Genomic DNA, 144,179 nt, shown 5'->3' with positions numbered 1-144,179 from the left:
TCTCCAGGGAATCTTCTCGACCCAGGGATCAAACCTGTATTTCCTGCATTGGTAGGTGAATTCTTTACCACTGATCAACCTTTGACCCAATAATTAGGTAGGCAGTCCTACTGGTATCTCAGGTCTCGGGAACAAAGATGCTAAATTGGGACCCTAGGACACTGCCCAGGACAGTCTGACAGAAGGAATTATCCAAATGCCAAGGCATTCCCACTGAGCCAGCAACCCTCCCTGAACACATTCATCCCTTTTCTTTAAGTCCTGCCACATTGCTGCCCTGGGAATCATTACAGACCTGGGTGAGAGCTGGGCAGCTGAGTGTTGGTTGAAAGAGTAAGGTCCCGGCTCCAATGCAAGCTGGTCAACTCTGTGCAAGTCGCTTAACCTCTGTGAGTGCCTATTTCCTCTTCTATAAAAAGGCTTGCCATCACTTACCTCCCATCGTAGTCATGAGAAAGCTATGGGAAAATAGAGGGAAAGGTTCTGTAAACTATCAAACTCTGATCACATATAAGGGGATAGTATTACAGTGGGGAGCAGACCCATAGGTTGCTAATTTAGTAAGGGACTCCTGAGGGTAATTATCCTTCTCTGGGCAAAGTTCTTAAGGCAAGGTGACTCTAGTCATTCTTGCCTCACTAAGTAAAGTACTCAAATAACTCCCAAGGTTAATGCTGCTTGACTTTGACTATAGGTTCTCCGCTGAAAGGTAGGGTTGGCTGCACCTACTCTGTAGCCAAATAACAGAAATGGAATTGATTTGAAAAATGTTAAATATTGTGAAGAAACAAGGTACTAGAAACTCCACAAGAAAATTTGCCATTCCTAGATGAGTCAGCAACATCTCCCTTCTCATTTCCCTGCCTCAGGCTCCTCGTCTGTTAGATGAGCATGTAGCCATTCTGACCCCTATTCCCAAAATTCACCTGTATATGCACACGTGCACGCACACCAACTAGAGCTGGGTAATAATCAGGGGAGTATCTGAGTGTCTCATACAAAAGGAGTTTCCCGTATAAAAGGAGATCAAGGTGGTGATTGTACCTGAGACAGGTTGGGGTAGGGAATCAGGAAATCAACCTAGAAGATTTTGCTCCTATCTGGGTGAGTTTCCAGAGAAGGCAATGGCACCCCACTCCAGTACTCTTGCCTGGAAAATCCCATGGACGGAGGGGCCTGGTGGGCTGCAGTCCATGGGGTCACTAAGAATCAGACATGACTGAGCGACTTCACTTTCACTTTTCACTTTCATGCATTGGAGAAGGAAATGGCAACCCACTCCAGTGTTCTTGCCTGGAGAATCCCAGGGACGGGGGAGCCTGGTGGGCTGCCATCTATGGGGTCGCACAGAGTCGGACACGACTGAAGTGACTTAGCAGCAGCAGCAGCAGGGTGAGTTTTGGGAGTAGATATTAATTCATAGGTGAGGGGATTTGTGAGTCCTGGTAGGCTGTATGAGGATTTCAGGCACTCTAGGCACAAGGAATCGGAAGAAGTAGAACCTTCTCTTGCCTTGGTTTTCCCACATGAAGGAGGAAGCAGACATCTGAAGGTTACCTGTAAAGCTGCAGCATGAAGCAGACACCTGCTATCAAGTCTCCTCCCCTTTCCATCCCAATGGCAAATTCCCACCTCTTGCTTAGTTCCACTGAACTTACTCTTAGGTGGGTCATGGGGATGCTCCCTAGCTTAGACGACCCTTTCTGGGCACAGATAAACCTGTTTCTCAGGCAAGGAGTCTCTATGAAAAAAAACATGTTTCTTTCTGGCCCGAGCTGTGAGGTGGAATGTGAGGAGAGAGTGATTATATCTGTCCTGCCAGAAATGGAACCCACCTGAAGAAACTTTGGTTTTTTTTTTCACCTATAAAATAGGATAATAGAGAAACTGCTTCCTGAGGTTATATTGAGAGTAAAATGGCACATGGGAAGTCTCAGCACAGCTTAATCATTCTTTTCTCATCTGTATCTGTATTCTAGGCTCTTTATCTCTACCTCGTTCACATCCACTTCTCCCTCTTCTTTCCCATTCTTTATTCCCATCTCCCCTCCTCCCCATCGAGTCCTACAGCACCCTCATTCACAACCATTTCATTTGTAGGACGTCCCATGGAACATATTCCCAACCTGGTTAATAAAGCAACATTTACTTTTATTTTCCTTAAATTATTAATAAGCACAAACAATAAAGATTACCATTTCAGTAGCCTTCTTTAAAATTAGTTTCAAAACAGCATAAAAATTTCACTGTTTAGAAGACAAATGGTCAATTACTGAAATTAAAACATTTGCTTCTAGATGGGGCAAAAAATAATACCAAAGCAAATTAACAGAACAACAACATACTGGGCTATAAAATATTCTGCAAATTACAAGGCAATTTCAAGAGCATTATTTAATATTCACAGCAAGCCTATAAAGTAGATGGTACTTGCTTTCTTACCTTGAACAGAAGAGGAAACTAGAGCTCCAAAAATTTAAGTGAATTTATCTCTTGTTCACAAGGCTAGTGAACTTGAAAAAGAATTTAGTGACTTCCTTGGTGGTCCAGTGGTTAAGAATCCGCCTTGCAATGCCAGAGACGCAGGTTCATTCCCCAGCCTCGACTACTGAGCCCATGTGCTGTAGAGCAAATCCTGAGCCTGCATGCCACAATGAAAGACCCCACAAGATGTGTGCCACAACTAAGACTTGGCACAGCCAAATACATATTAAAAAAAAAAAAAAGAATCTAAAGCCAATTTTATAAGGGGTGGAAGGAAGAGGAAGGGCATAGGAATGGGGAAGATTCAAAGGTTGGGTGGTGGTGACGGTGGTAACAAATGGGGATGCAATTGGGCATGGAGTAAGTGGGACGGGGATAATATGTGCAGGAAAGGATGGTAATGAGAATGAGTTTGGGATGGAATAGGGTAGGGTAGGAGGAAATGAAGATGGTTATAAAGGCAGGTAGGGAATGGTTGTGGACTTTGAGGTGGTTAGAGAATTGATTCTGCAGCCAGACTGCCTAGGCTTGAATCCTGGCTCTGCCTCCTGCCAATTATGTGAATTAAGGCAAGTTGCTCGACAACTTGGGCCTCAGTTTCTTCATCCACAGATTGGAGGATGATCATTGTATCTTTCTTCTAAGAATTAGGTGACTTAACACAGATAAAGCACCAAGAACAGTGGCTGCCCTGACGCAAAGTTAGCGACCTAAGAGGACACTCTTCTCCTCCTCCTACCCTCTGCCTCCTCCTCTTCCTTCTTCCTTCTCTTATTGCCGATGTTGTTAGGAAGGTCATTTGGGCTGAAATAGAGAAGTGAGTTAGGAAAGATGATGCTGAGAATGGGAAGAAGCAGGGACAAGAATAACACACAGATGCAAGTAGGAATAAAATCGAGGGAGGGGAATGGAGTATGGCATTGAAACCCACCAGATGCACCAGAGGAAAGATCTGGTCTTCTTCACAGGGTTTTGACACACACATATACATCTGTGTCCACCTGCATGTTCTGGACTGACCCCATGCTGCATGGTTCCTGCAGAAACAAGTTTAGTTGATATTAATTAGGGAGGGTCTTTTAAGGAAGTCTTGTTGGCTTCCATAATGAAATCCAATGACCTGGAGCAGAAGCCCTTTCTTCAGAGGACTGGCTTCTGGGACTCCTGGCCTGTACTCATTCCTCCTTTAGACTCTCTCAAACTGTGAAGGTTCTGGGTATACCTGAAGACAGAGGCTCGCGTGGTTCACAGATAAGTGGGATACTTTACTGACTTTATTATACTCCCCAGCACCCCAGGAAGTGATGTGATGTCTCAGGCCAAACCCCATGAGAGCAAGCATTCATAACAGTTGTACAGGTAAAGCCTCACTCCTCATTGTGGTTGCTGGCTCAGAGAGATTGTTTCTGGGACAGTGCCCGGCTTCTGAACTTTTGGAGGCTCCTGGTTCTTGGCTCCCCAGGGCAAGTCCTCTTTCACTTTGCCTAGGATGCTGTCTTCCTTGTCTGCTTTTACTCATCCTCCTGGTCACATCCTCCATATCAGCCCCTCCTTGAACGCTCTCCTGATCATCCCCTTTGAACTTGGAAATCTTTTACTTCCTACCCATTGGAACACGTTTTAGAAAGTGCTTACGTAGCACCATGGACAGACTTGTATTAGCATTTATCACACTGCATTCTTATTACCCATGTCTGGGTCTCCAGAAATTGACTGTGAAGTTCCAATGGGCGGGGACTGTGTCCGATTCATCTAGGTGGCCACTGCCTACCAGAAGGTCTGGCACATGGTAGACAGTAACAAATATCTGTTGTTTGTATATAGGGTTTTCCTGTCTATGACTAAGACGAGAATTGAAGAGCACCTTGGAAGCAGATTCCTAGGAGGAGGCGTCTGGTGACAGTGGTGACAGGAACAGTGTGACTCAGACATGCTTGCAAAGTGTGGGGTTCTGAGCCCTCAGGATGTGGTCCATCCTGAGAGATCTAGGACAAAAGTGGCTAGCAGCTCTGAAGATTCATGCACCTGGAGTGGCCTCAGAGGCCACAAAGACCTCAGGAAGCCCATGGAAGGGCGGGGCCGCATCCGCCAGGGAGGAGACCTGCTGTCCTGCGTGGGGCAGGCATATTGTGGACAAGGCTGGGCCAGCATGCACCACCTCTGGAAGGTCTGCCTTCCCACTGCCCTGTAGTTCCCTGGACCTTGGGGCTCTGAAGGATGGTTCTGTGAGGGACAAGGCTACTCAGAGATTTCATGGGAAAAATCTCCAGGAAGGCTCTTGAGGCAGGTCTTTGTGGACTAGACAGTAACTTGAGAACTCTAGACCCTGGGGAAAGATCAGGCCAGTGGGGATATAGGAAGCAGTCAGAGAAGGCCCTGCATTTCCAGCTAAGCAAGCTGAGCCATTGGAGAGCCTTGGAAAGGTCGTAATTTCTAGGAATCAGATGGAAGCCCCACTCTAGAGCAGTGTGAAGGGAACAGAGGGAGAAGACCAGGAGCCCTTCCAGTTGTCCAGGTGAGAGATGCGTGCGTGCATGCTAAGTCGCTTCAGTTGTGTCCAACTCTGTGAGACCCCATGAACTGTAGCCGGACAGGCTCCTCTGTCCATGGGATTTTCCAGGCAAGAAAACCGGGGTTGCCATGCCTTTCTCCAGGAGATCTTCCAATCTCAGGGATCAAACCCACATCTCTTATGTCTCCTGCATTGGCAAGCAGGTTCTTTACCATTACACCTGAGATGACGGTGGCCTGAACCAAGGTGGGGAAGTTGGAGTGGACAGGAAGGCATAGGCTAGAGAAGTGTTTGCAAGGAGGAAGGGACAGGACCTGATGATGGGTGTGAGGAGTGACCAGGAGGACCAAGGCTCACACCCCAGATGACTGAGTGGGGTGAGCAGGTTTGTGGGAAGGGGTAGATGAACTCAGTTTTGGACATGGGAGGTTTGAGGGGCTGTGGGTCCTCTGGGTAGAGCTGTCCAGGGGGCAGTTGGAGGCAGAGGCCCTGCTGGAGTTCAGACGATGGGCAGAGGCCAAGACACAGAGCGGAGGCGATCCTGGGAGGAGTGCAGAGAGAGGAGGTCCCAGGGCAACCCTTCAAGGTCTAGGGAGTTTCTTGCCCTGAGAGTTGTCTGAACGCTGAATGTTGGAGGCTGGCCAGAGGAGTCCAAGAAGCAGGAGTAACAAACCGGGCCCCTCCCGCCCGCTAACTTGCACTCGCTCAAACGCGTCCCTCACGGCTCCAGTGCCACATTTAAGTTCTCACTTGCAGGCCACATCACCGGCACACCGCAGCCCCCCCCCTCTCTTCTCTCCACAGTCCCTCCCCTCCCTGCAGACCCTAGGGTTAATCCTCCTCCTCCCCCAGATTAGGGGCGCTGCCCCTCTTTGTGCAGCCCAAGTGCCCGAGGCGAGAGCCCTGGGAGGCTTGCGGCCCTCTGGGCAGCTGAGGTGGGGAGGGCGGAGACGGGCGCGGGGGAGGAGACACAAAAGGGGGGCGGGATCCCGGCTGCAGCTGCCCCGCGAGGGGCCGGGACAAAGGGCCTGCTGGCGGGCTGCTCGAGCCGTTTTCATGCTTGTTGGGATTAGGCGCAGGAAACGTCGCTCCCGATCGTGCGGATCAACAGTTCCGTGCGCGCCGGCGCGTGGGGTGTACTCGGTTCCACCCGCCCCCCGCTTTGTGCTGAGTCCCCGGCTCGAGGTGGCGCGGGGGTCCGGGGAGGCTGCCTCTTTGTCTGTGCCTTTCGCGGGCCGAGCCCCGCCCGGGGACCGCTGAACGCCCGCTGTACGCAGTCCTCCGGCCCTCACCCTCCTCCCCAGCGCGGAGCTCTCGAGCTCCACCTCGCGCCCCATTGTAGGGCAGGGTCTCAGACCCCCATGGCAGGAGCTCCTAGGACCGCCCCCTCCTACGGCCCAAACCCTTTTTCATCCGCGGTGTGGGTGTGTGGCGGGTGCAGGTCCTTCGGGGACCTAGCCCTTCCCCCGGCCCTGACCTCAGTACAACGATCCACATTTTCCAAGAGCCACTTCCCTCCTCCCGCTGGCCCGTCTCATCTCAAATTTACAGGTGACCAAAGAGAATGGGGCTATTAGAGGACCCACTGCTTCTGAGCCTAGCGGTTTGGGGGGAGGATTGGGGAAGGATAAGGTTTGGCTAGGGAAGCCTTCTGGAGAAGGAAATGGCAACCCACTCTAGTGTTCTTGCCTGGAGAATCCCGGGCACGGGGCAGCCTGGTGGGCTGCCATCTCTGGGGTCGCACAGAGTCGGACACGACTGAAGCGACTTAGCAGCAGCAGCAGCAGCAGCAGGGAAGCCTTCAGGCCTAGAGAAGAGGAGCAAACACATTTTTGGCTGCCCTGTGCTGGGGCTGGGAGAGTCGGAGGTCTGACCAGTGCAGACTTCCCACCTCCTCACCCCTCACCGCCCCTACCCGCACCTCCCGCACTCACCCCCTCCCCCGCCAGGCTGGGTGCAGTTTTCTTTCTGAGAGGGGTGGGGGAAGAACGAGTGTAGGTCTGTGTCCAGGAGTGAGTGTGTGTGTGTGCACGTGCATGCATAGGCCTGGGTTCTGGTTCCCCTGTGTCTGTGGGTGCCTGGTGGGTGTGGGCATGTATATGAGTGTGGATATGAGGTCTGGTTTGCGACACTCCCATGTCATGCTCATCTTCTCACCACCAGCATCCCATTAAACTCATAAGTCTGGAATTCAAGGCCCTTAAGGAATGGTTTTTAATAGATAGCACAACACGCAGTGCCCCTGGTGGCTCAGTGGGAAAGAATCCGCCTGCCAAAGCTTGAGAGGTAGGTTTGATCCCTGGGTGGGTAAGATCCCATGGAGAAGGAAATGGCAACCCACTGCAGTATTCCTGCCTGGGAAATCATGGACAGAGGAGCCTGGGGGCTATAGTCCATTGGGCACAAAGAGTCAGACATGACTTAGTGATTAAACAACAACAACACACAACATAACTGCCCAGCTGCGTCTCCTGGCTCCGATGGCCTCCTCATTCTCTCCCAGTCCAAGTCTAACACTTATGGATTCGTTCCTCTGTGCCAGGCTCAGTTCTAAGCCCTATACGTGTGTAAACTTCCTGAACTCTCAAATAATGCTATGAGAAAAGCATGAATGACTCATTGCACAGTTGAAAAAAAGTGAGGCACAGCTAGTAACTGGAGGATCCAAGACATTTGGGTCCAATCTGCCCTAGGAATCACTATCCTCTGTTGTCTCAACTTCCACTCATTCTCTAGGCTCTTCTTCCTCCAGGAAGTCTTCTTTGATCATATGTTCAGAGATGTCATTGCTTTCCTGTCTCTGCTACCTGTTCATACTGTGTTTAGGAGGAAACACTAACACTGGTTTGCAGTGAGGCCTGTAGAGACTGGCCAACCTGTCACCAGAGGGCTACAGTCCTTGCTTGAGTCGTGTATATGCTCAGTCATGTCCAACTCTTGCAACCTCATGGACTAGAGCCCACCAGGCTCCTCTGGCCATGGAAATTTCTAGGTAAGAATACTGGAGTGAGTTGCCATTCCCTTCTCCAGGAGATCTTCCCAACCCAGGGATTGAATCCACATCTCCTGCATTGGCAAGCAGGTTCTTTACCACTGAGCCACCTGGGAAGCAGACCGTCTGTAAGATGGTCCCTGGTGATCTCCACCTCCCAGTACTCAGAGCCTTGTGTGTAATAGTCCCCCTTAAGCAACTTGATTTTAACCAATAGAATCTGGCAACATTGCGGGATTTCACTTCGGTGATTACATTGCAGAAAATTGAGACTTCTGTCTTGCTAGCACTTGTATCTTTCTTGGCTTGCAAGCTTTGATGAAGCAAGCTGCCATGGCCCACACAGCCAGGAATTAAAGGCGACCCCAATCTTCCTGGAACTGAATGCTCCCAACAAAGTAGACCATGGACCTTGGACTGATATCTTGACTGTAGCCTGGTGAGAGAGTCCTGAACTACAGAAATGGTGAGATAACAAATGTGCATTGTTTGAAGTCACTGAGTTTTAGGGTAATTTGTTATGCAGTAGATTAACTACAGGTGACTCTTCAACAACACGGCTTTGAACTGCATGGATCCACTTAAATGTAGATTTTTTTCAGTAGTAAATATAACAGTACTAAATGATTCACAGTTGGTTGAGTCCGAGGATGCAGAACCATGAATATGGAGGGACCGCAAATATGGTGGGCTGACTCTAAGTTACACGCAGAGTTTTGACAGTGTGGAGGTTCGGTGCCCCCAACCCCTGCATTGTTCAGGGGTCAACTGCAATATACTTTCTTTATATAAGTACTGAATTTTTGAATTTTCAGGACTTTATAAAAGTAATGAATTTTTGAGAAATGAATGAATGACTCATCATACAAACTAATGTAAAATAGAAGATCTAATCCAGACTGGCATCACCAGATATCTGAAATCATGTACATGTTTTATAATTACATCTGTGTCAGAACCATCTGAGGACCCTAACTCAATCTTTTACAGTCAGGCTTCCACCTCCTTCAGGGAAGTGGTATCTCTAGGGCAGATTTGAATATGTGAGCATGCTTGTATGAATGTGGGGTGTGCATGTGTCCCTCACAATTGACACCCCTCCCTTTTAGGCCTAAAGGTGCCTCAGGACAAGGACAGTCCCTTGGGCAGAAGACAAAGTCTCCCCTCTTGGACTGGGAGGCCCCCGAGGAGAGATCCCCCCCACACCCACCTCCCATAACCCTCCATGAGACTGCCAGTCATAGGAGACTGAATTCTTCCTCCCAGTGTCTTCCTTCCACCCACTCACCCCAGCTCCAAGCCCAGAACCCTGCTCAAAAGGGGAGCTCAGACAGTGTGGAAAAGAGGCCACCTGATAACAGGTAGAGTAGAAACACAAACCCAAGAAATGCATTTCTTTGCCTCAGTTTATTTGTCCTGGTTTTGGTCCAGAGGCCAGGTTCATACTTACCACACAAGAGTCCCCAGGGCCCTTGCTTCAGCCTCACTGCCTATACCTTTCACCTATTCACCCACACATTTTGCAGATAGGGAGACGAGGGCCAGAGGCAATGTCAGTGATCACCCATCAGGATCTTGTATCCTCTTGGCTCACAAAAGCAAAGCAGGGAGCTCAGCTACCTTAGTCCTTGGTTCTCCCTAGAACTCACCTGCTCTCCACCTCACAGAGCCTCTGCTGGAGCCCATCAGCCCCATGCAGTGACATAAGAGGGTAGGGCCCAGCATCCTAAGAGCTTCCAGGAGCTGGACTGACACTGCCCACTGCCCACTCTAGAAGGCTGAACTGCGGCTCCTCCTGGCCCAGACAGTCTAATCTCAGGGACACAGACCAAATTAATTTGACATGCAGGGTTGCGAAAGCCAGAAAGGCACAGAAAATAGAAACAAAGAGAAGGAAGTAAGGTTTTCCCCAACAGCCTTAGAACACCTGTCCATTCCTTGCAACAGCCTTAGAACACCTGTCACACATTCCTTTTCTATTTTTTATTGAGGTGTAATTGACACATGACATTATACCAACACAGATTCCTTTTCATCAGAAGTTTAAGTCAATAAGGTTTGTAACAGTTGCTCTGCAGTGGAGGGTGTGATTTGGTTGGAACTGGTGTTTTAGAATTCCTATTCTCCCAGTCTTCTCAGGGTTCTGCCACTGTCATCTCCTCCATCTCCCATGTGCCCAGTGGCAGAGTTCAAGCAGAACAGTCCCCTATCTTCTCCTCTGATCTCGCCCCCATGCCTGCCATGGTGTCAGTCACCATCCTAGCTCTCTTCCCTGATAGCAGTTCTCCACCAACTGCCCTGGCAAAATTGCAGCCAAAAAAGACAGGGTAGGCCAGAGCAGCAAATCCACCATCAGGGACAACAGCCTTAGCAGAACAAGGTCTGGGAGGAGTGAAGGTGAGGGATCAAAAGAGTTAGCCTGAGAAATTCCAAGAGATGGATCAACCACAACCTTCAGATAAATGAGAGCAGGCTAGCCTTTTCTCCAGGGAGCAGTGGGACCCTGTGGAGACAAAAGGCTAGTGTAGACCACGGGTAACATAAGGTACGGATGGATGCCCTACATATACAATTGAACATACATGCTCCTAATATGCATATCCCATGCACACATGTACCCCTACACATAGGCTGTACACACGAGGGCCCATTCACAAATACCCACCAGAAATCTGCACACTCAAACTCACTTATATGTAAACACACATCTTTTGCATATCTATCTTCACTCACACACATAGATACACACCATGGGGTACCCATCCATGCATACATATACAAATTTACTTCCTCCTACATATATACTATGGGCTTCCCTGGTGGCTCATATGGTAAAGAATCCACCTGCCAATACAGGAGACATAGGCTCAATCCCTGGGTCAGGAAGATCCCTCGGAGAAGAAAATGGCAACCCACTCCAGTATTCTTACCTGGGAAATCCCATGGACACAGGAGCCTGGTATGCCACAGTCCACAGGGTCACAAAAAAGTAGGACACCACTTAGCAACTAAACAACAACAACATAAATACTATACATACACATATGTACATAGTTACACATAGGCTTCACATGGGCCTGTGCACATCTGCCTACATGTTAGCACCGACACACTCACTTATGCTTCCCTGCACTTATGCCAGCAAATGATCTGTACTTGCTTGTGCATAACCACACACATGTCTGCAAATATATACATAAACCCTTGCACCCCTGTACAGAGACACCCTTAGTCTTGGCCCCGGGGCCCGGATGGTACTGCCCTCTGTTGTAGGCAGCGGATAAGCTCCTTCCGGTTATCTAGAATGGTGTCAAAGCTCTCCTGCAGACGGGCCTGCTGGTCAACCAGCTGGTGCTGCAGGCCCCGGATCCACTGGAGCAGGGCCAGGCGACGGTACATCACCAGGTGCACGTGGTGCTTCTCCTTCTCCTGCTCTTTGTAGCGCTCCTGAGCCTGCAGCTGCTGCACGGCCTGGGCCACCGAGGGCAGAAGGTGGTCTGGAGGGCCAGGAGGGGTCCCACAGGCAGACTCAGGGCTGCGGCTAGGGCTGTCAACACTCAGGGAGCTGCTAGCATAGCCATTGTCCTCCAGCGGGGAGCAGACTGTGCTGGCACCACCCGTCTTCTCAGGCCCAGCTCCAGGAATCTCTGCCCCCTCCGGTGGGCTGCGGATCTCCCCCTCAGGGAGTCCAGGAGCCTGGAAATCCTGGTTGTCAGAGGGCAACTCGGAGGAGCTCCTTATTACTACGGGCTCCACTTGGCCTGGCATCCCGTGCCAATTCTCATTGGCGTCCTTGGCACTCGTCATGAAGTTGGAGTTGCTGTCTGGTTGAAGTTCGGGTGGACATACTCCAGGAGGCGGGCCCCCCAGGAACTGAGCCCCCTCAGCAACCCCTGGCTGGATGGCGAACATCTGGTCTGTAAAGGGGAAGCAGAAGAATGAGTCAGAGCAGGCGAGGGTAGGGTGCCTGAAGTCGAGAGAACCTAGCAACAGACACCAGGCTGCCCCTTTGCCTTGACTCTGCTAACACCTCCCTTGGTGGCTGTCCTCTTCCCTCTCTGCTGCCAATTCTTAATCTCCTCACAGGGTTCTCCCTTGGCCCTGAGGCAAGCTGTCCTCTCCTTGTAGGCACTTCTCCCCAGATGACCTCACCTTCTGCTGGAGGTTCAAGAGCTACCACGTGTTGGTGACTCTCAGATCTGTCAGAGAGTCAGATCCAACTGCTGCTGAATTCTGCAACCAACCATAGGCTCCTTAGATTCTGCACGGCCTGCCCTGCTCCCTGTTCAGTGTCGTCAGCCAAGCAGGCCCACTCTCCAATCACACGGACCGGAAACTGCGGGCACTCACACATGCACGCACATGTACATACAGCTCCCTTTCTCTTGGTGTGGGCCATTTCTAACCTGGATTACTGACTGCTATGACTTTTTCATTGACCTCTCTGCCTCTAACCTGTTGCTAAACCTCTTCCTGGCCTAAGAGGCTGTGTTTCTTCTGGCCCCTGCTCACTGCTTCAGACCTGTCTCTTACCACTCTCAGCCCCTCCCACCATCCCAAACTGCTCAGAGATCTCAGAACACACCATTATTCTCCTCCCACAATCCCCTTGGCCCAACATATCCTTCCTCTCCCCTTCGCTCCCAGCTCTTCCCTTCTCCACCGGCAGATTCCTTTTCGTATGCTAAGTGAAGTGAAAGCCGACCCTGTGGACTACACAGTCCATGGAATTCTCCAGGCCAGAATACTGGAGTGGGCAGCCTTTCCCTTCTCCAGGGGATCTTCCCAACCCAGGGATGGAACCCAGGTCTCCCGCACTGCAGGAGGATTCTTTACCAGCTGAACCACAAGGGAAGTCTTTGTATGCTACAATTCAGCTCTAATATCCCCACCTTGCTGAAACCATCCTGACATTCTCCCCATGCCCCTAAATACACAAACACACAGTCAACTGTGCCTTCCTCTGGGTCCTCACTGCTTGGACACATGCTGTCTTATGCCTGTTTGTTTCTTGTCCCTGGCACATAGTTGATGGTCAGTAAATGTCTATTCAACATGTTTTTATTTCCTCTATCTTGTCATAGCAGCCTACTGGCCCCTCTACTGGACATGGAATTCCTCTCTATAACCTCCACCATGTTCAGGAGCCAGCACAGAACCTGGCACTGAGCGGGTGGCACTACCTCCTTGCTGAGTGAGTGAGTAGGGCAGTTGGATCTGTGCTGCTGACAGCTCAGGGCTGGAAGAGCTGGGCTGGGTTCCCTCTTCTGCCCAGTGAGGAAGCCCTTTTCCCACTGACAAGCCTCTCTTCTGGCCTCACCCCTTCCTTCCATGTTTATTACTATCCCAGGTCCCTGCCTCTATCTTGCTCCATCCTGAGGCCCTGGAGAGAGGGCACACCACATTATTCTTTCCTTCCCAATGACCGACTTCTCCCCAAATCTGAATTTAAATTGACAAGTTTCTACTGACCATACATTACTAGGATTAGAAAAAGGGAATCAGTAAGAGTAAGGGGGAGCGTCGGTGAATGTGGCAGGGACGCTCCCCACATCCAGCACAGTACTGGGAAGAAGTCCTGGGGGCAACAGTAGGGACAGTCCCTTGGAAACCTACAGACTCCATCCCGCTAAGCAAGGTGCCCGGAGATCGTCCCCGCCCAAATGGTTTCTTTTTTTCTAAACTTGGGCGGGGCCGTGAAGCAAGCTGGAAGGAGGTGGGGGCGGTGCTAAGGATCAAGGGGTCCTCAGGGAAGGTAAAATGGGAGCCGAGAACCCTGGCATCAGGCTTCTCTCCAAGCTAATCCGCAATTTGTCGGGGGTGGGTGCGGTGGGGCGGGGATGGTGAAGGTGGGAGGTGAGGGGATGGGCGGGGGTGGTAAGGATGAGCGGAGGCGGCTTCCCTTCCTGCCTAGACTTGCGGGAAAGGGATACCATCCCCAGGAGACAGAGGATCCAGACCATCTTTCCCTAATTCTCGGCCCCCCCCCCCACCCCCCCGACCAGCAAAAGGCAGCTGGGCAGAGGCAACGACCCCCGCCCCTTGCGGCTGGGGTCCAAACCCTCCCGATCCGGCCCCGACTCACTGCCTAGAGGCGCCGCCCCGCCTGGCTGGCTCCGGTAGCTAGGTCTCCGCGGCGGGAACTGCTCCCTCGGGGGTGGGGAGGTGGTCCCTTGGCCTGGGCGTCCCCGTGGGTCGGGGCGTGGGGTGCGGGTTCCCGGGCTCTGCGCCCAGCCCAGGCCCTGACTGCGGAGTCGGGCGGCGTCAGCACGGCGGGGCGGGGCGGCCTGGCCCACGTGGGCCGGTTCGGTTTTCTGCGGAGCCGCTCGCAGGTCCGAGCGCCGGAACCTCCTCCCCCGCCTCCGGCAGCCTGGACCTAGCCTTGCAGATCCTGTTTAATTTCTTAACTGCATTCACTAGGTTTCCCCGATCGGTTTGCCTCACAGTGACATTTTCAGAATGAAAATCTGATTGTGTCATCAGCACCCTCCAGCCTAAAAGCCGTCAGTGGCTTCCGCATTGCCGCTTAAATCCTTAAGGCAGCCGCCGTGGGGCTCAGCATCCTGCTCTCTCGCTCCGGCTTCAGCCTTTGCCCTTGGGTTCTGCAACTGAGCAGCCTCGAGCTCCTTTCTGCCGCACTGTTCCCTCTGCTTAAAATTCTCTCTCCTCTCATATCTCAGATCTCTTCTCAGGCAAACCTTCTCTGACCTCCTAGGCCAGATAGTTCCCCTTATTATATTATCCCAAGGCTTTTTTTTTTTTTTTTCTATTTCACAATTTGAAGTTATATGTTCGTTTTGTGCTTATTTCATTAAAGTCACTTAATGAACAGAGTAATTGCTGACTCTAATGATAAAACCAAAAAGCACTGGCTGCCCTTAGGGAGAGGCAGCCCCGGAAAGACGTCTGTGACAAATTTAGCCTTTAGGGCGAGTGAGCTTTCAGGAGGTCCCTTCCATACCCACAGCTTTACTAAGTAAACCCAGCAATTTGCTTATACCTTTCTCATGCTACCCCCTCCATGCCACCAATTAAATATGATTCATCTTTCAATCATAATACGTTTAAAAATACCCTGGAAAGGCAGAGGAACCAGGGATCAAATTGCCAGCATTTACTGGATCATAGAGAAAGCAAAAGAATTCCAGAAAAACATCTACCTCTGTTTAATTGACTATACCAAAGCCTTTGACTGTGTGGATCATAACAAACTGTGGAAAGCTCTTAAAGAGATGGGAACACCAGACTGTCTTAACTGTCTCCTGAGAAACCTTTATGTGGGTCAAGAAGCGACAGTTAGAACCCTGTATGGAACAACTGATTGGCTCAAGATGGAGAAATCAGTACAGCAGGGCTGTCTGCTGTCACTCTGTTTGTTTAATTTATATACTGACCACATCATGGGAAATGCCGGGCTGGATGAGTTACGAGCTGAAATCAAGATAGGTGGGAGAAATATCAACAACCTCAGATATACGGATGATACCACTCTAATGGCAGAAAGTGATGAGGAACTGAGGAACCTCTGGATGACGGTAAAGGAGGAGAGTGAAAGAGCCGGCTTAAAACTAAATATTAAAAAAACTAAGATGATGGCATCCAGCCCCATTACTTCATGACAAATAGAAGGGGAATAGGTGGAAATAGTGGCATATTTCCTCTTCTTGGGCTCTAAAGTCACTGTGGATGGTGACTGCAGCCATGAAATCAGAAGACGATTGCTTCTTGGCAGGAAAGCTATGACAAACCTCGACAGTGTATTGCAAAGCAGAGACATGACTCTGCCAACAACGATTCGAATAGTCAAGGTTGTGGTCTTCCTGGTGGTCTTGTATGGTTTTGAGAGCTGGACCATAAAGAAGGCAGAGCTCCAAAGAATTGATGCCTTCGAACTGTGGTGCTGGAGAAGACTCTTGAAAGTCCCTGTACACCGAGGAGATCAAACCAATCAATCTTAAGGGAAATCAACCCTGAATACTCGTTGGAAGAACTGATGCTGAAGCTGAAGCTCCAGTATTTTGGTCATCTGATGAGAAGAGCATCAGACTCATTGGAAAGGTCCCCGATGCTGGGAAAGATTGAATGCAGAAGGGGAAGAGGGTGTCAGAGGATGAGATGGCTGGATGGCGTCACTGATGCAATGGACATAAACTTGGGCAAATTTTGGGAGATGGTGAGGGACAGGGAAGCCTGGCGCGCTGCAGTCCATGGGATCGCCAAGAGTCAGACACAACTGGGTGACTGAACGACAACAACCAGTGGTCAGGATCTGTGCTTTCGCTGCCAAGGGTCCGGATTCCATCCCTGGTTGGAGAACTGAAATCCCACGAGCTGTGCCTGGAGGCCAAAAAATACCCTTGTCTTTCCCTCTTCCCTTTCTTTTGCTTTTTTTTTTTAAGAGGAAGAATTTGTTACTGATCTCCATGATACGTCATCCTCTTCCATTTCCAACTTAATTCCAATTTACCATTCTGCCACCTAGAGAGTTCCCTGGTGGCTCAGATGGTAAAGAATCTGCCTGCTATGCAGGAGATCTGGATTTAGTCTCCTTCCCAGATCGGGAAGATCCCCTGGAGAAGGAAATAGCAACCCACTCCAGTATTCTTGCCTGGAGGATTCCGTGGACAGAGGAGCCTAGCAGGCTATATAGTCCATGGGGTGGCAAAGAGTCAGACGCAACTGAATAACTAGAGAGTAAATAGCAAATTAAATCACAACAACAAATCCTATATACAAAATAAGGGAAATAGAAAAGAAAAAAATATAATTATGAAAATTCGTATTTTAAGAGGGAAGAGGAAATAAAAAGGAAAGGCAGAAGTAACTCAAACTTCGGACACTCCTCCAGCTAAAAATATACACGCAGAGACCTCAGCCCCATTTCCATATGAGGTACTGAGGCCTAACTAGCCCCCCTTTCCCTTATCTACTGCAAATTCCCCTTACCTTCAACTGGAGTTTTCTTCTTTCTGATGTGACCCAAATCTTAACTTGTAAAGTCTCTGAGCTTTGGTGGTCTGAATGATGCAGGTCTCCCGTGTCATACAGTCACAGCCTTATCTAATTATTTGTTTGATGAGTCCTGAAAAGCTCCTCTTGCCTCTCCTTTGGGCTTGGTCTCTCCCAGCTCTAACTGGGTGGATCTCATGGAAGTTTGAGGAGCCTAGGACTATGACTCCCGCTCTAGGTGAGTCAGAGTCCTTCTCTGGGAATTACTGAAATAAAATTAAAGGAAGGCAAGGCAAGGAAGATGTGAGCCTAGGACCACAACAATCACATTCTTTGTCAAATAGAAGTCAGCCTATTTGTAGGAGAAGGTAGTCTGCATGTGTGTGACATGCAGACACAGAAAGACAGAAGTCCTGGTAACAGTCCTGTCCTTGTTTCCTGAGGCCTTGGTATACCTTGCAACAAGGCCCTTATTTTTCCAAGCCTGACTCAAGGGGAATTTCTCTGACTGGCAACTGAAAGAATCTTGATTAATACAAGAGTACAGCGTGGTCCCCTGGGTGCCACTCAGTTACCTCTCAGCCCTCATTAAGTAGTAGCAACTCTATTTCCCCTTAATAGTCCTTATCAGTGCAGCCTACAGTGCGACCTCCTTTCTCCTATTCCTCTAGTATTATGAGGAGCCCAAAATGCAGTGGAATCATCTTTGCATTTCCTGGTTAGAAACATTCCTCCCTAGACGCTAAAACCTCCTGAACTGCAGAAAGTAGAATGTCAGAGACAGGAGGCAGACTGAGAAAGTCATTAGGTGCAATCGCATAACGTGCTGCACCTGCCTCTACTCTTCCTCTGTATTCTGGCTACAAATAATAATAATAACTATATACCGATTGTTTATTTAAAACCTCTAATACACTCGGTGTGCAATAACCTGACAGAGCTGAGTCATCAGCTGGTCACTCCATTGTTCTATAAAGCGGGTTATTTCTAAATAACAATACCTGACAAGTGAATTCCAAGGGCTTCTCTTTCCTTAGCCAAGGATCACGTTGGGTGGAATACTCTAACACTGTATAATTAACGAAGTAAGTGCTCTGACAGTGGTCCTGGCAACTCCAGGATTTTCAGACAGCTGGAAGCTTGGAGGACAAAAACTCCTCCAGGGGGGAAGGGGAGTCCATATCTACAGAAAAGCAGACACGTAGATGTCTGTTATGGGCTTCCCTGGCGGCTTAGCAGTAAAGAATCCGCCTGAAATGCAGGAGATGTGGGTTCAATCCCTGGATGGGGAGGATGCCCCGGAGAAGGAAATGGCAACCCACTCCAGTATTCTTGCCTGGGAAATCCCATGGACAGAGGGGCCTGGTGGGCTACTGTCCATGAGGCTGCAAGAGTCGGACAGGACTGAGCGTCTAAACTACCACCACCAGGTGTCTGTTCTTCCAGAGGCTTCCTTAGCCAGGCTGCCAGGGAATCAGTCTCCCCAGGTGAAGGGGTGTCTGTGGCTGTGTCCACCCAGCTACAGAGGTTGCAGGGACTTAACTGGCAGGGACACAGAAACCACCCGAGATGGACAGAACCAGCCTGAACAGGGCTCTGTAGCAGGCCAGCCCATCGTGAAGATCCTGCAGTGGCAGTGAACTGGTATCTTGGTGAGCAGACAGATATCAGAGCCAAGACTGGCCAGCAAGGAGTAACCAAACCCAGGCCCAAGGGGCTGGGGCTGTCAGACAAGGAGACAAGGGGACATGAGAGAAATTCCTACTTCAAGTAATAGAATCGACATGAGTTCCTCTCTAGGTGGATAATTTCTCAATGTCAGTACTCCTGGGAGAAAGAGATGGGCAGGATCAAGGTGTTTCGGTCTCAAGGACCTTGCCCCTTCCCATCCAGTCATTCACATTCAGTACCCAGTTACGTGCTTTGTGCCAGGGAATGAATCAGTGCAGAATCAGGACTGGTGGACAGCGCTGTGTTTAGAAAGGGAAATAGAAAAGAGTGGGCTATACAATGTGACAGATTCTGCAACAGAGCTGGAAGACAAAATTAATGAGCCCAAAAGAGGGTAAGGAAGGGCTTCACAGAGGGGATATTTGAAGGCCTTGAAGGATGAATCGAAGCTCACCAAGAGAAAGCAAGTGAAGGCAGAGGAAACCGAATGTGGAGTGTGTGTTCAGATAACACAGAGGAGGTCAGTGTGGCTGGAGCTTGAAGGGTAAATGGAGATGGGAGACGAGGCTGAAGGGTAAATCTGGCCCGGTTGTGAAAGGCCTTGACCACCATTCCAGGCACCTTGGGCTTCATCTTGTGGATGGCAGGAAGGTAGATGAGGAAGCTCCCAAAGATTCCACAGCAAAACCAAGCACTGGCATCCGATCTTGGGGGACAAGCTATTAGGCTGGCCAAAGCGTTCGTTCAGGCTTTTCCAGTACACTGTGTGGACAAGCCTGAACGAACTTTGTGGCCAACCCAAGACACTGTGACCTTTTCTTCTTTTTCCTGAGCTCATATTCTCTGTTAACTTTCCACATGGCTTTGGGGAACTTGGGCAAACCAAAGCATTTTAACCTTTTTAGGTTAAATAAAGATAAGATGCCTAGAGCATTGTTAAATAACATTAAGATTATGAACATTGTTACTTGGGCTCCTAAGGCCAGGCACAGCCCTGCAGGGCCTTGGAAGTACAAAAGAGCCCTTAAGGCGGGAAGAAAAACCGTTCCTCAGAATTAGCTCATCTCAGGAAAGGAAGGCCTAGGAAGCCAGTGACCTAGTTGTTTTATTCACTCATTTCTCCACCACCTCTTAAAGGCAAAGTGCCATTCTAGTCTAGCCAAAAACTGCTGTGTGATCACCTTAGGTAAGACATGTCCAGAGGCTTCCCTGGTGCCTCAGTCAGTAAAGAAGACACAGGAGACATGGGTTTGATCCTGGGTTGGGAAGATCCCCTGAAGGAGGAAATGGCAACCCACTCCAGTACTGTTGCCTGGAGAATTCCACGCACAGAGGAGGTCCATGAGGTCCCTGGGGTCGCAAAGAGCTGGACACGACTGAACAACTGAGCACACAACTCAAGACAAGTCCAGTCTCCAGCCCCGCGTGGCTGTTTTCTCAGCTGTAAAATGAGGAGGTAGTACATCAAATATAAAGTTTTGGGGCTTTTTTTTTTTTTTAAGTCTTAAATCATCCTTTTCCAACAAAATCTTTGTCGTATACCCAGTTCGTATACGACATATACTCTCCTATATACTCTCGTATATACTCTCTTATACTCTCCTACCCTGAACCCTCCACCCTGCACAGCTCCTGAGAGGCCTCCCAGGAAGCTTTTAAAGCTCAGTGTTGTTGTAGTTGCTCAGTCGCCCAGTTGTATCCAACTCTTTACAACCCCATGGACTGCAGCATGCCAGGCCTCCCTGTCCCCCACTGTCTCCCAGAGTTTGCCCAAGTTCATGTTCATTGCATTGGTGATGCCATTCAGCTGTCTCATCCTCTGAAGCCCTCTTCTTCTGCCCTTGGTCTTTCCCAGTATCAGGGACTTTTCCAATGAGTTGTCTGTTCACATTAGATGACCGAAATACTGGAGCTTCAGCTTCCGCATCAGTGCTTCAAGTGAATATTCAGAGTTGATCTCAGTGGGGCAGTTCCAAATCCAGTGCTCCCCAGGAACCTAGCAGATGGATTTATCAAACACCCCCACCACTCACATCCTCTCTTCTGACCCTTAAGGGAAAAAGGAGAAACTTAGGGGTGTTTTGGAGGTGCTGGAAGCATGAAAGGTAGTAGAGATGTTTTCTCCCCTATCCACCCAAGTGGTAAGTGGCCTCTCCAGAAGCCCAGAGAGGCCAAACCCAAGGTCCCAGAGCCCACAGCAGAGAGAGTGAGGAAGAGAAGCTGATCTGAAGGGGGAATGAGAGAAGGGAGTGTCTGTTCCATCTCCTTCCTAGCAGCTGCCTCCATAATCCCCAGCCCTCTCCCCCACCCCAGCCTCTGGCCGCCCACCTCTCCTCCACCCACCCATTCATCAGTAGGAGGGCACTGTATCAGCGCAGCCTTTCAGAGCCTGACAGGTCCTTTCTGGGTGTCCCCCACATGTAACCACTTAACCTCCAGCACAAAAGGCCAGGCTGAATGGGCCTGGAGCCGGTGGCTCGTGCAAAGGGGGAGGCCTCAATAGGATTTGGGGAGCTGGGTGTATAAAGCGCTCTGCTCCAGCAGCCCTCAATGGAGAGGCTGGAGTCGGGGCATGTGCCGAGGGGAGGAGCCCGGCAGCTGCATCCCGCCCCTGAACAATGATTTATTCATTGTCCTGGCACACACAGAGAAAACAGGCTGGGGGAAACGTGGCCCCACAAATCGCCCTTGGCCTCAGCTGACTCCGGCTGCAGTCAGGCAATCACTGCCCCCTCGCACTTTTAGTCTAAAGTCTGGAGGTAGCCTGAAGGGGCCGTTAGTAGCCTGAAGGTCAGGCAGCCTGAAGGTCAGGAATAGGTTCCACTCAGACTCACTCTCTGATAACTTCCTTATCAGGTTTTCTTCATAGCTTGGCCTGTCTCAGAACTGCCCCAGGGGAAGGGCTGAGAAAGAAGCAGGAAGTTGGGGAGCTCAGCCTGGGAAATAACTGCCCAATAATGGGAATGCAATAAAAGCTGATATATAATGGCACCCTCTAGCCACATCTGGCTCCAATTCCTGGAAGAATCTTTGGAAGAACTTTGGGGAATAGGGAACTGAATGAAGGCAGATAAGCAAAGATGCTAAAACTAGCAGATTAAAAAAAAAAAAAAATGTCAAGTGGGTGGTTTCAAGAAGCTAAATTGTGACGAGAATAAATTTGCTTTTGCCCTCTCACCTCCATAGCTCATGTCACCAGAACCAGTTCACACAGAAAAATCATCATAATAAATAAAACCAAAAAAATCAATAATGTTAGCAGAACAGGGAGAACCAGATTGAAGTGACCATCTTCAGACTGGCCCCTGGGCCCCCTGGCCCCAAGCTCATAATTACCTTGTCATACAGAAAACAAATCTATTGTGGATGGTGAGTGTGGAGAGGTGGGAGATCCTGGACAAGGAGGTTGCCAGCTGCGGGGGAAGGGGTCCACACTATGAAGACGAATTTGCCTTGGCACTGGGGTGGGAGGGGCTCGTGCTGAGACTGACAAAAGTAAGGCTTAGACAGTTTCCCAAGTTGTCTTCCCTTATCAGGGTGGGCTTATGGAGGGAGGTCATCCTGCCTTATACGGAATGGGGGGTGGGGAGGGGGGATGGGGGGAAGACCCCAAGCCCTCTCCACTGAGCCTCAGGAGGACAGGTTGCTATGCTGCTGCTGCCCTCTGGTGGATATATTCATAAAAAGGCTGCAGGGACACCTCCAACGCTGGAAACAGATGCTGGAAACTGCAATGGAGTCTCTGTCTTTTCCTGTCCTAAACCCTTGGCTTTAGATGGGGAAACAGTGGAAACAGTGTCAGACTTTATTTTTTGAGGCTCCAAAATCACTGTAGATGGTGATTGCAGCCATGAAATTAAAAGACGCTTACTCCTTGGAAGGAAAGTTATGACCAACCTAGATGGCATATTCAAAAGCAGAAACATTACTTTGCCAACAAAGCTCCCTCTAGTCAAGGCTATGGTTTTTCCATGTATGGATGTGAGAGTTGGACTGTGAAGAAAGCTGAGCACCGAAGAATTGATGCTTTTGAACTGTGGTGTTGGAGAAGACTCTTGGGAGTCCCTTGGACTGCAAGGAGAGCCAACCAGTCCATTCTAAAGGAGATCAGTCCTGGGTGTTGTTTGGAAGGACTGATGCTAAAGCTGAAACTCCAGTACTTTGGCCACCTCATGTGAAGAGTTGACTCATTGGAAAAGACTCTGATGCTGGGAGGGATTGGGGGCAGGAGGAGAAGGGGATGACAGAGGATGAGATGGCTGGATGGCATCACTGAGTTGATGGACATGAGTTTGAGTGAACTCCGGGAGTTGGTGATGGACAGGGAGGCCTGGCGTGCTGCGATTCATGGGGTCACAAAGAGTCAGACACGACTGAGCGACTGAACTGAACTGAACTGAAAGCCTTGGCCACAGGACTAGAACAGTCATAGGCTGGATTCCTCAGGAGACAGACTCAGACAGTTTAGGATGCAGATGGTTACTAAGAAGTGCCCTTGGGATTAATGTCTGTGGAAGGGAGGGGCCAGCAGCTGACCTACCATACAGGTGCATGATAGAGGCTCAGTCAACCCCTCAGGGAGCTCTGAACAAGAATGGGCCCTTTAGAATTGTCCTGAAATGAGCCAACATGGCCAGGGCTTTACACTTCTGTCATCGCTGGATGTAGGCTGTGCGGGAAAGGGATGTGAGTGTTGGGTGAGGTGTCCTCTGAAACTGAGGCATTCTCCTGACTAAAGGCTGTCTGCAGCCAGCAAGGCCTTCACTAAAGGGGATGGGATGTACATCACCGGGTCTACCCCACACATTATAGAAACTCAATAAACACGTGTTGAATGAATGGCAGGGTTAGATCATGCCTCAGGCTCCAAGCTCCACAGGACAGCCCCCAAGCCTGTTATTCAAGCTCTTACACACTGACCTTTGGAAATGGTCAAGGGAGCCTTAATGCTCTGCTTCATGGATTCATTAATTCAACAAGCACTCATTGAGGTTTCCTAGGTGCTGGGCTTGGAGGCAGACGCTTTACAAATTTCTCAAATTTTAATCCTCACAACTGCGGAGCTAGTATTAACTCAGATTATACAGATCAAGTTATTAAGTGGCTTTCACAGTCCAGTCGCGCTTTGAAAAATGACCCTCACAATGGGACAAGTGCTCTTGCTGCTGCCAAAGATTCTTCAGGCCAGAAAGGATCTTGGCTGTTGTGTGTGTGCACGTGTGCATGCAGAGAGAGGACTCTATGCTTTCAGACAGAACATTTCCTCTGTTGTAGCCTAGAGTCATGCCTCCAGAGCCTCCTACTTCAGCTCCTTCCTGATAATGCTGCCCTATACTGTTGCTTGTAACAGAAAAAAGCTTTAAAAATTCCTGGTTGCAGCTACAGAACTAGTTCCCTCCCCGGACATTTAATGGACAGACAAGCCTCAACTCCTAGTGTCCTTTATTTATTTTTTTTAATATTTATTTATTTGGCTGCGTTGGGTCTTAGTTGAGGCACGCAGGGTCTTCGTTGCGTCATGCAGGATCTTTCGTTGCAGCACATGGACTCTGTAATTTTGGCACATGGGCTCAGCTGCTCCACAGAGTATGAGATTTTAGTTCCATGATCATAGATGAAACCCACATCCCCTGCCTTGCAAGGTGGATTCTTTTTTTTTTTTTTTTTAATATTTATTTATTTGGCTGCACTGGGTCCTTAGTTGTGGCATGCTTTTGGTTTGGACATGTGGGATCTAGTTCCCTGAACAGGAATCAAACCCAGGCACCCGGAATGGGGAGCGCCGAGTCTTAACCACTGGACCACCGGGGAAGTCCCCCCTCTAGTGTTCTTTGGCCATATCATCGTCAGAAAGTTATGAAAGGGTAAGTTCTTCCCCTAATGTCTAAATTCCACCCCTGCTACGATCGTTTTGGGGATGCTAACCCTGAAGGGACAAGAGGTAGACCAGGTTTCTGCTCCAGAAACCTCTCTGTACCTGAAACTCTGACTAACCCAGTGGATCTGTGGGAGGAGGCGAGGGCAGGAGAGCAGAAAGCTGTCAGCCGCTGTTCTGCTCCAGCCCTGACATGTTCTCATCCTTGGCCAATTAAACCTTTCCACACTCCCAGCCACCAACGTCAAGATTTCAGCTTTCTCATTTAGCTTGTAATCAGAAAAAACTTGAAGAAAAAACAGGGAGGAGGACAGCTTGGATATGCTGGAGCAATTTTTGGGTCTGACTGCAGAGACATAAAGTACTCTCAATACTCTTCACCCCCTCCCAAACACACACACACACACACACACATTCATACGCCTTTCCTCCTGGGCCCCCAGAACCTAATTTTTCACGTTTGGAAAACCCAGATGATTTTTGCCTGGGTCCATCTGGTTTTCCAAATAACCTGTCTTTTTGATAAATAACATAAGTTAAATTAGACAAGACAAAGAGAGGGGTGGGCAGTCAGTTTTTTTCCTTCCTTCAGCCACTGAGAAAAAAAAGAGATGAGGACTGAAAAAGCTACAGGACTCTCCCAGTCCTGCTGCGGCACCTTCCACCCCTCGGACTGGGCCCAGCGACTCCAGCCAGGAGCTGGGAGCTGCCTCTTCACCCCCACGTCTACCCCACCAGCCAGCAAGAACACCAGATCGTGGTTCCTTCTAGAGTGAAGGGAAAGAACCCCAGTGTCCAGCCCTCTTCCTCCAATCACCCTTAGGCTGAAGCTACTTCAAACCCCCTTTTCCCATTATGTATCCCACCCCAGGGAAGAACCAGATCAATAAACTGAAAATGAAAAACCTTTCAGGTGAGAGAAGAGCGGAGAGAATGAGGGGATGGGAAGGACGTGGGCAGTACAGACCAAGATGATACAACCACGAGGGACAGAGATCTGGCATCTGGGTCTCAAAAGGCAGACCCTGAGGTGACACCGGCTGTACACAAAGCCGTGCCTGTTTCCCAGCTCACTGAGACTCCGGGCACACAAGCAGACCTCCAGCCCAACCCCTCTCAGGAGGCCCAGCACAGAGCGAGGCACCACTGGGCCTAGGCTGGGCCCATGGGCTGGCAGCTACGGAGCTTTGGCAAGACTTGGCTTCTCTTTTCCACTCAGCTAGACCGTAATGAGCCCCACCTCCTCCTCAGCAGTGGGTCAGTCAGCGTGAGCACAGCCTCTTAAACGTGCTCCCTCATCTCACATTAATTGTACCTATGATCCCAACCATAACCCTGGGAGCTAAACCAGGCCAGTTCACTTTAGCTTCATTTTCCAGCAGAGGAAAATTTCAGAATGACTTATTCCAGGGTCATGCCACATGTAAGATGCAGAGGAAGAGCTTAAGATCTCACATAGCAACCACCTGTATCTGTTCTATCCCACATTAGAAAACACCCTTGAGGGCCATTCAGCTCCTGGCTCTTCACCATGAGCTCTTCCAGCCTTCAGATAATTCATTGCTCAATACATTTTTATTAATAATGCTATGTGCCAGGCATGGTGCTACCTGAAACATACATTTTTTAAAAAACACAATATATATGATCTCTGCTTTCACAGAATTTAGTCTAATGCAGAAAGCAGATCTAAACAAACATTAAAGTGGTAAACTGTGATAAAAGACCCAAAAGAAAAAAAAAACAAAACAGGAAACAGGTAACCTAATTAAGAAAGAGGTGGTAGTGGAAGCATCTCTGAAGGAGTTAGATTTAAGCTAAAAGTAGACAAAGGAGGGTGGAAATAAGGACTTATTGTACAGCACATGGAGTTCTGCTCAATGTTATGTGGCAGCCTAGATGGGAAGGGGGTTTGGGGGAGAATGGATACATGTATATGTTTGGCTGAGTCCCTTTGCATGCGTGCATGCTCAGTCGCTTCAGTGATGTCCAGCTCTTTGCGACCCCATGGACCGTAGCTGCCAGGTTCTTTTGTCCATGGGGATTCTTCAGGCAAGAATTCTGGAGTGGGTTGCCATGCCCTCCTTCCCAACCCAGGGATCGAGCTGGTGTCTCACGTCTCCTGCATTGGCAGGCGGGTTCTTTACTACTCGGGCCACCCAAGTCCATTTGCTGTTCACCTGAAACTACCTCAATATCAGCTATACCCCAGGGCAAGATAAAAAGTTAAAAAAAAAAAAGACAGTGGAGAAAAGATCATTCCAGGAAAAGGGAAGGATACTTAGGAAGCCCCTGAAGCTGAGTGTAATGTGACTGGAGGGTGGGAAGCACGGTTATGTCATAGAGGGTCTCGTAGGCCATGGGGAGCTTGAACTTAATTCTGAATGCATTGGAAGACACACAAAGGTTTTGAGTGAGGAACTGGCATCCTCTAATTTAATTATATACATGTCACCCTTTGGCTGCTGTGCAGATTGGACGGAAAAGAGGCAAAAATATGAGTGGGGAGATCAGGAGGCTGCTGACAACAGCTGGTAAGAAATGATGGAATCTTGGATCAGGGCATTGGCTATAGAGGTCATTCAAGATGTAGTGTCAAACTAGAAATAACAGGACTTAGAGATGGTTTGATTATGGGAGGAAGGAAGGAGGGGTCGAGAATGACCTTCAGCCTGAGTGACTGGGTATGTGGAGGTCTCCTTTACTGAAATGGAAAACATACGAGGAAGAGCAGGTTTTTAGAGAAGAAAGATCACATTTTTAAAGATGTTAAGTTTGAGATGCTTATGAGACCACAGGCCTATGAGTGGCCCACAAAACATGGTGCAGTTGTGATACTGACAAATCTGTATGCTTGAAGAGTAGCACCAGACGCAATGCATCCACATACATCTTCCATCAAGCCTCACAGCAACTCCGAGACGGGCGTGAATGACTACTTTCATTTGACAGACATAAATGGTGGCTCTGAAAAGGGTAGTCTTTTTCATTCCACATTTACCGGGCAATACTGCATTCCAGGCCCCATGCCAGGCAGTGAGCAGACACAAAGGTAGAAGACATAGCCCGTCTCAGGAATGCTATAATCAGAGTATCACAATAAAGTGAAGGTTGCTCAGTCGTGTCCAACTCTGCGACACCATGGACTATACACTCCATGGAATTCTCCAGGCCAGAATACTGGAGTGGGTAACCATTCCTTTCTCCTGGGGATCTTCCCAACTCAGGGATTGAACCCAGGTCTGCTGCACTGTAGGTGGATTTACCAGCTGAGCCACCAAGATCACAAAATTCCTCCCTTCCCAATATTCCCCTGCCAAATACTTTCCCCTGTTCTTCAGTGTACAAACCTCAGGAGAGGAAGCCCCAGAAGTTATTAGATAGACCTCTGGGAGATAAAACCCCGAGACACCCTCTCTGAGCCATTAGAGATTCTCAAAGCAGGGTGAAGTTTATAGAGAGGCAGTTGAGAATTTGCACAAGAAATTCTGAGCACCCTGTCTCCACAGCACTCGGGTGAGTATAACCTGATGCTTTATGGAAGAGACTCAAGTATGGTTTGTGTGGCTGTGGGCTGAATTAATATCAGAAACCTGTTTAAATCAAGTAAGTACCGTGTGTTCCTACCCCAGTGTGTGGAACACAAAGTAAGACATTGATCACCCCAATCTCCCAGACTCACAGGCTCTCACCTCTCCAAGTATGTAATCTCCAAGCTAGTGAAGCTGAGTCCTAGCAGGAGCACAGCACAGGCCCTGGGGTATGCTGTTTCATTAGAAGGGAGCTGAAGGTGATGGCTCAGTGCTCTGGGCACAGGCATGCGGTCAGGTCACCACTCTCTACTTCAGTCATACCAGGGTCAAAGCTTAGCTTGCCTTCTGACAGCTGTACTGGCACAGAGAAAAGTAACGCAGAACTTAAGCTTCAGCTTTTCTGTCTCCAAAGAGTGCTTTCTTTTTGGAGCTTAGAGTAGAAACCCTTTGCTCCCTAGATTTCTCAGGTACTGATTTTCTTATCTTTAGCAGTCAACTCCAAAATCCTCTTTTCCATCTCTCCCCCTCAAAAAAGGATATGGGAAAGGAAGAGGGGAGAAATATCCAGCCCTTGCCCCTAGTTCTGTGTTGCCCAGCAAGGGCTGCCAAGCCTTGGGCACTGTTTAGAGCACTCAAAGGGAGGGGCAATGATGATCACCTTGGACTCACAGCTGTCAATCAAAGGACAGTAATATATATGTAAACTCTTCTCCCTGCACACCCAGACCACTTGGTAAGTTAACGTGATCAATTCACCGGAGTTGAGAAGACACTGAGGGGACAACAGCAGTGCCTCTCACACCAGGCCGAGAGGCCTCCCCTGGGAGAGAGGCACCCTAAAAGCAAAATGCTCAACATTAGACAGGTTTTGACCTAAGAATGAGCATTTAGTCTGGACACCAAATCGTGCCCTCCAGGCACTGGATTTATTGAAAAACTACATACATATTAAAACATCTTTATATACATTTTCTCTGTTATAAGATTACAAATATACAAATGCAAATTCCATCAAAGTCAGCATCTTGTACATTAGAAACAACTGCAGAAAACCTATATCCTAATTCCATCAGTTAAATTGGGATTCCTCAACCAGTTAAAAAAAACTGGCACAGCTCACCCAGCTTCCCAAGTGCAGCTCATGACAGTGAAACCACAGTGTTTACATGGGACGTTTTTCCAAGGAAGCAGTGACGTTTGGTTCCGAGGGAGGAAAAATATGTTTAAAATTCTGAGAGCCTCATGGTGGTTCGGAGAAAACTGGGACTGGTGGCAATCCTCTTGACAACATTTTGATGAAACTCCTTGATGGTCTTCTCTCAAAATAAGTAATGAAGTTATTACTTCATTGTCCTCTGACTGGTCAGGGCAACGTACTCAACCCAGCTGAATGCAATAAATAATGATTATATATAATTCTTCGGTCAGAATGAAAAGGAAGGTCCTTGAGCAACAGTGTTTCAAATCAAAAACTGAAGTCCTAGAAGAGAGGTCTCTGGTCCACAGACTATCTAATGTGGATGGCCACTGGCTGTAACCTTCTATCTTCATCCTTATACTCCAGAAAATTTGCTCTTTCTGACTTGGGTACCAGTTTGAGTGCTTATTATAAAGGAAGCAAAAGTGAACTGGAAATTTGAGACTGCCTTGGGAAGGGCCAGAAAGGAAAACGGAAGGGGCATGACTTCTAAAATAGCCCATCTGTTGATTCCTAGGTCCTCTAAGAAGCCCCTCTCACTGAGTCCTGGTAACCATCCTGCATGTCGTAGGGGTGTGAAGACATCATCGCAGTTTCAGTATTCACTGCTTTCTGCAATTTTCTGTCCTGTCACACTTTTTCTTCCTCCAACTACCCCTTTCACCAAAAGGAATCAATCCAGTTAGTTGCTAGGGTAAAATGTCAAATATTTAATGAAGGACACTCAGGTATCCCATAAGTTGCTGTTGTAAACACTCCAGAATTATTAGTGGCCAACCCAGGAAGTAATACTAGGAAAGAGATGTCCAGAGCCACATGGTGGAAAGAACCGGAATATCTGTCCTCAATCTTAATGCATTGACTGTGAAGGAGGTGGGGATCATCCACGTGAGCATCAATTCCAGCCTTCAGTGCCAGATACTTCTCAATGGAGCCCCCACAGAGGTGCTGGCGCCCTCATAGCGCTAGCTTTCCAAGTAACGGAAGATGCTTTGCTTCGATTCTGAAGTACTATCATCTATTTTGAGGCGCTTAGGTGAAGTGGATGTCATTAAAGACGGACCCCTTCTCCGTACCTACAGAGCAGAGAAAGAGACAAGAATCAACTCAAGACCTTTGTACAGGCTGTGGTTCACTCATACTTAGCTTCAATCGGCTCTTAAGCAGCTCATAGTTAAATCATGGATAATTAGGAAAAAAAGAAATTGAAAATTTCCAGGCAAGTCTCACAGCTGATTATACTTACTGGGGTTAGCAATCCCCTTGTACCTTATTGGGAATGCAAGATTAACACTGTGGCATAAATCTTTAAGCCAGAAATACATATATATTTTCAATTCAATTCAATTCACTCATTCATTCACTCTGCTTTGGAGAGTCGCCAAATCAGTTCTCAAATTCCCTACCCGAGGCTTAGATGATTCCTTTGCTGCCTCAGCCTTGACAGGAGAAAGTGTATGGAAGACGAAGTTTCTAGAATTTCGGGGAGCACTGGGGTTGAGGTCAGAGAGGGCAGCCAGTTTCTGAAGCACAGCTTTGGGCTGGTTGAGCAGGGAGCCTGTCTTCAGCTGAGGAAAGAAGAGTCATCTGGTATCAAATTCCAAGAAAGGAGAAGCCAGCTCCTCCCTGCACCCGCCAGGTTTGGAGGCGACACATTTCCACCCTGCTCAAATGGAAAAGAAATAGCAGGCTCCTTTGACACCTACTTCCATTCCCACAGCCGCCTCCCTCCCCTAATGACAGAGCACTCCCTTAACCTGACTGAGGCCTTCTAACATTGCAAATCATGACTTCACACGAACAAGGTCCCCAACCAACCTGGTTGTCACTTCCCGGTTTGATGGCTTCAAAAGGATTTCTGAATAAAGACTTTGATTCTTGAATAACCACAGTGTGACTGACTGAAAAGAAAAGACAGAGAGGTCTGCTCTGGGCAAAACTGGGTAGAATTACTTTTACATCTAAACAAACTATCAGGCCCTTAACTAAGCTAATAAACTGAGGCCAGAGGAACTGATTATTTTATAATCATGATTTGAAAGTATAGTAAGTGGTTAAGACAGACAATTCAGCTAAACTTACTGTCTGATTAACAGTAATAATAAGAAAAAACAACAGTGATAAGACAAATTCCAGCTCTAACGCTTAGGTATATAATCCTGGGCGACTAAACAAAGAAGCCAGAATTCACTCCTCTGAGCTGCCTTACAGGGCTTCCCAGGTGGCGCTAGTGGTAAAGAACCCGAGATGCGGGTTTGATCCGTGCGTTGGCAAGATCCTCTGGAGGAGGGCATGGGAACCCACTCCCATGCCTGGAGAGTACCATGGACAGAGGAGTCTGGCAGGCTACAGTCAGTGGGGTCACAAACAGCTAGACACGAGTGAAGCAACTCAGCCCGCACACATGCACGAGCTGCCTTAGAACATAAAGCAAAACCAGCCATATACACCCTCCACTACAATATCTACTGTCCAGTAGAATTCGATTGAAAGAATATTGTCTCTCCCCATCCGAGGGGCCCCTTTAAGATAATATTAGACACAGGTCCATGACTAAGCTGCAAAGCCTCTGAGGGCTGGAGTCACCTCCAAGGCTCCAGCACCTACAATCCAGGGGGACAGCCCCTGTGAAGGACTAAGAGCTCACCATTCTTCTGCAGAGCTTTGGCTGTAACCTTCTTGGCCAGCATCATAAACTGACTGTCTTCCCCAATCTCTTCTTCATCTTCAGCTGCAATTTTCCCCTGCTGTGCCTGAAAATAAAAATCAGACAGCATTAACAGAAGCCCACGGTTCCCCCAAAGACCCAAAGAATTAGCATAGTCTGGAAGCTAGAATACTTGGGATAACATTTGTTTTCCTTTTTGCTACCCTCTGTTGCTTCAGACAAAAAAAAAAAAAAGTATTTTGGACAAAAACATGAATACAACTGCCCGTGGTAGTCTTTTCAAAGCATAAAAGAAAATTCAAGGATTAAAAGAGACAGCAATACACTGCCCAAGGTTTTGACAACTCTCATGACAAGCTGGGTGACTGAGATGACCCTCATATCTAGGGTTGGAATAGGCAAATCTCTTGCAGGCTTCCTACATGGTCCCGAAGCCACTGCTCTCGTTCAATTCGCTCCTTTCTCCATCTGGCTTCCGTCTCGTCAAGCTGTTCTTCAATCTGATCATCATCAGAGTCTCTGTGGAACAAGTCCATCTGGGAAGCATCATCTAAAGCGAAGAGTTAAGGCTATTAGCATTCTGCAATCCCCACAAGAGAGGGTGTCTTGACAGACACTAGTGAACCCTGTCCGTTTATAATACACTGACACAAGCTCTTCCCACCACGAATGGAAAATAAAGGTCAAGGCCAGGTCCACCACAACCGCTGCTGTAGTTTTGAACTCCTCCTGCCGGCTTAGACTGGACAAACACGGACCGTGCGCCATTCGCTTCTGAAGGCAATGATCACTATAGGCAATGATCACGATACCTATGTTTTTCCAGCGGAATCTCCTCATTCGTCCAGGACCATCGCTGTGCAGGTCCCCATCAGCAAGGTACCTTTCTTGGTACAAACGTAGCTCGCGCTTATCGTCATCTAACATTGTTTTCCTACGACAGGAGAAATATGGTGTTCAAAACCAGGGCCACTCTGGCTGGTTATAGGGCCTGCCTTAAGATGCACCCCACTGCTCAGAAGGGCTTGTTGGGATACTGACATGTGTATTTTCTTGACTTGACTCTGCAGTTCCTCATCAGAAGGAAGTACTTCATCAATCACATCCTCTTCATATTCATCAAGCTCTTCCCCATCATACTCATCTTCGCTTCCCATGTCACTCCCTGACACCTCTGCCTCGTCCTCCAGGTATTTCTTTAATCTCCTGGAAAACAATATTGAAAATTGGAAAATACAACAATGAATATACACACAGTAATGACAAAAGCAGAACACACAGCCACCTCTAATAACAAGCAAAAATTAATAATAATAATACGTTTGTATAATACTTAAAAGCCTGTTACTTTGTGCCAATAACTGTGCTTTGGAGCATTATTGCATAATCTCAGGGAGGGGTATTATTATTGTTCCCTTTGATTTACAGTTGAAGGAACTGAAACTCAGAGAGTAAACAACTTCCTGATGGCCACACAGCTGAGAGGCAGCAGAATCTGGATTCAACCTAGGCTGGTGACTCCAAAGCCAGAGCTCTCAATCTCCTCTATATATTTGAGACATACCTGTCAGAAGGTTCACACTATTTTGTTTTGCATTTAGGCTCACCAGCTTCAGGAGATAGACTAGAGACAGTATGGTATGGAAAGGTAATAGCCTGGGGTCTTCCTCAGCCTGCCAAATCTTGACCCACAAATTACAGGTATGACTGAGGCTCACTTGTTGCTGTTCAGTCACTCAGTCGTGTCCAGCTCTTCGTGACCCCATGGACTGCAGTGCACCAGGCTTCCCTGTTCTTTACTGTCTCCGGGGAATTGCTCAGACCATGCCCACTGAGTCAGTGATGCCATCTCATCCTCTGTCGCCCCCCTCCTCTTCTTGCCCTCAATCTTTCCCAGCACCAGGGTCTTTTCCAATGAGTCAGCTGCTTCCATCAGGTGGCCAAAGTATTGGAGCTTCAGCTTTAGCATCAGTCCTTCCAGTGACTATTGAGGCTCAGTTAGTGGTAATCAAAACCACCACAAGTTCGTTTTTTTGACTTCAGGTTATACTGAAAACAAATTGACTGTCACCTTGAGTTCATATTGCTGTTATCTATGGTCGAGAATGGCAGAAGCTTGATGGCTTTCTGAAAGGTGATTTTTATCAAAGACTTGCATCATTATTTTAAAGCTGAGTTCCTCTAAATCCTAGGGTTCCTGAGGAATTCCTTCAGGGGCCAAAAGCCACCAAGCTCCTCAATCTTCCCATCTAACCCTCTTTGAGCAGCTCAACTTTTAGCTGCCATTCTTTATAAGACTTCATTTGAACAAAGGACACTATAGTTAAATAAGGTTTAAGAACCACTGCCTTAGAAAAAAATCTATAGATGACCCAAAGCTGTATGAGATGGTTAATTTGACAGGTGACAAATTAGAATCCAAAACTGATCTCAACAGAATGGAATGATGGGCTAAACACAACAAATAAATCTAATAAGGATCAATATGATGTCCTATATTTGAAATCTAAAAGTCATCCACATACAATAAAATGTGAAATATCTATTAAAACGGTTTTTATACAATTTTCAATATCATGGAAAAATATTTACAGATATAGTAAGTGGTGAAAAAAGCAAGATGCAAAACTGCATATATAAAACACTTTACAGATCTCAACCACATGAAAATATATGCCTAACAAAGGCAATAGTAACACTACCACCACTTTCACAAATATTCTGAATGGTGGACGCCTTATCTTTCCGTATTCTTCTAAATCTTCTAAAATAAATGGCTTACTTTCATCATCAAAACAACAAAATATTTAAAAAATTAACGGTGGGTCATTTGCCTGAAACTAGGATGAGGAAGCCCTACAATGATGGTAATTCAAAGGAAAAAAAAACATGCGGAATTGTAATCATCTACTAGATCCTCAGGCTCTCCAGTGACTCAGTTCTTATGCTTATTGGTTACTTTACAAGTAGTAGGCAACCAGAGCAAGGGACGTGGTTGCACCACCACACAGGGCAGTAGTCAGACCACACCTGAAGATAAAGAGAATCCACATATGTGAAGAGTCTGGAAGCAACGTCATGTGAGAAACAGCTGAAGAAATAGGGATGTTTAGTACAGAAATCACTTGAAGAAGTTGTGACTATCTTTGAATACTCAAAAGATATCATGTAAATGGATGTTATTCAATCTGTGTTAACCACAAAAAGCAAAAATAGAACCAGTAAATGTAGGTAAAATGGTGGTGGCAAGCTACAGCTCAACTGTCAGGAGAACTTTCTTGCAATGGAAGGAAGGGCTGTAACACCTACATTTGCCGTTTTGACTTCTCCGACTGCTGCAGGAGGTCTTCCTCATCATCATCTTCACGGTCTTCCGGTGTCAGATCCTCCTTGTCAGACTCACTGTGCTCATCCTGCAAAATCATACAGTACCACACGCAAAGCTACACAGCATAAAATGCGCCCTCAGCTAAGACAGACTCAGAAACTTCTGCCCAAACATTTCAGTCTAGGAAACTGCTTTTGATAACATGCCAAACAGACGTCTCAAGAATTCAAACTACAAAACAAACAAAAATCCCCAGCAGCTATACATGGAGTTCATTATGATTACTTTCTTCCCTTCAAACTCACCTCATCACTATCAAATTCATTATCATTTGGGACAAGCCGAAAGTCTCCAAATTCCTCCTCTTCACCTTCTTCTTCCCTAAGATACAAATCAACAAACCCATACAAAGTTGTTGAAAGCCAACTATAAGCAGTCAGCCAACCTGGGGACTGAAAATATCTTATAGCCCCAACAATCTCTTCAAGAAACAGGAAACAAGATATCTTGCCTTTCAAAAAAAAAAAAATTTTTTAACTGTGATAAAATACATACAACATAAAGTTTACTGTCTTAACCATTTTAAGTGTACAGTTCATTAGTGTTAAGTACATTCACAGTGTTATCCAACCAACCTCTAGAACACTTTTCATCTTAAAAAACTAAAACTCTATACCCTTTCAATACCAACTCCTCATTCTTACGGCAGCACAGCCCCTGGCAAACACCTTCCTACTTCCTGTCTGTATGAATTTGACTACACTAAGTACCTCATATAAATGGAATCATACAGTATTTGCATATTTGTGAATGGCTCATTTTACTTAGCATAATCTCCTCATAGTTCATCCATGTCTTAGCATGTATCAGAATCCCCTTCCCTTTTAAAGGCTGAATAATATTCCACTATGTATGCATCCTGGAGAAGGCAATTGCACCCACTCCAGTACTCTTGCCTGGAAAATCCCATGGACAGAGGAGCCTGGTGGGCTGCAGTCCATGGGGTCGCTAAGAGTCAGACACGACTGAGCGACTTCACTTTCACTTTTCACTTTCATGCATTGGAGAAGGAAATGGCAACCCTCTCCAGGGTTCTTGCCTGGAGAATCCCAGGGATGGGGAGCCTGGTAGGCTGCCGTCTAAGGGGTCGTCGCAGAGTCGGACACGACTGAAGCGACTTAGCAGCAGGAGCAGCATGTGTGCATCCACTTGGGATGCTTCCACCTTTTGACTATTATGAATAATGCTGCTAGGAACATGGGTGTACAAATATCTACTAAGAAACCGTGTTCTCAGTTCTTCTGTGTATATACCCAAAAGTGGAGTAACTGCTACAAGTGAGGAAGTGTTTAAAAAATGGGGTTTTGATTTGTATTTCCTTAATCACTGGTGATGTTGAGAACTTCCATGTGCTTTTTCTTGCCTTTTTTACCCTGTTCCCAATCAACTAAATGAAAGCATTATAATAAATAATTTCTCTATGCAAATATGAGACTCAAACCCACTGCAAGACTCTCAGGATATGAAGCCCCTAAGATGACCATTTACTGCTAAGCTCAGAGAAGCTACCCCTGTACTTTATCAGAACATGGAACTTGCCAAATTCCCTCAGATCACTGAGACTCACCGGTCTGTTGGGAAAGAGCCTGAACAAAGAGCGAGTGCTTCTTCCATTGGATCACCCAGGCTACTCTCCTTCTCCTGCTTATTTAACTCTGATGGATCCAGAGTAGAGGCATCTACATTACAACAAAAAAAAAAGGTTTGTCACCAAGAACTGACAGCTTTATCCTCTTTCCCCAGCCATCTGAAGACATGCCAGCTCAACACAGTTCTAAGGTAAGCTTGCCAAAAAGAGCTCACCATCCATTCATTCAACAAATCCTTATTTAGTGCTTACTATGTGCCAGGCACCAGGGAGACAGCAGTGAATAAAACAAAGATCCCAGCTCCCAAAGAGCTTACATTCTAGCAGGGGTGTGAGAAGGAGAAAAGGGTACGCAGGTGGAAGTAATAACTTAGCATTTATATGAAATCTACTCTGCAGTAGACACCGCTCTAAGCTTTGCACATATTCCAGCCTCAAATAACAAGTCATATGGCCAAAGTTAAAGCAGTCTTAAGGTGATACTTCACCATCCTAAAAAAGTAAGAGCTCTAAATGTTAGGAGCTAAGCAGTGAATTCAACCTAGGTTCAAGAATCCACCATGGCTCTGTTTTCCGTGAACATTTCACCTGAGACTAAAGGACTTCTTCACATGGACACTGACTTAAGATATTTGGGTGGGTGAGCCTTGCTGCTTCGTTGGATAATTACCCTGAGAAGTAAATTTTCCTGAACAAAGATCCAGAAGTTCCTCCATGTTCTCTTTCTTGTCACTCTTCCCAGGCAGAGGCTTTTCAGCCTGAGATGCAAACTTCCCAGTACACAAATCCAACAGTTCATCCATGTTGGCATCCATGGCGTTCTCATCCATACTGGCCAACGGCAACCGAGGCTTCAAATCTTGGTATTGATTCCTGTGGTTTCTAACATTTAAGAACCTACAAGCCCAATGAAGAGTGTAAGAAATGCTCCAGGAAAAAAAAAAGTAGTGGGGGAAAAGCCTGAACTCGTTTCCAAAAGCAAAGTTAGAAGCTGAATTCTGAACCAGAAGACAAGAGTGTCAGACTTTAGCCTGTGATAACCTTGAGAGGGAGGGGGATGTTTATGAAAGAATAAAGGCTATTCAAAAGACAAAGGGTAAAGGCTAATTTGGGGCTTCAGATGGTGCTAGAGTAGGGCCTGGTGTTATAGCCATGTAATGTGCCACAGAGGTGTCAATTCTCAATGCCACCTAAAAATCCTAACGTAGTGGGACGAAAGTGAAAGTGTTAGTCACTCAGTCGTGTCCGACTCTCCGCGATGCCACGGACTGGGGCCCTCCAGGCTCCTCTGTCCATGGAATTCTCCAGGCAAGAATACTGGAGCAGGTTGCCATTTCCTTCTCCAGGGGATATTCCCGACCCAGGGATCAAACCCAGGTCTCCCACACTGCAGGAAGATTCTTTACCATTTGAGCCCGCAGGGATATGGATACAGGGAAATTTGATGACCTTATTAGAGTTATGCAGGTCTAATAAGGTAGAAATTGAAGGATCAGAACACTAGCAAGGCTATTTACTTTTTATTTTCTAGATAGACTTTGTTCAAACTTGTAGAATATACTAATGGTCTGCACACCTCTCTTTCTCAGAAGAGAAAGCACAGATGGAGTGACAGAAGCTCGCTTTATTTTTAAACAAAATTAAGCAGTACCCAGCACCGTCCCACCCACAGAAACATAAAACTACCTACCCATCTGCATCCAACAGTTGGCTCTGAGTGTCATCTTCTAAGCAGAACTGGAAGTCTCCTGCTCCTAGGAAAAGTGTCTTAGGTTCTGGGGAGGCGTTATACAGATCTTGGGAATCCTCTATGGGAAGTGAAGGCTCAGACAGCTTTCCTGAACTCTGGCACCAAAACAAAACCAAACAAAAACAAAACATTTTACAAATGTCATTCACTGTCATGACAACAGAAGCTGCTATTTGTAAAATTTAATCTACTCTCAGGCAATTGCAGTTGGGGAGGACAATGCATAGCCAAGGGAAGCTTAAAAAAAACATCCTCAAGAAAGAAAGAACCCTGGATGAGGCTTGTTTTTAATACACAAAGGGGGTGGATTTTTAAAACTGAACATACATAATGTGGTGGGAGTTTTTGGCTTGGACACACTTTATTTAGCAATGCGGGAAGCAAAAGGGGGAGGAGATTAGAAAACCATTAGCATCTCACCTTCGAGGCTGAACTGACCAAACTGGCTCGAAATAGCCCTGGGGAAGGAGATCTGAATCCTCCTGCTGTAGGGAAAAGACTGGTCCCACGGCCTGTTTGTCTGTTACAGGGCTGATAGGACGGAAGTGTAGAGCCTATCAGCTCAAAGCTGCTATTGTGGCTGCTCTCCTTGGTCAGTAATGAGCATGAATCATCTTCATCTAAAGAAAGACAACTTTTAAGTGCATGATTCCCAGAAATAAGTCAGATTTGTTTAGGAAAGAGTTGAGAATGAAACTGGTAAGATCCACTGGTAGACCTCTCAAGTTACATGTTCTAAAACATTACATTAAAGGTCAATTATGGTACTAAGATAGCATCATACAATCAGGGTTTATCACTCTGAGCTAAGTGACACCTCAAAGTTCCTGTCTTTCTCTCACCTTCCCTAATGCCTATGATTACCCTTTCCATTATCTAATCACTTATACATCTTCCTTTGATCTACATGATCTACATGAACTGTTTCATGTTTCACTCGATCAACACATATTCACTAACGACCTATTAAATGCTTAGGGTCAACTGGAAAGAAACTGCATGTAAGATTTCAAAAACTGGACCAAGAGAAATATTTGGGATTTTTTGTTTGTTGGCTACAACATGCAACGTGTGAGATCTTAGTTCCCCAACCAGGAATTGAACCTGGGCCGTCAACAGTGAAAGCATGGAGTCCGAACCACTGGACCACAAGGGAATTCCCAAGAAAAACAACATAGTTCATAAATTCCTATCACGGTCACAGGTAAGACCAGGAAAAGTTCACCAAGGTTCAGAAAAATGGAACCTTATGGAATTGTAGTCCTTAAATGTTAAAGCTGGAGGATCAGAGAAAAATCATGTTTCAAGTTCTATATAAGAGTCACTACTTACCTAATTTGCTAGGTCTTTTGCCTGAGTTTTCATCTATTTCTGATTTTTCTTCACTAGGAGAGTAACTACAAAATAAGTAGGTAAATTGAATATCTGTTTCTACTTCTTCCAAGAGGGGCAAATTCCCTGGTATTACCAGGGAATCTTATCTTTCCTTAGAGAGAATTACTTACCCCATCTTGGAAGAGCTGTCCTTGAATAGAAGGAAGGTAGAATCAGATGAGAGAGGCTTGGGGACAGACAGGCCAACTGACTTGCCAATTTCACCACTGCCATCATCATTTTCTTTATCTATTTCTTTCTCATCTTTGGTTTCTATTTCTTCACCACCGAGAAGGAATTCTGCAGTCTTTATCAATCACGCCAACCCAAAAACAAAATAGTACAGGTCAAAAAATTTTAAAGCAAACATACTAGCTGAAATATGGCTGCTTAGTTACAAGTCACGTCTTAAGTCTGAAAAGGTAAACCTGAAGGGAGCTGAGGCCAGCCATCATCATTGACACAATTTATTAGTTGTAGACACTTCTAGAGCTCTTTTATACTTTGTTACTTTACCTTTTACCCTTTCAAAACTGCTACAAGATTCTGAATGAACTGGATTATCATTTAACTGAGTCAATGAGAAACTGCATGATTAGCCTGAGATTGCAGGACAACTCCTGGCTTTCAACCAGACTGTGACACCCTGCTCGGTTCAGCCATGGCTTTCCTCTTCCTTTACCAAGGGGTAAACATTAACCAGCTCTTTCAAATGACTCCACTGTTCAAATAAGGACACTTTTCTTCTTCCTAATACCAAAAATCCTACCATCACCTGTCTTCTCTAGGTGGAAAACAATACCTTAGAACAAGGGCAAGAGGCCCATCTACAAATACCTTCTTCAACAATTAATTTGGGAAGGTCTTGGCCTGAGAATTTATTCCAGACCTCAACCTGGCCAAGGTTAAAAGTGCTTTCTTTTCCTAAATAGAGAAATCTAAATGAACAACAAAGATAAAACTCTTTAATAGAAAGCCATTTCGATATCAGCATTATAGTACAATATCCAAACCAACGGGCAGAAGCCAGGGCATGACTGTGAACTACAGGTGTTCCATGGGGCTGAAAGAACTGAATGCACTAAGATTCAGTACACATGAGCTACCTTCATCTCTGACCCTGAAATCTCTTCTACAGTCAAACATGCTCATCAGCCTCTTACTCAGATCTGATTTTCTCTTTCCCTTATTCATCGTGACCTAGTAACAAAACCACGTAATTGCCAGCAACCTCCTCATTGCCTTCTTCCTCCGCTCCCTCTTCTTTCTCCTCTTCTTCCTCCAAGGCTTCCTCTCCCTCCTCTTCTCCATCTTCCTCGGAGTCATCTGTCATTTCTTCCTCCTCCTCCTCCTCTTCCTCCTCAAATCCATCCTCATTATCTAACTTGAGTAATGCTTGGCGTTTTTGACGCTCCTCCAACCTTCGGAGTTTCATTGCTTCTTGAAGTTTAGCTTTCAGCACCTGAAGCTTTTCCCCTGAACAAAAGTATGAAGAGATGCTTTAGATGCAATGACCAACTACACACAACAACACAAGTGTCCATTTCAGGCAACTCCAGAAGTGTTCTAGGCACATCACAAAAAGAAAATCAGAGACCTTCGTATTTTAGGCTTCTGTTATCTTAACAAAGGGGGAATATTAGGAATTGAGTGTAGGCGATAACTCCCATAATTATGTTCTATACCCTGGGATATTACAGAGATTATAAAATTATTATATAAAAAAGCAAAAAAAAAAAAAGAAAGGAACGGGGGCAAGTGGACCTTCAAAAATCTCTGGCTCAGAAGCCATGAAGGAAAATATTGATAAGTGTACCCACATTGAAGAAAAAGAGAAACAACTCAAGAGTAAATATGAGCAAAAGATATGAACTCGTGTTAAAAATAATGCTTAACCTCACTTCTTACTAGCAATACAAATCAAAATAATGATACCACTTTTTATACACTAGGCAAACATTTGTTATATCCATTATTAACAGGAAGAAATAGGAACTCTTACACACTGTCATTCAGAGTGAAAATTGGTGCAACTTATTTTGATGGAAAATGTGACTAGGACTCAGTGATTCCACTGTAAGGAATTTTGCATCAAGATTTACTAACATATATGTGATACTAGGATGCAATATTGTATGAAATACTAAAACGGAAACAAACATGATGTCCCTTAACAGAAGTATCATTAAACAAATCATGTTATACCTATACACTGGAATATCATATGATGTTAAAATAAAAAAACCTCAAAAGCAGTATGTATATCTGAACTCCTGAGTTAGATGGTCTGGATTAGGCTACTAATTCTCTTACTTATTGCTGCTAAGTCACTTCAGTCATGTCCGACTCTGTGAGACCCCACAGACAGCAGCCCACCAGGCTCCCCCGTCCCTGGGATTCTCCAGGCAAGAACACTGGAGTGGGTTGCATTTCCTTCTCCAATGCATGAAAGGGAAAAGTGAAAGTGAAGTCGCTCAGTCCAGTCCGACTCTTTGCAACCCCATGGACTGCAGCCTACCAGGCTCCTCTGTCCATAGGATTTTCCAGGCAAGAGTACTGGAGTGGGGTGCCATCACCTTCTCCATCTCTTAGTTACTAGTTATATAAATTTGAGCAAGCTGTTTAAATGCTTTGTATATCAGTTTCCCCAGATATAAAATAAGGACACTGATGTTATTTACTGTAAAGCACCTAGAGCAGTGTCTGGCAGAGAGGAAGTGTTCAGTGTCTCTCTCTCATACACTTACACAATAGTAAATGCATATGAATTTTCCTAGGACACACATGAAATTGTTAAGCTGCCTCTGGGAAGACTAATTTTTTTTTTTAATTTATCTTTTAATTGAAGGACAATTGCTTTACAAAATTTTGTTGTTTTCTGTCCAACATCAGCATGAATCAGCCATAGGTATACATATGTCCCCTCCCTAATTTTTCATTTTATACCTTTTCCTAAGTGTTTAATTTTTTTCTATGTGATAAATTGCTCATATTTTCAAAGTGGGAGTGAGAACAACAGATCTGTCCCTAACACAAACTACAAAGCAGAATGCATGATGTATGATCGCATTATTATTTTGTTTTCTAACAGACATGTACATGCATGCAAAAAGTTTAAAGGGCCATACAACATGGTTACAGAAGATGTCTCTGACAGAAAATCTTTTTGTTTATTCCAGAAATTTTGTTTACTGCAGAAATTTGTTATTTATTCCATTTATTTTCTACAATGGGTATTTTTTTAAACAATAAGACAAAAACTATTTTAAGAAATAAAGTCATCTTACCCACCTCATACAACGAGGCCATATCCAATCTCTGGCGTCTCCAAGGAAAAAGATTCTATAACGTCTCACTATAGGGTGTTCAGCAGCCATGAAGACCAGCCAGAGTACAAGAGTCAGGCACTCCACCCTACTCGTGGCCAGTAAAAATATACAAATAAAACAACTCCATGAACTCAAATACCTGGTTTTGTGTGGCTTGCCCCATCCAGCTTCTCCGCTGCCAAAGTCACGGGTACCACGTCTGCCTTGAGCTCTTCCTTCCCGTCAGCGCCCACATCTTTCACTATGATGTTCACATTCACCTTCTGACCAGCCCTGGGTCTGGCTGTGGGATTAGCATGCTTCCAGAAACGCTGCTTCAAGGCTTCCAGTTCTAAACCAAGCACCAACCAGTATGTCAGTTTGCCTTTTAGATCCCAATTAAGAAGTACAAGCCAGGTTCAACAAACGTTTAAGGAAAAAAAATACACAGAGACACACCAAAAACTCCTTTGCTACCAACACCTGTGTTCAATTCATATACCTTAACCCAAACTAAAGGACTAAATGAGTTCCTTAAAACTCATTTTAGGGTAGAAATTTACAACTGAAGTTTCTAAATATGTGCAATTCTTTTTTAAAAAGCATTAAGCTGGTAGAAAAATACCATACTCCTTAATTATGCAAGGGCTTAATTTGTCACCGGTTTCAGTCTCCTTTTAAAATATTTCGTATTTTGAACATCTCACTGTTTATTAGCAATCTCTCTAAATACAAGCAAGGTCTATTTAAAAAATGGAAAAAGAGGGAATTCCCTGGTAATCCAGTGAATTAAGACTCTGAGCTTTCATTGCTGAGGGCCCAGGTTCAATCCCTGGAGTGGGAAAGCAGGGAAACTAAGATCCCAAAGCCATGTGGTGTGGCAAAAAAAAGAAAATAATCAATGCAATTAGTGATGTAACTTGGCAGCAGGGCTGGAAGTTTCTTCATGAAACTTATACACAGATATACTCAGTACACTGAGAAAGAAAATCCCATTGAGAGGTGGTCCCTGGGCTTCCCTGGTGGCTCAGATGGTTAAGAATCCAACTGCAATGTGGGAGCCCTGGGTTCGATCCCTGGGTTGGGAAGATCTCCTGGAGAAGGGAATGGCTACCCACTCCAATATTCTTGCCTGGAGAATTCCATGGACCGAGGAGCCTGGCGGCTTACAGTCCATGTGGCTGTAGAGAGTCAGACATGACTAAGCGACTTTCACCACATACCAACTTATATACAAATGGGAACACACACAGGTACTATGACTGCAGTGGTCTAACTGCAATATGGCCTTTCCATTCTTCCCCACCACTTTTGCTCAGAACTTTCTTTTCTTTCTCCCTCAGCCAGCTGTCACCTCATACCATCCCCTACTCACTGTGTAACAAGCCAATCATACCATAATGGGATCTGTTGTAAGAGAGCTGACACTTATAAAGAGAAAAGAAAGGAAAAGAACAGTTTCTTTGGGTTCGAGCTATTCTCATACGCTGTGCTTTCTCTTCCATGATAATGTGTCCAGGGCACTCCAAGTTTGGTTCTTTTTCCTAAAATTCACTCAACTCATACTTCGGTAGTTTTGTGGTTAGCATCCAGATGTGGTTTTTCCCTCCCTAAAGGGTCTTAGTAGAAAAAGAGAAGAACTGGAAAGAAACCTTTTTCAATGAGTCCCTGACATTATTTACTGGGCTTCCCAAGTGGCGCAGTGGTAAAGAATCCACCTGTAATGGAGGAGATGCAGAAGTGGGTTTAACCCCTGGGTCAGGAAGATCCCCTGGATAAATGAAATGGCAACCCACTCCAGGACTCTTGCCTGGGAAATCCTATGGACAGAGGAGGCTGGTGGGCTACAGTCCATAGGGTCACAAAGAGTCAGACATGACTTAGTGACTAAACAACAACAACATCATTTATTTAGTTGCAAAAATCCAACTCCAAAGGGATGGCATGTTTACACTGCAAACCAAAGAGTAGGGAGAGAAGCTATAAGTCTGCATCCCATTTCTTATTAGTTCAGTAAGTTGGAAACAGCAGGCAGTGGCAGTGGGAAGGGAACAGAAGTAGGAAGGTCATCATTGGTGCCAAGAGAATAAAACAAATGGAGGAAGATTACTCAGGACCTAAGATAAGAGTGAGGCAGGAGTAGCTTTCACTCTTCTGGAGAAAGCCAGGCCCCTCAAAACTCTTCATCCCCCAACCCAATGGAGCACCCACTTCCCTTGTTCTTTACTACGCAACTCAATCACCACCCTTCTCATCACAGAACCCCTGTTCAAGCTCCTCTCCTTCCTTCAGTCTTCTCCCAGCTTTCATCTCCTCTTTAAGTGAAACATCTCCGCTCCAGCTCATGTCTCCACCTAAAAGCCCTGCACCCTCGGGCCTCTGGTCATCAACCACCTTGCAATCTTCACTTCAGCTAACCAGAGCATCCTCTGCTTTCTCTTGTCTCTCTGTCTTTTGCAGGTCTGTCCCCTTCACCAAGAAAGCCCTCCCTCACCTCTCTGCCTTGTATCTCCTACTCAGGCTTCAGGACTCAGCTCAGGTATCAACTCCTTCTAGAAACTTCCCTGACTCCATGTGAGGAACTCTTTCTCTAGGCTCAAAGTATGCATAGCACTTAATATCCAAATTTCCTGCCTGTAACTCCTATTAGATTTTAAATTCCTTGAGAGCAGGGACTACATCTTACTGGTACATACAGCAAGCAACACCATGCTAAGTAAAAGTTCACTGCATAAATAAATGAATGTTGACCCTAACTTCACATATATTATGAAACAGAGTGATCTGGAAACCCGACATTCATGTCAAATATTAGTTCTGAAGGAAAACATATCCTGAGTTAAAAATAAGTGCCTATTATGAGCCAGGCATTGTGTTAGCTCCCTGTATAAGCCAATTGCAATGTTGGAAAAATTACCCAACCTCTCCAAACCTCATTTTCTTCATTTGCAAAATAATACTTGGGGTTATGAGAATTAAGAAAGATAACTACTACTAAAAAAAAAAAATCAATCAGTATCTAATACATTCAGTTCAGTTCAGTCGCTCAGTCGCGTCCGACTCTTTACGACCCCATGAATCGCAGTACGCCAGGCCTCCCTGTCCTTCACCAACTCCCGGAGTTTACCCAAACTCATGTCCATTGAGTCAGTGATGCCATCCAGCCATCTCATCCTCTGTTGTCCCCTTCTCCTCCTGCCCCCAATCCCTCCCAGCATCAGGGTCTTTTCCAATGAGTCAACTCTTCACATCAGGTGGCCAAAGTATTGGAGTTTCAGCTTCAACATCAGTCCTTCCAAAGAACACCCAGGACTGATCTTTAGGATGGACTGGCTGGATCTCCTTGCAGTCCAAGGGACTCTCAAGAGTCTTCTCCAACACTACAGGTCAAAAGCATCAATTCTTCGGCGCTTAGCTTTCTTCACAGTCCAATTCTCACATCCATACATGGAAAAACCATAGCCTTGACTAGACGGACCTTTGTTGGCAAAGTAATGTCTCTGCTTTTCAATATGCTATCTAGGTTGGTCATAACTTTCCTTCCAAGGAGTAAGTGTCTTTTAATTTCATGGCTGCAATCACCATCTGCAGTGATTTTGGAGCTCCCAAAAATAAAGTCTGACACTGTTTCCACTGCTGCAAAAAGGAGGTTGCTTCCCTCTCCTGTTTCTGAGTCTGAGATGATAAAGAAAACTTCTATTCCCATAACAAAATTTCAGTGTCTAGTATAAGTTTCTTCCTCACCTGTTAGTCTGAGGCTTTTAGGTAATGTCTAGTCCCACACAACAAAACTTTCTCTCCCTGCTCTGGGCACCAGCTTATTCCCACACTTCTTTGCTAATAGAGCTATGCTAGTTCTGTTACACAGCTCTCCCACCCCACCACCTGCTCTGGTCAAACTGACTTACAGATCCTCCCAATATGTACCACACAGAGCGCTTTCTGTCCCTCCCAAGAATGTCCTTCTCTCCACTTCCACAAAATTCACCCATTCAATCAACAATGACTTAACTGATACTGTGGCTGACCTAGCACCTGCCAACCATATGCTAGTTAATAAAGCAGCATCTCGATCTAAATAATTTCACTAATAATACAAAGAACAGCTACCATTTGAGTGTTTCTTTATGCTTTCCATTTGTATGCATTATTAACATAGCTTCACTATAGTGTTGCACTGTGAACCAGAAGTGTTATTTCATTTTTTTTTTAAAGTTGCCTTGGAGAGGTCAAATAGCATACACAAGTTTAAACAGTGAGTGATGTCGTCCAGACTCAAATTCTGATCTTGCTACCAAGCCTAAGCTCTTAATTATCAAACGACACTGCCTTGAAGTAGAGGAAGAAAACCCAATTTTACCTACAAATCAGGAAATCTACCCAAAGTGGGGAATACCTAAGTTCTCTTTTTCAATTTCTGGCTGCACCATGCAGCATGTGGGATTTTAGTTCCCTGACTAGGAATAGAACCCGTGCCCGCTAAGGTGGAAGCGTGGAGTCTTAACCACTGGACCTCCAGGTAGGTCCCTTGGGCTCTCTCTTGAAGAATCATTCATTCAGTCCTTAATTCATTCATTAAACATGGCTGCCTAACGTGTCATCGACTATGGAAGCACAGGGGGCAGAGGAAGAACAAGCCAGAAGATCCTCCTGAAGCGTAAAGGCGAAGAAAGTGAACAAGCAATTACATCTGATTCTTCTTCAAGCCTTTCTTTAACCACCTATTGTAAGAAACATCCCTTCTCTGAACTTCTATGCTTTATTCTAAGTATTTCTTTCAGCAAGACTACACTACCTTTTTTCCCATGTTAATTTTTTCCAATTATCAGTGACACATGTTCCTGATAGAAGATGTCACTTTCCTGTATTACTGCTATTTGCCTACTTCTTATCTCCCCTGCTAGAGTCTAAGCAGCTTAAGTGTAGGATAAATGTCAGATTTCTCAAGTATGCCTTACAGCATCTTGCATGAAGTGGGTAGTTTAATATTTGTTGAATGAGTGAAAAAAAAAGAAAGAAAAGAAATTCAGTTTTGCAGGCAATTTGCTGATGTTTCTAACTGTGAAAAACTGAATTGAATAATGCTTTTATCAATGTCATACCACAAAACAACAGCAATGTACCCTCCTCTGTACATTAACTATCAACAGGTTTCCCTTTTAAACGAGGTTCAGAATGTTCTGATACCTTGCCAAATGTACATGATGATTTTTATCCATATCCGGTACATCAGTATTAAGACCACGTGGTTATTTGTTTCTCCTGTGTTCCCTGTCCTCCACACTGGCAAATATTAGAAGCTGCCAGAACAAATCATTCTAGAGAAGCTCCCCCCAATTCAAAGAATTACCTCTGTTGGTTTCAGGTTCTTCAAGTATCACAAAGGAATCTCTGTCAGCACCCAGCTGAGGTTTACGGAAAACATCTACCCCCAGCTGCCTAAGTCTGTCCACAGTGAACCTCCTTGCTTTCTCAGGGGGCACCGCTGCTGTTGATCCATTTTGCTGGCTGGGCTCTTCTGCCTTCTCATCTGCTGCTTCTGTTTTTCTCAGGCCTTTTTCTTCCTCGAGGGCATGAGGTTCAGGTGCCACAAGCCCTTCAGTCTGATGCTCTTCACTGTCCTTGTTCCCCAGGACGCTGCATTCTTGACGTGCCACTGAGACGTCCCCAGGTGGAGGTCTAGCATCACTTTGCTCCTGTTTCTCGGGAACTTCTAGCTCTTCACTTCCTGTCAAATCTTTACCGCAAGGCTCGTCGGATTTAGCAGTGATCTGGGGTTCCTTTGAAACTGCAGGAAGCGCGTTAATTTCCATTTCACATCCTGCACCTGTTGTCTGCGCAGAGTCTTTGCTGTGGTGGTCGCCATTCACCTCAGTTGTATTTTCAGTGTCTATGGTTTCTTTGTGATGGCTTGCCTGATACTTAGTGGACCTAGAGAGGAGAAAACAAGCTGGAGTTAAACATTCTCCTAAATGAGAAACATTCCCAACCCTTTGCACATAATGAATTGGTTAGATCAGTTTTACAAGAGCGAGGAATCTCAATTTTTACACCAGGTGTTTGCCTCAAAACTGAATGTTTATGAAAATTATAATCACAAGGAAAGAAGGTTCTTACTTTAGGAGCGCCATGGCATTTCCCTGGCAAGTGGGCCGGGGTTTACGTTTGAAGAACTCATGAACGGTTTTATTCTCAGGCATGTGATATGGAAGATTAAGTGCAGACTCTATAAAATGGAACAGAATAAGCAAAGGCATATACTATATAGTCCGAAATGTTGCTTTACATTCAGTTAAACAGTACAACCAAAGCCATCACCGGAAATAGAAAACAATCCTGCCTTTAACATAAAACAGGATCTAAGTACAAAAGAATTCCATGAAGACCAGTGGCTTTTAAAACTAGCTGTGAAATCAACTGATCCAAGAAGTTTTTTAAAAATACAAATTCTTGAACCCCATTTCAAGTCTATTGAGTCAGAATTTCTTTGGGGCCTAAGAATTTATAAATTTGGTTTGTAAAAGAGATCCTGATGCAGCCAGACCACAGACAACCCTTTAAAAAATTCCCTCCCAGGACTTCCCTGGAGGTCCATTGGTTAAAACTCTGCACTGCTAAAGCAGGGGGCTCGGGTCCGATTCCTGGTTGAGGAACTAAGATCCCACATGCTGCGTGGCCAAAACATTTTTTAAAGTTTTAAATAAATTTTAAAAATGAAAAATTCCCTTCTTACCACCACTAGTTCTGGAAATTTTCTTAGTTTATATTAATGTTCCAGAGGCTTTAGAACCAAGGCCATTCATCAAGATCAATTCTAAACTTCAATGTTTACCGTATTGGTTTCTTTACCTCGAATAAGGCGCTGAGTCTCACTATGCAATTTTTTTAATTCTTCCTTACTTAACTTGGCTGCCTTTCTTTCCTTAAAGAAAACAAAAAGTGAGACTACATTAATGCTTTTACCAAGAAAGATATCCCTTAAGAGTCTGCTCTTTCCAAGAAAAGATAGAGAAGAAACAGTCATCTCTAATAAACTCAATACAATATAAACTTCAAGAGCTCATTTATTTGCAAGTCTCTTAGAATTGATTCAACCTAATTCATATCTGTGTTCCTACTATGTACAAAGCAATATCCTGGGAATCAGGAAAATACAACAGATACAATAAAATTCCAGAGAAATCCACAATCTGCTGGGAAAAGAGCTCAGCATGACAAATATTAACATACAGGGCTCTACCTCACCTTCCTCGTGGTGCCTTTTGACAACTCAGTTTCTTCTTCAAATGAATAGACCCCACTCTCCAAAGACAGTTCTTTTTTCTAAAAAAGAAGGTTGCAAATGGATTAATAGAGACAAAAATTAAACCGACACAAGAGGATGTTGCTTATGCAAAGACTGTTTTTGCACTCCAACATCACATCATGCTACATTAATAATAAATCAATAATTATTAAACACAAAATGTTAGACACACAACATCCTATAATGCCTAGAAAATAAATTAGATGTCTCCCATGGAGCTTGGGGCCTCATTTCTTACACCTCTGTATTTCCCTAAGGAGGGACAATGACCCCTCAGGGAGCTAAAAAGATAATCTTTGGAAGAACAATTATACTTCCAAACACTTAGGACAAGGATGCTTTGACTGATGCTTCTCTTTCATAGCCTTCCTGAAACCCTAAAGGTTCATGTCCTAGAGGCCATTAAGTTATAAAATTTATAGCTCTTCCCCTTTTTCACCTGTTTCTTATACAACATAAAGTATCTTATGGGACTTCCCTCGTGGTCTGGTGTTAAGAATCCACCTGCCAACGCAGGTGACATGGGTTTGATCCCTGGTCTGGTGCCACAGAGCAACTAACCCATGTACCACAACTATTGAGCCTGTGCTCCAGAGCCCGCGAGCAGCAACTACCAAGCCCTCAGGCCTACAGCCTGTGCTCTGCAACAAGAGAAGCCCCCACAACGAGAAGCCCATGCACTGCAACCAGAGGAGCCCCTGGCCACCGCAGTTAGAGAAAATGCACGCACAGCAGTGCAGACCCAGCACAGCCCAACTAAATAAATAAAATAAAGTACCTTACTTTTTGCCTCAAAAAGTAATGAAAATACTAGTTTGTGATAAATAAGGGATTAGAGGATAAGCAGAAGTAAAATCAAAGCGAAAACGTGTGAAAGAAGAGCGAAAGATGGAAAAAACTATGCAGCTGAAAAAGAAGGAAACAAAAAATGAGGTACATTTGAAAGAATAATTTGCTGTTTCCAAGGCAGATTAACATCTTAGGAAAAAAGAGTTGCTTTTAGCTCTAGGAGGTTGTTTCTGCACTCAGAATACAGCTTTGAGTTGATCAGGACAATGAAAATACTAGTTTCCAAACAAGTTAGAATGTCTATAACTTGTACTGCATGGTTCCAAAATTAACAGCAGAAAAATTTATATCAATTGACATGTGTTTTTCTTCAGTTAAAAAAAAATTAGGGTTCCATCAGTAAATCAGAACACAAAGCAAAGGTTCGAAGCAGTGGGTTAGCTCTTACTGCAATCATTGTTTACTTGCCTTGTGCTTTTTTACTTTGTTTTTCACAGCCGCCCTTATTGATTCTAACGACTCTTCATCTTCTAATGGAGAGTGATCTTCCTCCTCCAACCCAGTTTCAAAAAGGTCTTTATCCACAAGCAGACAGCCACTGTCATTAAATGGCTGTTTCACATCATCTTCCTGGATAACACATAAGGAAAAAACAAAATGCAATCATTTTAAATCCAGTATTTTACTACATCATACAGCAATTTGCATCAGGACAGAAAAGTTCACATTTCATGAGCAGACAAGTACATGGCATCCTAGAACATTATCACTGGTTCCTTTGTCATCCATTGAAATCCATGCTGTGATCTGATGCAATCGTCCAAAACTAACTTAATCAATAGTACCTTTGTTTTTGAAAAGTCAATTAACAGTTCATTAAACAGCAACTAGTTTATAAAATTTGAGGACAGTTTTTCTAGTTAGCAAACAAGACTTCCGATTGATGGGTGCATGAAAATTCCTCCTATGGAAGCTAATTTTCATCAGATCAGAAAACAGCAAAGAGTAACTCCATGTGCTCACAAAGAAAATCAGAAACCTACTTATTTAGAAATGTCCTCTTGTATCCAAAATGGAGAATGAGACCACCAAACAACAGATTTGAAATTACATACCTCACTGCAAAACAATCAACTCAAAGCTATATTCTGAGTGCGGAAACAACCTCCAAGAACTAAAATCAACTCTTTTTCCCTAAAATGTTAATCTGCCCTGGAAACAGCAAATTATTCTTTCAAATGTACCTCATTTTTTGTTTCCTTCTTTTTCAGCTGCCTAATTTTTTCCATCTTTCGCTCTTCTTTCTCAAGTCTTCGCTTTGATTTTACTTTTGCTTTTCCTCCAATTCCTTCTTTACCACACAAGGGCTTTTTGGAAATCTTTCTGTCAACTGTAAAGTCCACAGAGTTTTCAGACTGGAGACCCATCTCTAAGCAAGGTGTCATTTGGGTTTCAGAATTCTCCTGACATAAAGACTCCTCAACGTCACTTTCATCACTGTCTGCCAGAGTTTTATGGATCCTTCTGGCTTCTCCATTCTTTTCAGCACACAGGTTCTCTTTATCCTCCTCTTCGGCAGCGTCATAGGTAGTTTTCTCTGGAGACACTGGGTCTTCTCTTTCAGAATCACTCTCTTGCAGCACCTTCCTGCTTTTCAATTTCCTGCTCACAAATATCTCTTCATCTGAATCTGGAGGAAACACAGTTTTTTTTTTAGAGGCCTACTGTCATTTGGCCTTCCTCCTAGTCCCACCACTCCTGAAAATCATATCCAATTATCCAAGTGATATATCACCTTGTGAAATTACGTAACTAAGAACTAATCGTAGCAAAGCAAATCTAAAAATACATTTTGAAAAACATTTTCCCTTGAAAAATATCTCTTACTGAGAAATGTAATTATATATATTTACAAAGTGTAAAGCTGTTCTGATCCTTCTGGCAGGTGTTAAAAATCCTTTTATTACAGAATGAATGCATTTAACTAGGCAATGTGCTAGCTTTTAGATACTTTATACATTCAATAATATAATAGAAGTAGTTATTTCCAAGAGTATATGCACTATTATTTTGCTTTTATAATAAACAGAATAAACAAGGTGAGGTATTAATAATTTTAAAAATCAAGAGAATAATTTAATTAATCCAGTCCACTTAGAACCACGCTCCCACATTCTATTCCTAAAAATAAAAGTAATAAAATTACTGACTGTTACAAACCTTGTTCACTCAAGGGCCCAATTGTTTCACAGCTGCCCTGTCCACTGTCTGAAGGGCTGTCTGTTTCCTCTTGTGAAATGAGTTTTGAATCATTGATTTCTAGGTGAACCTAGAAAATGAGAATATACTTGGTATTAACCAGTAAGTGACAGAACACTCTAAGTACATAAAGATACATAAATCATCATGGGATCATCAGACTGAAATAAGGGGAAAAAAATAATACAATGGTTTAACAAAAGGATGACATTAAAAATTACTGGCTAGAAAAAACAAACTAAAACTCATTGTTCATCTTTGAAGGATATTACAGAGGCAACACTTTGAGTTATGGTAAATAAGAATCAAGCATTATTGTGTTTTTCTGTGTGAACTATTTCTCACTGTATGCATATGATATGTTAAATATCATCACACTCAGGCAATCCAGATATGGGAAGCTCTACAGGACAAACGATGTCATTTCTTTAACAATAAATTGCAAGAATAAAAAGAGGGAGGGGGACTTATAAAGAGAGTTAAGGTATTTACACATACATACAGAGATACAGCAACACCTGCAATACGCAGGCTTTGTCTCAATCCTAATTCAAACAAACTGAAAGTATATGTAAGAGTCAAAGAAATCTGAACTCTGATCATTTAATATCAAGCAATATTTCTAAATGCTTTAGGTATGGTAATAATATTATAGTTATCTTTTTTGGAATGCACTTACCTTTTAGAGATGTATCATGACATATTTGTGGATGAAGTATGTGTGGAAATTTGCTGTCAAGTAATCCAGTAAAGGGGGGAAGTACATGGGGGTGTAAATGAAACAAGATTGGCAGGACTTGATAACTGTAGAAGTTAGGTGACGGGTTCATTATAAGAGCTTTTCTATGTTTATGACTGAAATTCAGCCCCAAACTACCCCCTCCAATTTTTTAAGTCACAAGTGAAAAATCTAAGGAGAAGGGAGTTAGTTGGATAACTTGACTAGTTAGTGATCAAGCTAACCCTAGATGCCAGTTCCCCCACAACCCTGGTGTTCGCAGGACTCTGAATCAACTTATTAATAAGGGGGGAAATACATCTGTAATGTAATGGGCACAAGACCACACTCGAACGGTTTCTGAGACAACTACTAAGTTGATTTGAATGTTTAGTGCAATTATTAAAATAATAACAAAAAATAACACAAACAGAGGAATCATTGAGGATCATGATGTATGCTGTTGATTCTCCCAACAACTCAAAGCAGTAACACTATTTGTGGATATGGAAACTGAGCTTAGGTAACCATATGGCTCATTACAAGGTGATGTTCCTAACCACTCTATTCTAGGCAATCTGGAGCAGAACCAGCAATAATCAGGGCCAGGAACACAGTGAGGTTAGGAGGTCTCAAAACACTCAGTAATCAAAAGGATTTTTGTGCAAAATTAAAATTTTAAAAATCAATGGGTAAATTATGGCCCATGAGTTCAGCTGCCTGCTTTTGTAAAGCTTTTTTGGAACCTGGGCCAGGCTGAGAGTGAGGTGAGTAAGGCAGTGTAGTGCAGATACAGGGTTGAATTGTGTGTTCACTTCAGTTTGATATCTTGTTCAAAACCAAATTATGGAATTTTTTTGCATTAATTTTTATTTTAAGAAAAACTGCATAAAATATTATCTTGAACAACAAAGTCCTACTGTATACCACAGGGAACTCTGTTTAATATTCTGTGATAAACCATAGTGGAAAAGGATATGAAAAAGAATGTGTGTGTAAGTGTAACTGAGTCACTTTGCTGTATAGTAGTAACTAACACAACATGGTAATTCAACTATACTTCAATAAAAATGTTTAAAAACTTATGTTGATTACTGAGTATTTTAGCGCCCCGTTAAATTTTGCCCCAGACTGTCTCACTTCAGCCCCAGCTCCAAAAAAGAACACAGATTTGGAAAGATGCTTCTATGCCAATACCGAGAACGATCAGCCAGTCACCGCCCGGAAGGCTTCCAAGACTGGTACCTTCCCTTCTCGGGACCCAGTGCGATGACTTCAGAGGCCTCTTCCAGACCCAGTTTGGAACTCCCTAAGACGGCAACCCACTCCAGTATTCTTGCTTTGAGAATCCCAGGGACAGAGGAGCCTGATGGGCTGCCGTCTATAGGGTCGCACAGAGTTGGACACGACTGAAGCGACTTAGCGGTAGCAGCAGTAGCAAGACTCCAGCCGTCCATTTACAGAGACTTATGCTGCCGCGACTTCCCTGGTGGCTCAGAGGGTAAAGCGTCTGCCTACAATGCGGGAGACCCGGGTTCAATCCCTGGGTCGGGAATATCTCCTGGAGAAGGAAATGGTAACCCACTCCAGTATCTTTCCTGGAAAATCCTATGGACGGAGGAGTCTGGTGGGTTATAGTCCATGGGGTCGCAAAGAGTCGGACATGACTGAGCGACTTCACTTTCTCTTTCCTTATGCTGCCCCGACAGAGGAGCCTGGAGGGTTACGGTCGCATCCTAGCGGTCCGGTTCGGCTGGGTCCTTCCTCTTTGGGGCGCGCTGTTGGAGGAAGCGCTCCCGCCGCCGGAAACGCGCCAAAGGGGCGGGCGGAGCAGGCTGAGCTGGGGCCGGCGGCCGCCTGAGGGCGACGCAAAGCCCGGGTACAGGCTTTGAGGCAAGGGACTGAGGCGAGAGGGACCCAGAGCCGGGGCCGACCGCTGGGTCCCGCGCGCGCGGGGCCCGCGGGTTTATCTCCGCGCGAGTAGAGAAGCCGAGCCGCCGCGGGGCGCGCCGGGAACTGTAGTCCTCCCGCCTCCGCGACCCGCTCCGCCGGCTCGACCCCTGCTCCCCACCAACCCCTCGGCGCCGGGCCCTCGCAGCTACGGATGGAGGCAAGGGCACGAACTCACCTCGGAAACCACTTCACCCGTCATGACCCCGGTCTCCTCAGCGCGCCACTCGGGACGAAACAGGTCCCCAGTTGCCTTACTCGTCAGGACGCGGCCGCTCCCGCCGTCTCCAGCCAGGCAGCGGCGTTCGAGCTTTCGCGCCCAGCCGGAGTGGAGGCCTCGCCCTCGATGATTTGCACCAATCCGGAGGAGACTTTCTACGTGAGACCACGCCCCCATGCTGTCCTACCAATCACGGAACGCCTTCGGCCAGCCCGTTGAATGTAATTTGGGTGAGGTTGGCGGTTTGCTGCTTCTCTTGTCAACTCAGGCTGGGGGAGCTGGAGGTGTCTTGCCTGACTTGCGGCCAGATCCTCTGGCCTTGCAAGACGATACTGTGCGAGTGGTGGTCTTTGACCTTTGACCTTTACCGTAGCGCGACAGATCGCATCAAGCGCAATTTGAGGAGTGAGCCCTCCAGGCAGAAAGTGAGCCGGAAGCAGATACCTGGGCCATCTGAGGTCGTCCTCCGTGGCGATTTCCTCTAGGACTTTCTTTCTCGGAGCAGCTGGATCCTACTTGCTCCTTCTTGTACTTGGAACACGCCACTGGACATCAGAAAAGTTTTGTGGCTGCTCAAATACCAAAGAATATCCTTGGATAAAGTTTGTAATTTTATTTAAGGTTAATCCGAGTATACAGAAAACACCCACCCATCCCACTCCTATACTCTTTGAACAAGGCAGGTTTAAAAAAAAAAAAAATGTCTGGAGTCAGACTAATCCCAGACAGTTCTAATCCCTTGTCATTGTGCTGGTTACTATTTGCCAGGTCCATTCTGTCTCTTTCGTTATCCTGCTCTATCCAGACAAGACTGACTTCTCCCCACTGCATTATTCGAGCTTCCTTGCTCTCCAGATTCTTGCTGAGTCTCGCTACTGCAAGATATTTACAAGATTACTGTAAGGAAGACATCAGTGCACCAAAAAAGAAAGGTCACAGTTACCTTGCTGACTTCACCAACGATGATCCTATCCACTGATAGGATGAACAACTTGTTTCTATTTTCCCAGGACTATCCCAGTTTTAGCATTGAAAGTACCACCTCCTCAGATCAGATCAGTCGCTCAGTCGTGTCAGACTCTTTGCAACCCCATGAATCACAGCACGCCAGGCCTCCCTGTCCATCACCAACTCCAGGAGTTCACTCAGACTCACTTCCATCGAGTCAGTGATGCCATCCAGCCATCTCATCCTCTGTCGTCCCCTTCTCCTCCTGCCCCCAATCCCTCCCAGCATCAGAGTCTTTTCCAATGAGTCAACTCTTCACATGAGGTGGCCAAAGTACTGGAGTTTCAGCTTTAGCATCATTCCTTCCAAAGAAATCCCAGAGCTGATCTCCTTTAGAATGGACTGGTTGGATCTCCTTGCAGTCCAAGGGACTCTCAAGAGTCTTCTCCAACACCACAGTTCAAAAGCACCAATTCTTGGGCACTGAGCCTTCTTCACAGTCCAATTCTCACATCCATACATGACCACAGGAAAATCCATAGCCTTGACTAGATGGACCTTTGTTGGCAAAGTAATGTCTCTGCTTTTGAATATGCTATCTAGGTTGGTCATAACTTTCCTTCCAAGGAGTAAGCATCCTTTAATTTCATGGCTGCAGTCACCATCTGCAGTGAGTTTGGAGCCCAGAAAAATAAAGTCTGACACTGTTTCCACTGTTTCCCCATCTAGTTCCCATGAAGTGATGGGACTGGATGCCATGATCTTCGTTTTCTGAATGTTGAGCTTTAAGCCAACTTTTTCACTCTCCATTTTCACCTTCATCAAGAGGCTTTTTAGTTCCTCTTCACTTTCTGCCATAAGGGTGGTGTCATCTGCATATCTGAGGTGATTGATATTTCTCCCGGCAATCTTGATTCCAGCTTGTGTTTCTTCCAGTCCAGCATTTCTCATGATGTACTCTGCATATAAGTTAAATAAGCAGGGTGACAATATACAGCCTTGACATACTCCTTTTCCTATTTGGAACCAGTCTGTTGTTCCATGTCCAGTTCTAACTGTTGCTTCCTGACCTGCATACAAATTTCTCAAGAGGCAGATCAGGTGGTCTGGTATTCCCATCTCTTTCAGAATTTTCCACAGTTTACTGTGATCCACACAGTCAAAGGCTTTGGCATAGTCAATAAAGCAGAAATAGATGTTTTTCTGGAACTCTTGCTTTTTCGATGATCCAGCGGATGTTGGCAATTTGATCTCTGGTTCCTCTGCCTTTTCTAAAACCAGCTTGAACATCAGGAAGTTCACGGTTCACATATTGCTGAAGCCTGGCTTGGGGAATTTTGAGCATTACTTTACTAGCGTGTGAGATGAGACCACCTCCTCAGTCCTAGGCAAACCAGGATAGTTACTCACCATATCCACTGGCCTTCTCCTCCAAATTTCCAGCTGTAGCTGGGTTCAGATAAATGTTCATCCTTATTTCATCACCTCCTCACCAGTTTCCAATGAACTTCTGTTCCCACCAATAAGATCCCATCATCCATTCTCTTTTCTGACATCTCAGTCTATCCACCTCTTCATGCACTTTACTATTAACACTTACACTGATGATTCCCAAATATACATCTGGCTTTCCTGGTGGCTCAGTGGTAAAGGATCGCCTGCCAAGCAGGAGATGCAGGTTCAATCCCTGGGTCTGGAAGATACCCTGGAGAAGGAAATGGCAACTCTGCCCAGTGTTCTTGCCTGGCAAATCCCATGGACAGAGGAGCAGAGTGGACTCCAGTCCATGGGGTCTCAAGGAGTTGGATCAGTTGAGTTCAGTTCAGTTCAGTCGCTCAGTCGTGTCCGACTCTTTGCAACCCCATGAATCGCAGCTCCCCAGGCCTCCTTGTCCATCACCAACTCCTGGAGTTCACTCAAACTCACGTCCAAGTCGGTGATGCCATCCAGCCATCTCATTCTCTGTCGTCCCCTTTTCCTCCTGCCCCAATCCCTCCCAGCATCAGAGTCTTTTCCAATGAGTCAACTCTTCACATGAGGTGGCCAAAGTACTGGAGTTTCAGCTTAAGCATCATTCCTTTCAAAGAACACCCAGGACTGATCTCCTTTAGGATGGACTGGTTGGATCTCCTTGCAGTCCAGGGGACTCTCAAGAGTCTTCTCCAACACCACAGTTCAAAAGCATCAATTCTTCGGCACTCAGCTTTCTTCACAGTCCAACTCTCACATCCATACATGACCACAGGAAAAACCATAGCCTTGACTAGATAGACCTTTGTTGGCAAAGTAATGTCTCTGCTTTTCAATATGCTATCTAGGTTGATCATAAATTTCCTTCCGAGGAGTAAGCGTCTTTTAATTTCATGGCTGCAGTCACCATCTGCAGTGAGTTTGGAGCCCAGAAAAATAAAGTCTGACACTGTTTCCACTGTTTCCCCATCTAGTTCCCATGAAGTGATGGGACCCAATGCCATGATTTTAGTTTTCTGAATGTTGAGCTTTAAGCCAACTTTTGCACTCTCCTCTTTCACCTTCATCAAGAGGCTTTTGAGTTCCTCTTCACTTTCTGCCGTAAGGGTGGTGTCATCTGCATATCTGAGGTTATTGATATTTCTCCCGGCAATCTTGATTCCAGCTTGTGTTTCTTTCAGCCCAGCGTTTCTCATGATGTACTCTGCACATAAGTTAAATAAGCAGGGTGACAATATACAGCCTTGACGTACTCCTTTTCCTATTTGGAACCAGTCTGTTGTTCCATGTCCAGTTCTAACTGTTGCTTCCTGACCTGCATATAGGTTTCTCAAGAGGCAGGTCAGGTGGCCTGGTATTCCCCTCTCTTGAAGAATTTTCCACAGTTTATTGTGATCCACACAGTCAAAGGCTTTGGCATAGTCAATAAAGCAGAAATAGATGCTTTTCTGGAACTCTCTTGCTTTTTTGATGATCCAGCGAGTGTTGGCAGTTTGATCTCTGGTTCCTCTGCCTTTTCTAAAACCAGCTTGAACATCTGAAAGTTCACAGTTCACGTATTGCTGAAGCCTGGCTTGGAGAATTTTGAGCATTACTTTACTAGCGTGTGAGATGAGTGCAATTGTGCAGTAGTTTGAGCATTCTTTGGCATTGCCTTTCTTTGGGATTGGAATGAAAACTGACCTTTTCCAGTCCTGTGGCCACTGCTGAGTTTTCCAAATTTGCTGACGTATTGAGTGCAGCACTTTCACAGCATCATCTTTCAGGATTTGAAATAGCTCAACTGGAATTCCATCACCTCCACTAGCTTTGTTCATAGTGATGCTTTCTAAGGGCCACTTGACTTCACGTTCCAAGATATCTGGCTCTAGGTGAGTGATCACACCATTGTGATTATCTTGGTCGTGAAGATCTTTTTTGTACAGTTCTTCAGTGTATTCTTGCCACCTCTTCTTAATATCTTCTGCTTCTGTTAGGTCCATACCGTTTCTGTCCTTTATCAAGCCCATCTTTGCATGAAATGTTCCCTTTGTATCTCTAATTTTCTTGAAGAGATCTCTAGTCTTTCCCAATCTATATGCAGGAGTGGGATACAACTTAGCAATTAAACAACAACAAATATATATCTACACACTCTTTCCTCATATATGGAGGGCTAACATTTATTGGGGGTTTACTTGAGACAGAAAGTTACAAGAATTTTGCAAATATTATCTTACTTAATCTTTAGAGTAATGTGAGGTAATAATATATTTCCATTTTAGCGTATGAGGAAACTAAACCTTCGAAAGCTTAGTAAATGCTGGAGTCAACATTCACATCCTGCTCAGTCTGACTCCAGAGCTCACACTCCTCAGAGGGACCTTGCTTGCACACCCTCTGCATTCTCCCACCATCCTCTGTGCCAGTTTCCTGGACAGCACTTAGCTCCGCTTGAAGTTTTGTCTATTTGTATATTGTATATTCAAATATACAATATATTGTATATTCAATTGGACAAAATATTGTATATTCAAAGGGACAAGCACTTTTTTTTTAACACCACATTCTCCGTATTCTAAAATAGTCATTCTCAAACTTGAGCATGTGTCAAAATGACCTGAAGGGCCCCTAAAAACAGACTTTTGGACTCCATTCCCAGAATTTCTGGTTTATTATGTCTCATGTGAGGCCCAAGAATTTGCATTTCTAACAAGTTCCCATATCAGATCAGATCAGATCAGTCGCTCAGTCGTGTCCGACTCTTTGCAACCCCATGAATCGCAGCACGCCAGGCCTCCCTGTCCATCACCAACTCCCGGAGTTCACTCAGACTCACGTCCATTGAATCAGTGATGCCATCCAGCCATCTCATCCTCTGTTGTCCCCTTCTCCTCCTGCCCCCAATCTCTCCCAGCATCAGAGTCTTTTCCAGTGAGTCAACTCTTCACATGAGGTGGCCAAAGTACTGGAGTTTCAGCTTTAGCATCATTCCTTCCAAAGAAATCCCAGGGCTGATCTCCTTCAGAATGGACTGGTTGGATCTCCTTGCAGTCCAAGGGACTCCCACGTAATGCTAATTCAGCTGGTATGGCGACCATACTTTGAGAACAAATGGCTTAGAACATACCTGAATATGGTAGAGAAATCAATCAATATTTATTAAACTAATTAACTCAGTCACTTGACAACTCTATTCTTTTTTTTTGGCTGCACTGGATCTTCGCTGCTGCTCGAGGACTTTCTTTTAGTTGCTGCGAGCAGGGGCTACTCTGTAGCTACAAAGTGCCATCTTCTCACTGCAGTGGTTTCTCTAGCAGAGCATGGGCTCTGGGGCTCCAGTTCAGTAGTTGTGGTGCATGGGCTTAGTTGTCCTGTGGCATGTGGAATCTTCCTGGGCCAGGGATTGAGCCTGTGTCCCCTGCCTTGGCAGGCAGATTCTTAACCACTGGAACACCAGGGAAGTGTATTATTCTTGAACTCCCTCTGGGGAGTGAATAAATGGGATGATACTCCTGATATTAGCATTTTCAGAACAAATTAGCATTTTCCTTTCTTTAGAAAACAGGTCTTCAGTCACCTGGGAAACCAAGAGAGCTCTGGTTTGGAAAAGAGGTGGAAGGATTGAGGTAGCTAGGGGAAAGTTTTTATTCTGTATATTAACCTGTGCCAAGCTAAAGCTCTATATTTGAAATTAGCATCTATATTCTCAATTTTGGTGGGAATGTAGCACCATAATCCAAGTCACCAATTCAGAAATCTGAAAGTCACCTCAACTTTTCTCTGTCTCTTGATTCTCAAGGTTAACCATCCAACAGGCTCTGTCTGTGTTAACTTTGCAGGGATTATACTGAACCTATCCTAGAAATTTGTCACCCTGCTTATTTAACTTATATGCAGAGTACATCATGCGAAATGCCAGGCTGGATGAAGCACAAGCTGGAATCAAGATTGCCAGGAGAAGTATCAATAACCTCGGATATACAGATGATACCACCCTTATGGCAGAAAGCGAGGAGGAACAAAAGAACCTCTTGATGAAAGTGAAAGAGGAGAGTGAAAAAGCTGGCTTAAAACTCAACATTCAGAAAACTAAGATCATGGCATCCATCCCATCACTTCACAGAAAACAGATGGGGAAACAATGGAAACAGTGACAAACTTTATTTTCTTGGGCCCCCAAATCACTGTGCATGGTGGCTGCAGCCATGAAATTAAAAGATGTTTGCTCCTTGGAAGAAAAGCAATGACAAACCTGGACAGTGTATTAAAAATCAGAGACATTACTTTGCCAACAAATGTCTATGTAGTCAAAACTATGGCTTTTCCAGTAGTCATGTATGGATGTGAGAGCTGGACAATAAAAAAGACTGAATGCCAAAGAATTGATGCTTTTGAACTATGGTGCTGGAGAAAACACTCGAGAGTCCCTTGGACTGCAAGGTGATCAAACCAGTTCATCCTAAAGGAAATCAGTCCTGAATATTCATTGGCAGAACTGATGCTGAAGCTGCAGTTCCAATACTTTGGCCATGTGATGTGAAGAGCCAACTCATTGGAAAAGACCCTGATGCTGGGGAAGTTTGAAGGCAGGAGGAGAAGGGGACGACAGAGGATGAGATAGTTGGATGGCATCACTGACTCAATGGACATAAGTTTGAGGAATCTCTGGGAGATGATGATGGACAGAGAAGCCTGGCAGTCCATGGGGTTGCAGAGAGTCTGACACGACTGAGCAACTGAACAATAAATCCTATAAATGGCTTTGTGATCTTAGGTAATTCATTTAGCTTCTTGGAGCCTTGTTTTCCTTATTTGTAATTAGAAAACATTGGATTAGATCATTATTCTTAAATGAGTTTCATTGGTAGGGCACCTGGAAGTAAGGTACTCTACAGGAAATACTTTGCTATACTGACACTTATTTTGGTTGTATAAATTGGGAAATTTTTCACTAGTAGGATCTATAATTATATCACACAAAGTCAATATAAACAGTAATTATGAAAACATAAGCCATGTAATTTACCACTGTTCAGCCTGTTCCAAAGTTCCATTTACGTATGGGCTTCCTAGGTGGCGCTAGTTGTAAAGAACCTGCTTGCCAATGCAGGAGACATAAGGGATGCTACTTCGATCCCTGGGTCAGGAAGATCCCCTGGAGTAGGAAATGGCAACCCACAAAACCAAGTATCCCATGGGCAGAGGCGCCTGGTGGGCTACAATCCATAGGATCCCAAAGAGTTGGATACAACTGAAGTGACTTAGCACGCACGCAGACAAACAAAAGCAGATTCCAAAGACTCACAAAAGTTTGGAGGGAGAAAGTTAATTAAATTATATCTTTACTTCATCTTTTCTGCAAATTGAGTCTACCATGCTAAGTTTTTAGTACTCTTGTTCTGGGGTTAAAAGTGTGAAAACTGCTTCTTTTCCCTTTCACTTTTCACTTTAATGCATGGAGAAGGAAATGGCACCCCACTCCAGTACTTTTGCCTGGAAAATCCCATGGACGGAGGAGCCTGTAGGCTGCAGTCCATGGGGTTGCTAAGAGTCGGACACGACTGAGCGACTTCACTTTCACTTCTCACTTTCATGCATTGGAGAAGGAAATGGCAACCCACTCCAGTGTTCTTGGCTGGAGAATCCCAGGGACAAGGGAGCCTGGTGGGCTGCCGTCTATGGGGTTATACAGAGTCAGACATGACTGAAGCGACTTAGCAGCAGCAGCCGCAGAAGCGACTTAGCAGCAGCAGCAGGACGCTAGTAAATCTTCATCCCTGGAGATGTACTGCCACCATGTGGCAGGGATTGGTCATGTCAGTCCATCTATGACCTGTAGCCACTTGATCCTAACCATGTCCCCCCAACCATTTTTTTCATTTTATAATTATTCAACGAGCTGTTTATACTTTCTTTTGGAATAGTGAAATAATTAGAACTCCCAAAATCTGCTTTCAAAAATAATTTTGTACTATAATTCCACATAAGGCTGTTTTTCTTGCTTAATGTCGTGTTCCTTGACCTTTACAAATGGCACAACACCTAACACATAGTGAAGGCTTAATAAATCATTGTTGATTGAATGATTAAAATACAGCTAAATAAACAAAACTGGAAAATAGCAGGGCCTCTTTCCAAAGCATAACAGCATACACAACATCAGCTATTTGTATGCAGTAGTTCCTTTACTGTAACTTTTGGCGAGCTAAAATACCTATCAAATATTCATCCACTCCTTCAACAAATCTTAAGCCCCTATTTAAGCCTATGCTAGACACAGAAAATATAAAGATAAATAAGACACAGTCTTGTTCTCGGAGAGTTTCCCATTGCTGGTGGAAGACAAGCAAATAAACAGGCATGTGTAATAAAATAATAATAGAAGTAAATAGGCATGTGTAAGACAAGTAGCTGTGGGGGCCCGATTTTGTCTGGGGCAATTCAGGGGGAGATGACTCCTGAACTGAGTTTCAAAGATGGATTGGAATTCTCCTGGCTGGCACAGGGAGGAGAAGGCATTCCAGGTATGTGTAGGGGCTTGATAAAGCATGTTGTGTTGGGGAACTGAAAGTAGGTCAGTGCAACTAGAGCACAGGGTGTGTGTTTGAGGGAGGGGGAGGGATGGCCGGAAAGGAAGGCAGAAAGTTAAACAGGGAATAAAAAGACTGGAGTGCTGTGCTTAGACTTCAGCTTTTAGGCGGTATGAACTGGGCAGCTGGTGAGGGTGGGGGGTTGTTAAGAAAGAGTGCAGCATGGTTAGATACATGCTTGAGAAAGATTATTCTGGCAGCATATGAAGGATGGATTGGAAGAGGATTAAACTGTAGGCAGGAAGACCAGTTGCCTAGGTGGGAGATTATAGGGACCTGAACTAGGTCAATGGTAGTAACAATTGAGAGGAGGAGATGGATTGAGAGAAAAAGGCAGATTTGACAGGGCTTGATGATTAACACTGAGGGGCGAGGGACGGTAGAGTCAGTGTAAGACTAGTGACTGTCCAGTTTCTGGATTGCTGAGTGACAGAATAGGGTGCCGGTCACCAGAATTGAGAATATGGGCCACTGATTGCAAGTACACACTCACTTTAGCTTGGCACAAGTTAATATGTGGAAGAAAAGACTTCCCCTTCCTAGCTCACCCAGTCTGCCCTTTATTCAAACTGGAGCTCTGCCTTAGCTCTTCTGGTGACTTAAGACGTATTCCCCCAGGCTTAGGTCCTTATCTCCTTTCTAGTTTTAAACTTCTCTATCTGTGCAGCATCCAAAACCTTAACGCAGTAGCTTTTAGTATTCCATTCGTATATTTTTCCTCTTCAGTTTCCTTTTCCTTTCTAGCTACTGAACCAGGAAAAATGTATGAGAAATTCCTCTGCCCTGTTTTATTCAACTCCATCTGCCCCCCTCTGCTTTTATGCTTCAGTTTTTGTAAAAACCCAAGCATTTTTACAACCCAGCCCTCCTCTAAGCTTTACAGAGACTCAGTGGCCTGTGGTGTGAGTAGTGCTTGTTTAGATAGAAGCATCCTCAGCACTTAGTCAACCCATCAACGTAGATTTGGAGGAAGAGGACTCCATCAAAGAAGGACAAAAGGAGTCTGCTCCACTGCTGCTTCCTATTACATTTCAGCACCTGCTTATGGGCAGGCTAGTGCCTGACCTTCTTCCAACATTCCAGATAATTCAAGGGTACCTAGAAGGGCAGAGTCTTATAGGAATATAGTAACTTCTTCAAGAACAACATAATTGGACTGGGGAAGAACACTTCCTAAGACAAGAGGTTGTACTGGACAGACAAAACTATATTGGCCCACTGTAGACCCAAAGGATGGTCTTACTATTGATATTCAACCAGAGGATTGATCATGGTTGTCACAAGGACCCTGCCCCCACTGGAATTCAGTGAGTAGGGCCAAAGTTGCTGAATGTCAGTGAGAAACACTGAAACAAGCCAAGAGGAAGAAGGAGAGCATTTTAGGTGGGGAAAATGAAATAGATAAAGGCATGGAGACAGAAGTGATGATAGGATTTTCAGAGAATGATTCCACTCGTGACTTCATGATGATGGAATGGAAGGTAGGGAATAAAATGTCAAGGTTGTTAAATTCATTAAAGAGTTAACAGAGCATCTCTTTGGAGCTTGGGTATCTACTAGATACATGGGATATTCAGAGAGAACAAGATAAGGTTCTTCCTTTGAGGATAAAACACATACATGAATAAATAAATAATAGAGCAGATTGTGATGAGTGCTCAGGAAAGATATGAGATTTGTGCTCTGGAAGCAAGATCACAGCAGACCTTGAATATGAAGCATGGAACTTTAGACATGATATAGTGCATTCTTCACTCCACAAACGTATTGAACTCTTGATAGACTGTTAGAATAATCACAGCCCTTTGTGCTCTCTCTTTTTCAGTGTGATTTTCCTGAACCTCTCTTCTCATTCTTGATCTCTTGAACCTGAGATGTCCTTATTACGTGCATTGATCAACAGAATCTAGTGAAGTAACATTATATAGATAGCATCTGAGGCTAAACCTTAAGAAACTTTGCAGTTTTCACTTCTATAATATTAGGATAGTGGTCCCCAACCTTTTTGGCATCAGGGAATGGTTTTGTGGAAGACATTTTTTCCACAGATGGGGGGGCAGGGGACGGTTTTGAGATGATTCAAGTGTATTACATTTATTGTGTACTTTATTTCAATTATTATTGTTGTTCAGTTGGTAAGCCATGTCCAACTCTTTACGACCCTTTGGACTGCAGCACACTAGGCTTCCTTGTCCTTCACTATCTTCCAGAGTTTCCTCAGACTCATGTCCATTGAGTCAGTGATGCCATCCAACTGTCTTATCTCTGTCGCCTGCTCCTCCTGCCTTCACTCTTTCCCAGCATCAGGGTCTTTTCCAATGAGTCAGCTCTTCACATCAGGTGGCCAAAGCATTGGAGCTTCAGCTTCAGCATCAGTCCTTCCAATGAATATTCAGAGTTTATTTCCTTTAGGATGGACTGGTTGGATCTCCTTACTGTCCAACATTACATTGTGATATATAATGTAATAATTATACAACTTATCATAATGCAGAATCAGTGGGACCTGATGATAACCTGCATTTGCAGCTGCTCCGAATGCTAGCATCACTGTCTCAGCTTCGCTTCAGATCATCAGGCATTAGATTCTTATAAGGAGCATGCAACCTAGATCCCTCACATGTGCAGTTCACAGTAGGGTTTGCATTCCAATGAGAATCTATTGCCACCACTAATCTGACTGGAAGTGGAGCTCACGTAATGTGAGTGATGGGGAGTAGAGGTAAATACAGATACATCTTCACACACTGGGCCTCCACTTACCTCCTGCTGTGTGGCCTACTTCCTAACAGGCCACAAACTAGTACCAGTCTGTGGCCTGGGACTTTGGGGACCCCTGTCTTAGAACACTGCTGCCACCATTTAAGAAACACACGATATCTTGTTATGTGCCACATAGAGGAGAATCAAGGAACTTCAGCAAACAGCTAACCACTAGATTTGCCATCTTGGGCCACCCAGTACCATGGAACTTCCAGATGAATGCAACCATGTGAGTGACCAAAGGTTAGATGAACAGAAGAATTGACCAACTAAAGTCCAGTGATATTACAGAATAATAGGCAAATAAACAAGTCACTATACTTTAGTATGGTTTGCTACACAGCAGAAGACAAAACAAGCTTTTACCATAGGTCAGGCATAGAGAGTATCAGTTCAGTCTCTCAGTCGTGTCTGACTCTGCGACCCCATGGACTGCAGCATGCCAGGCTTCCCTGTCCATCACCAGCTCCCAGAGCTTATTCAAACTCATGTCCATCACTTCAGTGATGCCATCCAACCATCTGATCTTCTGTCGTCCCCTTCTCCTCCCACCTATCTTTCCCAGCATCAGGGTCTTTTCCAACGACTCGTTCCAAAGAACGAGTCAGTTCTTTGCATCAGGTGGCCAAAGTATTTGAGTTTCTGCCTCAGCATCAGTTCTTCCAATGAATATTCAGGACTGATTTCCTTTAGGATTGACTAGTTGGATCTTCTTTCTGTCCAAGGGACTCTCAAGAGTCTTCTCCAACACCACAGTTCAAAAGCATCAATTCTTCAGTGCTCAGCTTTCATTATAGTCCAACTCTCACATCCATACATGACTACTGGAAAAACCACAGCTTTGATTCAACAGACCTTTGCTGGTAAAGTAATGTCTCTGATTTTTAATATGCTGTCTAGGTTGGTCATAGCTTTCCTTCCAAGGAGCAAGCATCTTTTAATTTCATGGCTGCAGTTTCTTGTCTTATGGAGATTATATTCTTTATAGATGAAGATAGACAATAGCAAATAAGTAAATACATATATAATATCAGAAAGTGATAAGGGTTTTGGAAAAAAATAAAGGACATAAGGAATGACAGGGTGGACCCCAAATTGCCAAAGCACTCTTGAGAAAGAAGGAAAAAGCTTAAGGCATCACACTTCCTGATTTCAAACTATAATACAAAGCTATGACAGTCAAACCTGTATGTTATTGCCATAAAATCAGACATTTAGATCATTGAAACAGAATGGTAAGCCCAGAAATAAACCCACACATATATGGTCAATTAATTTACAACAAAGGATCTGCAAATACACAATGGGGAAAGGACAGTCTCTTCAATAAATGGTGTTGGTAAAACTGGACACCCATGCAAAAGAACAAAACTGGTCCACTATCTTACACCACACATAAAAAGTTAATTCAAAATGAATAAAAAACTTGATCATAATACATGAAACCTTAAACATCCTAGAAGAAAACATTGGAATGGTTAATTAGTATGTGAAATTCTAATCAGTAGTCCATATTCCAGTAGCAGTTTACAATAAGAACTTCAACTGTCTTTATCTTTAATCAACATTAGAAAGCTGTTAAATAGGGTTAAATGTTAAATCTGTTTTTTTCATGGGTGAAATAAATGGTGTCAAGTGATTTGGCTAGAAGCATTAAATTATATGGGCTTCCCAGGTGGCTCAGTAGGTAAAGAATCCACCTGCAATACAGGTGACACAGGTTTGATCCCTGGATCAGGGAGATCCCCTGGAGGAGGGCATGGCAACCCACTCTAGTATTCTTGCCTGGGAAATCCCATGGACAGAGGAGCCTGGCAGGGTACAGTCCATAGGGTTGCAAAGAATCAGACACGACTGAAGTGACTGAGCATGCATGCACGTATTGTGTTACACAGGCACCTCCACTCTTGCTTGACCAACATACAAGAATCTAGTAATCCTAGCAACTAGCTTCTGCAGAGTGATGTTATGGGCTAGGACCTAGTTTGTCTTTTTCTCCCCATTAGTGAAGGATCCTGTTACCTGCATCTGACTAGCAGTCTAGATGAATCCTGCTGATAAAATGTTGTCTTATTTACTTACAGTTAAGCTGAGTGCCGAAGAATTGATGCTTTTGAACTGTGGTGTTGGAGAAGACTCTTGAGAGTCCCTTGGACTGCAAGGAGATCCAACCAGTCCATTCTAAAGGAGATCAGCCCTGGGATTTCTTTGGAAGGAATGATGCTAAAGCTGAAACTCCAGTACTTTGATCACCTCATGCGAAGATCCGACTCATTGGAAAAGACTCTGATGCTGGGAGGGATTGGGAGCAAGAGGAGAAGGGGATGACAGAGGATGAGATGGTTGGATGGCATCACTGACTGGATGGACATGAGTCTGAGTGAACTCCAGGAGTTGGTGATGGACAGGGAGGCCTGGTGTGCTGTGATTCATGGGGTCGAAAAGAGGTGGACACGACTGAGCGACTGAACTGAACTGAACTGAACCTTTCATGCAAGGTACTTGGCAAAATGTATAAAAAGATCAAGAGCTGGGACCTCACTGAGCTTGCAAGTTGTATGACTGGTTTTGCCTGCCTGTTAAGAAATATTTTGAGCATGTGGCAGATTTCCATCTGAGACTTGATTTCATTGTAACACACCACTTGGTAGTAAGGTTTTGAGAAAGAACATGTGGCCCATCTCTCACTGTTGGAGGCTGCTGATATCTGCCCCTCACCCCTGCAATAACAACAATCCAAAATGCCACTCAATAATTAATAAAGAAATGTTCATTAATATAATAAAATTAATAAATGAGCATGTTGGCTTGAATCAGTTTGTGACAGATGATTTGCCTAAGATCACATAGCAAATTGATTCCTCCACCATGAAATGCCAAACAAAACCCCACAGTACCAAAGAGAAGCCAACAAATGTTGAGTCAAGGAAGACCATGCAGGGTTTTTAGGAAGTTCAGCTTGTTGCCATCAGGAGAATAGATTGGGAAGGGAAACAACAGCACCAGTGAGGAGACTGTTGTTACATAGCCCAGGTGAGGCAAGAGCCAGAGGTGCAACATGGTGCCATGGAACAAGCCCAGACTCGCATCAGAGAGATCTTCCTTTGTTCACAGGCTGGCCCTGCCACTTATTGGCCGTGTAACTGTGGGGAAGTCACTTCTTTTTTCTCAGGTTCAATTTTGCCCAAACAAACTCCATTAAAATGAGATAGTATATGGTAAGACCCCTAACACACGGACTGGCATGTGGTAGGCATTAAATAAACACTAATTCCTTTCACCATCATTAAACCATGGAGTGGAATGATAGAATAACTGCAGAAAGACTAGTCTAAGCCTAAAACAAGTGCTTGGAGAAGGCGATGGCACCCCACTCCAGTACTCTTGCCTGGAAAATCCCATGGACGGAGGAGCCTGGTAGGCTGCAGTCCATGGGATCGCAGAGTCGGACACAACTGAGCAACTTCACTTTCACTTCTCACTTTCATGCATTGGAAAAGGAAATGGCAACCCACTCCAGTGTTCTTGCCTGGAGAATCCCAGGGACAGGGGCGCCTGGTGGGCTGCAGTCTATGGGGTCACACAGAGCTGGACACGACTGAAGCAACTTAGCAGCAGCAGCAGGAGCAAAACAAGTGCTTAACCGCTTGCCTGTCACCAAACATTAGGTGTAGAATTGGGACTAGAAATTCCTGAGAAATAAAGAAATATTTTATTTCCTAAAGAAATGAAGAAGTCTGCTTTCAGACCATAGACTTAGATAATAAATTTATGGTTGCCAGGGAAAAGGATAGAGGGACGGCATAGTTAGGGAGTTTGGGATGGACATGTATACACTGCTGTATTTAAAATGGGTAACCAACAAGGACCTACTGTATAGCACATGGAACTCTGCTCAGTGTTATGTGGCAGCCTGGAGGGGAGTTAGGGGAGAATGGATACATGTATGGCTGAGTTTCTTCATTGTTCACCTGGAACTATCACAACATCATTAATAGGCTATACCCCAATACAAAATAAAAACTAAAAAAAAGATGTCTGCTTTCAAAGAGCTTCTAGTCAGTATTTTATCTCTGTCTATTAATGCTTTAGCTTCTCCCCTTTCAACTACTACTAGCTCTCCAAATATTGTGATACTAGATTCTACTACTATTTTTTAGAAAGAACTGATGTGCCAGGCACTAGACTAGACCCTTCCTACGCATTGTTTAATCAACAAACAAACCTACAATGCTTGTATTATTATCATCCCTGTTTTTATAGATGGAAACTAAGACCCAGAGAAGGAAGGAGGGCTTATGCAGGATCACATAGTTACTTAACAGCATAGCTAGAATTTGACTCTAGTCCCTCTAATTCCAAGTCCAGTGCTTTCCCCACAGCTCCAGGATGTTTCTTTCTTGTATTTACACATGCTTGATCTTGATATCTTATTAAAAGTCAGATATCAACTCTGTTAGAAATGCCAAGTTTTTAAGAGGCTATTAGATATATTTCCAATATAAGGATATGTATTTGATTAATAAGCCCAGATACTACCAGTAACACTTAACTAAATCACCAAATGAGATGTCCGGCACAGCAAGGCTGTAAGTTTTTCTTCGTGTGGAAACAAATGAGATTTACACATTATGATCATTAATTAGGATTTGGCTATCACACCCCCTCTGCCTTTTCTTACAAGAAAGTTGCAGGTTTGAATTAAGAGAAAAAGATGAACAAATGCAAATGCCCTTCTTAAAGCGCCTTTATTTAGACATCCTTGCTTTGTTGTTGTTTGCTGGCTGTGCCGAGTGGCTTGTGGAACCTTAGTGTCCACCAGGGATTTAACCCAAGCCCTCTGCAGTGAGAGGGCTAAGGCCTAAACACTGGACCACCAAGGAATCCCCTGCTTGCTAATTTTTTTTTTTTCAGTATGGCAAATTTTTTAAATTGGAGTGCTTGATCCATTTATATTTAATATAATTATTATGTGCTGGGGTTTAAGTCTGTCATCCTGGTATTTGTTTCCTCTTGGTCTCATTTGTTCCTCACATCCTGCTTTTTCTTGGGTGAATTATCCCATGTATTTTCTCTACTGTTTGCTATACTTCTTTAAACATGGTTTAAAAAAATTTTTTTAATAATTTCATATATTTATTTTTGGCTGTGCTGAGCCTCCGTTGTTGCCTGGGCTTTTCTCTAGTTGAGGTAAGCAGGGGCTACTCTTGAGTTGGGGTGCTCGGGCTTCCCATTGCTGTGGCTTCTCTTTTTGCAGAGCATGGGCTTTAGGGTGTGCAGGCTTCAAGAGCTGTGACACACGGGCTCAGTGGTTGCAGCTCCTGGGCTCTAGAGGGCTGGCACATTAGTTGTGGCACACGGGCTTAGTTGCTCTGTGGCATGTGCGATCTTCTCGGATCAGGAATCGAACTTGTGACTCTTGCATTGGCAGGCGGATTCTTTACCTCTGAGTCACCAGTGAAGCCCTAATATGCATTTTTAACTTAACACAATCTACCTTCAAATGATATTGTACTATTTTATGAATAGCATAAGAAATCTTACAGTAGTATACTTTGAATCATTGTCCTTTGAATCACTGCATATTTATAAATCCCACAATATATACTATACCCACATTATATACCAATATAAATATTGTATATATGTGTGTGTGTGTGTATTATATATGTATAAACACACAGACCTAAAAACCTGAATGTGTTCCAAGCCCAAATAGCACGAACAAAGGACATCAAGGCATATTAAAACCAAGGTGCTGAAAACTTTCCAAAAAAAGGTTCATAGGCTTTACCAGAGTGCCAAAGGAATCCTTAGCGCACAAAATATAACATTAAGAATCTCTGCTTTAGACAGATGAAAAAGCTAATTCAGACTCTGTAGGAAGCAAACAATAGAGATGTTTTCTTCCCCTGTCCTTTTTTTTAAACATCCAACAAACAAACCAAAACCTAGTCATCTTCTTAGATCACAGAAAGAAGTAGTTACAAAATAAAACCTTGAAAATTACATTTCATCAAAAATTAAAACTCTGCTCAAGAGACACTTATTAAACAATGAATTAGGCAAGTCAGAGAGCAGCAAAAAATATTCCTCAAATGTACTTTGCATGTATATGATAAAAGACTTGAATTCAGAATATATATACAGAACTACCAATCAGTAATGAAACCCAAAAAAAGATTTAAAACTAGGCAAATATTTAACATAAACTTCACAAAAGTAGATATATTGTCAATAATCACATGAAAAAGTTCAAAATAATTGATCAGGGAAGTGCAAATTAAAACCACAGTGATCCACCACAACATATCAGCACAGAATGGCAAAAATAAAAAAGGACTAACAACCAACAAACATTGGCAAGGACATGAAGCAATTGGAACTCTCACACACTGTTGATGGGAATGTAAAATGGCACAACCACTTTGGGAAAAAAGCCAAGTAGTTTCTTAAAAAAAAAAAAAAAATTACTTAACAATTCCACTCTTAGGTATCTACCCAAGAGAAAGAATAGCACAGGTCTACAAGAGACTTGTAATGGCACCCCACTCCAGTACTCTTGCCTGGAAAATCCCATGGACGGAGGAACCTGGTAGGCTCCAGTCCATGGGGTTGCTAAGAGTCGGGCACGACTGAAGCGACTTAGCAGCAGCAGCAGCAGCACAAGAGACTTGCAAAAGAATGTCTAGGGCAGCTTTATTTATATTAACCCAAAACTCTTGCGAGTCCCTTGGACTGCAAGGAGATCAAACCAGTCAATCCTAAAGGAAATCAGTCCTGAATATTCATCGGAAGGACTGATGCTGAAGTTGAAGCTCCAATACTTTGGCCACCTGATGTGAAGAACCGACTCATTGGAAAAGACCCTGATGCTGGGAAAGATTGAAGGCAGGAGGAGAAGGAAACAACAGAGGATGAGATGGTTGGATGGCATCACCAATGTGATGGACATGAATTTGAGCAGGCTCCGGGAGTTGGTGATGGACAGAGAAGCCTGGCGTGCTGCAGTCCATGGGGTTGCAAAGAGTCTGACATGACTGAGTGACTGAACTGAACTGAAACTTGAAATAGCTCAAGTATTCATCAACAGAGGAATGGCTAAATAACTGTTATATTCATATGGTATATTCATACAATGTATTGTACCTAGCAATAAAAAAGGAAAGAAATGGTGATACACACAATACAGATGAATCCAAAATACTGACATTATGATTTTCAGTTCAGTTCAGTTGCTCAGTCACGTCCGACTCTTTGTGACCCCATGAACCGCAGCACGCCAGGCCTCCCTGTCCATCACCAACTCCTGGAGTTTACCCAAACCCATGTCCATTGAGTCGGCGATGTCATCCAACCATCCCATCCTCTGTCGCCCCCTTCTCCTGCCCTCAATCTTTCCCAGCATCAGGGTCTTTTCCAATGAGTCAGCTCATTGCATCAGGTGGCCAAAGCATTGGAGTTTCAGCTTCAACATCAGTCCTTCCAATGAACACCCAGGACTGATCTCCTTTAGGATGGACTGGTTGGATCTCCTTGCAGTCCAAGGGACTCTCAAGAGTCTTCTCCAACACCACAGTTCAAAAGCATCAATTCTTTGGCGCTTGGCTTTCTTTATAGTCCAACTCTCACACCCATACAGGAGAAGGCGATGCACCCCACTCCAGTACTCTTGCCTGGAAAATCCCATGGATGGAGGAGCCTAGTGGGCTGCAGTCTATGGGGTCGTGAAGAGTTGGACACGACTGAGTGACTTCACTCTCACTTTTCACTTCCATGCATTGGAGAAGGAAATGGCAACCCACTCCAGTGTTCTTGCCTGGAGAATCCCAGGGACGGGGGAGCCTGTGGGCTGCAGTCTATGTGGTCACACAGAGTTGGACACGACTGAAGCGACTTAGCAGCAGCAGTAGCAGCACATCCATACATGACTACTGGTAAAACCATAGCCTTGACTAGAGCAATAAAAATATCAATCCAGTGAGAATATATGTTTTTAGAGCCATGAAAATATATGAAACCATAATGATTGATACTTTTGTCCAAACTCATAAAATATACAACAGTAAGAGTGAACTTTAACTAAACCAGGGAGTCTGGGCAGTAATGATGTAGGTTCATCAATTGTGGCAAATGTATCACTCTGGAGGGGAGACGGATACTGGGGGAGACTATGTATGTATGAGAGCAGGGGTACGTGGGAAATCTCTGTACCTACCCTTCAGTTTTGCTGTCCCTCAAGAGATCTCCTTCTATCCTATTTCCTCGCTTCCAGCTTTTGCAAAATGACTGTAGTATCTTTGACTGAGTCTGTAGTACCCCTGCTCATCCTTCCTCCTCCCCTAGTGGGTGCATCCATAAACAGACGAAGAAAATATTTTTTATTTTATATCTCAAATAAGAAAAAAGGGAATTGAAACTGAATTTTAGTATGAGCTCATCTAATCTGACCCTAGGAAAATAATGAAAATGATCAGAATGACCCCTCATTCTTGCTGGAACTGCAACCCAAACCAAGTGCTTAAGTACTCAGAGACTCTGTCGTTAAGATTGCACACATCCATGCCATCACTGGCTCCAACTACAGGGAAGCAATACCAACTTTGGGGCCCAGGATTATTCAGATGGTTGAAGAATCCCAGTTGAAACAGAAGGCTAAAATCAGTGACGATATCATCAAGATGTGATCTCTGTCTTAAATATAATAATAAATAAATACTATGGAAAAATGTTGATTGGTTTATGAGACTCGGTATCTTAAAATTTTCATCTAATGAGTTAAAGAAAGCAAAATGCGATGTAGTTCTAAGATAAGAGGCAGCATAGGCTAGTGGTTAAACATCTGAGCTCTGGAGTTTGAATGCCTAGATTCAATTTCTTCACCTTAGCCTCTTATTTAACCTCTGTGTGCTTTAGTTTCTTTAGTGGTAAACTGGAGATAACGGTAGTACCCACCTCATTGGGTTGTTGAGAATCATGTAGTTAATATATAATGGTTTTTTACAAGTTAATAAATCAGCACTTAACAAGCGTATAGAAATTTCCCAGTTATCACTAGTACTAACTTCAGCAGATTCAGAAACACAAGGATGTGTGGATAATGATATAAAATTTATGGACCAAATTACCCCCACCCATTCCATTTAATACCCTCAGCCTGAAGTTTCCAAAAATTTTCCCCATATAACTTAGAGATTCCCTTTCATTACTTACTATCATTTTCCAGACTTAGTAGAGTTGCACATATGTACTCCTCCTGTGTGGATATCATGGACATAGAAGAATGGACAAAGGGGAGGAGTCAACCTGAGTTGGCTCCTTGGCAAGTAGTATATGCCTCCATGGTCAGTTAACTGGAAAACAGATGAATTGACCAGGCAAAAATACTTCTGGCCCAATTCTAGCCTCTGGGAAAAAGGAAACAAGAGATACTCTGGAAGAGCAGAGGCACTAAGGATTCAAGGAACGTGGCTTCTCCAGGGAAGAACTCATAAATTCTGGGACCAGATCCTAGAAAATTGCTGTACATTTGATGACCTCAAAATACTGTTGTTGAGAAGGAAAAATGGTGGTTTGAACACATGTGCTTATCTCTTCTTCTTCTTGGAGCTCCACAAAAATGAGAGCAAGTGAATAAGACCAAAATAAACACACAAGGATAAAAAGAGTGGGAGAGGAGAAGTGAGAGGATGAGAAGCTGGAAAGCCAAGTGGAAAAATTAGCAAGGCTGAGAAAACGGCATACCGAGTGTCTACAGAGGTGGTACTAATGAGAAGCAAGCCGTTTCCTGCCACAGAACTCCAGCTGAGCTCAAATACCAGAGGACTCAGCTACTCTGGAAGAAAGACCCAGGGAGAAGAATGGGTTCAGGATGAAAAGATTAGACGAAAGCCTCTGTAAGGATCCATTAGCCTTCAGATCCCTTCTACCACCTTGGACCTGTCAGATGACTACTTCTCCCTGGCAGGAATCTGGAGGCTTAGTTTGGGGAGCAATTGAAACAGAGAGGTGCCTTACTAGAAAAAGGGAGAGTCATTGGAAGTCTACATACTGAACGAAGAAACCACACACTTCTCTGTCCACTTTCACCCCATCTGTACCCCCACAGTCTCCTTATTTGGTTGACTAGGCTATTTCCTCCATAGGCTTGAAAATGAGGAATTCTTCTCTGGAGAAACTGAACAGCCTCAGAGAAATGATCTGGAGTTTAGCTTCTGCTGTGAAAGCTACCAAATGACAAAACCCATACATGAATACAGGATTCAAATCAGCCTTTTAATACCTGACTCTTCGATGTAAATGGACAAAATATGACCACTGGACATTTGAGAAAAAAAACTCCAAAATAAATGAAAGAAACTAAAAGAGAAGGAAACAACAACACTTGCTTCCCTTAGTTTCTGAGATTTCATGCATTCTTCTCCTCCACTTCATTGGCCATCCCTTCTCAATTTCCTTTGCAGGAGCTTCCTCATTTTCTTGAGCTTTAGATGTTACAGTGCCCAAGACCCTACTAATTCCAGGACCTCTTTTCTTCTCCATCTACAGTAACTCCTTTAGTGATCTCATCCAGCCTCATGGCTTTCTTTATCTGTATATTGTTGATCCCCAAATGTATATCTTTAGACCAATCTGTCCCCTGACTCCACTCTAAGCCTATTCAACCTCTCCACTTGGTGACCTAACAAGCACCTCAAAATTATTGTGTTCAAAATATTCTACTGATCTTCCCCTCTCCAAGAATCTGTACCTGCCAAAGTCTTCTCCATCTTCATTAATGTCAATTTATTAGTTAATATATATTAATAAATACCTTTCCAACTGCTCAAGCTGAAAATCTTGTGTATTAGTAGAAGTTTCCCCAAAAGCAGACTCTGAGATAAAGAGTCAAGTGCAAATAGTTTATTTTAGAGAAGCAATGGTCACTAGTAGGAGACTAGGGAAGAGATGCATGGAAGAGAAAGCAGCCAATAAAGATGTGTTGGTAAGACAGCTGTCACTGATTGAAGTTTAATCTTGTGGGAAATAGCATCAAACACATGTGTCAGAACTATCCCATGTGAGAAGAAGGAGCTGGGATATTTATATACCAACTCCTGAGAATCACTGGTTGAGGGCTTCCCCTAATTTCCAGCACTTCAGTCTGAGGTAGGAATCGTTAGAATGGCTTTCCTTTTGCACTCAGGCACAAAGATGCAGAAACCTGGGACACTAACAGCACTGAAACTTAAGAATTATCCATGATGCTTCTCTCTGTCTCTCTCTCTCTCTCTCTCTCTTTTAACCCTATACCCAGTCCATTAGCAAATTCTGTCTTCAAAACATATCCAGAATCCACAGCTACCACCTTGACTTAAGCCACCAGCACCATTCACCTGGATCACTGCAACAGCTCACTTCTGGGTCTCCCTATTTCCACCTTTTCTGCCTATTTTAGTTTCCTAGAGCAATTATAACAAAATGCCAAAAACTGGGTGATTAAAACAATATAAATGTATCATTTTTCAGGGCTATGCTCCCTTTGAAACCTGTAGCGGAAATCCATCATTGCCTCCTCCTAGCTTCAGGTGGTTTGTGGACAATCTTCAGTGTTCTTTGGCTGATGGATGCAACACTCCAGTCCTCCATCTTTACACGGTGGTTTTGCTGTATCAGTTTTCACAGTCTTTCCTCTGTGCATGTCTGTGTGAGATCGTATGGTGCAGACTTGCTATAAATGCACAGAAAAGATTAGGGATTATACACATAGAATATTAAAAGTAGTCACCTCTTTGAGGGAATTGGGAGATAGCTAAAGGGAGCTATACGTATTATATTTTTGATATACAATATCATTGTGCATCTTATTCTACAAATGGATTTTTTTCAATTTAACAGTGTAGTTTAGAGCTCCTTCTATGTCAGTACATATAGAAGCATCTCATACATTTTACTTATTATTTCACAATATGAGTGTAATCTACTTTTTAAACCATTCCTTTTGATGAATGCTAAGGTCATTTCTATTTTTCCCTATTGTAATCAACGCTATAATGAATAAACATCCCTGTTACGTGTGTACAGAAGTTCAAGTTTCTCAAGAACAGAGACCAAGAATGGAATTAGGGATTTGAGGGGAGGCACAATTAAATTTTTGATAGACACTGACAGACTATTTTCCAAGACAGTTATCCTAATTTACAATCCCACCAATGCTGTTTGAGAGTATTAATTTCCCTCACTCTTACCAACTGGATTTAATCAATACAAAAATATTTTTCAAGCACTGTACTTTAAAAATATCTTATTCAAAAAATAATAAAAAAGCTCATTTTGTTCTCTGCTTTTCTGATTGCTCAGGATTGCACAACTTTTTTCATGTTTGTTAGCATTTGTGTTTCTTCTGTAAATTGCCAATTTTTCTACTTATGAATTTGTAGGAACTCTTTATAATTAGTTTTATGGTGGTTTTGTGAGTTTTAATTTTTCATGTAATTAAATCTTTTTCTTTGTGGTTTCCAAAATTTTTTTTAATTTATTTTTTATTGAAGGATAATTGCTTTACAGAATTTTGCTGTTTTCTATCAAACCTCAACATGAATTCAGTTCAGTTCAGTTCAGTCACTCAGTCATGTCCGACTCTTTGCGACCCCATGAACCACAACATGAATTAGTCATAATAAAAATTTTTTAATTCCTGTTACTTTATTAAAATTTTTTTTGTTTAATTTGGGTACACCTCACAACATGTGGGATCTTAGTTTCCTAACCAGGGATCAAACCCATGGCCCTTGCATTGGAGGTGCAGAATCTGACCTACAGGGCCACCAGGGAAGTCCCATGTAGTTTCTAAATTTGATGTACCATTAAGAATGTCTTTCTTACACTCCCTCTCACAATTTGGAAATATTCTAGCTTATCCACTATTACTTTGTTTTTATAGTTTATCTGTTTTAATCAAATTGAAATTTAGTTTTGCATATGGCATGATACATGGTTGGAACATATTATTATTCCCAAATGGATAGCCAGTTGTCTCAACATTTGTTGTAGACATTAATTTCCCCTCCAATTTGAAATGCCTTTTTTTTAATGTACTAAATTCCAAGAGAAATAGATAGATGAGGGAGGATATAGCCGGTGTTGGACCTTGTATTCTGTTTTTTTTTGTTTGTTTGTTTACTTTTTAATGTTAATCTTTTCTTGGGCCAATAATATTCTATTTTAATAATTATAACTTCATAGCACATTTTGATATCTAATAGGGTAAGTCCTGAAGATCTCCTGGAGTAGGAAATGCCAACCTACTCCAGTATTCTTGCCTAGAAAATCCCATGGACAGAGGAGCCTGGCGGGCTACAGTCCACGGGGTCGCAAAGGGTTGGACATGACTGAGCATGAGCTCAAGCATGAGGGTAAATCCCTCCTCCTACTTGGTCAACATTTTTGACTATTCTGCCTTTTTTTTTGTCAACCTGACAAATTTCATTTTAAAAATAGATAACTTTGAGTAGAAATGATATCTTTAAAATAAGAAATCTCCCATATGACTTTATATATTTGGAACTTCTTTTATATCTTAGAGTAAAACTTCATAATTTTATTCATATTGAACTTTCATATTTCCTTCTGAGTTTATTTCTTGGTTCTTCATAGGTTTTGCAGCAGCTGTGAATTGATTCTTTTCCATGACATATTCTAATAAGTTATCACTAGTCTATATAGAAAAGCTATTGATTTCTCTATAGTAATTTTATACACAATTATTTTATTAACACTCATCCATTCTAATAATTTTTTGGTGGTCCACTTATATTTTCTATTTCAAATCTTGATTTAAAAATCTGGATTTTTAAAATTCAAATGAAAAATCTTTCATTTTCAAATAATGCTTGTACCTTTCTTTCATTCTTTTTTCTAGTCTCTCAGTAATAGTTGGGGCTTCCCTGGTGGCTCAGATGGTAAAGAATCTGCCTGCAATGCAGTAGAACTGGGTTTGATGCCTGGGTGTGGAAGATCCCCTGGAGAAGGGAATGGCAACAGTATTTTTGTCTGGAGAATCCCATGGACAGAGGAGCCCGGTGGGCCACAATCCACAGGGTTGCAAAGAGTCAGACACAACTGACTAACACACACATATTGGAGTAAAGCACTCCAATATGATGTTGCCTGGCAGAAGTGTTAACTCGCATGCTTTTCTTGTTTATTTTAGTGAGGTTTGTGGTTCACCATTTTTTTTCTAAGAGAGATAATTTTGGGCACGGACTGTCAATTAACAGAAATATGAATGTATTATTTAAACAAATTGTTTAATTGGAATAGCTTCATTCAGCAGACAGCAGAAATCATGGAAGAGATTCTATAGCTGACCTTCCTTGGTCCCATAGAAATGTCCTGACTAGGGGACAATGTGTTAACAACTGATGTGAGGTGGGTTTCCTGGAGACTAAGTTGCTGCCCAGATACTTTTCCAGTAACTCTTTACATCTGTTCCTTGCATGGGTAACACAGCTTGTGCATATTACAGTAATATGTTCAACTTTACAGGATACATCTGTATTTAATATAAGTTATTGAATTTAATAGAATACATCTGTATATAATATTTACATACTTATTTTGCTCTGGATGATTTCCTTCATGGGGGGTCATAGTGTGGGCATCCCCTTATGGGGAACTCCCACCACAAGTAAAATGTTCACCTTTGGTAGATACTTTTTATAACATTACAGAAAGATAGCATGGTTATAACAATAGGATGGTTATGACTATCTATTTCAGGATATCAAATTATCCCCAAAACTAGTGGCATAAAGAAACAACCATTTTAGAACAAGTTCTGGCAAGGATGTGGATAAAAGAGAATCCTTGTGCATAGTTGCTGGGCATATAAATTGGTATAACCACTATGCAAGACAATATAGAGGTTCCTCAAAAAATTAAAAATAGAAATACCATATGATCCAGCAATTCCAGTTCTGGGTATTTATCCAAGAGACAAAAGCATTCCAAAATATACATTAACTCCCACAGATTCATTGCAGCATTACTTGTAATAGTCAAGACATGGAAGCAAACTAAGTCCTCATCAATGAATGCATGGATAAAGAAAATGTGATATATATATATCAGCCCACTCCAGTACTCTTGCCTAGAGAATTCCCTGTACAGAAGAGCCTGGCAGGCTGCAGTCCATAGGGTTGCGCAGAGTCAGACACAACTGAAGCGACTAAGCAGCAGCATACATATAAAATGTGCATATACATAACGTATATCAGGTCAGATCAGTCGCTCAGTTGTGTCAGACTCTTTGAGACCCCATGAATCTCAGCACGCCAGGCCTCTCTGTCCATCACCAACTCCTGGAGTTCACTCAGACTCACGTCCATCGAGTCAGTGATGCCATCCAGCCATCTCATCCTCTGTCGTCCCCAGAGGGACGAGTCTTTTCCAATGAGTCAACTCTTTGCATGAGGTGGCCAAAGTACTGGAGTTTCAGCTTAAGCATCGTTCCTTCCAAAGAAATCCCAGGGCTGATCTCCTTCAGAATGGACTGGTTGGATCTCCTTGCAGTCCAAGGGACTCTCAAGAGTCTTCTCCAACACCACAGTTCAAAAGCATCAATTCTTCGGCACTCAGCCTTCTTCACAGTCCAACTCTCACATCCATACACGACCACAGGAAAAACCATAGCCTTGACTAGATGAACCTTTGTTGGCAAAGTAATGTCTTTGCTTTTCAATATGCTATCTAGGTTGGTCATAACCTTCCTTCCAAGGAGTAAGCGTCTTTTAATTTCATAGCTGCAGTCACCATCTGCAGTGATTTTGGAGCCCAAAAAATAAAGTCTGACACTGTTTCCACTGTTTCCCCATCTATTTCCCATGAAGTAATGGGACTGGATGCCATGATCTTCATTTTCTGAATGTTGAGCTTTAAGACAACTTTTTCACTCTCCACTTTCACTTTGATCAAGAGGCTTTTGAGTTCCTCTTCACTTTCTGCCATAAGAGTGGTGTCATCTGCACATCTGAGGTTATTGATATTTCTCCCGGCAATCTTGATTCCAGCTTGTGTTTCTTCCAGTCCAGCATTTCTCATGATGTATTCTGCATATAAGTTAAATAAACAGGGTGACAATGTACAGCCCCTCCTTTTCCTATTTGGAACCAGTCTGTTGTTCCATGTCCAGTTCTAACTGTTGCTTCCTGACCTGCATACAAATTTCTCAAGAGGCAGATCAGGTGGTCTGGTATTCCCATCTCTTTCAGAATTTTCCACAGTTTATTGTGATCCACACAGTCAAAGGCTTTGGCATAGTCAATAAAGCAGAAATAGATGTTTTTCTGGAACTCTCTTGCTTTTTCCATGATCCAGCAGATGTTGGCAATTTGATCTCTGGTTCCTCTGCCTTTTCTAAAACCAGCTTGAACATCAGGAAGTTCACGGTTCACATATTGCTGAAGCCTGGCTTGGAGAATTTTGAGCATTACTGTACTAGCATGAGAGATGAGTGCAGTTGTGCAGTAGTTTGAGCATTCTTTGGCATTGCCTTTCTTTGGGATTGGAATGAAAACTGACCTTTTCCAGTCCTGTGGCCACTGCTGAGTTTTCCAAATTTGCTGGCATATTGAGTGCAGGACTTTCACAGCATCATCTTTCAGGATTTGGAATAGCTCAACTGTAATTCTATCACTTCCACTAGCTTTGTTCGTAGTGATGCTTTCTAAGGCCCACTTGACTTCACATTCCAGGATGTCTGGCTCTAGGTCAGTGATCACACCATCGTGATTATCTGGGTCATGAAGATCTTTTTTGTACAGTTCTTCTGTGTATTCTTGCTACCTCTTCTTAATATCTTCTGCTTCTGTTAGGTCCATACCATTTCTGTCCTTTATCGAGCCCATTTTTGCATGAAATGTACCTTTGATATCTCTAATTTTCTTGAAGAGATCTCTAGTCTTTCCCATTCTGTTGTTTTCCTCTATTTCTTTGCATTGATCTCTGAAGGCTTTCTTATCTCTTCTTGCTGTTCTTTGGAACTCTGCATTCAGATGTTTACATCTTTCCTTTTCTCCTTTGCTTTTCGCTTCTCTTCTTTTCACAGCTATTTGTAAGGCCTCCCCAGACAGCCATTTTGCTTTTTTGCACTTCTTTTCCATGGGGATGGTCTTGATCCCTGTCTCCTGTACAATGTCACGAACCTCATTCCATAGTTCATCAGGCACTCTATCTATCAGATCTAGGCCCTTAAATCTATTTCTCACTTCCACTGTATGATCATAAGGGATTTGATTTAGGTCATACCTGAATGGTCTAGTGGTTTTCCCTACTTTCTTCAATTTAAGTCTGAATTTGGCAATAAGGAGTTCATGGTCTGAGCCACAGTCAGCTCCTGGTCTTGTTTTTACTGACTGTATAGAGCTTGTCCATCTTTGGCTGCAAAGAATATAATCAGTCTGATTTTGGTGTTGACCATCTGGTGATGTCCATGTGTAGAGTCTTCTCTTGTGTTGTTGGAAGCTGCGACCAGCACACTAAGCGCAGGTGGTCGCTAAGCGCGGCCGAGAGGAGCCACCCCACGTCCGAGGTCAGGGGGGGTGGCCGAGAGGAGATACCCAGCGTCCGAGGTCAGGGGTGGCGACAAGAGGAGTTACCCCGCGTCCGAGGTCAGAGGCGGGGGCTGGGAGGAGATACCCCACGCCCCTAAGCCCGAGGCCAGGGGCGGCGGCTGGGAGGAGCAACCCCACGTCCAAGGAGCGCGGGCACAGGAGGGCCTAGAGGAGCTATCCCACGTTGAAGGTCAGGAAGGGCGGCGATGAGGAGATAACCCTCGTCCAAGGTAAGGAGCAATGGCTGCGCTTTGCTGGAGCAGCGGTGAAGAGATATCCCACGCCCAAGGTAAGAGAAACCCAAGTAAGACGGTAGGTGTTGCAAGAGGGCATCAGAGGGCAAACACACTGAAACCATACTCACAGAAAACTAGTCAATCTAATCACACTAGGACCACAGCCTTGTCTAACTCAATGAAACTAAGCCATGCCTGTATCTGACAGAATGTGGTCCACTGGAGAAGGGAATGGCAAACCACTTCAGTATTCTTGCCTTGAGAACCCCATGAACAGTATGAAAAGGCAAAATGATAGGATACTGAAAGAGAAGCTCCCCAGGTCAGTAGGTGTCCAATATGCTACTGGAGATCAGTGGAGAAATAACTCAAGAAAGAATTAAGGGATGGAGCCAAAGTAAAAAGAATACCCAGCTATGGATGTGACTGGTGATAGAAGCAAGGTCCGATGCTGTAAAGAGCAATATTGCATAGGAACCTGGAATGTCAGGTCCATGAATCAAGGCAAATTGGAAGTGGTCAAACGAGAGATGGCAAGAGTGAATGTTGACATTCTAGGAATCAGCGAACTGAAATGGACTGTAATGGGTGAATTTAACTCAGATGACCATTATATCTACTACTGCGGGCAGGAATCCCTCAGAAGAAATGGAGTAGCCATCATGGTCAACAAAAGAGTCCGAAATGCAGTACTTGGATGCAATCTCAAAAATGACAGAATGATCTCTGTTCGTTTCCAAGGCAAACCATTCAATATCACAGTAATCCAAGTCTATGCCCCAACCAGTAACACTGAAGAAGCTGAAGTTGAACGGTTCTATGAAGACCTACAAGACCTTTTAGAACTAACACCCAAAAAAGATGTCCTTTTCATTATAGGGGACTGGAATGCAAAAGTAGGAAGTCAAGAAACACCTGGAGTAACAGGCAAATTTGGCCTTGGAATATGGAATGAAGCAGGGCAAAGACTAATAGAGTTTTGCCAAGAAAATGCACTGGTCATAACAAACACCCTCTTCCAACATAACGTATATACATACATATAAACAATGGAATATTATTCAGCTCACAAAGAAAGAAGGATATCTTGCCATTTGTGACAACATGGATGGAATCTTGAGGGCATCATGCTAAGTGAAGTAAGTCAGATCTTATGATCTCACTTATATGTGAAATATAAAAACAAACAATAACCAAAGTCATAGATAAAGAGAACAGATTGATGTTTGCTAGAGGCAGGAGCTGGGGGTGGGAAATGGGTGAAGAGAGTCAAAAACTATAAACTTCTACAAATTCTCTGGCAGTCCAGAGGTTAGGTATCTGCACTTCCACTGCAGGGCAATGAGTTTGATACCTGGCCCAGGAACTAAGATCCTGCCTAGCAAAAATGAATAAAAATTAAATATATATATAAAAGGTACAATCTTCCAATTATAAAATAAATACATCCTGGGTATATAATGTATAGGTTGACTATAGTTAATAATTGCATATTTTAAAATTGCTAAGAGAGTAAATCTTAAAAGTTCGCATCACAAGGAAAACAATGTTTATTATATGGTGACAAATGTTAACAAGACTTACTGGGGTAATCATTTTGCAATATAGACAAATATCAAATCATTATGTTATATATTTGAAACTGATATAATGTATGTCAATTATATATCAATAAAAAAATCAACAACCATTTTATTATGCTCATGGATTCTGTTGGTCAGGAATTCAGAAAATGATAGTGGAAATGGTTTGTCTCTGTTCTGCAATACCTGGAGTCTTAGCTACTGCTGCTGCTAAGTCACTTCTGTCGTGTCTGACTCTGTATGACCTCATAGATGGCAGCCCACCAGGCTCCCTCGTCCCTGGGATTCTCCAGGTAAGAACACTGGAGTGGGTTGCCATTGCCTTCTCCAGTGCATGAAAGTGAAAAGTGAAAGTGAAGTTGCTCAGTCGTGTCTGACTCTTAGCGACCCCATGGACTGCAGCCTACCCCGGGCTCCTCCATCCATGGAATTTTCTAGGCAAGAGTACTGGAGTGGTACCATTGCCTTCTCTGGGAGTCTTAGCTAGCAAGACTCAAATAGATGGAGGTGACTCAAATGGCTGGTGTTGGAATCATCTGGAGGCTTTGTACTCATTTGTCTGGCAGGAATAGCCAAAAAGCTGGTCTTAGCTGGGACGGCCAGCTGGAGCATCAACACATGGCCTCTCCAAAGTGGTGGCCTCAGGGTAGTCAGAGTTACAGGGCAGCTCTGGGCTCCCAGAAAGAAAGCGCCAGCAAGCAAGGAAAAACTGCATGACCTATTATAACTTAGCTATGGAAGTCACGTGGCATCAATTCTGCAGTTCTTTGTTGGTCAGAGTGGTCATAAGCCCACTTATATTCAAAGAGAGGGGGCTCAGGGACTTCCCTGGTGGACCAATGGTTAAGAATCCACCTTATAATGCAAGGGATGCAGGTTTAGTCCCTGATTGGAGAACTAAAATCCCACATCCTGCAGGACAACTAAGCCCGCAAGCCACAACTGGAGAAGAGTCTGTTCACAGCAAGGAAGAGCCAGTGCAGCCAAAAAAAGTGAGGGGACATAGACCCACCTCTTAACGAGTGAAATGTTAAAGAATTTGTGGCCATGTTTTAAAACCACCACTAGTTCTCAGCTCAAATGTCACTATATCAGAGAGGCTATCCCTTCCCACCTTTTCTAAAATTGCCTCTCCTAGGTACTCAATCTTATCTTGTTAATTTATTCTACAACTCTCATCACAATTTGTAATTATCTATTCATTAGTTTTTGGTTTGTTTTCTTTTTCTTGTTAGTCTCACTTCCAGACTGTGGACTCCATAAGGACAGGAATCCTGCTTCTCTGGCTCACCCCCTGTATTCCCATGATCCAGAACAGGATCTGACACATGGCAAGTATTCAATAAATAGTTACTGAGAAAACAAAATAATATATTTCGATAAATATTTTCACAAAACTGAATAAACTCTTATCTTTTCATCATCTCAAACATGCTTGAACAAAGTGTGAACACGTTCGAACAAACACGCTCCCCCAAAGCGTGGAGCTCACTATTTCACGAAAACCCTTCCTTCTTTTGGAGAAGGCAATGGCACCCCACTCCAGTACTCTTGCCTGGAAAATCCCATGGATGGAGGAGCCTGATAGGCTGCAGTCCATGGGGTCACAAATAGTCGGACACGACTAAGGGACTTCACTTTCACTTTTCTCTTTCATGCACTGGAGACGGAAATGGCAACCCACTCCAGTGTTCTTGCCTGGAGAATCCCAAGGATGGGGGAGCCTGGTGGGCTGCCGTCTATGGGGTCGCACAGGGTCGGACACGACTGAAGTGACTTAGCAGCAGCAGCAGCAGCTTCCTTCTTTGGACCACTCTGAGTATTAGAAAAAAATCTGTTAAAAATTAGTTCTTTTCGCCAACCTATAGATGAAGGAGGCTTGTTCAGAAATCAAAGAGAATGGGCATTTTTTGAGCCCAACCTAAGTGCCAGCACTATGCGAAGTGCTTTCCGCTCATTATCTTCTTTGATTCTCTCAATAACCCATAAAGCATCCACTTTACAGATGAGGAAAGCTGAAGTGCAGAGAGGTGAGGTGACTTACCAATGTCACATGGTCTACAGAACTGAATTTTGAGAATTACAATATAGAACTGGAATTTGAGTCCAGGTTTTTGAATTAGGGAATGCCCTAATTCATCCTCTTAACTTTGTCTTAAAGAGAAATAAAAATCAATCATTTTTAAATGATCTACTACACTTGTTAAAAAGTGTAGTAGAAATAAAGGCTAACAGTAAAAGCAAACATATTAATTGATTTGTTTGTCAAAGCCTCATGCATTACCTTCCTTGCTAACTAAGGCATCTCATTGACAGAGATGGGGAAATCAAATATAGTTGCCAAGTCTCTCTATTCCTTGCCCTTAAACCATGAACAAGTAGAAAGCTGTCTGTAAAACAGAACAAAAGGGTCATTTCTATTCAATATTGTACTGGAGGTTCTACTCAGGGCAATTAGGCAAGAATATAAAAGAAAAAGCTTGGGGACTTCCCTGGTGGTCCAGTGGTTAAGAATCCACCTTCCAATGCAGGGGGCATGGGTTCAATCCCTGGTCAGGGAAATAAGTCTCACGTGCCACGAGGGCAACTAAGCCCACATGCTCTGGAGCTCTTGTGCAGCAATGATAAAAAAAAAAAAGAAAGAAAAAGCCTGCATATCGGAAAAGAAGTAAAACCAATCTCTATCTGCAGATAGCATAATCTTATATATAGAAAACAGTAAAAAAAAAAAAAATACAAGACTATTAGAAGTAATGAGCAAATTCAGTAAAGTTGTGGACACAAGATTAATATACAAAATCTGTTGTATTTCTATACATGAGCAATGAAAAACTGAAAAATGAAATTAAGAAAACAATTCCATTTGCAATAGCACCCCCCCCCCAAAAATAAAGTACTTAGCAACAAATTTAACCACAGAAATGTAAGGTTTGTACCCTGAAAATGACAAAACATGGTTGAAATAAATTAAAGCCCTAAATAAATGGGAAGATAGTCTGTGTTCATGGACTGAAATATTCAATACTGTTAAGATGGCACTACTCCTCAGATTGATTTACAGATTAAATGCAATCCCTATGAAAAGTCAACTGCTTTTTTGTGTGTGCATGTGTGCAAATGGACAAGTTGATCCCAAAATTCATATGGAAATGCAAGAGGCTCAGAATAGCCAAAACAATCTTGAAAAAGAAGAACAAAGTTGAAGGACTTAGATGGGGCGCCAGTCTTAAGCAGAGGTTTCAAGAAGACTCAGGGACTTCCACTTGCTCTCTTGGACCTCTGTTTGGAAATGTCTCCCTGAACACATGGCCAGGCTAGGCTGCTGTATAATGAGAGGCCACTCAGAGCAGAGACAAGTCAGCTTCTCCCCACCAGGCCCCAGACAGTGAGAGAGATCACCAACATTAGCAAAACCGCCCTGCTGGACTATAGTTGACCAGGCCTGTAAGTGAGCTCCACCAAGCCCAGCCCCGATCTGCAGAGCCCGTAAGTCGACTCTAGACTCATGAGCAGAAAAAATGTTTATCCTAGAAAAAAATAGGAAGACTTATACTTTCTGATTTCAAAACTTATTACAAAGCTACAATCAAGACAGTGTTACAATAGCATAACAATAGACATAAGATTTATGGAATGGAATTGACAGTCCAGAAATAAACCCTTACAGGCAATCAATTAATTTTGACGAGGATGCCGGACGACTCATTGGGAGAAAGAATAGTCTTCAACAAATGGTGCTGGACAACTTGGTATCCACATGCAAAGGAATGAATCTGAATCTCTACCTCGCATCCTATACATAAGTTAACTCAAAATAGATCAAAGAACTCTAAGAGCTAAAATTATAAAACTCTTAAGTTAGAAATAAGACTTCATAACCTTGAATTAGGTTTCTTAGATATGACAAAGAAGCACAAGCAATGAAAGAAAAATTGGACTTTTAAATTAAAACCTTTCGTGTTTCAAAGGACACCATAAGGAAAGTGAAATGGGGAATTCCCTGGCGGTCCAGTGGTTAGGCCTCCATGCTTTCACTGCCTAGGGCCTGAGTTCAATCCCTGGAAGGGTAACTAAAATCCCTCAAGTTGGATGGCATGGGCAAAAAAAAAAAAAAGTGAAATGACATCCTGCAATATGGAAGAAAAGTTTTACAAGTCATATATTTGATAAAGGATGAACTTTGGAAACACTATGCTAAGTGAAAGAAACTAGCTACAAAAGACCACATATTGTATGATTCCATTTATATGAAATACTCAGAAGAAGCAAATCCATAAGGGCAGAAAATAAATGAATGGTTGCCAGGGACTGAGGGGAGTGACTGCTAAAGCATTTTGTTGGGGAGATGAACATGTTCTGAAATTAGATGGTAGGGATGATGGCACAACTTTGAGAACACACTAAAAACCACTGAACTTTACACTTTAAAATGGTGAATTTTATACTATATGAACTATATCTCAATTTTTTTTAATGCAGAAGACCAAGGCTGCCGATGGAGTAGGAGCAGGTGGGCAGAAATTCTGTGGAGATACCAGGCAGTGTCTCTTGGCCAGCTAGCCTAGTTCAGTAACATGCAACGCAGGTCTCCATCCTCACATAGAGTGGCTACACTTCAGCTCCCGCTTAAGAATTTTGTTTGAACAAGGGGTCCCCAACTCAAGAAGAGTGAAAGCCCCTAGCCCAGTTGATCGACTGCAAAGAAGTTCCTCCTCAAATTTTAAGCTCTAGACTTGTGGAAATATTGAATGAGGAGAGGCTGGGAAGCCAAAACACCAACAGAGACCAGCAGCCCAGACCAGGGTTGGAGTGCCACAAGCAGCATGGGTGGCTGGAGCCCTGCCATCTGGCACAGCGTCCACTAGCAAGGCTCCCTCTGGCAGCATCTGGTCTCAGGGGGGAGCACTGATACATTCGAGAAGGCCAGTGCCATTCATAAACCTTGACTGAGCGAGTTCTGGCTCTCACTCTCAGACGGGTTCGCCAAGTGCCCGTCCTCAGACGGCTCAGACATAGGATGTGTAAACATGCTCAGTCGCTGACGGCTCTGCTCCCCTCTCTAGGACGGAGCTGAGATTATAAGCTCACTGTCTCTCAGGGGACAGCAAGACAGCAGCAGGGGAGCAGCTTTTAGCTGTGGGAAAGGAGGGCAAGGAGGAGAATTGGTTACTATTGTGGGCAATGGCACCCCACTCCAGTACTCTTGCCTGGAAAATCCCATGGATGGAGGAGCCTGGTAGGCTGCAGTCCACGGGATCGCAAAGAGTCGGACACGACTGAGTGACTTCACTTTCACTTTTCACTTTTATGCATTGGAGAAGGAAATGGCAACCCACTCCAGTGTTCTTGCCTGGAGAATCCCAGGGATGGAGGAGCCTGGTGGGCTGCCGTCTATGGGGTCTCACAGAGTCGGACACGACTGAAGTGACTTAGCAGGGCAATCATTCTGCTCCATACACCCAGGAACATGCACATCTATGGTTTAACTTCTTCCTCACAACATCCTTCAGCAGTAGGTGAAGGGGCCTGTCCCAGGTTCGTAGAGCTAGTATGCTGTGGAACTAGAATGTGAACCCAGATTGGAAAGTCTGCTTTCTGGAGAAGCTGGGAATTCACCCAGAGCTTTCCACCTAAGCCCCTCCGCTGGACCATTTCTAGCTCCCACAGTTTACCCATTACTTGTTCATTCATTTATTTATTCTATACATTTCCCCAAACAGGCATTTGGTGCCAAGTAACATGTTAGGCGGAGAAGGCAATGGCACCCCACTCCAGTACTCTTGCCTGGAAAATCCCATGGACAGAGGAGCCTGATGGGCTACAGTCCATGGGGTGGTGAAGAGTCGGACACGACTGAGCAACTTCACTTTCACTTTTCACTTTCATGCATTGGAGAAGGAAATGGCACCCACTCCAGTGTTCTCGCCTGGAGAATCCCAGGGATGGCGGAGCCTGGTGGGCTACAATCCATGGGGTCGCAAAGAGTCGGACACTGAGCAACTTTCACAACAACAACACAACATGTTAGGCAACAGAAACACAAACCCAAATACCCAAATAAGGCATAAGTCCTGCTCTCAAGGATTTATAATGTAATGGGAACCAGTCTTGAATTGAGACATAAGACCAAGAGCTGAGCTAATTATACTACCAAGGGAAACCCTGTAGTAGCAGTCTGATAAGATGGTAACTGGTTTTAACACGAGAATGAGAATTCAAGGTTTGGTGACATGCGGGGAGTGGGGGGGGGGGATAAGTGGGGACATGGCAAATAGATTGTCAATTCTACACTCATCCCCCACCCTGTCCTGTAAATGTGTGTGGTGTGGGAGAATGAGCAGGCACCATCAGAGAGAGCTGAGGGGGAAGTGGTATTCTGGGGCACAGCTTCTTCTCAGCCACAGCAGGAAGTGGAAGGAGAGCTTGTCAAACATACTGAGGTTTAGGGGAGTTTAGTGACTATAGAACTTTGGGTTTGGGGGTTCAGTCAGAAGGGTCTTCAGAAAGGGGGCAGTAGTTGCCTGAAAGGGAGTGAGTTTGGGAAGAATGTAGATCCTCACAGCAGTCAAGAATGACAGGGTGAGAGACTGAGGGACTGAGGCACTGCAGTCCAGACTATGCCCAAGTACATTTCATACTCTGAGGTTTCTGAGGCTATTTTCAGTACAGGAAACAAGCTATGTTCTCTGCTCAGCATACCAAATAGAATATGGCAGGAAATTTGTTAGGAAGTGAGAGGGGGAAAGTCAGTCTCAAACCAGGCTGGAAGCTACCAGCACTATGTGAAAGGCAAAAATTTAGCCTGGAGTGAAGGGAAGGGAGGTGGCTATTAGGTTTAACTCAAAACTTGACCTTTAGTCGGTTTTCCTTATCCTCTTAACTGTCTACTACTCTGTTCATTTAGTGAGTACTTATTCCCCTTCAAACTTTCTGACCCCTATCATAGTTTTCAGTTAATATCTGGCTTAACAGAGAAGCACCATGGTGCTATGGAAAGAAATTGGAGTATGGTATCAACAGACTAGGGTCTAGTGACTTGATTAAAAGTCTCAGTTCTATAGTCAACCAGGGATGGAATCAGTCAGCACTAGACCTCAGGATTTAGAACTCCAATTTTTCCATGCTTCTCAGCTGTATCATGTATTGCAGAGCCTGACTTTCTTAGCTTCCCTGAGGTGCAGTTTCCTCATCTGTACAAATACTTTCCTTAATAATACCTACCTTACAGGTGGTTGAGAAGACTAAACGACATGTGAAGCCCATAACACAGTGCCTGGCCATGGTGTGCCCTGAATATTTGTTTAGATCATTTTTATCATACAAAAATTTCTTGGCTCTATGGCTGCACATTGTAGATGCTCAAATGACTATATCACTACACATGTTATGGGATGGATTGTGCCCCCAAAGAATTCACACATCATTAAACTCCTAAGTCCCATTACTTCAGAATTCACTGTATTTGGAGAGAGAGTCTTTAGAGAGAGAGGTAATTAAAGTAAAATGAAATCTGTAAGGTGTGCCTTAATCCAGAGTGACTGACGTCCTTACGAGAAGAGGACATAGACTGTATATGGAGGAAAAACCATGAGAAAACACAGGGAGAAGAAGACATCATCTATATGCCAAAGAGAGAGCTCAGAAGAAACCAATGGATCTTGGATGTTTATCCTCTATAACTGCAATAAAATTACTTTTGGTTGTTTAAAACACTCAGTCCTTGATACTTTGTAATGTCAGCTCTAGCAAAGGGATACAAGAGATACACATTGTACCTTTTTAACTGGTAGCGGGAGCGCTGCCTTATTCTGAAGACTAGAAACTGCTTTTGTCCTATGTTCTCCAACTCAAAGTCCCAACTGAAAGTCCCAGATGCTGGGTCTACTGGGCTGACCATGGAGCTGGGAATTGCTCCTTTGACTCTTGGCTGCCATCGTGAAGTCATCCAAGAAAGCAAAACTTTTCTCTCTTAAGTGACTGGTGACTTGCTGAGCAGAGGGCATAGTCAACGAGAGAATGCATCATTATCATAGTCCATTCCGGTGGTACTTTCGGCTACAAGAGTCGGGAAGGGCACCTAGGAGTACACTCTTGGATGAAGAAATAGAAGGAAATTGCTGCGTCCGTGTGACCTCGGTGTTCTCAGTCCCAGGACAGTGGAGAAAGAGGAGACAGAAGAGAAAGAAGTGGTCCGAGGTGGGAGGAAGGAGGAGAGGTGTCCGATGTGAATCTCAAGACACTTTCCACCGACGAAAGTGCAGAGCTGTATCCTGATCAGCGGAGTCTGGAATGGCGACCTTTCTCCGGCCACCGGGTGTTGGGAGACTCTGGGTGGATAGTGCGTAGGCCCCCCCACCCCGGAGCCCCGCGGGAGAAGGCCTCCCGGGGCCACAAGGCTGTGCGGGCGGGCGCGCGCGCCCCCGACAAGTCCTCGGGGCTCTGCCCTCCTCGGGCGCGCGCCCGCGCCCTCCCCACCCCGCCTCTGCCCCACGCCGGGCTGGGTGGACCTGGCGTCCCGGGCCGCGCACGCCCCCTCCGTGAGCCGGGACCCCGGGCCGCGCGCGCCCCGCGCCCCGTGCCCCCTCCCCGCCCGGCGGGCGCGCGCGCTGGCTCCCGCTCCCGCTCCCGCTGGCAGCCGCGGCTGCGGCGGGGATTGTTTTTGTTGTCGCTGAGGCCGGAAGAGCCGCTGGAGCCGGGTCCCTGTCCCCGGGCCGGGCGCCGCCGCCGCCCCTTGCCCAGTGCCCGCGTCTCCGCGGCGCACACCGAGCGCCAATATTCCGGAGATCAAGCGTTACGCGGCGGCGGCGGCGGCGGCGGCGGGGCCCGGAGCGGGAGGCGCCGGGGACCGGGGCGAGGCGGCCCCCGCCGCCGCCATGGAAGCGCTGGGACCGGGTGAGGAGCGCGCTCGAGCCGGGACCCGGACCGGACCCCGGGAAGCCTGGGCGGGCGGGACGGCTGGCCGCTCCGGGTGGCCCGGATCGGTTCGTGCGTACCTGGGTTGGGCCGTCAGGCCTGGGGGAACGGGGCCGTGCCTCACTGCACAAGGCGGAGGGAGCTGACCCCGGCCTCGGGAGGCGGGCGGCGGGGGGACGGGTTCCGCGCCCCAGCCTGGAGAGATGAGCCAGTTCTCTAGATCTAAGGAGGGGGAGGCCCAGGAAGGTGACCCACGCCCCTAGGTAGAAGGGAGAGCTGACCCAGCCTCAGGGAGGTGGTTTGTGCTCCAGGGTGGAGGCGAGGCCAGTCTGGGTCACAGAAGGAACGACTGTGCCAGGTGCGCAGCGGGGGCCTGGCCCGGACCGGACCGGGAAGGACTCCACCACCAGGGATATTTTGGCTTGGGGCCGCACCCCTATTTTTCTTTGCCTTGGCAGACAGTCCAGAGCCATCAGATAAGGAAGAAGAACTTCCCCTAAACACTTCTCCTTTGCCCTGAAGGCAAGGGGCAAAGTGCCCACCCTTTCTCAAAGGCCCTGAAGTCTCGAGGAATATGTATCTATGCCCGTGTCTACCTGTCATTCTGCGCAGCAGACCCGCAGTGGTCTGTCCTAGCGCCTCCGTGACAGGCGAGTTACCCACCGGCGACTCCAGCTCAAGCTTTAATGCCCTGAGTATCTTCTAATTGGGTTAGAACTAGTTGTGAGGATCAAATGAAGGAGAAAGTGCTTTTGAAACTGTAATTCCTCGTTGTTATGAATGGCTTCTGGTTATCTCCCCAACTTTGCCCAAAGTAGAAGAACTATTCCAGGTTGTAACAAATGCCCTGCAGGTTGAAGTCTGGAGCTCCCACTTGGAATCCCAAGTTTCTAATGTAGGTCAAGGTTTAGGGGGTCTGTGTTAGAATTAACTTTAATATTATGCCTTATCTACATAGTTGACTTAGTTGTAGAGCATTTCGTTTTTTTAGTGCATAGAAAACTCAGTCTACCATTTGAGTTTGAAAACTTTGAAGGTGTGTTTACCTAAAACTTGTTTACATGGCTGAATGATCCAACTCCACCTTTATTTGCTGCTTAGAGTATTTTTTAAAGGACTTCATAGTCAAATTTCATATGCCTCTGAAAAATAAATTGGTTTTGTCACATTAATATTATTTGATAAACCTCAATGTGAATATTACACTGGGTTATTTCAGCTACATTCCCAGCTAAAAGCAGGATCTGGTCTTTAGGAATGTAACAGACTTCTGTTCAAATCCAATCTAGCAATTTAATAGTTGTATAACCTTGGGCAAATTATTTAATTCCTTTGAACTTTCATTTCCTCATCTATAAAATGAGGGTAGTAATAATTATGTCCTGCAAGATTGCTGTGAGAATGAAATAAGGTAATGTATGTGAGAAGTCTTGTAGATAGTCATGCATTGAAAATACTCAACAAATGTTTCTTCCCTCCCTCCCCTGTTAGTAGGTCATAATTGAATCAACTGTTGGCTTTATGAGCTGATATTGAAAGAGGCTTTGTAACTGTATACAAACTAAATTTCACGGAAAAGATCAATCTGGTGGTGTTAGGAACATCCCAGGGACTGACTTTTTTTTTTTAGCTTTTGCGGGTTTGAGGGCTTATCAGTTCACCCAGGATTATGGAAAATTAATTCTCACTAACCACATTTACAAGACACTAATGAAAGAGCCAACACAGATCTTTTCTGTTGGTTGGAATATTTTCTTGCCTGCTGTCTAGCAAACTCCATTTTTGGTGTCACAGTACCTTGGAAACCCAATTAATAACAAGAAGCTGCTTGTTGAGCATAGAATCAGAGCAAAGGGAGTTGCTAGTCTTGTGGGATATTTCATCCAGGCCAAGAACCTGGAGAAGCTTTCTTGCTTCTTTGTTGAAGCACATAGATCTGTTGCACTGTTCCCTCCTCACTTGAATAATCACTGAAGCATGTTTAGTCTTGCTCTGCTCTCTCTCACCCAGTTTCAATTTCTAACAACAACTAGGAAGTTTTAGATTAGATTACCATTTATTTTGTTTATATTAATAGTAGGGCTTCCCTACTGCCTCAGTGGTAAAGAATCTGCCTGCAATGCAGGAGACCCATGTTCGATCCCTGGCTTGGGAAGGTCCCCTGGAGGATGAAATGGCAACCCACTCCAGGATTCTTTCCTGGAGAATCCCATGGACAGAGGAGCCTGGCGGGCTACAGTCCATGGGGTCACAAAAGAGTTGGACATGATGAGTAACTAACATTGTCATATTAATAGTGCATGCGTGCTCAGTTGTGTCCGACTCTGCAACACCATGGACTGTCCATAGAATTCTCTCGACAAAGATACTGAAATGGTTTGCCATTTCCTACTCCAGGGGATCTTCCCCACCCAGGGATTGAACCCAATGTGGAATTGAACCCACATTTCTTATGTCTCCTGCATTGACAGGTGGATTCTTTACCAGTGTGCTAACATTTATTTTTTACAGTGCTTTACAGTTTGGAAAGTGCTTTCTTAGCTGTTAGTTCATTTGATCCTCTGTGAGGTAGGTAAGGAAGGTATTATCCCCATTTTACAGATGAGGTTCAGAGAGCCTAAGTGACTATATCTGGGGCTCAAGGCTAAATGATAAGGATGAGTCTGGATCACCTGGCTTCTAGTCTAATGCCCTCCTCTTCTGTTAAGCTGACTTCATCCAGTCTGTGTTGAGTTACCTTTTTGGAAGATGTAATTCTCAGATTTTGTCACTAAGTTCTTGAGATGCTCCCAACATGAGGACCTTTGAGGAATAACTGTAACATTTATATACAAATGCAGTCATAATAGCTAACACATATCGAGTGCTTACCATTATGAGGCACTGTGTTAAGCCTTTTGGGCTTCCCGTGTGGCGCTCGGGGTAAAGAACCCGTCTGCCAACGCAGGAGCCTAAAGAGACGTGGGTTCCATCCCTGGGTTGAAGATCCCCTGGAGGAGGGTGTGACAACCCACTCCAGTATTCTTGCCTGGAGAATCCCATGGACAGAGGAACCTGGCAGGCTACAGTCCATGCAGCATGGCTGCTGCTGCTGCTAAGTCACTTCAGTCATGTCTGACTCTGTGCGACTCCATAGATGGCAGCCCACCAGGCTCCCCCGTCCCTGGGATTCTCCAGGCAAGAACACTGGAGTGGGTTGCCATTCCCTTCTCCAATGCGTGAAAGTGAAAAGTGAACGTGAAGTCACTCAGTTGTGGCCGACCCTCAGCAACCCCATGGACTGCAGCCTTCCAGGCTCCTCCGTCCATGGGATTTTCCAGGCAAGAGTACTGGAGTGAGGTGTCATTGCCTTCTCTGATGCAGCATGGCACATCAAGCCTTTTATGTACATCACCTCATGAGATCCTCACAATAGCCTTATGAGATAGGTGCTATTATTATCATAACTCTTCCATTTTATAGATAAGGAAACTGATTGGCTAAGAAACTGGCCCTAGGTCATGCAGTTAGGGAGTGGTAAAACCAAGGTTGAAACCCAGGCAGTTTGGTTCCAGACTTTATTTCTTCAGAAGTTGCTTGATAAATTCAAAGAAACCAGCTTTGGGGATGGAAAAGTTTAGAATATATTTTTCTAAATAAATCTTCTAAACTTATTAAAAGGAATGATCACTCACTTTCTAACTTTTCTCTCTTGCCATGGAAAAGAAACACACTATTTGCTTTTCTCCACTTAATCCCTTTCCTTCATTTACTCTGCCTTCATTTACTCTGTCTCTTTAAAGAGCATCAAGTACTTCTGAGAGGTATAAATGCCATAGGATTGTGAAATATACTGAAGAAGAAAAAGCCCTGAACTGGGAGTTAGGAGACCTAGATTCTAGTTGTGATTTAAAATCCAAGTCATATGTCCTTGGGCAAGTCATTTGATCCAGATTTTTGTTTGTAAATTTCTATCATAAAGCTGGATTTGTGATACAGTGACTGCTTAAATGTATCTTGGAATATGCAAGGCTGACTTACCTATATGATTTAGTTGGGTGAATTCAGTATACCTGTCCACCTCTGATGTTATTTATTATCTACTTCTTACATTGTTTATAAATGCTTTATCACACCCAGAGTAGATCCCCTTGTTCACTAGAAATGGAACTCAACTCCAAGAAATAGTTTTTAGTATAAATTATGTGCTTTTGTTTTAATGAAAAATAATCCTTTAATTTTAGAAATGACTAGATTTATGTTTCATTTCTATCTGAAACTGCTACAGAGATTATTAGTACTGTTCAGTTCAGCATTCATTGAATTCCTACAATGTGCTCATCATTGAATTAGGTTTTAAGATAACTTTGAATTGGAAGTCCATTTTTTCTAAAGGTTACAGTCTAGTGAAGGAAACAGTAATTTAACAAGTTGTTTCTAGATATTTGTCCCACGTGTTCCCTATACAAAGGATCTTGGGGACACAGAAGATGCATCCTCTAGCCTAGGAGAGTCTGGAAAAGCTTTCCAAGGAGGTTGCACTTGACCAGAGTTTTGAAGGACGAGTATAATTCACAGAAAGAATGAACAGTGAATTTAATACATGAAAAGATTTTCAGTATTTTAGGAATTAGTGTGTGGTGATCCGTCAACACAAATTTCATTGAAGTGTTTGCTTTGATTTTCCTAAGTGATATTGGACCAGAACAGCTTCTTACTTCAAAGTGTTCTCTCCTTGGTGAATTGTCTTTGTTCCTGGTAAAATACCATTGCAACAAGAGAACCTGTTGTAACTTTCCTTTGTAAGTTCAGCTCACTTTACTCAACACTTATTCATAGCAGAAAAAGTGTTTATTTTTTGGACCAGTGTCTATTTGACAATCTCATCAGAAAGGAATAAGGTTTTCTGTAGACAGATATTTCCCAGACTGTTTCCTTAAACCCTAATTTACTGACTATTAATAGATGTTTGGTTTTAAAAACAGAGAAAGAGTTGTGTGTGTGTGCATGTGTGTGTGTTCTGGGGAAAAATAAGTCAGGTAAATAATAAATTAAACAAGCTTATTTATTACATGACTTGTTAGAGAATTTAATGTGATAATATATATATTGGAGTTTTAAGAAGGGAAGAGAATATGTAGGGTTTTTTTAGCTGATGGAAACTTTCTTTTTTTTATAGAGTATCTTGTAAACCATCAATAGAATAATTTGGAATGACTGCTCTATCTAGACCAGGGTTTCTCAGCCTCAGTACTATTCGATACTTTGGACTGAATACTTCTATATTTTGGGGGGCTGTCGTGTGCATTGCCAGTATCATCCCCCAATTTGTGACAACCAAGAAGGTCTCCATATATTTGGCAAATGTTTACTGGGGGACAAAAGCTCCCCCAAGTTGAGAACTGCTGGTCTAGACTGTCAGTTCCTTGAAGGCAGAGGTTCTATCTTTTTCTTGAATCTACAGTACAGCTTAGACATGGAATAAATGAATAAATGTTTGTTGAAGAAATAAACTAAATCTTATGGTCAGGAAATATCAGATTGTCCAGATTTTTTAAATATCAGGTTATAAGGAAGAAAGTAGCCTCACTGGTATTGTTTCACTATCCAAATTAGCAATTAAATTGATAAAGATAGCTGCTGTTTAATCTCTGACAGTCTGTACAAAACTATAACAATCAAGCTAATTTGTGGAGGATTAATGGATCATCTCCAGCATGAACTGATGATGGCCTCCAGAGTTTAGAGATGATTTTATTTTAAAATGCATACAATTTTGTAAGCCTAGCTGTAGATCTACTGATACTGATAAAAGGTTTTAGACAGTAGAGTGCATCTGAGAGTTCATCATATTGTATCTACTGTTGACATCCCCCTTATTCAAAATAATAGCAGCATGGAAAAAATATTTAGAAATCTAGAGAATCTTAGGCCAAAAAGCTTTTGACATAACTTTTTATATCGGAGTATGTTCAGTGAAGTATAAGATCACAGTAATTGTAGCTGTTTTTGTTTTGTTTTGGCTGGGCTGCACAGCTTGTGGGAACTTAGTTCCCTGACCAGGGACTGAACCTGGGTCCTGGGCATTGTCAGTGCAGAGTCCTAACTGCTGGACTGCCAGGGGATTCCCAACTATAGCTATCATCAACATCATGATGAAGGGAATATTATCCTTCACAAACAATAGTACATCAAATAATCTTTCAATCTCTTCAGGACCTCCAGCCAGCCTGTTTCAGCCACCTCGTCGTCCTGGCCTTGGAACTGTCGGAAAACCCATTCGACTGTTAGCCAACCATTTCCAGGTTCAGATTCCCAAAATAGATGTGTATCACTATGATGTGGATATTAAACCAGAAAAACGGCCTCGTAGAGTCAACAGGTAAGGATTAAAAAGAATAGACTTCTATATGTATTTAAATACACATAGTTTATTTATTATGAATCATCTTGTTCTCTAAACTCTTTTAACATGTAAGCTTTGTTTTTCTCTAAGACAGTGAGTTTCTTGATAGCAGATATGCTATCTCATACTTGGTTCTCCTTCATAGATGCTAGCAGAGTACTGGACATATCATCCTTCAGTCAGTAAATAATGAATGAAGAATTGTCCCTCTTTCACTGTCCAAAGGTAGCAGAAATTTATAAGAAGTAGATGAAACCATTGATATCCATGGAAAATAGAACTATCTGGAAATTCAAATTTTATTATTAAGTGTTGGCATTGGACATGAGAAAAATGTAAGTGTAAAGACAGAAGAATCATCTTGGGGTATTGAAGAAATTAAACTCAGAGAGAAGCTCTGTTTAATTCTAGCATTATCCAAGAGGGGTCTAGATAGGATGATTTAAGTATTGTGGTCTGTATAACAGGAATTTACCAAGGGTGAAGATATAGCCCTATAACAGATCTTATTCTAGTGTGCTGAGATCACTCACTTTCCTTGTCTCTGTTTCTTCACTGATACTCAGACAGTCATTAATATTATAGTTCTTGCCTTTTCAAGAATACTTTTACTGTCAAGTGAAATATTTTTTTGTGGCTTGATTTTTTTCTCATTGTAGATCAATTTTTTGGCTTTCTGGTATAGTTCAGTCTCATGTAAGCCTTTAATTGTTTGACTGTTGTATAACTGAAACCAACAGTAATAGAAGTGATAGTAATGGCTAATATTGATTCATTCAACATATAGTGCTCATTGTATGTCAGGCATTGTTCTGTGTCCTGGGAATATAACATGAAAAAACAGGCAACAGTTCCTACCCTCGAAGAACTTATGCTATAACGGGGGAAAAGTCCAAAAATAAATGAGTAAACAAATAAAACATATTATTGCTAGCTGATGATAACTTCTATGAAGAAAAATAAAACAAGGATGGAAGGTACAGATTGAGGATGGGCCATTGATTTTATGTGTGTGTGTATGTATAGATACATACATATGGTATATATGTATATTGTAAATATGTATCTCTTAAGACAGTAAAGAGGCTACCTGCAATGCGGGAGACCTGGGTTCAATCCCTGGGTCAGGAAGATCCCCTGGAGGTGGGCATGGCAACCCACTCCAGTATTCTTGCCTGGAGAATCCCCATGGACAGAGTAGCCTGGCGGGCTACAGTCCATGGGGTCGCAAAGAGTTGGACATGACTGAGCGAGTAAGCATGTATATGTGTTGCACATATATTATGTAAGATGTGTGCATGCATGCATGTGTGTATATATGTGTGTGCATATTATATGTACATGTAATATACACACAATGTGTGTGTGTGTGTGTGTGTGTATGTATGTATGTTATAATAGTGTAGTTAGGGAAAGTCTCACTGAAAAGTGACATTTGAGGAGAAACCTAGAGGAGGTGAGGGATAGCTCCTTGAACAGAACCCCAGGCAGAGGTAGCAGCTTGCGTGGTGTATTCAAGGAATAGCAGATAAAGCCTGTATTGCTGGAGTAAGTGAGGGGGAGAGTGATAGAGAAACTCCTAAGGGCCTTATCAAGCAGAGTCTTGTAGGTCGTCCTAGGCCTTTAGCGCTTACTCTGATTAGATGGGTTTTGAGTAGACATTTGATATGACTAACTTAGATTTTGAATGGTGGATCGTTCTGGCTGCTGTGTTCCAGATGGAGCCTGGCAGTTAAGGCTGAAAAGCCAAGAAATCAATTAGGAAGCTCTTGTAATGATTCAAGTGAAAAGGGATGGTGACTTTAACCTGGGTTGTAAAAGAGATGGTGATAAGAAGTGGTCAGAGTCTACAAATATTTTAAAGGTGGTGTCAGCAACATCTGTTGATGGATTAAAGGTGAGGTATGAAAGAAATGAATCATGGCTAATTCCAGGGGTTTTGTCCTGAGCAGAGGGAAAGATGGAGTTGCCATGTATCGAAATGGAGAAAACTATGGGAGAGGCAACAGGGGTGGCAGGTCAGGGGAGCTGTAGTTTTTGAAATGCTATGATTGAGATGTCTGCTAGACATCCCAGTGGAGACCTCAAGCAGGAAGTTGAATAAATGAGGTTGGGGCCATCATCAGGGGCCAGGTTACAGGCTGGAGACAGACATTTGAGAGTCATCAGTATATTGATGGTAAAACCATGAGACTGGGTGAGATCATGTAGGAAGTGAGTGTGGTTAAAGAAAGTGAGACTCCAAGACTGAGTCTTGAGGTAACAGTGCTTGCAAACTGGGGAGATGAGGAAGAATCAGCAAAGGAGACTGGTGGCATGGAGAGAGGCCACTGGGATGAAAGAAACCAGGGCAGAGTGAGGAGGCAAGGGAAGAACCTATTTTAAGCTGAAAGAATTGATCATCTAATGTTCAGGGAGCATTTAATTTTGCAATGTGGGGCTCACTGGGAACCTTGATAAGAGTAGTTTTGAAGGAGAAAAAGCCTCATGAGAGAAGATTGAAGAGAAAATGGAGAGGAGCAGTTAGAGACAACTTTGTCAAGAGACTGACGCAGTGGGAAGCAGAGAAATGTACTGCTCAGATGAGGAGGAAGGGTCAAATTTCAGTGTTTTTAAGATGAGAGAAATTATAGATATTTATATGCTTAAGAGAATAATTCAGTAGAGTAGAAAATTTTGATGATTCAAGAGAAATGAAGATTCCTGGAGTTATATCCTTGAGCACTGGTTAACAGCCATTTAGTCTTTTTGTTTTATTAAGAGAGTCCTTTAAAAAAAAATGTTTGTGTTAGTTGCTCAGTTGTGTCCAACTCTTTTGCAACCCCATGGACTGTAGCCCGCCAGGCTCCTCTGTCCATGTAATTCTCCAGGCAAGAATACTGGAGAGGGTTGCCATCTCCTTTTCCAGGGGATCTTCCCTGGCCCAGGGATCGAACCCAGGTCTCCCACATTGCAGGCAGATTACCCACTGAGCCACCAGGGAAGCTCCCGTTTTAAAAAATACTGATTTTTATTTATTTATTTGGCTGCACCGGGTCTTAACTGTGGCACGTGAGATCTTCGTTGTGGCATGCACACTCTTAGTTGTGCAAACTCTTAGTTGTGAACGTGGAATCTAGTTCCCTGACCACGGATTGAACCCAGGCCCCCTGCATTGGGAACGCTAAGTCTTAGCCACTGGATCACCAGGGAAGTCCCGCAGCCATATAGTCTCGTCCAAAACATCCATAAGATATTTGGTCCACGTCAAAAGGTCCCTGAAATTTGGTCCTATTCAAAACCTCTGTGAACATATTCAGCCCATGCCAGATTTTTGTTTTGGACAGAGCTGAATATGAAGGCCCTCTTGATGTGGACCAAATGTTTCACGGATGTTTTGGACCAAATGTCCTGCAAGGAGTAGGCTTATTGCATGACAAGCACTGTTCTTGTCTATGTGTACTTATTCACTTAATATGATGATTTTTGTGGTGGGCTTTATGATTATTGTAATCCTACAAATGAAGAAATAGCTGTGAGAGAGCAAGTAACTTGTCCAAGGTCATACAACTCTGCCATTTAATCCTTGTGTGACCAGGGGCAAGTTACTTGCCATTCTGAATTTTTATTTTTTTCTCTTTGAGAAAAATTATTGCACTGCTTGTCTCACAGGTTGTTGTGAAGATTAAGTGAGAATAGAGGTGAAAATATGTTTTCTTACTGTAAAATTTTATGATTATATTTGAAGAATGTAAGATAAGAAATTACCCTCTCAGTCTGAAAATATATTATTCTTAAGTCAACTTTTTAAAATTGGGAATGTATGAAACTATATTTCTCCATCAGTTTTTTGCAATTGCATGACTTAGTTTGAAAAAATATGACTTTCCCACAGTTTTCGTTTGTGGTAGTGTTAATGCCTTAGCCTTTTGTGTGTTGTTGTTTAGTTGCTAAGTCATGTCAGATTCTTAGTGACCGCACAGACTGTAGCCTACCAGGCTCCTCTGTCCATGGGATGTCCCAGGCAAGAATACTGGAGAGGGTTGCCATTTCCTTCTGCAGGGCATCTTCTCCATCCCAGTGATCTAACCTGTGTCTCTTGCATTGGCAGGTGGATTCTTTACTGCTAAGCCACTAGGGAAGCCCCAGTGCCTTAGCTAGTTGTGATTTATTTTGACTTTTAAGATACAATTCACACACATGGGCTTACTAATATTGGTGAGACATAGCACCTGATTTTTCATTGACTTTAGCATTCCAAAGTCTCACAGATTCACTTTTATCTATCTTAAACAGTAGATTCTAGTTTCCCCACGTCTGCATTAATCTTAGATCCTGCATACAGTGTGATCTGGTATATATGACAAAACACTGTTCATGTTTGATTGAGAGAAAGGCTTTCATTCTAAAAAGAAAGAAACTACACTAGTAATGGAATGGGGATATTTTATGGGAGGAGGAAATTTTATGATGTTCCCTTCTTTATACTACTTGGAAGCAATTTGGCATATAATACAACATTAGAAGGACTAAAGCTGAAGCTTCACTACTTTTGGCTACCTAATGCGAAGAGCCAACTCGTTGGAAAAGACCCTGATGCTTGGAAAGGTTGAAGGCAGGAGGAGAAGGGGACAACAGAGGATGAGATGGTTGGGTGGCATCACTGACCCAATGGACATGAGTCTGAGCAAGTTCCAAGAGATAGCAAAGGACAGGGAAGCCTAGTGGGCTGCAGTCATGGGGTCGCAAAGAGTCGGACATGACTGAGTGACTTCACTTTCATTTTTCACTTGCATGCCTTGGAGAAGGAAATGGCAACCCACTCCAGTGTTCTTGCCTGGAGAATCCCAGGGACGAGGGGAGCCTGGTGGGCTGCTGCCTGTGGGGTTGCCCAGTCAGACACTTAGCAGCAGCAGCATTAGTCAAAGGAGTTGCCTTAGTCTGTTGACTATGATGCATCTTAGATTTATTGATCCTCAGATGTCTGCCCACTCTTTTTTCCAAAACCAGTGTACTTGAATAAGGATGCATATTTGATAACAAATATATTATCATTCAGTTATGAACATGCCAAATTTAGATACCTAAGATAGGTTACTCTTATAAGGTTCTATTTATCATAGGAGAGGATTTTCGAAAGCAAGAATTTGAGAAGGTGCTGCAAATTTTCTTCTTTCCTTTTATTCCTTCCTTTTGTGTTGTCATCCCATGACTGCTTTTGTTCACTTGCTGTTTTTTTTTTTTTTTTAATTATTTGAATCTGTAACTTTAACTCTTGCTTTTTCCAAAGAATTTTAATCCTCATATTCCAGGCAGAACTGGCCTGGGTCATCTTTTTCTTTTTTTGTTCTGAGCCATTTTTAAACTCTTTATTGACTTTGTTACAGTATTGCTGGCATCTTAGCTCCCCAACCAGGAATCGAACCCATACCCTCTGGGTTGGGTTCTCCAGGAACCCAAGTCTCAAGACTTCTCCAGGAAGTCTTAACTGCTGGACCACCAGGGAGGTCCTCCAAGGAGTTTTGACCCGAATTTAGATAATTAAGGTATAGTGATAGTTTCCTGTTCACCACCGTTTCTCAGAGCTAACCTCCACTGTCTCCATTACTGTTAAGGGAGGTAGTAGATACAATGGTGCGGCACTTCAAGATGCAGATATTTGGTGATCGGCAGCCTGGCTATGATGGCAAAAGAAACATGTACACAGCACATCCACTGCCAATTGGACGGGATAGGGTAAGTGTTAACAGCAAGAAATGTTTATTAGACCTAGGTCATTTAGTAGTAATTACATAGGACAAAGATGTTTCCCTTTCTAATGACAATTCAATTCTTAAAGCTGTTTCTCATGGTGATGATAGATTTGTTATTCTGTACATATTCTCTTGTTTTTTAATTAATCAATAATTGACTGTTAGAATTTAGGTTGATTATTTCCACAAACTGTGGAAAATCCTTAAAGAGATGGGAATACCAGACCACCTGACCTGCCTCCTGAGAAATCTGTATGCAGGTCAAGAAGCAACAGTTAGAACTGGACATAGAACAACAGACTGGTTCCAAATCAGGAAAGGAGTACGCCAAGGTTGTATATCGTCACCCTACTTATTTAACTTATATGCAGAGTATATCATGCAAAATGCCAGGCTGGATGAAGCACAAGCTGGAATCAAGATTGCCAGGAGAAATATCAATAACCTCAGATTTGCAGATGACACCACCCTTACGGCAGAAAACAAAGAACTAAAGAGCTTCTTGATGAAAGAGAAAGAGGAGAGTGAAAAAGTTGGCTTAAAACTCAACATTCATAAAACTAAGATCCTGGCATCTGGTCCCATCACTTAATGGCAAATAGATGGGGAAACAATGGAAACAATGCCAGACTTTGTTTTGGGGGGCTCCAAGATCACTGCAGATGGTGACTGCAGACATGAAATTAAAAGATGCTTACTCCTTGGAAGAAACATTATGACCAACCTAGACAGCATATTAAAAAGCAGAGATATTACTTTGCCGACAAAGGTCCGTCTAGTCAAGGCTATGAATTTTCCAGTAGTCATGTATGGATGTGAGAGTTGGACTATAAAGAAAGCTGAGCACTGAAGAATTGATGCTTTTGAACTGTGGTGTTGGAGAAGACTCTTGAGAGTCCCTTGGACTGCAAGGAGATCCAACCAGTCCATCCTAAAGGAGATCAGTCCTGAATATTCATTGGAAGGACTGATGTTGAAGCTGAAACTCCAATACTTTGGCCACCTGATGCGAAGAACCGACTCATTGGAAAAGACCCTGATGCTGGGAAAGATAGGTGGGAGGAGAAGGGGACGACAGAGGATGAGATGGTTGGATGGCATCACCGACTCGATGGACATGAGTTTGAATAAGCTCCGGGAGTTGCTGATGGACAGGGAAGCCTGGCGTGCTGCAGTCCATGGGGTTGCAAAGAGTCAGATAACGACTGAGATACTGAACTGAACTAATTTCATCTTTACATATGTTCCCACTTTCTCACAGTGTGAAAGTGCCACCTGAATCTGAACAGTAGAATTTTTATTACTTGTAAAATATTGTGTAACACTCACTTATGAAAATATTTATAATACCACAATAACTTTTTAAGACATTTGCTCTTAAAATTTAAAAGCAATACATAATTATATACTCGTTATAAACGTATTCAGACAGTCTAGAAATGCTATGGTTTCCTGCTTCCCCACCTGCTCGAATCCTCAATCCCTTTTCATTTTCCGAGGAAACTACTATAATAGTCCGGTGTGTGTCCCTTCAGGTACTTTTATGTGCATTAGCTATTTACACATGCTTGCTGTTGTTGTTGTTTAGTCGCTAAGAGGTGTCTCACTCTTCTGCGACCCCATGGGCTGTAGCCCGCCAAGCTCCTCTGTCCGTGGGGTCTCCCAGCCAAGAATACTAGAGTAGGTTGCCATTTCCTTCTCCAGGGGATAGTCCTGGCCCAGGGATCAAACCTGTTTCCTGCATTGCAGGTGGATTCTTTACCCCTGAGCCACCAGGGAAGCCCATTTCTGCATGTTTATATATATTATTATTTGTTTGCATATTGTTCTGTGATTTATTTTTTCATCTTTCACTTAACAATATATCTGGGAGATCTGGGAGATCTTTCCATCTACCTTACTTAAAAATTTTTTTTATTGCGGTTAAATAATATATAACATAAAATTTACTATTTTAACCATTCTTAAGTGTACAATTCTGGAGAAGGCAATGGCACCCCACTCCAGCACTCTTGCCTAGAAAATCCCATGGACGGTGGAGCCTGGTGGGCCGAAGTCCATGGGGTTGCTAAGAGTCAGACACAACTGAGTGACTTCACTTTCACTTTTCCCTTTCATGCATTGGAGAAGGAAATGGCAACCCACTCCAGTGTTCTTGCCTGGAGAATCCCAGGGACGGGGGAGCCTCAGGGGCTGCCGTCTATGGGGTCGCACAGAGTCAGACACGACTGAAGTGACTACAATTCAGTGGCATTAAATATATTCATATTATTATGCGACCATGACCACTATCCATCTGTAGAACTTTTCATCATCCCAAACTGAAACTCTGTACCCATTAAACAGCAACTCCCTATTTCCTCCTCCCCTATGTCTGGTAACCACTGTTCTAGTCTTTATTAATTTTTTTCTAGGTACCTCATATAAGAGGAATCATACAATATTTGTCATTTTATGTCTGGCTATTTCACTTAGCATAATGTTTTTAAGGTTCATCTATGTTGTAGCATCTACTTTATTTTTAACTATTATATAATATTCAATATTAAATTATCCCCCTACTGATGGAGCATAGGTTGTTTCCAATGTTTAGCAATTACAGAAAGTGTTAGATATCCTTATAGGTATACTATATTGACTATTTCTGGGGTCTCTCAGCCTTTGTAAATGTGTCTGTATATGTATTTTTCCTTAGGTTGATATGGAAGTGACCCTTCCAGGTGAGGGTAAAGACCAAACCTTTAAAGTGTCTGTTCAGTGGGTATCAGTTGTGAGCCTTCAGTTACTTTTAGAAGCTTTGGCCGGGCACTTGAATGAAGTCCCAGATGACTCAGTTCAAGCACTTGATGTTATCACAAGACACCTTCCCTCCATGAGGTTAGTTTGAATTCTTTGCCACAAATGTCAGACTTTTGTTGGTAGGTCGCATTGGTGCCCATGACTTCTGCATAAGTCATAGTTCAAACTTGGTTTCAGTTTGCAAAGTTGAGAGTGAAATGAAAGATCCTTTCAAGTTTTTATTGTGAAACATGCAAATTCTTGTTTCTTCAGGTACACTCCAGTAGGTCGCTCCTTTTTCTCACCTCCTGAAGGTTACTACCACCCTCTGGGAGGGGGCAGGGAGGTTTGGTTTGGCTTTCATCAGTCCGTGAGACCTGCCATGTGGAATATGATGCTCAATATTGATGGTAGGATGGAACTCCGTTACCATTTACTCTTTGGGCTGGTTTTTTGGTCTTTTCCCTTTCCCTGAAGCTAAGTATCCTTCTCTGTTTTAGTATCTGCAACTGCTTTCTACCGGGCTCAGCCTATCATTGAGTTCATGTGTGAGGTTTTAGACATTCAGAACATCAATGAACAAACCAAACCTCTAACAGACTCCCAGCGTGTCAAGTTTACCAAAGAAATCAGAGGTAGGTATTTGCATCATTGTGGTCTTGGTCAGGCAGCTCAGTGTGGTCCAAGGAGCACTGTCTTACAGATGGAAGCCCAGACACCCCTGGGCTTAGTGTATTCATCTCTAAGGTAAAAATAATATGAATCTTGTAAGGTTGCTGTGAGAATTAAATGCAACTGGGTGTATAAACTTCTAGCACATGTCAGGCACTTAGTAACTGTTACTTTTAGTTACTTGAAAACCTCTATTTTAATAAAACGGAAGGACTGAAATGTCTCATGGGCGCCCACTCCTTCTGTGATGTTCCCCCAGTGTTCTCTGATTGGGGCAGAGATGGATACCCCTGGTGCTCGCCTGAGTGTGTGTGTGTGTGGACATGTGTGTGTTTCCCCAGGTGTCTAACTTCACATGCTGTTCTTGCTCCCCTTCCCCCATCCCTCATCTCTCTGCATTCCCCTGTGTCTTCCTTCTATGCTCTGGGGTTCAGGGTGGCCCTCCTCCTGGCTTCCTGGAGAAGCCTAGAGAAGGATCAGGATGAGTGAGTCTCAGATTTCTCAGATTTATACAATAATACAAGTTTGTTTATCCTCAGAATTTCTTTGCTTCTTTACTTGTTAGCTATCTTCTCTCATTATGCCATAAGCTTCATTAGGGCTACCTCTAGGTCTAAGACTAAGTAAGCACTAAATCATTATTGATGCATGATATATATTTATTGAATGAAGTAATACATTTAAGTAGGATGCTAGTCTTCACTCATCTGGGTTCTAATTTTTTCTGCTTGGCTGAGGCTTTTTTGGCTATGCATGATGAAATTGTTCCCATATGTTTGCAAACTTTGTCTTGTACAATGTCATGCCTTCCTGAAGAAAACCTTCAAATCTTTTTTTTTTTGTGGTCACTATGATTTTAATTACTACTGATGTTTTGATGTTTTTTTTAACTTCAGGTCTGAAAGTTGAGGTGACCCATTGTGGACAGATGAAACGAAAATATCGAGTGTGTAATGTGACGAGACGGCCAGCCAGTCATCAAACGTATGTTCAGTTCAGTTCAGTTGCTCAGTCGTGTCCAGCTCTTTTCGACCCCATGAATCGCAGCACGCTAGGCCTCCCTGTCCATCACCAACTCCCGGAGTTCACTCAGACTCACGTCCATTGAGTCAGTGATGCCATCCAGCCATCTCATCCTCTGTTGTCCCCTTCTCCTCCTGCCCCCAATCCCTCCCAGCATCAGAGTCTTTTCCAATGAGTCAACTCCTCACATGAGGTGGCCAAAGTACTGGAGTTTCAGCTTCAGCATCATTCCTTCCAAAGAAATCCCAGGGCTGATCTCCTTCAGAATGGACTGGTTGGATCTCCTTGCAGTCCAAGGGACTCTCAAGAGTCTTCTCCAACACCACAGTTCAAAAGCATCAATTCTTTGGCGCTCAGCCTTCTTCACAGTCCAATTCTCACATCCATACATGACCACAGGAAAAACCATAGCCTTGACTAGACGGACCTTAGTTGGCAAAGTAATGTCTCTTCTTTTGAATATGGTATAGGTTGGTCATAACTTTCCTTCCAAGGAGTAAGTGTCTTTTAATTTCATGGCTGCAGTCACCATCTGCAGTGATTTTGGAGCCCAAAAAATAAAGTCTGACACTGTTTCCACTGTTTCCCCATCTATTTCCTATGAAGTGATGGGACCAGATGCTATGTTAACCACATCTAAAATTGTACCATTACATTTTTTGTATCAAAGGAAGCTACTATAATAATTTGAGAAATTGGTATCCCATTTTAGCGCTAGTGGTAAAGAACCCACCTGCCAATGCAGGAGACACAAGAGTCATGGGTTCGATCTCTGGGCCAGGAAGATCCCCTGAATGAGGGCATGGCAGCCCACTCCAGAAGAATTCCATGGATAGAGGAGCCTGGAAGGCTACAATCCAAAGGGTCACAAAGAGTCAGACACAACTGAAATGACTTAGCAGGCACACACACATTATAATTAAAAAACTCACCCAGATCTTCATTTTAAACACCAAAGCTTTTAAAGAGCTTTTAAATGTTTTTCATAGAAATACTAATAAAATGTTTTCCTTGCCTTTAAAGTATGCTGAACATAGATCAACTTTCATATAATGATGCAGAGTCATCATTATAAACATCATTTATTCTAGTGTTGTAATTCTCAATGCATGGCCCAAAAGGATCTATTAAGAACTGTATGTCATAAAAGCTGTCATGGGAAGATATATATTGCTTTGAGTTTTATGTGGATTTTTCTCCCCCCTTTTGTAGCTAACTGTCATTTCTTCCAGCTGTCAGTGTGTATGGCATGCCTCCAGCAGCAGATTCATTTATCCTTCCTCAATTTCATTTTTCTAATCACCTAACTTCTAATCCACTGTGAAATGTGCCTAATGAGAAAATATATATGAAAGTGCTTTTAAAATTACCACATATGTAAGTTTTATTCTTGTAATCAAGATCATTAAACTCATGTCTGGCATAAATATAAATATTGGCTTTTCTAAGAGCATGAACTTAACTATATTAACTTTACATTATTTTACATACTTACTAAGAAGACTTTTTCAAACAAGTGTAATCAAAATCACCTGCATGACTTTGCTCTAGATAACTGAAATTTTAGAGTGGCCTCTGGATAAATGTAGTATATCAATTCAGTCTGATTTGAATACATTCTTCAGTATGAATTCATGTATACGTCACATGAATTTCTTGAGTTATAAAGTGGTATTCTATTTATTTTTCGTGTTATACCATTGAATATATTCTCTAGGGAAAATAAAAGTCAATATAGCATTTGTTATAGTGACAGATTATAGCATTTGTTTGTTTTTTTTTTTTTTACATCCTGTCTTTTTTCATTATTTAATTACTGCATGTTACTCTATAAGAATGGGCTTCCCTGGTGGCTTAGAGGTAAAGAATCTGGTTGCAATACAGGAGACCTGGGTTTGATCCCTGGGTTGGGAAGATCCCCTGGAGGAGGGTTTGCCACCCACTCCAGTATTCTTGCCTGGAGAATTTCATGGACAGAGCAGCCTGACGGGCTGCAGTCCATGTGGTCGCAAAGAGTCAGACACAACTGAGTGACTAAGCACAGCACAGCACTCCTGATAAGAATAATTAAACTTATAGAACTATATAATTTTTGCTTAAAAATTAAAAGCACATAGATTTAAATATCACATATATGATCCTCACTGCATTATTACTTCATGGGACATTAACAGTTAAAAAACAAGATTAAAGGTATTATTGTGCCAAGTTGTTTGAGATAATTTGTCTCCTGGAAGAGCCAAATAAGGAGTCTCTTAAATCACATTCTCCAGTTTGTATCAAGTATCTTGACATGGTCTCAGGTTCATGTATTTGGTTTTGTGGCCTCCAAATCCACATATATTTGTCCTGGTTTGGGGATCTAAAAATGTGACCCCAGTAACTATGCTGCACTCATTTTACCAGAAGTTCTCTTAGCAATTAAAACTCATATGTGGATGGTCCAGGACCTTATTTGCATTTACTCATCTCTAAGAGGATAAGGCAATGGCACCCCACTCCAGTACTCTTGCCTGGAAAATCCCATGAACGGAGGAGCCTGGTAGGCTGCAGTCCATGGGGTCGCTAAGAGTCAGACACGACTAAGGGACTTCACTTTGACTTTTCCCTTTCATGCATTGGAGGAGGAAATGGCAACCCACTCCAGTGTTCTTGCCTGGGGAATCCCATGGACAGAGGAGCCTGGTGGGCTGCCTTCTATGGGGTCACACAGAGTCGGACACGACTGAAACAACTTAGCAGCAGCAGCAGCAGCAGCATCTGTAAGAAGTCAGCAAGAGGGACTTGCTGGTGGTCCAGTGGTTAAGACTCCATGCTCCCAATGCAGGGGGCCCAGGTTTGATCCCTGGTCAGGGAATTGCATGCTGCAACTAAGACCAGTGCAGCAAAAAAAAAAAAAAAAAAAGCCAGCAAGAGATTGTATTTATATTGATAAGTGTTAACGGACCTTTAGTGAATCTGTATTTTCTGGTTCTGCAGCTTCTTCTTAATATAAGTTCTTTTTCCATTTTAATTAAATTTTTTTCTCATCCTAGCTTCAACAAACATGGAAAATTCCAACACAATCGCTGTCTTGATTAAATACTAAGATGGCTTAAGTGAAAATGGCTAAATAAAGATTGACCTTTGTTTTTTAAGTGACTGGTCAAGGTAGAAAATGTTAGTAGGCTTTTGTTTGCTTGCTTGTTTAAAAAAAAAAAAAGAGCATGAAGAAATTTCTAAAAAGATATTCTCTCTTATAGTTTTCCCTTACAGTTAGAAAATGGTCAAGCTATGGAATGTACAGTAGCTCAATATTTTAAGCAAAAGTACAATCTGCAGCTGAAATACCCCCATCTTCCCTGTCTCCAAGTGGGACAAGAACAAAAGCATACATACTTGCCACTTGAGGTAAGCTAAACTAAATTTTCTTTTCCAGTCTGCCAATCTCTTGAATGTGTGCTTGTGTGTTTTAAAGTCATGTTCTAAATTAGTGATAGAATATAATATTAATCTCTGAAGTATTTTGGATGGGTAACTTCACCTTATAGCAGAATTTTCATTTGTTTGGAAATGGAAGATGTAAGCTGCACTTCAGCAAATATTAAGATACAGAAGCCCAAGACACAAACTAATTCCTCTTTGCCTCTTGATAGGTTTGTAATATAGTGGCAGGACAGCGATGTATAAAGAAGCTCACAGACAATCAGACTTCCACGATGATCAAGGCCACAGCAAGATCTGCTCCTGACCGACAGGAAGAAATCAGTAGACTGGTCAGTAAGGCATGGTCTTTAAGATAAGCTAGCTTTCAGATTTAAAAAAGAAACAATAGAAAATGCCGGATGGGACACAGTTACTCTTTGGTTTTATATATGCAGGCTTTCCTGTTCTTTAGGTGAAGAGTAACAGCACGGTGGGTGGCCCTGACCCATACCTTAAAGAATTTGGTGTTGTTGTCCACAACGACATGACAGAGCTCACAGGCAGGGTTCTTCCAGCACCGATGCTGCAGTACGGGGGCCGGGTAAGCCTTTGTTTTGTTCAGCAAGTTTCTTCCAGCAATACCACACTGAATTGACCCATTGCTTTGCTCATTGCTGCTTTTTGTCTTTTGACTAATATCAAATAGAGTTCTATGTATCCTCTCATCAACTTTAAAATGGACTTAGATTGTAATGTCTTTTCTCTTTTGTTTGTTTGTTTTAAAGAATAAAACTGTAGCCACACCCAACCAGGGTGTCTGGGACATGCGAGGAAAGCAGTTTTATGCTGGCATTGAAATTAAAGTTTGGGCAGTTGCTTGTTTTGCGCCTCAGAAACAATGTAGGGAAGATTTACTAAAGTGAGTATCTTCATATTTTCAGCTTAGTAATATCCCTTGCAGATATGAAAATACCATCTTTATGTGAACGTGCTGTGTACACTGGCACTGAATCCCTGACTCCTATAGTGACACCATCTGGCTATAGGAAAAAGACATTGTTCTTATAATGAATTGCAAACTTGGGAATTACCTTGAGAATCTGACTCAGCTTCCTACATTTAGAGCAGAAATCTGTGACTAACAAGGTTGAAGTGGTGCTGATTGGCAATTTCGTGAGTTCTTAGTGAAGCTTCCTTTGGGGTTAATTGTATCTTTCCAGCTAAGATAAAAACTAGTTCATTTTTAATCATTGTAATTAACTAGGGAGCTTGTCTTACTGCAAGGTCACTGATTCAGATCTTTGGTTCACATCTTACAGATGCAGTTATCTATATAAAGGAAGTTGGTGACAAGGGTGGAAAACTTACCACAGGAAAAGTGAACTAGGGTGAAAGAAAGGAATCCTACAAAATGTTGGCAAATGCACAAAAGAAATTATCCTGAAAACTTTATTACATAGACTGGAGTAACTTCTCAAATCTAAAATTTAAAACTTGACTGTGAATTTTGCTTTTTCTTAAAATGATGTTTTCTTTGGCATTGTTACGGAATCAAATCTGTTATGAGTTTGAATATAATCCTAAATATGGTGATTTTGTGACAGAGTGTTTCAGTGTTCTCAATTGAACACAAGTTTACCCAGCTATTCTTGTACCTGGCTTGCCAAAATACACGTTACCTGAAATTTTGACCTTGCTTTTATCTTTGATCCTGAATCACTGACTTGAATGTTTAAAGAAATTCTTTGAACAGAAATGCTATTCTAGGCCCTGAGGCCCAGCTGAGGCATAATTTTTTTAAAATTCCAAATGATAATCTGATAGTTTAGTAATACAGAATCTTCTGCATTATAATTGCAGTGATAGAACTTCTAGGCTGTTTTTGGCAACCATTTAAAGATGGGCTTTTTTTTGTTTGTTTGTTAATAATTTTGGCTAAAAATTTACAGAACTGAAATAAATATCTTAGAGGGAGCTAAATGCTAAGAATGTGCCCTGAAATGAAAGCACTGTGCCACCGGTTGTATTTTAACAGGAGTTTCACGGACCAGCTCCGTAAAATCTCTAAGGATGCAGGAATGCCCATCCAGGGTCAGCCATGTTTTTGCAAGTACGCACAAGGTGCCGACAGCGTGGAGCCCATGTTTAAACACCTGAAAATGACGTATGTGGGCCTACAACTTATAGTGGTTATCTTGCCTGGGAAGACGCCAGTATATGGTATGGACCCCTTTAATGTTGAATGAGGGATGATTTCAAGTAATTGGTGTAGCATTCAGGATAAACTAGGCTATGCTGCAGTCTAAAACAACCCCAAACTCTCAGTGGCTCAAAACAACAAAGGTTTTTTTTTGCTCTTGCTGTGTGTCCATTGAAGGTAAATTACAGCCTCTGCTCCATGTCATCATATCATTTTCACTCTGGAACCCAGTCTCTGTTTGGAATGTTGCTGGCCCCAAGGCAGAGAGAAAAGAACTCTGGAGATCTGCTTTTTTTTTTTTTTTTTTTTTTTAACACAGAAAGCCTGGGGAGATTTTTATTTATTTTGTGTTTTTTTTGTGGGGGAGTTGTTTTGGCTACACCCCGAGGCATTTGTGGTCTTTGTTCGACCAGGGTTCAGACTCACGCTCCCTGCATTGGAAGCGAGGAGTCAACCATCCAACCAACAGAGAAGTCTCTGGAGGGTTCTTAACTTCTGCAGTTTCTTGGCCACAGCCAACTATATGGCCCACCCGACCTGGGATAGGGGGCAGAAAATGCAGTGGGAATGAGGGCAGTACAAGTCTACCATAGCCCCCAAAGTAGGGAGAACTAGAATGTCTGGTGAGAAGCACTTAGGAGTATCAGGATGGGGGAGCCTACCACTTCCAGAACAGGAACTGCTTAGTTTGTATCTCTTATAAGAGGAATGATACAAATTTCTTTTGGCTATCATCTAAGCAAAGCCTTTGGAGACTACATAGACCAGCGATTTGAACTTTATAAAATGTCTTCAGCTCTCTGTATATTTGTATCTTTTGTTAGCTTCTCTTTTTCTGTCCTGTTTAGAGCAGGGAGGGGGGTGGAGGAAGGAAAAGAATCCCTTAAAATTCAAAGGGCTGGTGTGTGTACTAAGGAGGGGGAGCTGGGGAGATAAATTTCTTCGCCCAGACCAGTCCTGTGAGAAAAGGAACCTCAACAGACTTTTGAGTGAGTGGTGGCAGGCAGCATGGTGGAACAGAGGAAGTGGGCCGGCTTCCAGGCCTGCAGGAGAGAAGGGAAGGGAGAGGACCTATCCAAAAAAAAGAATTGCCCTCGGGGTTTAGCAGATAAAAGGACCACATGTGAAAAGCTGGTAGCACAATGTACAATATATGGTAGGCACTCTGTGGAAGTTAATATGTAGGAGTTTCCCCCTTTACTTCTAGGATTTTGGAGAATATAGCAACATTTACAATGAATTAATAAACTTATTTTTATAGCGGAGGTGAAGCGTGTTGGAGACACACTCCTAGGAATGGCTACACAATGTGTCCAGGTAAAAAATGTAGTGAAGACCTCACCTCAAACCCTTTCCAACCTTTGCCTGAAGATAAACGCAAAGCTTGGAGGAATTAACAACGTGCTTGTACCTCATCAAAGGTAAGATTCTGAACTCTGTGTTTTCCATTTGTTTTTTAAAATCTAACTTACATGATTTACACTAAAACAGATCTCAAATATACCCCTTGGTTACTTTTTCTGATACACATACGCACTCATGTAACCACCATCCAGGTTAAATATAGAACATGTCCAGCTCTTCATCAGGCTTCCTTGTGGCCCCTCTCAGTAGATAACCCCTGACAGTACCACTAGACTTCCCTGATGGCTCACAGGAGCCTGGCGGGCCTGGCCCGACATGTGTGTGTGTGTATACACAATAAGTAAAATAAATGTAAATTACGTGGTCAAAGTGATAAACACTGTGGAGAAACACAGAATAGGGACGGAGACGAGCTTTGTTCTCTTCCTTAAGTCTCGCGTCTTGGGGTTTGGTCCTGGTTTCATGTGCATCCTGCAGTTCAGCATCCACTGTAGAAATCCCAGGATTCTAAGAGAGACTGTTCTGGGAAAGTTTTTCCTTTGGTGGTGGTTTAGTCGCCAGGTTGTGTCTGACTCTTGCAACCCCGTGGACTGTAGCCTGCCAGGCTCCTCTGCCCAGGGGATTCTCCAGGCAAGAATACTGGAGTGGGTTGCCATTTCCTTCTCCAGGGGATCTTCCCAACCAGGAATCGAACCTGGATGTCCTGCATTGCAGGCAAATTCATTACTGACTGAGCTATGAGGGAAACCCACGTTTCCCCTTTACACATAGAGATTTTGTTAAATTTGAGTTAGGTTCTTTTCTTGACTCTTTCCTTCCTGCTATTGCAGAAGAACCATGTTGGGCTTCCCTGGTGGCTCAGCTGGTAAAGAATCCACCTGCAATGCGGGAGACCTGGGTTCTATCCCTGGGTTGGGAAGATCCCCTGGAGAAGGGAATGGCTACCCACTCCAGTATTCTGACCTGGAGAATTCCATGGACTATCCATGGGGTCGCAAAGAGTTGGACATGACTGAGCAATTTCCACTTTCACTTGACTCTTTCCTTCCTGCTACTGCAGGAGAACCATGTTGGCTTCTTTAGTCAATTCAGATTCATGATACTGGGTGGTAGGCACTCAGTGGGCTTTAGAAGTCTCTCCCAGTGGGCACACCTTTATTCTCTCTTGCAAGATTGTGTCTGTGATTGTATCTGGTGAGCTTGCTAAATGAAAGCATTTTCATCCATATGTCTGAGTGGCAATGTCTCCTTAAATCTGATCAGGCCCTCAGTGTTCCAGCAACCTGTCATCTTCCTGGGAGCAGATGTCACACACCCCCCAGCAGGCGATGGGAAGAAGCCATCCATCGCGGCTGTGGTTGGCAGTATGGATGGCCACCCCAGCCGGTACTGTGCCACCGTTCGCGTGCAGACCTCCCGCCAGGAGATCTCCCAGGAGCTCCTCTATAGTCAGGAGGTAATCCAGGATCTTACCAACATGGTTCGAGAGCTGCTGATCCAGTTCTACAAATCCACACGCTTCAAACCCACTCGGATCATCTATTACCGTGGAGGCGTATCCGAGGGACAGATGAAACAGGTAATCTCATTATCCTATAGCTTCCCTCTGGGGCATCTACATTTTTTTTTTCTTTTTTGGTCACACCATGTGGCATCTGGGATCTTGGTTCCCTGACCAGGGATGAAACCCATGCCCCCTGCATTGGAAGCATGGAGTCTGAACCACTGGGCCACCAGGAAAGTTCCCTCTGGGGCTTCTCAGTGTCTAATGGAACTTCCTCCAATCTACCACTCTGGGTAAATCAGATCTGAGAGATACCTAAGAGATAGGCAAGTTCTCAATTAAACGTCATTCCATTTCTAACTCCTAGGTAGCTTGGCCAGAACTAATAGCAATTCGAAAGGCATGTATTAGCTTGGAAGAAGATTACCGGCCAGGAATAACCTATATTGTGGTGCAGAAAAGACATCACACACGACTCTTCTGTGCAGATAAAACAGAAAGGGTAAGAACACATAGGATAAGCTTTATTATCTGATGCAAGTGAATGTGGTTTTGAGCAGGCATACATACAATTTTTTTCTAAAAGCAGAAGTGCCTAATAATAATTTAGTAAACATACTAACTCCAGTTGAGCTTAGATGAGCAATTCTGAATGATATAGGTTTCAAGACTGAATATTTCTGTTACGTGACAGCAATACTGGTTTCTAGAGTTTTTAGAGGGGGAAATAAAAAGCTTGCCAGGTACACTATGGTGATATAGACAAGCTCCAAAGAGAGGGGTTATTTATTTGGACTTTATTGCCATTTGCTACTTTTTGTTATCAATGTCTAAGGCATGGGTCTAGGGTATAAAGAAGCATTTCTTTTCCAAATAATTTTATATCAGTGCAGAGGATTTTTAGGGTATGCACTTTGAATACTTATGATGTCATACTTACTAATCATGGGCAAGTTAAGTTCTCTAAGCTTAATGGTTCTAACTATAAAGTGTGGTAAATACAATACCTAGCTTCCATGGTTGTTAAGGGTTAAATTAGTAAATAAATGTTAATTTTGGATACAATTGCCAGCATTTGATTAAAAAAAAAACATTTTGTGTAACCTATTTATAATCTGATATTAATGTACAAGCTAGGTAAATTATAGGCACATAGTGTTGAATGACTTTAATTCTATGGTCTTTTCTGTGACATTACTTTATCTTTTTCAGGTCCCCTCTGACTGGCTCCCAGAGAGACCGGTTCTGTCCATTGCCCAATCTTGTGGTCTTGTGGGTGACCCTCACTGTTTTCTAGTGCTTGCTTAGTTTTTGTCTCTGATCCAAAACTGAGCTGTTTCTTCTCATTTTCTGAATCATTAGAGAACTAAGGTTTTATGCTTGGGCCATAGGTTCATCAATCAGCACAGATTCAAAATACTGTCTTCCAAATTGCCCAGACTCTGACTTGGTAGTACTTCTTAGATTCTGCTAATTCACCTTCTCTGAACTCTTGCCTGAGCTCTAGGCACAAAGTATCCTACCATCCCCTCCTTAGGAGGGAATGCATAGTCACTCTCCATTCCTCTGTCAACTTGCTATTCCTGCAACTTAAGACCTGGATTATGTTTCTAAAATCCCGATCTCATAGCTTTATTTTTGACCATCCGGTGTTACTCCTGACCTTTGAAGATTGACAGTCCCAATCCTTGGTCCACTTTACACCCCTAACACTTACCAACATCTTCAGTTCTCTAAATATGCCTCTTGCCAGTCCCCAACTCTGAATTAATGCACTTGCCTGTTTCCTTTGCTTCTACTCTTAGGCTGGTTGAAGTTGCTGAGGAAAAAAGTCATTTATTCAGTAATGAACCATGTTACAAGTTCTTGATAGCAAATCTCAGCCAGGCCTTTGATGCCGCAATTTTTTTTTTTTTCGTTTTTCCTATTCTCCGTAGCATCTGTTCCAATCCTTTATACTCTTCTCAAGTCCCCAACCCTAACCATGACACCTTCATTGCCAACAACTTACGTTGCCAGCAATAGAGCAACCTTCTGTTTCCTCCAGAAAACAAAATTGTGAAGGCATGAATTTTCTCAGCTTCCTCTCCTCTGCTTTCAAATTTAGCTAAATCTTGTGTTTTCTTACCCTGTTCCTTGAATCTTGGACGCTAACCGCTCCCACTTACGCTTCCCCACTCCAGCCTGTGCTTTTGGTTTTAATCCTTTCTGCCTTCTCCAGAGCCTCACTTCATTAATTATCCATTATTTTTCAGAATTTCAATTTTCCCCATTCCATTGGCTCCTTCTCCTCATCCTCTAAAGTTTCTTAACTTTTCCTCAGGCTTCTCTAAAACTTCCCTTCTCTCTCAGTCTACCTGCCATTTTTTTCCTTTCGGCTCTTTAATGACCAAACTTATAAGAAGAAAAGACTTGACTTTCTTTCTGTACCTTCTCACGTAATGTTTCAGTTCTCTGTTGCCTGACTTTGACTTCTTTGACTCCACCAAGGTTGTCTCTCAATGACTTGCTCATTTTGAATCCAGTGACGGCTTGTCGAATTCCCACACTGACCTCTTTGCAGCACTTACGGATGGTTGCCTTCTTTGGACTTAGCAATGTGATTTTTCAGGTTCACTACCCACCTCTATAATTAGGCTTTCTTTGACTCTTCTTCTTCCTCTCTCCATTAAACACTAATGCTTCCTGGAATTTCATATCTCTCTCTTCTGAATTTCAACTGTCTTTAGTCTCACCTACTTTTCTGGCTTCACTGATTTGCTTATTGATTACCAAGTCTGTATTTCCAGCCCCAGATTTTCTGTGCAGCTCCTGATCTGTACTTCTAATTGTCTGTCGGTTTACTTAGATGCTCTGTAGGCATTGTGTCAGTCAAAATAGGCGAGGCTGTGCTGTGGTGACAAAAGACTCCAAAGTCTCAGTGGCTTACAAAGATTTATTTCTTGCTCACATTACACATTCATTGTGGCCCTCCTGCAGCTGTGACCTCGCTGTGCTCCCTTTGGAACCTAGGATGATGGAGAAGCATCTGTCTGGAACTTGGCCAGTCATTGTAGCAGAGGAGAAAAAAGATACATGTCAAGCCATATTCTGGCTCTTAAAGCTTCTGTCTAGAAGTGGCGCATCTCAGACCACATTTTATCAGTCAAAGGAAGTTACGTGGCCACTTGTGAGTTAATTGGGTAGGGATGTATAATGTACCCCCACCCCCTAGCACCCCCCTCCCCCCGCCAGAGGGTCTCTAGAATATTTGGCCTCAGTGATCCAATCTACCACAGGCGTTTCAAGCAAAACACATATAAACCCTTTCCTGATTGTTTTAGGATAATCCAAAACAATAGGATTCTCCTCATCCAAAAGGTATTCCTCCCCTGATTCTCTGTTCTTCTGTTGCTTGGTATCACTGTGTTAGTTAGTCAAGCTAGACAATTCTTAAGAGTTGTCTTTAAATTCTTCTCCTCTATTCCCCTCCCCCCTTCCTGTGTTCAGTTGGTCAAACAGTCTTCTGTGCTCTGTCCTGAAATCTCTTGTCTCAGCTCTTCTCTTGTGTGTCCCATCTGCCCTAGGCAGAACTCGTTAGGATTGCAGAAGACTCATAGAGGTCTCCTTTTTTCCATTCCTCTTTCACAGATGCATCCTCCACCTGCTGTCAGGGCTAGGTTTTTAAAATACAGATCTTATCCTGCCACTCCACTGCTCAAAAGTCTTTGTGTTTTCCCCCATTGCCTATGCTTGAGGGTACGAAATGCTTTCTTATGGTGTTCAGTGTCTTCCCGAGGTAGCCAAAGCATAATATTTCAGTTTGCTTTTTCAACATGTACTCATACACCTTCTATTACTGATGTGATTATTTCCATTTCCTATGTATATTGTATATTTTTATCCCTGGAATGACCACATCCATCCCACCTTTTTCCCCCCTCGTTTTTATAATAAGATATAATGTAGACACAGTAAAATTCACCATTTTTATTGTGCTGTTGTACAAGTTTTGACAAATGCATATAGTTGTGTAACTACACCCTAATATGAAAATGATTCCATCGTACACACTTGTCTTGTGCCGTTTGTAGTTAACCTTTTCCCTCACCTATAGCTGCTGACAACCACTGATATATATTCTGTCCCTCGAGTTTTGTCTTTCTCAGGACGTCATATGAAAAGAAGTCATGGCCTTTGGTCTGGCTTCTTTTACTTAGCATGGTGCATTTGAGATTCAACCAAGTTTTTATATGTATCAATAGCTTGTTCCTTTTTATTGGTGGGTAGTAATTTGTGATACAGATGAATCACAGTTTGTTCATCCATTCCTGACTTTAAAGGATATTGGAATGTCTTCATTTCCATTCCGTCCCCTCTCCATTCAACCTCTATGTATCCTATAAGGCAGGGGTCCCCAACCCATGGACCACAGACCAGTACCAGTCCAAGGCCTGTTAGAAACTGGGCTGTATAGCAGATGAGCAGTGGGCAAGCAAGTGAAGCTCCATCGGCCACTCCCCATCACTCCCCATTGCTCACACAACTGCATGAACTGTCTTCCTCCTCCCCCTAGTCTGTGGAAAAATTGTCTTCCACGAAACTACCTGGGCTCCAGAAAGGTTGGGGATCACTGCTATAAAGCATGGCTCAACTGTTTCCTCTTACCAACTTTTCCCACTGCCTTCCGTAAGGCCCTTACTACATTGCGTTGCTGTCCGTTGCATATGACTTTGATGAAGAGTAGGAGGGCAGGGTTATTAGTTCTCTCTGTGCCTCTGTCTTCATCCCCAGCATCTGCTGCAGAGCCTTGCACATGGTGCTCAAGCAATAATTATTAAAATGAACATGACGGGACCCTTTTCCCCCAGAGCAGCACCTCTTTAGGTTCTCATCTGTAGATTCCAAGAGATTTTTAAAAAGGGGATTCTATGGTCAAATAAGTTCAGGAAGTGCTGTATACTCCTTCTCCCTCTTGAAGGTTATGCATGACTAGATAAAGATTCTGAGAAGTCATGCAATAGAAAGGCCTTTTAACTTTGGTTTAAACCAGTGTCCCTCAAATTTATTTGACCATAAAACACCTAAACACATCCTGCAGAACTAACATTCCTAAAGCATACAGTTTGGGGAAGGATACTAGAATGATTACAACTCAGTTACATTTCCTCTTGTCTAGATAGGTACCCAAGGTCACATATGAATTTGATGGAATGAGACTTTTCTATACTCATGTATTTTATTATATGAATAGCATATGATACTCAACTGAAGTGAACGATAGTTAAAATGGAGTCAAATAAATTCCCATCAAATTTGTGCCAACATGCTAAATATACTTCCTATATGGAATCTTTCTGTACAGCAGAAGTGGTTGGAAATTGACCAAATAGCAAGATTTTTCTTATTTCTGCTTTTCTGGAAGTTTGATTTTAGAGTTTGATTATAGAAGAACTTGAGAATTTTTAAAATGTAAGCAATCATCACCTAATTTTGTGGATGGTTAGATTGAGACCCAAAGATACTATGCTTGGTTCAATGCATGTAGTTGCAAGGAAGGGCTTAGAACTGAAACTTTGGTTTTCCTAATTCTCATTTCAGTACACTCCTCCTGATAATGCATGTGCCAGTGAATTCTTTTATTGATCCTGTACAAGTATTAGTTTTGTTGAACCTGGTGAACCAGTTCGAAGATTCCTTCATCTTAACTTTAACTGGAAGTTGACTTTTTTTTTTTTAACTCCAAATAAAGAATAAAACTGATTTTTTTTCCCTCAGGTAACTTGTCCATCTTAAATGTCTTTTTTTCCCCTCTGTGAACATACCAGTGTGTCATCTAAAAAATTGATGACAATAATGCAGCCCAAAGCCACAGGTAGAATAATTCAGTCTGGATTCCCTTAGTGAAACCATGGAGTATATTTGTTTGTGAAAATATTTAAGGATGAAATAGTTAGGCCAAGGGAAATTTACAGAAAATTCAACATCTTGAATTAAACTGATTTTCAAGAGTTCACTTAAGAGCAGTTTACTTACTTGTTACTAATGGCCTGAACCCAACTTAGCTCTTTGATGACTAATTATACCCTTTTTTTTTGGTAGGTAGGGAAAAGTGGCAATGTACCAGCAGGCACTACTGTGGATAGCACCATCACACATCCATCCGAGTTTGACTTTTACCTCTGTAGTCATGCGGGAATTCAGGTAATTTGGAAGCTGGTCCAGATACTTGTCTTGATAGGGAGGTGTTTGAAAATTCAGGAACTAGCTTAAGTAGACTTGTCATTAAACACTGTACATAACTTTGTTAATACTTGTGTCCTAAAACTGTTACCTCTTGGTCTGAGTATCTCCTTGTAGGTGTGCTAGGCAGGACTATTTCTGAATTTAGGTAGGTTTCCATTCTCCTCTCAGGTAGTACACCCATGTCAGAGACAGTAATCATACAATTCTTTCTCCAGGGAACCAGCCGTCCTTCACATTACCAGGTCTTGTGGGATGACAACTGCTTCACCGCAGATGAGCTCCAGTTGTTGACTTACCAGCTTTGTCACACCTATGTGCGGTGCACACGCTCAGTCTCTATTCCAGCCCCTGCCTATTATGCCCGGCTCGTAGCCTTCAGGGCAAGGTATCATCTGGTGGATAAGGATCATGACAGGCAAGTTTCTCAGGCAAATAAAATCTTTCTGTTTGTGTTGGCAGTATGTTTCTTTTTAAAAATGAGCTTCCATTGAAAACTTTTAGGAAGAGCTAAACTTCCTTTTAGGGTCTACATTTCATGGAGCAAATAAAATTACATGTTACGACTTTTGGTCCAAAAAGCTGATATTGTGACTTTTGGTCCAAAAAAGTGCCCAGGCTCGTTCACACTTGTATGGTATGTCTGTCCCCCTTAAAAAGGAATCTTATTTGGAACTGCCTGTGGTTTTCCTTTAGAGCCAAATGCATTTCAGTTCTGCTCAAATACTAAGCAGCCTCGCAAGACATTCAGCCCAGTGCCCTGGCTCCAGTCAGAGCAATTACAGGCCTGTGGATTCCAGTTCATGCAAGGGGGAGGTCCTGACCAGGTCACTTTACTTTCAGTACAATCTTGGAGAATGCATTAGAAGGAACCTGGGTTTGTGTTGGGAAGAGGTGGGGTACCAGACCATTCTCACCCCTAACTAAAGATCTCAAAAGAATCAGACATATTGACCTGTTACTGAGCTACTATTGAGTAGCTAAACAAGTTCTCTCCATTAATTTTTCTTTTCAAATGACCATCTGTGAAGTATAGCAGTTTCTGGGCTCTTCCCCAAGTCTGAATTCAGCTGCTAAATAGTAGACATTCCACTGCGAGTCTATTTCTGTACGGTTGAAAGTACTCTATTATGGAAAATGCCCAGCTGTGGCTTTGTACCTTTCATTCTGTAATATACGTATTCATTCAACACAGTTATTAGGTATTCACTGTGTCTCCAGCACTGTGCTAGGTACTAAAATCAGTAAGTTGAGGAAGACATGTCTCCTGGGATTTTATGTTTCAGTATGGTAGACAATACAGGCAAACATAAAACCTGACGATTAGCTCAAAGCAGTAGAGATGAAAGTGCAATTGAACATCAGAGGAAGTCTGTTAGAGATTTTGTAGCTGGATGGGTAAGATTTGGCTCTATAAAGAAGAGAAAAGAATTTTCCAGGCAGAGGGAATAACAGACACAAAGAAGACAAGACAAGTGACGTGTTTGGACAGTAGCAAGTTTTCTTTGACTGGAGCATTTGAATAGAGAATAGCAGGCATGAAGCTGGAAAAGTATGTTAGAGCAAGATTATCTTTGTTCAAAGTAAAAGGCTAGTCATGGGATTAAATAGATATTATTTAACAGTCAGTTGGATGTGCGTGACAGAGAAGAGGATGAAGTAAAAGATGACCAAGATTTTGAGCCTAGATGATAGGGGGTAATAATAATTTAAGTAGAGAACTCAGGAGGGATGATAATTTCCCATTTACTAAGCCCTTTGTATCACATGGTGCTCTTAAGAGGTATGTTCAGAAGTTATTGTTATCCTAAAAGATCAAGTTCAGAGGGGTTGTTACTTGTCCAAGGTCCTATAGCTAGTAAGGGGAAGACAAGAAAGGCTGGTGGCACAGTATCATTTGCTGAGTATCTGTTATGTTCCAGCAGTGTGCTCAGCACATTCATTGATTCATCAAATGGTTATTGAGACACTGTTATATGCCAGGCACTAAGGATTTCGTGGTAAAACACAAATTTACTAGTTTCTTGGAGATTCTATCCTGGTAGAGGAATAAATAATTATCCAAATAATGATCTTTTAAGTGAAATAAAAGTAGAGGATTTCATGAAAGTATAGTTCATGTGGCTCTGACCTGAACTTCAGAGTCAGGGAAGATTTCTTTGGGGGAAATGACATTTAACTGAAAACTAAAGAACAAGTGGGCATTAACCAGACATAAAAGACAGGGAAGTCCCTGCTTAGGCACTGATAAAGATCTGGGTCTTTGCAGACACTATGCTATTTAATTATTGCAACAGTCTAAATAAGTTGTATTTTTCAATTGAGCAAACTGATGTTTAGAGAGACATTACAGATTACTTAAGGAGTCACAGTTTGAGCTCAAGATCTCAAATCCAGTACTATTCATGCTATTTGAAACCTGAAGTTTGAAGTGGTCTTTTGTTACACTATTTTTTTTTTTTTTTTTTTGCTTTCTTTTTTTTACAGTGCGGAAGGCAGTCATGTGTCAGGACAGAGCAATGGCCGAGATCCTCAGGCCTTGGCTAAAGCTGTGCAAATCCACCATGATACCCAGCACACCATGTATTTTGCCTGAGAATCTCAGAAAAAGAACTCAACCAGTTTGTTATCCCACGCAGCCTCAAAATGTTTCAAATGCCTACTGCCTCTAGAGAGAGCCAAGTTGACTTCAGGTGGTCTTCTACCAGCAACTCGGAATAGTTGCACTGAATCTATACTTCACAGCACTGTCTGATGCATCAACAAAATTGAGCCATTTTTTAAAAGTAATAGATACTCATAGATTATCTTTTCTGATGCACTGGACTGAATTTTTACCTCATCATGCAAAGGCTGATCAGCCTGAACTTTCTAAAGGACTTTATGAGAAAGGTTTCTATGGACTATTTTGCTAGCTGTGGTGTTCACCGCATCCCTCTAGTCTTACCAGAGAAGATTTTTTTTCCTTTTTTCTGTATTCATTGAGTGGGGTGTGTGCATAAATGGGAGAGAAAAACCAAACAATCTACTTTAGTTCAGTGTAACTATTTAATTGTGTGGGTCCATAGGCTTTTTAATGGAGATTTCTGACTTCGCCACTGTAAATGCCTTGAATGAGCATTAATTTTTTTGTAAGTTTTACAGAATTTTATGAGTTTTTACTACTTTTCTCTGTTGATCTCTACAGACTGGTGCTGGTGCAAGTACAGGCTGCCAGGCAATTGCACTATATTTGGCTGCAGATTCAGACAGGCAGTTCTCTTATTTGGTTGACTTTTGTGAATGTGTAACACAGACAGATGTGATGCATGCCATGATGACAGATAACACTGCCATGGCAAAAGTACTCATCTTTCCCCCTCTTTGGAAAAAAAAAAATTAGCTTTTAGTATTTTTCAGAGTTCTCAAAAGTGCCCATTTTATGCTGCTGTGTGGTTTGTTAGATCTAAATGATTTTTAAACTTTTCTCATAGAAACTTATCTTTGGCAATAAACATTTTTTAAAGTCCCTCCTCTTCCTCCCCCTGACAATGTACTTTTTTAGATGAGATTTCGGTATGATTTTTATCAGCTGTTTCTTATAGATCATAATCTGGCAATTTCTGAAGCTGGTCAGAAAAGACATATATTTCCATGCCTTTTTAAATAATTATTTTTAATCTGTTTTATAGTCACAGTTGGTGTCCTATCACTTTGTTTTAAAATAAGCTAGAACCAGGATGCTTCCTTATTGGATAGGCTCTGCTAATCCTTAGGGTACCTTGAGTGATGCTGCAACTTGCAAAAATGTACCAGCATTTAAAACTTTTTTTCCCTGGAAATCAAGGTCACTCACAATTACTTGTAGCGCAAATGTTTTGCTTCTCTTTCAACCTGAAATACACTTGGTGGGGTTTCCTTCCTTTTATTAAACTAAAACTGCATAGAAAAGGTCGATTTTTCTTAATAGATTTTGGATTCTGTTCACAGGGAGACAGGATTCCTTTCTTCTTCAAACAAAGGGAGTTGATCTAAAGCAAGCATCAGTTACAATGTGGGGGAAAATGTATTTTGTATTTAGTGTAGATAATACTTTGTGAATGGACAACAGTTACATAGAGTGTTGATAGTTCCAGGCAGTGTTTCCCAGCCCACCTTTTACTGACTTGTAATTCTCTGTCCTGGAACCTTGGGAGTGAGAGCTGGAAGGAGGGATAAAAGGTCCAGAGCCCTTCCATATGGTTGAGGAAGGTGCCGGGGGAGGAGACAGATACAGTGTGGTAAAACATTTTTGCCACCTCTGTCTGGAAACTGCTGGTGGGGGAAACACTGGATCTAACAGTGAAGGATGTTGCTTGAACTCATTAGCTGATCCAAATCTCTTAAACTAGCCTTCTCAAAACCCCAGCAATATAAAGCACTGTTTTCCTTCAGTCTTTTAAACAAGCTTGTAAATACATTAAAGTTTACATTTCCATGTGCTGTTGATCAGCGATGCCACCAGTGTTTGCTGAGACTGGTCTCCGAGAGTTTTATAATGTATATCGAATCCTAAAAGCTCATTAAGATACGAGTGCAGACGTCCTTGTTCTCTGCATAGAGTGGGATGAAAGCAAGCTCTGTAATTGAGGCACAACATGGGCAGGAGTGAAGAAGATGGCAGATGTTAATTTCTTAAGATTTTCCTTTTTTGCAAATACCTCACTTGGGCACTACAAATCAGGACACGTTGGTGAGGCGCTGGCTGCTGCTTTTTATTCACACTTGTTCAGGGAGAGCACAGAAAATATCCTTCAGCTTGGCTACCCTTGACCCAAGAGGAGGAAAAACAAAAGTTTTCTTAGGAGATGGAGGACTTGCTGGAGTCCAGGATGTGAAGAACTCTTGGTGGCTGGCTGGCTGATGGGCACCACATCTGGACTTGAGTGCCTCGGACTTGCTTGTTAATAATGCACAGAAGAAGCGTCCCTTCTCACCATCTCCTGGCATGTATGAAGCAGGGAGCGAGGCAGAGTGCCAGGAAGCCCTGACTCGCCTGCCTGCTCTTGGGCTATATGCTCGACCTTGAACTATAGTTTGTAAGACCTCAGTCAGTCCTAGTACACTGGGGCAAATCAGTGTAGTGGTGGAGGAAAAGCCGGGAGGCCTATTTTTATAGGAAAACAGTACCTTGAAGGGTGCAATGCTATAGTTTTAGACAAAAGGAAGGACAGAGAACTGAGATTGTTGGGGAAAAAACTTGCTGAGGGGTGAGTAAGAGGTAATCACTGCAGAATCAGAGTTGCAGCAATACTCTTGCATGCAGGTCTGAAAGCATAGTTTTAATTTGGCTTGACAGTTTGAACACAGTAAACCCTTGGGACTGAATCATTATGCATGTGTCAATCAATGGGAAGTGTGCATTCTCTAGAAGTAGGTTTAGACTGTTTGGTTGTTTTTTTTTTAATGCCGCCTGTTTAGGCACTGTCATGTGGTGTGAAAGATTTAAATGTAGCAATGCTAAAGAGTAACAATTTGGGGAGAAGGCACAGGGACCTTCAAAGAGTGGTGAAGATCCAAATGTTGAACCCATTATGTTTTGTTGTGGTGGTTAGCTGCAAAGTGAACTCACTGGCTTAACACAGCCAGTAGTCTGGGCAGGCAGAACATATTCACTCGTACTATAATTTCTATTTGCTGCTTCCAAAGGTGACGATTTACAAGCAGACATATTCTATACAGTCTGTGTTTTAGGATCTGGTGCCCAGTCTATATCAGAGCTTACCTAACTGGCTCAGCTACCTGTATGAAAAGGTAATCCGCTGTTTAATCGGGCCCACCCTCTCCACCCTGCCCTAGTGACCCTCTGTGGATGTGCTGTAAGATTTTCTTGCTCGATAGCAAGGTGGTAGCTCTGCTTTCATTTTAAGAAAGTGGAGGCTGAGGGCATTGTATCAATATTGCTTCAACTCCAGGGACTTTTTCCTTGTAAAATTAAAAGGAAGATCTTGTTATTGATTAACCATTTTCTTATCCCTTGCTATTGACATATTCATGCTCTTTCTATGTCTAGTGACTGAAAAAAATGTTTGCATTTGTTCATTTGACTAATGGTGTCATTTTTGTTTCGATATTGTTAGACTTGTAATGTTTTAAAATGTATTTTTATTAAATTTGGACTGGATGTATGTCTCTAGCAATACGAGGTACTTTTTAAACTATTAAGGGAGGGGTGATATCCCCATGTTGAGATAAGATGATGGTTGTTTAAATTTGCAAATTTTTTTTTGGCCTGCAGGGATATTTTGTGTTCATGTGTCCAAAAATGAATAAATTGGCATTCTTTTGCCAAATGTTGTGTTGTTTTGTTTTGTCAACTGCCTAATAAATATAAATTATACTATCATAGCAATACACATGGTTACTTTTTAAAAAGAAGTTTGAAAAAGAACAATGGAAAAAGTTCATGTTTTTAACTCCTGGGTCTCCCTATTTTTATAAATTGTTATTTGGGAAATTTAGAAGAGCTTCTCGGAGCATTTCACATGTGAAAACGGACAAGCTTCATCCCGGTTCTGGGTATAGCTCTTAACAGGAAGATCTATTTCAGTGATATTCTGAGAAAAATCTTCAGGCTCCAGAGGGCAGTATGGCCATGTACTTTATAAGGCTGACTTCTTGAGAGGAGGAGCTGCCTGAATTCACCCATCCTGCGGCTATCCAATCTCCTGTCTTTTAATTTTTAACAGCAAAGCTGTTTTGTTAAGTTATGGCAAGGATAATGCAGAGATTTACACAATGTGGCACTTATACTCAGGTAATTTGTAGTTTACCAAAGGACCAAGTCCTGCTAACAGCCAACTTTACTACAGGTAGTTATTTTTTCCCATCAGTACAGTATCCTCTTCTCCATATTTGTTATCAATCATTTATCATGAGGCCAGAATATGCCAAGCTCTGCCTAGGTTGCAACACAGAAAAGTAAAAACTTAATTCTTCAAAGAATTCATTTTAATACAGCATAAGGTGGGGAGGAGGAGGCAGCAAGATTAACATTATCTGAGTGCCCAGTGTATGTAGTCACTTTATATTGACATCCCCAAAACAATCCTTTGAGGTCGATAGTGGTAGCCCCATTTTAAAGATGAGGAGTCAAAGCTAGAATCTGAATCCAGGCCTATCTAACTTCATTATACCTGCTACTGAGCATGAAGCTATAGGAACTTAAAAAGGGAAACAACTTTGGTCATGGGATGTCAGGAGAGACTCTACAGAGTCATGAATTTTGGGGTAGTTCATGAAGCATGACAGTTTGCCAGGTGGACAAGAGGGGAACAAGGGGATTCTAGACATATTGTTTCCTTACAGTAGGTTATAGTAGCTATAATTTTTATCTACCCAAATTCTTTCACTTATTACTTCTTTAGGTAACAGAATCCCTCTTTCCTATGGGAACCCCATTATTTGGTGTGTTTCAAGTGAGTCCAAATGGCCTTCCTCCTGCTTCATCCTCTACCATTTGTGTTACATTCATGTACATCCCTGGGGGATGTGTTACAACAGCTACGATGGATCATGTGCCCACTGTTGTGGGGGGGTGTGTGGCCTGGCCAGCAAGCAGGGAAGTCACAACATAGTTACAAGGCATGTGCCTCTTCTGTCTCTTTTTCTGTCTCTTGGCTCAAAGCCCTTGTCTTTATTCTCCAGAAGCTATTGGCATGTCTTTAAGGAGAAGAAAAAAATTAGATGGGGAAACTAGCAACTACATTACAAGTTGACTGGAGAAGGAAAGAAATTATTTTAGTTTAACAAACATTTCTGAAGCTCCTATTTTGTGCCAGGGAATACAAGGATGAAAGACAAAGTTCTGGCCATTGAAAAGTTCACTTGGGGGCCGTATATGTCACAAGGTAGCTTTGAGGGTTAAGTACTATGAGAAATATATACACGAACCATGGGACCCCTTCAGTCGTTAACCCAGTTTGGGGAGATTAAGGAAGGCTTCTTAGATGACATGATGACTGAGCTGTTTTACAAATAATGCGTGCGTGCTCAGTCATATCTGATTCTTTGCAACCTTGTAGACTGTAGCTTGCCAAGCTCCCCTGTCTGTGGGATTTTCCAGGCATGAATACTGAAGTGAGCTGCCATTTCCTCCTCCGGGGGATCTTCCTGACTGAGGGATTGAACCTGCGTCTCTTGGGTCTCCTGTGTTGCAGGCGGATTCTTTACCACTGAGTCTTACAAAGAATAAATGAGTTTTACAAGGTGAAAGTACGAATTCTTGTCACAGGCAAAGACACGAGGAGAAAACAAAGATCATGACTTGTTTGGATGAATTACAAGTAATTTCAATACTCTTAGATTGTAAGGGGTGTGTAGGGAGAAGTGATGTGTTAAAACTGGATCACAGAGGCAAGCACCAGCTCCTGACAGGACAGGACTTGAATGGCATTCTAAGGAGTTTAGAGTTTGTCCACAGGTACAAGGGAATAGAGCAGTCTGATTTGTGTTACTTATGCAGTCAGTAGTGGAGTGGGTAGTTTGAAGCTGAAGTTCTGTTGAAGGGAAGTTAGAGTTGTATTGTTGGTAACTCAGCTAAAGATGATAAGGCATGAACTTGAACAGTGATGATGCAGTTGGAGAGAAGGAATGAACACAAGAGTTATTCAGAAGGTAACAGGGGCCTTTCCTGGTGGTCCAGTGGTTAAGCATCTGACTTCCAAGGCAGGGGTTGCAGGTTCAGTCCCTGACTGGGGAACTAAGGTCCGTCATGCCCTGGAGCAACCAAGCCCGAGAGCCACAACTAGAAGAGAAGCCCCTTTGCTGCAACAAAGACCCGGGACAGCCCGAAAGGAAAGAAAGTAGAAGAAGCAGAACTTCAGGAAAGTGGATTTGGAGAGTGTGGAGGAGGAAGTAGACTCATTAGAAGGGCTCCCAGTTTTCTGGCTTGGGTAGCTGGGTAAATAACAGGGCCACTGAGACAGTAAGCACAGAAGGAGTAAATTTGTGGGAAGGAGAAAGGCATGAGTATATCTATCTATATATCTATCTATGCGTGTGTGCGTGCATGCTCAGTCGCTCAGTCACGTCTGACTCTGCGACCCTATGGACTGTATAGCCCACCAGGCTCCTGTGTCCATGGAATTATTTTGGCAAAAATACCAGAGTGGGTTGCTATTTCTTCCTCCAGGGAATCTTTCTGACCCAGGGATTGAACCTGAGTCTCCTGTGTCTCCTTCTTTGGCAAGAGAATCCTTTACTACTGAACCACCCGGAACGCCCATATCTATCTATATGCACATCCGTACTCTATTGGTTCTGTTTCTCTAGGGAACACTGATTCAGATAGGCTGCTCTTGAACCAGGGCGGGGTCCTATGTTCCTTGCACCACCCCTCCCCTTGCACCACCCATGTCCTCTGCCTGCCTTTTGCCTGTGGAAAACTTTAGTCAAAGCATAAGTTTAATCAGAGAAATGAGAACATACAGAAACAAAGGAAAACAGTCAGAGGAGACCAAATAGTAGCAGTGTGCTCATTAAGTGTTCGGAGAAGGCAATGGCACCCACTCCAGTACTCTTGCCTGGAAAAGCCCATGGACAGAGGAGCCTGGTGGGCTGCAGTCCATGGGGTCGCTAGGAGTCAGACACGACTGAGCGACTTCACTTTATTTTTTCACTTTCATGCATTGGAGAATGAAATGGCAACCCACTCCAGTGTTCTTGCCTGGAGAATCCCAGGGATGGGGAGCCTGGTGGGCTGCTGTCTATGGGGTCGCACAAAGTCGGACACGACTGAAGTGACTTAGCAGCAGCATTAAGTGTAGTTGAAAGCCTTTAGTGGCTATAGATAATATTCTGAGCCATGTCCTGTGAGCTGTCTTAAAGATACTGAAACCCTCACCAGGTGAGGAAGTTAACTACATGATGACCAGACTGTACCCACGACATGAGCTGCCACAATTCCCAGAATTGTCCTCGAAGAAATGGAAACACACCAACCCTGGAACTGAAGATTAACTGTACCTCAAACAATCAAGATGACACTGGTCAGACCACTGATGACCAATCTGAAGATGACTGTCAGAGCTTACTGTGCTGTTTCTGCATGTAGGCCCCTCTTTCTGTCTATAAAAGCTCTTGCCCCATTGATTGCCAGTGTGAGTGGTGGTGGGAGATAGCCTCTGGATAGATGTCCAACATCCCTCCCTGCCCCAGTTGCCAGCATCCAAAATAAAGGAAACTTTCCTTTTCACCCCTAAAACCTGTGTGGCTCAGATGGTAAAGAATCTTCTTGCCAATGCAGGAGATCAGGGTTCAATCTCTGGGTCAGGAAGATCCCCTGGAGACGGGAATGATAATCCACTCCAGTATTCTTGCTTGGAGAATTCCATGGACAGTGGAGCCTGACAGGCTACAGTCCATGGGGTCACAAAGAGTTAGACACGACTGAGCAACTAACACTTTCCTTTTCACCAGTCTGGCCTGTTTATTGGATTTTGAGTGGCAAGCAGCCAGACCCCAAGCCTTTTGGTAACACTGTTACTATCTTTTCTTTATTTTTGATTTTCTACACATTTACTTTAATAGGCCTAGGCATCTTTGTACTTACCCTGCCTAGAACTTTGTCTTATTCACCTTTGTGAAACCAGCATGCAGTGTCTGGCATATAGTAAATACTCAACAAATGTTAGCTAATATTATTATTTGAGGAAATCCCTCAACACAAAAGTCAGAAGACAAAAAGTAAAGGCAACTCAAAGAAAATAGAGCATGCAAAGGGAGCACAAGAAAGCTCCCCCCAATCCAAATTGTATTTTATATTCTCAGAAAGATAAAAGAAGATACCATATTCATTCAACAAGAAGAGACTGTAACAATAGGAACAACTTGAGGGAAAATAATAAGATAGCAAAAATTTGTAAATTCATTCACGAAACAAATAAAATCCATAGCCTCCCACAGATATTTAAGAAAGTCATGCTTGAACTCCCCTCCATTCTAACCTTTGCTCACCAGTGATCCTCTCTTCTAATTCTGCACTCCAATCTCTGTGCTCTGTTTCCTTGCCCCTGCTGCTGGCCCCTGAACTTGATTGGCATTTGGACTTGGTTTCTCTCGGTTTTAATCCTGTTTTCTCCAACTTCCTTCACTTGGCTGCCCTTAGAGTCTCAGTGTCCCCTGTGACATTAACTACCCTCCCACAACCCATATGCATGGGGAGGGAGGTGCTGGGGGGTAGGCGATTCAGACTTTAGCAGTAGTGAAAAGTTGAAAAAATTATTGTTAGAAAGTTACCAAACACAGGGACTTCCCAGGTGGTCCAGTGGTTGAGAGTCCACCTGCCAATGCGAGGGACACAGTTTCCATCCCTGGTCTAGGAAGATTCCGTATGTCACAGAGCAACTGAGCCCACGCACCATAGATACTGAGCCTGAGTGCCTAGAGCCTGTGCTCCTCAAGAAGAGAAGCCAGCTTACTGCAAAGAAGAGTAGCCCCCGCTTGCCACAGCTAGAGAAATCCCACACACCGCAATGAAGACCCAGCATAGCCAAAAATAAATAATTTTTTTTAAAAAGATACCAAACACAATGGCAACTTATTTTACATATCACGTTTCAATGAGCACTCATTTTTATATATGTACAGGATTCTGCATTATGTTATTTCATTAACTATTACATAATGAACAGTTACCCTTTTTCAAGACTGATGTCATTTTGTGGGTTAGGCAACCATTTATTGAATACCTATTGCCTGCTTGGCATTGTGCTAAGCACTGAGGCTACAAAAATCAGTAAAGTATGGTTTTTCTTCATGCTTTTGAGACTTTTACACATTTAAAGGGAGGAGGAGGAAGGAGAAGGCTATATCAATAAAGGAGAGCAGTTAAGTGTTACCACATGCACCACAGGAAGCGAAGCAGGGACACGTGGGAGGGAACATCAGGAAGTTGTCACAGACACAGGAAGCCTTGAGCTGAGTTTTCACATACAAGTAGATTTCACCAGTCAGATGGAGTAGATGTTGAGGTTTTAGGCGGTTAATAAATCATACCCCTTTCCCTACAACAGTTCAGAACCAACTGAAAAATAGCCATAGAGATCAGATGGTGGGGCAAAGAGCCAGATGTCAGCTTTATTGCTGATAAGACTTAGATAAGAGGACTTGCTTAGAATTGAGGGCAAAAGAGAGTATGCTAAGTCACTTCAGTCGTGTCCGACTCTCTGCAACCCTATGGACAGCAGCCCACCAGGCTCCTCTGTCCACGGGATTCTCCAGGCAAGAATACTGGAGTGGGTTGCCATTTCCTTCTCCAAAAGAGAGTATAACATTCCCCTAATAGCTCAGATACTAAAGAATCTGCCTGCAATGCAGGAAACCTGGGTTCAATCCCTGAGTCGGGAGGATTCCCTGGAGAAGAGAATGGCAACCCACTCCAGTACTCTTGCCTGGAGAATTCCATGAACAAACCATGGGGTCCTAAAGAGTGGGGCAAGACAGAACTATTAACATACTTACTTAACATTTTTGCCTTCCTAGTCACAGTGAGCACAGGAAAAGCTTGGTTTTCCACAAAGGGAATTTACTGATTAAGCAATTTTCCAAATTTACTGATTAAGCAATTTAAAATAAAATGGAAAAATAATTAAATCCCATTTAAATAGCATCAAGAATAAAAGTGTTTAGGAACAAATTTGAAAAAAAATGTGCAAAATCTGTACACTGAAAACTATAGAAATTAAACACCTACATAAATGAAGAGATGCACTATGATTATGGATCAGAAGACTCGATAATAGGTGGCAGGTGGGAGGGAGCTTCAAGAGGGAGGGGACATACATATACTTATGGCTAATTCATGTTGATATATGGCAGAAATCCATACAACACTGTAAAGTAATTATCCTCCAATTAAAAATAAATAAATTTAAACTTTAAAAAAAGCCAAAAAAAGAAAAAGAAGACTCAATAGTGTTACCCAAATTGATCTATAGATGAATTCCAATAAAAACTTCAGCAGACGTTCATAGAAATTTATTGCTAATTCTAAAATGTATACAGAAATTCAAAGGACCTAGAATAGCCAAAAACAACTTTGAAAAGAAAAACATACTTGGAACTTATCTGTGGAGGATGCAGTCTAAGATGGCCCCATGTCCCCACCTCCTGGTATACAGGGTCCTCCAGACCCGGGTTCGATCCCTGTGTTGGGAAGATCCCCTGGAGAAGGAAATGGCAACCCACTCCAGTGTTCTTGCCTGGTGAATCCAGGGATGGAGAAGACTGGTAGGCTGCAGTCCATGTGGTTGCTAAGAGTCGGACACGACTGAGTGACTTCTCTAAGTGTGGACAGGGCCTATGACTTGGTTCTAACCAGTAAAGTCTGTCAAAAATGATGGGATGGGATTTTTGTGATTACATTATGTCTGATTCTGTTTGCTAGCAGACTCACTAGAAAGTCCTTCTCCCCCCTCCCCTCCCTTCTGACTGTGTTGGGATGCCAAGGTGGCAAGGAACTGGGAGCGGCCTCTAGGACCTGAGGGCAGTCTCCTGCTGCCAGCCAACAAAAACAGAAACTCTTGGTTATACAGTTGCAGTGAACCAAATGACAAGCATAGGAGCTGGAAAATGGACTTTTTTTCCTAGTCAAGCCTCCAGATGTGAACCCAGCATGGCCTGTGCTTTGAGATATTAGGTGGATGATCTAACAAGCCATGCTTGGATCCTTAACACACAGCAACCGTGAGATAATAAATGTATATTGCTTTAAGCCTCCAAATTTGTGGTAATTTGTTACGCAGGAGCAAATGATTAATATGCTACCCCATTTCAAGATTTATTATAAAGCTACAATAATCAAGACAGTGTGTTGTTGGCATAAAGATATACATATATGGAACAGAATAAAGAGTCAAGAAATAGACCCATATATAAATGGCTAGTTCATTTTCAACACAAGTGCCAGGGCACATTAATGGGAGGAATCTTTTCAACAAATGGATAGATGCATGCAAAAAAAAACACCTGACTTTTACCTCTCACCATATATAAAAAGTAGCTCAAAATGGATGCTAGAACTAAATATAAAAGCTAAAGCTATAAAACTTCTAGAAGAAAACATGGAAGAAAATCTTAGTGATCTTGAGTTTGTAAGTATTTTTGAAACACAAAAGTCAACCACAAAACAAACATATCAATAAATTGGATTTCATGAAAATGAAAAATTTTACTCTTCATAACATACTGCAACGAAAAAGAAGAGGCAAGCCACAACCTGAAAGAAAATATTTGCAAAATGTATATCGGATAAAAGACTTTATCTAGAATAAATGAAGAGTTCCTACAACTTAAGAAGGCAAGTAATCATATTAAAATGATTGACAGGGACATCCTTGTCCATCCAGGAGTTTAGACTCCACACTTGCATTGCAGAGGGTGCAGGTTCCATCCCTGCTTGGGGAACTAAGATCTCACATGCAGGTACTGCAGCCATAAAAAGTTAAAAAAAAGATTGATAGATTTGAACAGACATTTCACCTCAGAAAATATACAAATGGCAAATAAACACTTGAAAAGATACTTAACATAATTTGTCATTGTACATGCCAAGTCACTCTTTGCGACCCCGTGGACTGTAGCCCGCCAGGCTTCTCTTGCTATTCTCTAGGCAAGAATACTGCAGTGGGTAGCCTTTCCCTTCTCCAGGGTATTTTCCCAACCAAGGGATGGAACCCAGGTCTCCTGCATTGCAGGCAGATTCTTTACCATCTGAGCCACCAGGGATACCCGAAATTCTCATACACTTCTGAGAATGTAAAATGAGGCAGTCACTTTGGAAAACAGTTCGGCTACTTTTAAAAAGTTCTTTAAGTTCTTTTAAAGTTACACACCTACCCTAAATCCTGCCCACTTGCCTCCTAGGTGTTTACACAAACAACTGTCCCTAAGACTTGTAGACAAATATTCATGTTTTATTTGTAATGGCCTCAAATTGAAAACAACCCAAATGCCCATAAACATGTGAATGAATGAACAAATAGTCCTATATCCACGTAATGGAGAACTATTCAGCATTGAAAAGTAATTGACTCATACACACAGCAAGGTGCTTCCCTGTTGGCTTAGCCGGTAAAGAATCTGCCCTCAGCGCGAGAAACCTGGATTTGATCCCCGGGTCGGGAAGATCCCCTGGAGAAGGGAATGGCAACCCACTCCAGTATTCTTGCCTGGAGACTTCTACGGACAGAGAAGACTGGCTAGCTATAGGCCACGAAGGCATCACAAAGTGTCAGACGCTACTGAGTGACTAACACACACACACACACACACACACACACACACAGAGCAACTTGGGTGAATCTCAAAATAATAATGGTGAGAGAAAGCAGCAGCCAAAAGAAGAATTTATTCTGGTTATATAAAATACTAGAAAATGAAAACTAATCTATTACAAAAGCAGACCGGTGGTTGCGGAGTGGAAGGCAAGAAGAGACAAGAGGTAGGATTACCAGGGGTGGTAGGAAAGTTTTGAAGTTGATGGATGTGTTCATTTTCTTAATTGTGGTGATAGGGTCATACGCGTATACTTTATGTCAAAACTCATCATATTGCCCATTTATTGAATGCCAGTTAAGCATCAGTACAATGGAAAAGAGCAGTTGCAAGACTGCAAGCTTTCTGCAGCCCAGAGACTGAAATTAGGGGTGATGCGCGGCGCTAGGTCGCGCATGCTCAGTTCTTTCTTCGTGCTCACCAATCAGATCCCAGCTCGACGACCTGGCCCGCTGAGGCCAGTGGACCTCAGAGGCCGCCATGGTGAGATGGAGTCACACAAGAAGCGCGTGGCAGGGCTGCCTGAAGCCTTCCAGAACTCTGTGGCTTTCTATCCTGAGCGTACAGAAGCGCCAGGGAAGAACTCTAAGCAGGTAAGTGGCTTAAACTGGCGTCCATTTTGAAACAGTATTTTGAAAGTGTATGGAAAATAGGCCCGAGACGGTAGGGAGATAGCCGTCGATAGGCTGTGGTAATTTTTTTCTTTCTCATTGGTCTCTTCGTTCAATCGTGAACTCTTGGAGGGATAGGACTATTTCGTACTTATCACCAAAGTACTCTTGTCCAGTGGCTGGTGGTCAGAAAATTTTTGTTGAAGGGGTTGAGTAATCTCAGGTCACACAAGCTTGTAAGTAAAGCGCTTTTGACTCCAAACCCTGAACTCTTCCCTTCCAAGCAAAATGAAAATGTGAAAAATATTGAACCTTCATTTTGGGATTCAGCAGTCTAATCAGTACAGTGACTTTGCCAGCCTTGAAATGCCTGCCATCAG

The 144,179-nt window shown here is 43.3% G+C and overlaps 3 protein-coding genes across 6 annotated transcripts; 1 reads left to right on the top strand and 2 right to left on the bottom strand.

Moving 5' to 3' along the window:
* Window positions 1-9,952: 9,952 nt before the first annotated feature.
* Window positions 9,953-14,683, bottom strand: C3H1orf216 (chromosome 3 C1orf216 homolog). Its single transcript, XM_070786854.1, has 2 exons — window positions 14,074-14,683; window positions 9,953-11,905 (listed from the first exon to the last, which is right to left on the bottom strand). Exon 2 carries the CDS (start codon window positions 11,898-11,900, stop codon window positions 11,217-11,219), a length of 684 nt encoding a protein of 227 aa, XP_070642955.1. The 5' UTR covers window positions 11,901-11,905; window positions 14,074-14,683; the 3' UTR covers window positions 9,953-11,216.
* A 14,219-nt stretch (window positions 14,684-28,902) lies between these two features.
* CLSPN (claspin) lies at window positions 28,903-56,662 on the bottom strand. Its single transcript, XM_019957861.2, has 25 exons — window positions 56,491-56,662; window positions 53,606-53,714; window positions 52,630-53,075; window positions 51,854-52,015; window positions 50,536-50,613; window positions 50,140-50,212; window positions 49,408-49,516; window positions 48,641-49,221; window positions 43,451-43,642; window positions 41,214-41,458; window positions 40,114-40,289; window positions 39,941-40,005; window positions 39,029-39,228; window positions 38,549-38,703; window positions 37,529-37,755; window positions 36,838-36,949; window positions 35,516-35,591; window positions 35,192-35,295; window positions 32,924-33,088; window positions 32,695-32,816; window positions 32,305-32,432; window positions 31,862-31,967; window positions 31,033-31,115; window positions 30,621-30,782; window positions 28,903-30,290 (listed from the first exon to the last, which is right to left on the bottom strand). The coding sequence occupies exons 1-25, from the start codon at window positions 56,512-56,514 to the stop codon at window positions 30,180-30,182; spliced, it is 4,011 nt and encodes a 1,336-aa protein (XP_019813420.2). The 5' UTR covers window positions 56,515-56,662; the 3' UTR covers window positions 28,903-30,179.
* Window positions 56,663-96,206: 39,544 nt separating this feature from the next.
* On the top strand, window positions 96,207-134,260 carry LOC109556513 (protein argonaute-4). Of its 4 annotated transcripts, none has more exons than XM_019957859.2 (18): window positions 96,211-96,587; window positions 102,804-102,969; window positions 108,588-108,708; window positions 111,421-111,602; window positions 111,777-111,913; window positions 112,004-112,138; window positions 113,072-113,159; window positions 116,441-116,588; window positions 116,834-116,953; window positions 117,076-117,204; window positions 117,389-117,522; window positions 118,639-118,823; window positions 120,065-120,224; window positions 121,432-121,747; window positions 122,040-122,174; window positions 127,754-127,855; window positions 128,113-128,312; window positions 130,382-134,260. In XM_019957859.2, the coding sequence occupies exons 1-18, from the start codon at window positions 96,569-96,571 to the stop codon at window positions 130,488-130,490; spliced, it is 2,586 nt and encodes an 861-aa protein (XP_019813418.1). In that variant the 5' UTR covers window positions 96,211-96,568; the 3' UTR covers window positions 130,491-134,260. The 4 variants fall into 4 exon arrangements, with proteins under 4 accessions (XP_070642953.1, XP_070642954.1, XP_019813418.1 ...); XM_019957860.2 differs by lacking the exon at window positions 96,211-96,587 and adding an exon at window positions 96,680-101,389; XM_070786852.1 differs by lacking the exon at window positions 122,040-122,174 and having other exon boundaries at window positions 96,207-96,587.
* Window positions 134,261-144,179: the final 9,919 nt, after the last annotated feature.

This window comes from Bos indicus, chromosome 3 (assembly GCF_029378745.1).
Source record: "Bos indicus isolate NIAB-ARS_2022 breed Sahiwal x Tharparkar chromosome 3, NIAB-ARS_B.indTharparkar_mat_pri_1.0, whole genome shotgun sequence".
Taxonomy (NCBI): Eukaryota; Metazoa; Chordata; class Mammalia; order Artiodactyla; family Bovidae; genus Bos; species Bos indicus.
The sequence above is the reverse complement of the archived record's forward strand: the minus strand, read 5'-3'. Positions and strand labels throughout refer to the sequence as shown.

Coding starts and splice junctions, on each gene's coding strand:
- CLSPN (XM_019957861.2), bottom strand. CDS start 56,514: ATGACGGGTGAAGTGGTTTCCGAG. Junction 37,756..38,548: donor CAACTGTTGGATGCAGATGG/GTAGGTAGTTTT, acceptor TTGGGCTTGTAG/GTTCTTAAATGTTAGAAACC. Junction 36,950..37,528: donor AGGAAAATTTACTTCTCAGG/GTAATTATCCAA, acceptor GTTGTAATGTAG/ATGCCTCTACTCTGGATCCA.
- C3H1orf216 (XM_070786854.1), bottom strand. CDS start 11,900: ATGTTCGCCATCCAGCCAGGGGTTGCTGAGGGGGCTCAGTTCCTGGGG.
- LOC109556513 (XM_019957859.2), top strand. Junction 102,970..108,587: donor CGGCCTCGTAGAGTCAACAG/GTAAGGATTAAA, acceptor ATTACTGTTAAG/GGAGGTAGTAGATACAATGG. Junction 127,856..128,112: donor GTAGTCATGCGGGAATTCAG/GTAATTTGGAAG, acceptor TTCTTTCTCCAG/GGAACCAGCCGTCCTTCACA.